Genomic DNA, 144,179 nt, shown 5'->3' with positions numbered 1-144,179 from the left:
AGGAACCTCCATACTATTTTTGACAGCAGCTATACCAATTTACATTCCCACCAACCGATTGGAAGATACCAAGACATTTGCAAACAACACCTCCAATGAGGGGCTAATGTCCAAAATATATAAAGAACTCATGCAACTCAGCAACAGCATAAAAACAAACAATCTAATTAAAAAATGGGCAGAGGACCTGAACAGACAACTCTCCCAAGAAGACATACAAATGGCCAACAGATATATGAAAAAATGCTCAACTTCAGTAACTATTATGGAAATACAGATCAAAACCACAGTGAGATACCACCTCATACCTCTTAGAATGGCTGCATCAACAAGACAAGTAACAACAAGTGTTGGAGAGGATGTGGAGAAATAGGGACTCTCATACACGGCTGGTAGGAATGTAAATTGGTACAGTTGGATGCATTTTAAATTCTAAAACCTGTAACTTTGTGTTCCCTAAACTGTCCCTCCCTTATTCTGTTAGAGAAGAGGATCTTTTTTTCTTAGCATTCCTCATTTTTTAAACCTGTTTTCTCTTTATGGTTTTTGTGTTTGGAGGCAAAGCATCACCTCCAGCTTTCAGGGTACGTATTTTCTCTCTGATTTACTTGAAGACTTTTTCCCACATTATCTCCTTCAATGATATTGAGCTACTGAGATTGTTTATTGTTGAATTCTATTAGAAAGGTGAGTTACCATTAATTTCAATATTGCATATTTTTAGGTAGCTTTGGAATACCATTAAAAATAAAAACACCAAAAAGACTACTTGGCAGCTTTCCCAGCCATGTTCAACTTTTTGTTTTGTTTGACTTTTCACAACATTATAGAAATCTCAGCCCTCATATTTCCCAGCAGTGGCTGTATTGTCTGTGTCTTAGCCATAAGTCTTCTGTTATTTTATTCTAGAACTCTAAACCAATGAAGGAAAAAGTCTTTATTGGATATTTTCTCTTTTCTGTTCTGTTTTCTATTTTTTTCCATCTTTTTTATAGAAGGAAAATACCCTCATGGAATATATTACCATTTTGAAATTTAGCTATTTATGTATATACTATTTCTGCTTATGTATCAGAAGTCACATTTAGAAATATTCTCTGTATGTTACAGTTAAACCTTTTTAGTTGGTAAATGTCAACAACATTATGGTTTGTTTCATAAGATGCCTCTTCATTTTGAAACCATATCCTCCATATCTTCCTTTTCTCTTAAAACCACACAGGATGATGAAGAAATAAAGTGAGAAAAGTCTGTTGAAATATACTTACAAGCTATTCTAAATGTTATTAATTGAATGATTGTGGGGACAGAGCCCCAAAGAGCAGTTTCCAGGTTCTCGGCCTCACATAGAAAGGTGCTGGCTCAGGTAGTAAATGGCCATCATCTGTGATTGGATGGCCATCAGCTCTGGCTAGTTGGCTGTCAGCTGTAACCAGTGAGCCATTGGCCACTAATATAACTGCTGTGGCAACGCTAACAGAAAATGGGGGCTAGCAAGAAGATGGTGGCTGAGCCTGCAAGCGGAGCAGTGAGGGTTGTGAACAGTGTGGCTCCTGCTTCCTGTGTCTCCAACCCAGCCGCCAGCAAGAATATAGTGGTATGACTCCCCTACCTATGGCTCCATGGCTGTTCCTTTTTGGCCTCACCATATCCTGCATTCTTATGTGGGGAGCGGGAGCAGAGACCCCGCCGGACGCCCCGCACAACATATGGTGTAGTCGGCATGATATGGTGTCGGCCAAAGCTGTACGAAGAGTGGTGGAGCCGTTTGTGCATATGAACACTGTCGTGCAGGGTGTCAGGCGGGGCAGCCTGCGGGGTCTCTGCTCCTGCTCCCCACATAAGAACGCAGGATATGGTGAGGCCAAAAAGGAACACCCACGGAGCCATAGGTAGGGGAGTCATACCATTATATTCTCATTGGCGGCACTATAGTCTCACTGGAGGCTGGATCCACACTGTCCGCAACCCACCATCCTAACTGCAATCTGCTCTTGCTGGCTCAGCCACCGTCTTCTTGCTAGCCCCCATTTTCTGCTAGCGTAGCCACAGCAGTTATATTAGTGGCCAATGGCTCACTGGTTACAGCTGATGGCCAACTAGCCAGAGCTGATGGCCATCCAATCACAGTTGATGGCCATTTACTACCTGAGCCAGCACCTTTCTATGTGAGGCCGAGAGCCTGGAAACTGTTTTCTGGGGCTCTGTCTCCACAAACACTCAGTCACAGGAAAACCAGGAGGAGCAGCTGCTGGAGAGCTGGACCCCCATGGAGGGGTGGAAAGACATGGACGGCTCTCCAACCAGCATAGGCCGGAGAAAGCAAAAGTCTTTGCAGCCCTGTGGGCTGGGAAGTGCTTGCTGATGCAGCCCAGATGCAGGACTTATCCCAGGAAGAAACGCTTGCTGAGTCCTCCTTAGGAGATGAGGGTGAGGTCAAGGTCGTCCCTCACCCCAGGACAGCCCTGGCGAATGACTATGGACTATGGGGAATTGCCTTCCATCCAGCCAGGGCTCTCGGCCTCACATAGAAAGGTGCTGGCTCAGGTAGTAAATGGCCATCAACTGTGATTGGATGGCCATCAGCTAATTTAATGGACCGCTTGACTGTTTGGGAACGTACCACCATGTAGTGGAACTGGCGGATGTTTGCTTTTGTGTCTTGACCGGCCGCCATTGAGAATATGTAAGCACCTTGACTGTGAGTCGCTGTTGTTCCAGCACGGTACCCTGAGAGACCCAGAGAGTGGCAGTGCCGAGAGCCCTGGCTGAGCCCAGGAAGTCTGGCTGTGTCCAGAGAGAGTGGCAGTGCCCTGAGAGCCCTGGCTGTGCCCAGGAAGTCTGGCTGTGTCCAGAGAGAGTGGCAGTGTCCTGAGAGACCTGGCTGAGTCCAGGAAGTCTGGCTGTGCTCAGAAGCACTGGTGGTGCCCTGAGAAGCCCTGGCTGTACCCGGGGAGACTGGTGGTACCCTAAGAAGCCCAGGAAGTCTGGCTGTGCCCAGAAGAACTGGTGGTGCCATGTGAAACCCTGGCTGTGCCCGGGGAGACAGGTGGTACCCTAAGAAGCCCAGGAAGTCTGGCTGTGCCCAGAAGTACTGGTGGTGCCCTGAGAAACCCTGGCTGTGCCCTGAGAGCCTGGCTGTGTCCTGGATACTGCATTCACCTCCAGGCTCCTCGCACAGGGCTCCTCACCGAAGACGCTTGTTGCGTAGATTGTGAGGCGAGACCCTGTAGGGGTGGAGTGTGGGGACAGAGCCCCAAAAAGCAGTTTCCAGGCTCTCGGCCTCACATAGAAAGGTGCTGGCTCAGGTAGTAAATGGCCATCAACTGTGATTGGATGGCCATCAGCTCTGGCTAGTTGGCCGTCAGCTGTAACCAGTGAGCCATTGGCTGCTAATATAACTGCTGTGGCTACGCTAACAGAAAATGGGGGCTAGCAAGAAGATGGTGGCTGAGCCTGCAAGCAGTGCAGTGAGGGTTGCAAACAATGTGGCTCTTGCTTCCTGTTTCTCCAACCCAGCCGCCAGGGAGAATATAGTGGTGTGACTCCCCTACTTATGCCTCCGTGGGTGTTCCTTTTAGGCCTCACCATATCCTGAATTCTTATGTGGGGAGCGGGAGCAGAGACCCCGCCAGACGCCCCGCACGACAATGATGTATAGAATTATATGGCACAAGAAGCGAGATTGTATAAAAGTGACCCTGAGAGCTCATTCTTGGTTACCTGAACCAATGGACCATTGAGAATCAGGAATCACCCTTCAACGGTGGGAGAAACCACACTTGAACTCAGCTTGCTATAACTGATGGCATTATTTTACCTACTTGCAGGAACTTTCTATGGTCTCTGCTGTCCTCAGATGCTGAAGAGCTAGTTTTCACAGTCACTTCCCTAAATAAATAGCATGTTATCCAGACTGCCTAACATTCAAGTGGTCTGCTTATCTCTTCTGCTAAGGAGGCTATCATGCTTGCCCTATAAGAAAAAAGAGCTGTAGCGAGCTGGGGTCTCTTCTCTGGAATATTGGACTGAGTGTTCATCAAATGGCCCAGGCCCCTGCATACTTCTTCATGGGAAAACATGGGAGAGCCACAGGACCTGTGATGTTTCTTGTTGCTGACTTCTTGAGTTTCCTGTATGTTTTTAATCCTTACAATATGATATTGTAAAATTCACCCTGAGCTCTGGTGAACTTCATACAGCTACCACAAAGGGACCCATCTTGCACATTTATTGATAATAATCAAAGCTTTGTTCTGCATACCCTGCTTTGGGACAGTTCATATCTCAGTTTGCATATTTGTAACATAGATAGAAGTCATTGGCCATAATCAAATTTTTCCTTGGATAAAACGTCCTCCTATATATGTTCTTTAACTCATGCATTTTCTTCCCCTCTATTTCTCTTATTCACATCTTTCCTTGCCCAACTAAGATTCCATGATGTATCGCTCAATAATAATGTTGCTAGTACCCTAAACTCCCTCCCCCTTCTGTCTTCTTTGTGGCATCTGCTAAGGACTGCAACTAGCTGTGGCAACCAAAAATGTCTTCAGACATTGCCAAATGACTCCTGTAGGGCAAAATTGCCTCCAGTTGAGAATCATCGCTGTATGCCCATGATTCCTGTTCAGGTTGACAATGACTTTCATTCACAATGCTAAATCTCATTTCTTATCTTAATATCTCAGTAGCATCTGACATTATTAACCACTCCTGTCTTGAAACATTTTTCTCTTGCCTTCAATGACTTACCAGTCTCATGATTTTTCTTTCATCTATCATATTGTTCCCCAACTCCCTTCTTCCCTTCCTTCCCCTTCCCTTCCTTCTTCCCCTTCCCCTCTCCACCCCTTCCCCTTTCGTTTTTTTTTTCCCTTCTCATTCCTTCCCTTTTCTTCTCCTCCCTCCCTCCCTTCCTTCTTAAAATCTCCTTTGTAGGTACATCTTCTGTCAATTGACAATTAAATGTTGGTAGCCTCTTCTTACTCTGCTCTTTTTCTGGAGAATCTCATCTACATCTAGGACTTTAATTTCCATCTTTATACTTCTATTTCCAGCTATGATTAACTGGCTTTAATACGGTGAACATGCCAACCCTCAGCAACAAAGAAAGCTAGATACAATCGTTTATCCATAGCTTGTGAGTCTTTATCTCCACATGATAGCCTTCTATTTTAGAGGGGGAAGAATCTGCTTCTGCCTCTACCTTTTGAAGTAGAAAATTAGTTTTTAATCAGGATAATACAGGTAAAGATGAAAATGATACTCCTTAAAATGACCTGGAAGGGCCCACGTGACCTGCCTCCACTCCTCTCTTTCACATCTCTCGATTCTCCCCAGCTTCATCCTATGTCTTTGTCCCTCTTGTAATCCTACATGAGACAACTAGCCATGGTACAGAAGACTTGGTCCTTTGTCCTCACCATGCTGCACCACAGGGCTTTCTTACTTGTTTCCTTTGTCTATCATGCTCCTCTCACTTGCCTCTGCTTACTTAATTCATTTTTCAGGTCTCAACTCAAGCGGACTTTCTCAGGGAGACTTCCCTGCCTTCCGGACCAACTCCAGTCCCTCATCATGGAGGCCTTTACAGGACTTTATACATCCCCGTCACACTGCATAGCACAGTAGCAGTTTCATATATACTTGTGTGATTAGTGAGGCAGTAGAGAACAGTTGAGGAAGTGTTCAGAGCATGGGTTTTGGGGCCAAGACTGCTTGGAATCCTGGCTCTTAAATTCTCAGTGCCTCAGTTTTCCCATTTTTAAAATGGGGAATAGGTAATAGAACTTATCTTTAAGGGTTGTTGTGAGTCTTAAATGATTTAGTGTATATACAATGTTTAGAATGGTGCCTAGAGCATAGCAATCACTATGTAAATGTTGGCTATAATTTCAAAAATCTAATATCATCTGTCTTTCCCAAAAGTTTTGCTCACCACTTTGTTCTCAGTGCCAACACAGTTCATGACACACAGTAGGCATGCAATAACTGTCAGAGTAATGTATACATTAAAGGACTTGGGAAAAATACTTTATAAATGCAAAGCATATTAAAAAGAACTACAGATCATTTATGTAGATGAAAAAGTAGAGATTCTACATCGTGTTATTAAAATGATTTTAGTCATTCACTGTTTTCACTTGTACGATCTATGGTAAGAAAAAAACAGGTAATTTCCTAATTCTAGGAGAATTCAAACAATATTTTATTGTGGTTGAGTTAATTATAATAGAATTAGTGAAATCAGAGTCTTTGAGTTAAAATACTGCAAATTTAAAGAATACATTCAAATTCCTGTATTAAATACATAAGAAGTAGATATAACTTTTTCATCAGCAAACAGACAGCAAAAACAAACATCTTAGTCATAAAGATTAAGGATTACACAACAATGAGCCATTTTAGTTTTAAAATATCTCAGAAGATCTTGTAAACAAAATGGTAAAGACTTAATTTTTTGATGACAAGATACCAAATAAATGTAAACTTGACAAGCAAACCTGGTTCTGTATACATGCATATGAGAATATTTATCTAGCACTGAGGTCTCTGGGTTCTTTGAATTATTAGACATTAATAATTTGAGAAATAACCCTATCACATGAGCAATTATAATTCAGTGCAAGAAATTTAAGGCCTTGTGAGATATTGATAAAGTAGTGTACGAGGTCGGACAATTAAGTTCGCTAACTCATTCTAGAAAAAGTGCTACATATCTCATTGCTGAATATCACTACAGTCACCTTCAAAGTACACACCTCAAAGCAATTTTGGAACTCTTTTTCTGGAATAACCATCAGAGCTCTTGTCATATAACCCTTGATGTTCTGAATGTCATCAAAATATCTTCCTTTCAATATTTCCTTTATTTTCAGGTAAAGAAAGAAGTCATTGGGGACCAGATCAGGGAGTAGGGAGGGTGTTCCAATACAGTTATTTGTTTACTGGCTAAAAACTCCCTCACAGACAGTGCCGTGTGAGCTGGTGCAATGTGATGCAAGAGCCATGAATTATTGACAAAAAGTTCAGTTTGTCTAACTTTTACATGCAGCCTTTCAGCACTTCCAAATAATAAACTTGGTTAACTGTTTGTCTAATTGGTACAAATTCATAATGAATAATCCCTCTGATATTAAAGAAGGTTAACAACATCATTGCAACAAGTTCGCGAACTTAATTGTCAGACCTCATAGTACCATTTGTACTAGTCAGCTTAGTCTGACAAAACTAAATACCATGGACTGGGTGGCTTACACAACAAAATATGTTTCTCACAGTTCTGGAGGCTGGGACGTCCAAGATCAAGGTGCCAACTGATTTTATTCCTAGTGAGAGCTCTTTTCCTGGTTTGTAGACATCTGCCTTCTCACGGTGTCATCACAAGATGGATAGAGAGAGAGCTCTGGGGGCTCTTCCTCGTCTTATAAGGGCACCAGCCCTATCAGATTTAGGCCCTTTCTTTTTGACCTCATTTAATGTTTATCACCTCCTCAGTGGCTAAATATATAAATGCACTCACATTGAGGATTAGGGCTTCAACATACAAATTTTAAGGGGACACAAACTTCTAGTCCACAACACCACTTAGAAAAAAGGGGGAATATTTTTATTTGGATGAATATGCCAAAATCTTTCAGAGGAAGTGGCTTTTAAGACTGCCTTTAAAAGGTTTGGGCATGCAGAATGAGAAGGGTAATTATACTGTGATCTGAATATTATGTGTGGAAAGCAGTGGGAATACAGGATCTGTGCAGGGCTAATGAAAATTACAGTTTAATTGGTCTCCTCATATGTGAGAAGAAAATGAGTAAAAAAGAGGTGAATTTGAGAAATCTGAATGATGAGCTCTGAAGTTTATACTTTATTCCATGAACAATAGGAACACACAATTTAAAAAAATAAAGGGACAGGATCAGAGTTGTTTTCTCAGAAGTTTAATCTGACAAGTACTTCAAGGGCTTGATGTTGGCAGCTTGGTACTATCTGGTGAGGAGGCTGTATGAATAGTCAGGAAAGAGGTAATGGGAGCCTGATCTATAATAGTGGTACCAGGTATTCACCAATGAATCAAACACTGACACTTCCTCAATAAGCCAGCACTGTCATGGGGACACATACAAATAAATTAGTAATTACAATATAATAGGTAAAGTGCTAGGATAAGATTCAATTCGTCAGTAATGCATAACAATTCTAAGCTTGTATATGCCTAATAGTATATACTCGATACTTACAAAGCAAAATATAGAACTATAGGGAGAAACTGACAAATCCACAATCACAGTGCAATATTTCAATACATAACTCACAATTTAGAAAGATTAAGCAGAAAAATATTAGTTAAGATCTAGAAAATTTGGATAATTCAAGTAACTATTGATATTGGCTCAAATCAGAGAACAGTGTAGGCTTTTCAACAAATAGAGAACACAATAATGCTGTTTCTCCTTTCCCCTTGCACAAATTCTTTCAGTCACCATTTTCCCACTTTACAAAAAAAGGAATACCTCTTATCCATCCCAAATCTTCCATGATGCATCACCGTGAGGTATGAAAATTTCAGAGGGACAATAAAAAATATTGGTGTTGGAGAAGGCTCTTATATTCATAAACCTTTCATAAGCCATTGTCTTTTCCTATCTTATATGAATGTCTGTAAGGGTGAGGCATGACATTAGAAAAGGGGTAATTTACCCCTTTTTGGGATATTCCAAGTTCAATAGTATGGCAAAGCTGGAATTATGACAATTGTTGATTGACTACCTTACCTCTTTCATATTCTCACTATTGTCAAAAAATGAGTTACTCCTGAGTGAGTCATGTCAGAGCAGCACACTCATTGAGGTGGGTGAGAAAGGGGGTCAAGAAAGACTGGACCCAGTGCTGTAGCCTTAGCATTGCCAATCAAGGGCCAAAGCCCTGGCAAGAAGCACCTCCTGAGTAAGAAACTGGGAGGAAATGAGAGATGTGGCTTAACCAACAATTACCAGTGATGATGAAACAGAAAGAAGGTTTTCTAAATAATCAATAATAAAAAGAAAACACATCAAGTATATTGAAGACAAGTCTTGACTTTCTATTTTCCCCCCATAAAAAAATGATATGAAAAGGTATTGTCATGTGAAAAGATAATTAAAAGTATCCAGCCAAAAGGTGTAGAAAAGAATGTTATGTATTAATTTTGTTATATTTTTCTAGGTTATATGATGTTTGTGGAATATACCATCCTTTAAAAATTTATAATTTGTCAAAAGAGAACTGACTCTGAGTGGTGAACACACAATGTAATATATATCGATGATGTATTACAGAATTGTATACCTGAAATCTATGTAACTTTACTAACAATTGTCACCCCAATAAACTTTTAAAAAATTATAATTTGTTGCAATTTTGTTCTCATATTACATAAGCATTTACTTTTATACCTAATATTTTGTTCATAACATCCTATTCTTTTTTTAAAAGCGGTCTCCTTCTCCAATTACATAGGCTTAAGGCTGAAAAAATTTTTATACCTAATTTATACCTAATATTTTTATACCTAATATTTTTATACCTAATATTTTGTTCATAACATCCTATTCTTTTTTTAAAAGCGGTCTCCTTCTCCAATTACATAGGCTTAAGGCTGAAAAAAACCTGAGTCCATCCTGGACGTGATGATACCATTTCTCTTCCTCTTTGTCTCTGTTTTTATCATCGCTACTTTTAATGCTCTTAAAAGCAGGACTTAAACTAATTTACAGGGAATGTAGAACAAAATGTTCCCAAAATATCAACTATGATATAGTACCCTACATTTTAGAAAACCAACTTTATTAAATTAAGAGTAATCTCTCCCTCTCCGATGTTTATAATGTTATTTTAATTATCAGTTGCAAAATATATACTCAATATATTTTAAGTTTTGCTAACAAAAGTTTCATTGTCATCTACTTATGTATAAGAACAAGGTTTTTAGTGCTATGAATATAAATGAAAAATAGGAATAGCTAAATCCTGACTCATTCTGGCAATAAATTATGGATAAATAAACTTTTAAGCATATTAAAAAAATATTAGGTTATCAACTAAAAATTCATAAGTGATACAGTTTTTCAAATTTGTTTTAATGGTACACAAGCAAAAACGTTTGGAGACAACTGATTGAGACAAATAAATACGGAAGGCTATATAAATCAATTATGCAACTCCTTTAAGGGTGTCACCATCTATTTTTAATTGTCCTGTTGGCAGATTTTAGCAGACAGCTGTGTCAAATGGATGGTGGCTGCCTGAGGGTGTGGAAGAACACTGTGTTGGCCCACTTATTTGCAGTTGTGAAACCTTTTCAAATCCTAATATTTCAAAAACATTAATTGATGTTTAAAAAAACATTTTGTAGTTTGGGGTGGAAAGAGCTCCCATTACTGCTATAGAACAGAGCATGGGGATCTACAGGCCTATACTGGCAGCGGTTCTGGTCCATTTCCCACGAAGCCTTCCTCCTATTCGTCCAGGAGTCCTTGTGTACTTATTATCATTGGTCAGTCCAAAATCCTGAGGTAGGAAATGCCAGATGTGTTTGAGTAGCCAATATGCCTGGAGCAGAATGGGAGAGAAGATCAGAGAGGGAACAAGGGGCCTGATTGCATAGAATTTTGGAGACAATTAGAAGGACTTGGTCTTTACTCTGAGTGAAATAGGGCACCACTGGGGGCTTCTGGACAGAGGAGTGACCTGATTTGATTTGCATTTTAATAGTGTCATTGTGGCTACTTTGTTCACAGCAGTCTGTAGGAGGACAGAGGTATAAACAGGGAAACGAGTCAGGGGCCTATCACAAGAAACCAAATGAGATAATGGTGCCTTTGACTGAGATGGTAAGAGTGGAGGTGGTGAGAAAGGGTCAAATTCTGGTTATATTTCAAAGATAAAGTGAATAAGACTTCCTGATGGATCAGATGTGAGAAAGTGAGAGGAGTCAGAATAACTTTAATTTTTTTAAAACGATTTTTTATTAAAATACAGCTGACATACAATATTATATTAGCTTCAGGTATACATCATAGTCATTCAACAGTACCCACCTAGCTCTATCAGTGTTATTACCACATTACTGATTTTATTCCCTATGCTGAAGAAGTGATCACCATGATACGTCCAGCAACCACCTGACACTGTACCAAGCTATTACAATATTATTGATCTTCCCCCCCTTTTTAAATTTTTCAATTAGAGTTGACATTCAATATTATTTTATATTAGTTTCAAGTGTACAGCATAGTGGTTAGACATTTATATAATTTAGGAAGTGATCCCCCTAACTAGTACTACCTGGCACTCTACATAGTTTTTACCGTGTTATTGATTATATTTCCTATAATTTACATCCCCATGACTATTTTGTAACTACCAATTTGTATTTCTTAATATCTTCACCTTTTTCACCCTGTCCCCCCAAATTCCCTCTCATCTGTCACCCTGACAGATCTAATACCTATCTGGCACTATACACAGTTATTACATATTACTGACTATATTTCTAATGCGATACCCTACATCCCCATGACTACTGTGTAACAACCAGTTTGTACTTCTTAATCCCTTCCCTTTTTCACCCATCCCTAACCACCTCCCATCTTAAAGCAGTCCCTTTGTAGTAGTGGTTTGGTGATGATGAACTCCTTTAGCTTTTTCTTGTTTGGGAAGCTCTTTATCTGTCCTTCAATTCTAAATGATAGCTTTGCTGGGTAGAGTAATCTTGGTTGTAGGTCCTTACTTTTCATCACTTTGAATATTTCCTGCCAGTCCCTGCTGGCCTGCAAAGTTTCTGGGGAGAAATCAGCTGACAGCTTTATGGGGGCTCCCTTGTAGGTACTAACTGTTATTCTCTTGCTGCTTTTAAGATTCCCTCTTTGTCTTTGACCTTTGGCATTTTAATTATGATGAATCTTGGTGTGGCACTCTTTGGGTTCATCTTGTTTGGGACTCTCTGTGCTTCCTGGGTTTAAATATCCATTTCCTTCACCAGGTTGGGGAAATTTTTCATCATTGTTTATTCAAATAGGTTTTCAATTCCTTGCTCTCTCTTTCTTCTCCTTCTGGTACCCCTATAATGCAAATGTTGGGATGCTTGATGTTGTCCCAGAGGCCCCTTAAACGCTCCTCAGTTTTTTGGATTCTTTTTTCTTTTTGCTGTTCTGGTTGGGTGTTTTCTGCTACCTTATTTTCTACATTGCTGGTTTGATCCTCTGCTTCATCTAATCTACTGTTGATTCCCCGTACTATATTCTTCATTCCATTATTGTATTCTTTATTTCTGACTGGTTCTTTTTCATGTTTTCTACCTCAATTTATATGTTTCCTATCTCTTTTTTAAAGTTCTCTTTTATAACCAGTGTTTGGAACTCTGCATCTGATAGATAGCTTGTCTCCATTTTATTTAGTTCTTTTTCTGGAGCTTTGTTCTGTTCTTTTATTTGAGACATGTTTCTTTGTTTCCCATTTTGGCTGCCTCCCTGTGTTTGTTTCTATGTATTAGGTAAGGCTGCTATGTCTCCTGGTCTTAGTAGAGTAGCTTTGTGTGGTAGGTGTGCTGTGAGGTTCAGTGGAGCAGTCTTTCTGGTCACCTGAGACATGAACTCTAGGTGTGTCCCTGGTGTGGGTTGTGTGTGTCCTCCACTTGTAGTTGAACCTTGGTTGATAATTGCACATCAATTCGGAGGGACTGACCCTTGGGCTCACTGGTTGTGAGGACTAGGTTTGACTACAGTAGAAGAGTTGTTGGATAGGTGCTGACCCTACAGAGCAGCATCTGCTTCAGCAGGACTCTGGTGCCTGCCCAATCTGCCCCTTGGATGTGTCGTACTTGGAGACAGCTAGTTGATGCTCCAGATCATTTTGAAGCTGTCCCCTGGGGGCACCAGCCCAAGGACCACCTTGGAGGGGATCCACTATAGGTCAAGTACAGCCACAGCCCATGCCCCACCTGGAAGCATCTTGAGAGGCCAAGCCATGAACCAAGGCTGGTTGCTGCTAGTGCCAAACTCATTGCTGCTCAGCCAGAGGTACATGACATGCTCAAGCCAGATGCTGCTTGTCTGGGTTCCGTGAACCTTTGAGAGACCCTAGGAAAGTCTGTAGCATGAGCTAAGGCAGGCAGTTTGTATAAAAAAGCCACTGGAAGCAGTTTGTGTGTTCCCCAAATTTGGGTGGGGCAGGTTCTCAAATCCTCAGGGCATGGCCAATGAACCAGGGAGACTTGATATGGTGGCCACCTGTGTCCACATGCCAGCAAGGGGGAGAGCTCAACAAAGAAAGTCACCTCTCTAGTACCAGTCCCAAGTCAGACAACTTAGTTCCCCACCATTTGTCCCTGTTGCCTTTCTAGCTGCTACTCCAGTGCTGGAGCTCAGAGAGAGTGATTCAGTTGGTGGGTAACTCCTTGCACAGTCCCTTTAAGAGGAACATCTGGGAGTGCAGCCACCCTTTGTCTCACTTAGTCACAATCTCCGTTGGTTTTCATAAAAAAATAGGGACTTCTCTCCCTGGCACTGGAACCCCAGGCTGGGGTGGGGCTGGGCCCTCTCGCTCCTCTGGAAGGTGGGGAGATCTCCACAGCTGAAATACCCCTCTCGGTCTTTAATGGTCACATGTGGGTGTGGGACCAGACGGTTCCGTGTCTCTGCCTCTCCTACCAGTCTTGAGGTGGTTTCTTCTGGGCAGCTTTAGTTGTAGAGTTTCAGTTCAGCAAGATTTTAGGTGATTCTCAATGATGGTTGTTTTGTAGTTTAGTTGTAATTTTGATGTGGTCGTGAGAGAAGGTAAGCACAGTGTTTACCTACTGTGCACCACTTTAGTATTCCCCACCTGACTTCAGATTTTTAGACTAAGAAATTGGAGGTATGGAGTTGCATCAAATGAGGTGATGGAGTGAAAATTATAGATGGAGTGAGCAGGTTTGGAGAAGATCAGTTTAGTTTTGGACATGTTAAACTTGAAATATATATTAGAAATCCAAGTGGGGATGTCAAAATGTAGTTGGATATGGGAATCTGGTGTTCAGTGTTGACACTGATATTAACTTGGGAGTCCTGATATTATAAATGGTATGAAAATCCACGGGACTGGGTAAGAACCCGCACTGTAATGCATGTAGAAAAGAGAAGAGGTTCAAAGTGTTAGTCCTGAGGCACTCCAAGAGATTGGGAAAAGAAAAAAGAAAGAAAAGGAAGCAAAACAACTACTTTGGAGTTTGGAAGACAAACAAGAGAGCATTGTATGCTTGATAACAAGTGAAGGAAGGATTTCTGGGAGGCGAGAGTGAGCAATTGAGTGAAATGCTGCTGACAGGTCCTGTAAGAAGACTTAGAACTGAGATTCAACTGGTGATCTGATGAGAGCAGTTTTGGTGGAGGCGTCGACTGAAAATCTGACAGGTGGAGGAACTGAGATTCTAGCAAGACAACTCTTTCATGGAGGTTTGCCCCAAATGGAAGCAAAAAAATTATGTGGTATCTGGAGGGGGTTTGGGAATTAAGAACCTGTTTTTGGTTTTTAATATGGGAGAAAAGAACTGCATGTCTGTTTATTACCAGTAGGACTCAGTAGAGAGGTAAAACAAAAACTGATGAAGCAGGAGAGAAAAAGGGAATTATCAGTCTAGGTGCTGGTAAGAAGCAGGTGGTACACACAAATTGGATAATTTAAAGTTTTAAAAAAGATTATATATTATGCAAAATTATGGTCAGTATATAAGGAAAACACAGAGAAATTGAAGTAACCTGGGATTTGTCACAGTTTGGCATCAATACCACCGCTCAGCCTGAAAGGGCAAGGGCAAGGGTCAGGTTACCAGAACGCGGAGAAAGAAAGCTGTGTGGAGAGACTCACTTGTGTCATTTGGTGATGGACTAAGCCAGCCCATGGGGAGGGAGCTGGAAAAATAAATGCCCCTCCTTCACTTTCCTCCTTCATACACATCCCCAGGTTTTTTCTCCGCACCCTGGTACTTCCCATTGGCCAAAACAATGTGGGAGCCAGAGGGCAGGGGAACCTGTTGATTCAGGTCAGACTCTCTTTCAGAGAGTAGGATAGGAGAAGGTAGAAAATGGATTTGGAGGGGTAAACAGAAAAATTCTTCACAGAGAGAATTGCTGGAGCGATGACCTTGAGTACGTGAGAGGAAAAGGACCTGGTGTTCAAGTGGAGGAATTAGCTTTAGATAGGAACACCTATAACTGACGCTCCGGACAGGAAGGAAGGCAGCGTGTCTGGGTGCAAATGCTGGTAGGTTGAGTGATGTGATGGTAGGGGGTTAGGGATGTTTTTCTCTTCTGATTCCTTCAAGTTTCCCACTGAGATAAGAAGCACAGTCATCAGCATGGCCATGAGGTATTTGTGTGTACACTTATAATTACGCATTGCTTGCTAGCTGGGGACTGCCTATACTTTTGTACTTCACCCATTTATCTTTATTGCTCCGTGCCTTCATAAACATACTCTCCTTTCTAGTCAGACCCGTCTTCTCACTACACCAGTGCCCTCTAAGCTAATGCATTTACATCCTTTTGTCTGAAATATACTACCCACCCCTTTGCCTATCCATTTTCAATGTCTAATTCCAAGTATACTTCCTGAGGAAGGCTTCCTTAACTACACCATCCCACACTGTTGTTTCTCTTCAATCACTTTAATTTGTAGTGAATGCCACACTATTCTGGCTTTGTTTTCTAATTGTTGCCTGTTATTCCTGGTCTCTGAACTTAACTGCAAGGTCATCATCTATGGCAGAAACTATTTCTTTTTTGTCATCCTCTCACAGAGATGAGTGCGGAGTTGTAATAATTGCTCATTAAATAGTTATGCATCCAATAAGCATGTGGAGCCTGCAGCAAATATGGGGCAGCCATGTTAGCAGTGATTTTAATATAATATTTCTTTAGCTACATAGCCTGGAGGAAATTGTGACTACCGCTTGAAAGGCTAACTATTTGAGCATTGTATCATTTCTATGAAACCAAACATGACTGTTCAGGTTTGATAAGGCAACTTTCTACCTCTTTGTCACATCTGTTAACAAAAGGGAATGTTCTGTCACCTAGAAGAACCTAAAGATGTGAGGCATTTTCACTTTTGCAAAATCAAACTGCCTTTGTAGGATATCCCAAGATCAAACAAATCACAGCATTGCCAGGTATCACCTCTCTGGGTGTGGCTTATTAAAAAAATATAGGACAACCAGAATAGTTTTATTAATATTTCTGAGCTTGTACATAAACTCAGGTAATAAAAATTCTCTAGTAATAAAACTTACTTGGTGGGCCGGCCCGGTGGCTCAGGCAATTGGAGCTCCGTGCTCCTAACTCCAAAGGCTGCTGGTTTGATTCCCACATGGGCCAGTGGGCTCTCAACCACAAGGTTGCCGGTTCAACTCCCGCAAGGGTTAGTGGACTGTGCCCGCTGTAACTAGCAACGGCAACTAGACCTGGAGCTGAGCTGCACCCTCCACAACTAAGATTGAAAGGACAACAACCTGACTTGGAAAACAGGCCTGGAAGTACACTGCACTGTTCCCCAATAAAATCCTGTTCCCCTTCCCCAATAAAATCTTTAAAAAAAATAAAAAATAAATACATAAAACTTACTTAGAACATTCTAATCTCCAGTTACCGCCTGTTGTTTAATGCCAGATCTATCTACTCTGACTGCTTTATGCTAACTTTGAATTTCTGTACAGTATATATGTGAATATATGAATATGTGTGTGTGTAGACATGTTTATGTGGCACCAAGCCTTTCTCCTTAATATCTCTCATTTGTAGAAATAATATTCCCCCTTTTATTTGATATTTTTCCTTCCCTGGGATTCCCCAGTCGTGTCAACTCTAAAGTAGATTGGCTTCACACCAGACCAAATATGGCACTGTTTTAATTTAATGTAGCTCTGAAACATTTGGCTGTTGCCATAGTACTTGGTAGGAGAATTCCTCCTAAGTACTTGTTTCAGAAAGCCTCGTTTTCCTCTTCCAAAGACTCTTACTACTGTTCTAGGAATTGTGGGAGGAATGCAGTGAACTGTGTAGGTCCTTACTCTTCAGGGGTAATGCTTTATAGGTAGTGCTTTGGGGGGGTGTGGGTAGAAAGATATTAGTTACCTCCCTCTCCTTCCAATGATCAGACAGAAAGGAAAACGTGGGTTGCCACAGAGGGAGATAAATTTGCTCTTCCGTACTCTCAGTTGCTCTTAATACTTAGAATCTCCTGGCATCTACTGCCACCATGTGGATATTTACAATTACTGAATTCAAACTTCCTTGTTAAGGCTGGTCCTAAGCCAAACTACGAAGAATTTTAACTTTGTTTTAGTGTCCTTTAGCCTCAGATTGTCTCAAAGGTCCCCTGTAGGTTCCCTGTGCTTTTATACTTACAATGAGGTTCCATTATTAAATACTTGCACTCTGTTAAGGCAACACTAAATCAAACTGATTTATCAAAAATTGAGTTATACCCCAATAACTTTTAGTTTTTAATAAATTGTTTTAAGGCAGAGATACTAAAAAATGGTCCCCAATCATCTCTGTTTCCTGGTTTGATGCCTGTATAACCCCTTCACCTTGAGTGTGGACGGGACCTGTGACTGTCTTCTAACCAATAGAAGGTGGCAGATATGATGGGGTAGGCATTTTCTGGGGAATCTGAGAAGCCCTTGAGCGTGGCTGGTATTCATTCCATTTTATTCCATTAGAAGGCCCTGACTTGCCTATGCCAGCCTATTCTTGCATTGAAAAGTCACTGAAGTCTTCTGTATTCCATTCCAGAATTCACCTAGATAAGAACTTCTAACCATTCCATTAGCTGTCACTTCTGTTTTTCTTGGTTTTCAGGTTTTCTGATTTTGGTCACACATTTCAGCTTGAGTTTTCCAAATAATTTGATTAACAACTGGGTTTGGATTTGTTCTCCTTGTTCTGATACTATTGCCTCAGCAGGATCCTATGTTTGGAATTCACCTTCAGGTTTCAGGCAACTAAAGGCTTTTGGGAAAGGCTTTCGCTCTTGTATTCAACTTTGGGGCACTTCAGAATAGACAAACTCCTGTTTCCTCTGGTGGGTTTGAATGGTGTGAATCACATTCCCCTTCATTTACTCCTATTCTAGGACTATTTTTCATTCTCAGAACACACGATGCTCTTTCACACATTTGTGAAACCAGTGGTCTTTGTAGCCCCATTCTTTAATAGGATGCCCTTGTCCTTTCCATCTGCTGGGAAAACACCCATCTGTGTTTTCTTCTCTGTGAAGACTCATGTAAGTAGCATGGTGTTGGTCTTGACTTCCATAGCGTTTTATAAAATCTCTCAGCGCAAGTAAGACACCATTTACACTGATTATTTAGATTGCTGTCTGCCCTACTAATCTGGGAGTTCCTGAGGGCTTAGGACCTTTTCTTATTTATTGCTTTATGTTCATTTAATTTAAAATTTTATAACTTCGAAGGTTTACCCAATGGAGAAAAAGGATTCTTGCAAAAATGACTAGGTGAGCAGCCAACTTTCATTATAAATGTTACCCTGACTATATAATGTTTTGTGCCTAAAATAAACCAATGACATTTTATTTAGTTCATAAATCTATTACTTCTCATTTTGACTGTGGAGTATATAGCTTATTTTCAGTTTTATCACTACTTTACTTTTGTGTATACTAAAGGCTTTCAATAGAATGGGACCCAAGTTATTTTGTAAATGAATGACGTTTTAAAAAGTCACATAGCCCAAGAGCTACTAAAGCAAAATTCTATAGTAAATTATACTATTCTTTCATTGTTAAATTTTGGTAAATAAAAAAATTAGGTTATTACTGAATAGATCTAGGTTATTACTAAATGGATTCTATTTTCTTCCTTTCCTTAATTTTTTTTAAATTTTAGTTTCTTCCTTTTATTTGCTTTAATTGACATAATAACAGGTATGCTAGAAATTTAAGTATAGTATAATTCTAATTGACAGGAAATAGTAGAAGCCACTGATTGTGATCATCAAGACTTGACTTTCTGTCATGTATCTGGGTAATTGATGGAGATTTTATTAATGATCTAGCAGAGATGAGACAATCTTTTAATATTTTACTTTGATCCTTGGTACCATCTCTGTGGCATGTAATTATAAAGCATTAATATTGTCTTGCACTAAATTAAAATGTTAAAAAGAAAAACATGTAATTAAAGAAGATACAGAATGTCAGCTGAGCTTTTATTATAGTTGATAATCTGGCCTTAAAAATGAACTGGAATTCAAATCGGGTTTGAAAAAGGTAAAACAAAAGAAGGTGCTTTCTAGGGTGGCTGGATGGCTCAGTTGGTTAGAGTGTGAGCTCTGAACAACAGGGTTGCTGGATCAATTCCCACGTGGGCCAGCAAGCTGCACCCTCCACAACTAGATTGAAGACAACGAGCTGCCGCTGAGCTTCCAGAGGGGAGGCCAGATGGCTCAGTTGGTTAGAGCTCGAGCTGTCAACAACAAGGTTGCTGGTTCAATTCCTGCATGGGATGGTGGGCTGCACCCCTTGCAATTAAAGATTGAAAATAACAACTGGACTTGTAGCTGAGCTGCGCCCTCCACAACTAGATTGAAGGACAATGACTTGGAGCTGACGGGCCCTGGAGAAACACACTGTTCCCCAATATTCCCCAATAAAATCTTTAAAAAAAAAAAAAAGAAGTAACAATCATAATTTTAAAAAAGGGGGACTTTCTAGGTATCCATCTTTCCATCACTTAAATTAAGGTAAGACCTTATATTTAACATTGATTTTTCAAGTTCCTAAAAAGAGGAATTGAAAGTAATGGCACAGTCCCTACTCCAGGGACAAGGTGTAACTGCAAAATTCTACTCTCGTGTTCTGGAGTTCTGTTCTGGTGTGAATTTTCATCCATATTGGCTACTTGGTGTAATATACTGAGAAGGGTCTGAGGCCATGTCTGGGTTTAGTACTAAACAGTATTGCACTATTATAAGCAATTAATGATGACTGCTTGAGTGTGGGAATGGCAGCTTATATAATGTGTATTTTCTGTGATATAAAACATTAAAGGTAGTGTTATGAGCAAGTTTTCAAGATCACTCTGGTGTCAGTGTGATGAGATATTATCTCATGAAAACATCACAACAGCCTCACTTACGTATCATTACCTTCTTTATACAAATAAAGTGAGATTAGAAGGGTAAGTAACTTGCCTAAAGTCAAGCAACTACTAAGGAGCAGAACTGGGATTTCAGCCTAGGTGGGTCTGACTTCAGAGAACGTGATTTTTTTTTAACTTGGCCATGATGTCATTTTATAATGGAGGAACTAATATTAGTTCTGATTATCAGAAAAGTTTTATAGATAAATTGGGACTTTTGCTACACCTTGAAGAATGTCTGGTGTTTAACAGGCAAGAAGAAAGGAGTTAAGAGAACAGCATGAGGAAATGTGGAAACATGGGAACAAATCTTTGTGTTCAATGGGTTGATTCAGTCAGCAGTACCTGCTGGGTATAGCAGTGAGAATGTTGTGATGTAATGCTTCAAATGTCAGAAAGAGTAATGGTAAATCACAGCACATTATTGATAAAAGCAATACTTGTACTTTAGGAAGACTAATCTGATGATGGACTGTTGTTGGCAGGATTAGTGGGGGTTATGAGAGATGAAGTTAGAGAGATTAGTTAGAAAGCTACTACTGTACTCCAAAGAATTTGAACATAGAAAATTATGGTATATACCATTTCCTGAACAATTTTATATTGAGGCATTGAACTAGGCACTTTACAGCACATTATGAGGAAAGTAGTATGATCTTCATTTCACAATGAGGAAACAGGTTCAGAGAGGTCCAGGTTACAAGGTTAGTGATGGAGATGATCTTCAAACCCTGGGTGATTCAATTCCAAAGCACCATGTTCTCCGGCTCAGAAGAGACAAGTAGAAAGAAGGCCTATGTGTGAGTATTGAGAAAGGAGCAACTGATAATTGACTTGGTGAGAGATCAACTGCAGTTGGTTTCACCATTTTGGGCTGTCGCCCACAGTAAGAAATACATTTTATCTCACAAACCAGGACATATCTACTCACAGTTATAATAAAAATAAACTCATGAAACAGTATTTACTACCATTATCATATGTAATGCACTTGGATATTTTCTTTTCTATTTTATTTCATTAAATTTTTTTCTGATTGTGAACCACTAAAATTTTACTATCCACTCATAAATGGCTTGTGACTGTGAGTTGAAAAACTGAGTTATCAGTCATGAAAGAGACAAAAAGTTGAAGTCCTCTCTAGGTTTAGCTTGAGTTTTGAAGAGAATGGGTGACAATGATTGATATTTAAAAATAAAGGAGAAATTGGAAAAGGGAGTTAGTTAGTTTCCTATGGCTTCTGTAACAAAATACCACAAACTTGGTGGCTGAAAAATGGACATTTATTCCCTCAGTTCTGGAGACCAGAAGTCCAAAATCAGTATCACTGGGTGAGAGTCAAGGTGTTGGCAGAACCACACTCCCTCCAGAGGCTCTCCCAGCTTCTGATAGCATTCTTTGGGTTGTGGCTGTATCATTCCAATGTCTGCCTCCATAGTTACATTGTCTTCTCCTCTTCTTTTGTGTGTAATCTTCCCATTCTCTCTTTTAAGGACACTTGTGATTGCAGTTAGGGCACTCCTGGATAACCCAGGATAATTTCTCTATCTCAAGATCCTTAACTTAATGACATCAGCAAAGGCCCCCACTTCTTTGTTTTTACCATGTAAGGTAACCTTCAAAAGTTCCAGGGATTTGGATGTGGATATCTTTTGCGGGGGACCCTTCAGTCTACCACAAGTGCTGGCAAAGGAGAAAATAGAGTGAGTTCAGTTTTTGAGTGGTGCGATGTTCAATTACCTTGGAAGCACTTAGAAAAACAGGACTTGTGTTACTAATGGTGTAGAGTGCCCCTGAAAACTGTTTCTATACCAGCAAGAGTGACTCCATTTTGTATGAGCAAGAGTAACCCAATCTTGGACACTGAGTGCTGTGGAAATTCCCCATGAAGATGGATGGTGCAGCAGCTGCATGGAGTGATAGGAAACAAGTCTCTGAGGACTGGTAATGTGACATCGTATGGCTCTACTGAAGTCCTTAAGAACCTAGGACTTTGACAGCTCAGAGAGCCGATCCCGACAGAGAGGTGACCATGCTGCACCTCTGCTCCAAAAATCTGCTTGCTCCATCAGACTCAGACCAAATCTCTGCTGGACTGACCTCCCAGACCAGCCACCTTGCACACTGGATTCTGATTGACTCTGGGACTGGTTCATTATCAAAATACTTTACTAAATTGTTATTGCTGTGATGATGGCCATATTGCTATGATTATATTGTTGTGTGATATTGATGTTAAGGAGGCTATTCCTCCCACTGCATTTTCTGTGTGAATAAATGAGCATATTGAAAGGCACTAGACCTGTGTGTTTGCCTTAATTTTCACTCGAAGCCATGGCTACCACGTAGGCCTCAGTCAGTGCCAGGTAGATCCTGGGGGTCTGAGAGTCTCTTAAGGGTTAGTCCCTCTGACTTGCAGGAAGAGACTGCAGCACAGTCTGTGTGCCTAGCAGACGCTTGTGACATTAATATATTAGGTGTTTTTAACATCAAGGAGATAGTTAATGTTGTGAGAGTGGATTTGCTTATGCAAGCACAAATCAAACTTGTTCTTCATAAAACATACAATGTTGAGTATTAGACAAAGAGTGAGCTCAGGTCAGATGTTTGGAAAGCAAGGAGACTGTGTCTACATATGAGTTTATCAGGTAATTAAGCTTCTCTCTCTCCCCCCCTCCCCCACCTAAGATATTACAATATGCTGAGTAGCTATAGAGCCACTTTTTACAAATATAAGTTATTGCCTAGCACAGTGTTGGCCATATGGTAGGTGCTTGACAAAATATTCATTGAATAATTGTGATAATTTTTTTGTTTTTTAAGTGAACTTTCACTCTAAAAATATAGGATTTTCTGGCCCATTATATCCTGTCATCTTGATCTTCAGAATCCTAACATTCAGAATTTGGCATGAGACCTTACAGAATCTATAGTTCTGGTTATAATGTCTCATTTTTCCCCCTGAGGTAACAAAATCAGAAAGGATAAGTGATTTGTCCAGGATGATCTCATGCTCTTTTCACTACACTCCTTTGCTTTTTCATAGACATTTTAAGCCAAGCTTCTCTTGAGTTTATCTGCCAACTTGAAATACTATTCTTTACTAGGAATGGATAGTACTCTAGGTCTTTTCTGTTTTGGTATTTTTCTTGAAAGCAAGACACTTCATTCCATTGGGACCTAGAATCATTTATCTAATCACACCCTTACACAGTGGATTGAGGTGTTATTTCTGCTTTCTGACGCGACTTTGGAAATGTGTGTGGTATTTTTTGGATTATCACAATGAATGGGAAGAAGAAGGCTTCTGGTATTTAATAGCTAGGATCAGGAATGCTTATACATTTTGTGGTGAGCAAGACAGTGTGTCACACAAAGGAATATCTCACTTGAATATTAAGAGAAGGCAATGTTCTATTCCAGCAAAGAGCTACCCTATATGTATTTACACTGGAGGAAATGACTTCAAATCATCTCCAAATGGTTTTATAGTGAAAAAAAAATCATGAAAATAAGAATATTTTTGAAAAGATTTATTTTATCTAAATAAGTCAAAACTGGGTCTCAGTAACAATATTAGTTACCTTTCTGAAGACACAGATAGTTCTAGCCAGGGGTGTGGGTAAAATGGCAGGTATTCTCCAGGATCAGCCATCATAGGGAAGTCACATTATGTTGAGTAATTTAAGGAATTGGCTGTGTTTAGAGGAGCATAATGTGAAGTGACCTTGAACTGGTGGGTGAGAAAAATATGAAGAATGTTGCTACCACTAATCTAATGCTGAGAATGGTACTGTATTGTTAGAGAACATGTAAAATATGGATTTAGTGAACAGAGTTTGGTCAGAAGTGTATGGATGATTTTGGAATAACTTATTATTTATAGTACTGGAAAGATGGGGCTTTTAATTTACAAATCCACCATTAAAACTTTTTTTGTTTTGCTTTTAACTACCATTAACTAAATATTTATTTTTGTGCTTTACACTGTGCTTTACAGATATTATTTCATTTGACCATTTGTCTATGGATTATTTACATTTATTCATTCAGTAATAACCAGTAAGTGAAGATATTTTGAGCAGGAGAGTTACATAATATAAGTTATACTTTAGAATGATTAACATGGTGGCTAACTAGGTTGATGAGAAACTGGAGGCACTTAGTAGATAATGACTATAGTCCATTGGAAAAGTAGTGAAAGCATAAGCCAGAATGATGGCAGTGGAGAGGGAGAAGAGGTGTTGGATTTGGTTGTTTGGATGAGATGGACATAATTAAAGGCCAAGTGAGAATGTGTTCATTGTAGATGATAGTTTTGGATTTATTGAGTTGAAGCAGGGTCTACTCAATTCAAGATGTTCTACTTTAATGTAATCTTTTATGAAATGCTGAGTATAAAAAGAGAAGGAAAGTTTGTAAGTTTGGTCCTCACTCAGACTTGGCAGTGAGGTTCATTATAGAGAATTAGTAGATCTGCCTTAGAACTCTATCTACCACTTTTCTTTGCCTGATTTTGGGCAACCTACTGAGCCACACACATCCTTAGCACTTTCAGCTGTAGAATGTCCATAGTAACACCTTTCACTTTGAGTCATTGTGAGATTCGATAGGATAATACGTGTGCCTTGGTCAAGGTGCTCAATAGATAGTAATTATTATTCTTGCTATAGTTTATTTGCCTTATTCATTTTCATTCTCTTGTGAGTATAGAGTGGGGTTTTTCCGTGGCTGCATGCATTATATGATATCGCAGCAGATTGAATAAGGAAGCAGATATGAGAATTCAGCTCTCTTATGTCATACCAGGCAGTAAAAAGATCTGCAAAAATTTAAACAGTGCTAATCCTCTCACTAAATTTTTATTTTTGAAAACAATCATAAAACCAACATAAAAATTATGTTAACATGTAATGAGTTCGTTGTCATTTAAAATGAATTTGTGAATAAGTATTTAAATACTTTTCAGTTTTAATTTTTAATACAATAGATATTGACATATGTCACCCACTTAAACAAACATCTCTTTGGGGTTCACAATAATATTTAAGAGCTGTAAACTGATCTTGAAACAAGAGAGTTGAGAATGGCTAATTTAGAGGCATGAGCGTGGGATCCAGGAGGGTAGTGTCAACTTCTCAGAGTCCAAGCTCCACTGAACATTTTAATCAATTTTGTTTCCTTTGTGACAGCTGACAAGTAGCTGATGAAGAAAGCCTGGTAGATCGAGATGAACTTCTGGGAGGGACTGATAAGGGGAATCATAGGTGGGGACTTTAAAGGAAATGGTAAGCCTGGAAAGGGTGGTTTTGGATGGAGCTACGCCTCACCATTCAGTTCTTCCCACTATACAACACTGCTTCCAACGAGTGCCACAGGATGAAAGATCCTGATAATATATTCTGAGAATTATTTGTTTTATGGGTGTTTTATCATGCTTTTGGCATGCACGGCATCTACTCATTGGGGACTATTCCTGGAAAGCGTCTAATTGTAACTTCAGAAAACTATGTCCCCACCACCTGAGGCTTTACATAGTAGTACCGAAGATCAACTGACTTAGTTTTAATCTGTTCCAGTGCCAAGCAGCTATTGGGTAGAAAACCAGCTCTGAATCATCTTTATTTAAAACCTCTCTCTAAAGGTTTTAGAGGTTGTAGAGAGGGGCTTTTGTTCGTTGTGACTAGTTCTTAGAAAGAGTAAAGTGATGGTGTCTTTCACCTCTCTTATGTCCTTTTAAAATGGTTTTAGAGAATTAGTGTTAATTGCCAACCAGTGATCACAGGTCAAGGGGGGTGTGACATTCTATTTTCCAGACTGCTAATGTTAGTCATAATCTGAAGTGGAATGTTTAATATTTTCAGATACATTGTCATTCTTGGCCCTAATTTTTTTTCCCCAAAAAATCTTGTGATAAACAAGATTAAAGGCTTAAAAAGAAACAAAACTCCTAAATTTCAGGGTAAATTTTGCAAAATAAAATAATTATTTTGCTTTATGCCATTTACATTTTGAAAGGTTTCAGTTCTATACAATCTGTTACACCTTTTGCAGTTAATTGAAATTGTTTGCTATTTGCTGTTATATCATACATAGGGTTGCCAGATAAAATACAGGACACCCAGGGTAAATTTGAATTTCAGAAAAACAACAAATCATTTTTTAGTAAATGCCAAATATTGCATAAGACAATACTTATACTAACGAATGATCGACTGTTATTCTGAAATTCGAATTAATCAGGCATCTTATATTTTAATTTACTAAATTTGGCAACCCTACCTAATCACAGGTAGGTTCTTTTGTTTGTCTTTACTTAGCATTATATAGGACAGGCATGTATTTTCCAATGATTTTTCCGTTAAAGACAAAAACATAATTTTCTTGGTGAAACAATTACCAGCAGGCAAAAAATGTTCCTTTGTGTAAAACTGAATGCTTAATTCTCAGAAATGGAGTCCTAAAACGAGTACTAGTCTTGCAGATCAAGTTTTGCAGCTAAGTTTGGGAAGTTTCCTCTGGGTACTGGATAAACTGGCTCCACCCAGCTGCTGAAATGTGAAACAAGTTGTAACAAAACCGGAAGTTGGCTAGGCTCTCTTCGCTGCTTCTCGTGGTAAGTGCCTCCTTATGTCTCGAGGTAAGTGTCTCCTTATGTTTTAATGTCAAAGCTCTTTGCAAAGCATTTAAGAATTGAATCCAGCTAGGTGACAGTACTAAGAGAAGGCGCCTGTGCTGACTTGGGGCAACTGGTGACACAGGCTGGATGCTTTATTAACAAACTATGTTCTGGAACTTATATTGAGCTAATGAGTGTTCACTACTAACAAGTTAGGTTAATAATATGTCTCATGACTTTGACTAACAGGCTTTAAAACCAAGGAAAGGGTGATTGTAAGTAGAGATCCTGAAAAGCAGTGACTTTATTCATGTATGAGTGTATTTTTAAATTTTAAACTATGGGATCTACCTTTTGTATTTAAACTAAATGACATAATTACCTATATGAAGTTTGCTTAGAGCTTTACTTGATTTTTAAAGTGTCTTTTAATATGGAAATTATAGCTCCCACCAACGCCGACCCCTGGTGTGTCTTTAGATTTTCAGGGAAGCTCTGGGGTGACTAGGTGTTACCTCTGCCCTTAATTTTTTTTGCATCTTGTCATGCTGCCCTAGGGGCAACGGCGATTTTTCGATTTGTAAATGAGTTAGCAGGAATATTTCTTTACAAAGCTAAACTTTTTAGTTTAGCTATTTTCTTTTTTACATGAATTAAAAATGTTGAAAGCTGTGAGTATTGTATTTGGATGGTACAGAGGTGGGAAACTAAAATTTGGTCTGTTGGGTTTATTGAAAACAATGAGCTAAACTTTTTAAGGATGGTTCTGTTTAAAGGGATGAGTTCTACTAGTTCATACTGCTCACGCTCTCCTAGGACACAGTAGTTGATGGTATTTTAACTGGATCTTAAAAGAGGGATAGAGATTTTATTTATTAAGACAAATACACAAAAAAAAAAACCCAGTAAAAGTAACAGAATGTTTGAAAAGTAATCTAAACACCTTACAAATAATTTAGTGTATTTCTTTACAGTCTTTACGTATGCATACTTTGTAGTGTTTTTAAAATTATAAAGCACTAAATGCTTTTGAGGGGAACCAGAGTTTGCCACCCCCAAATATACCTCTTTGGGATATTGATTTATTTTAGTCTGGTTTATTTTAAGGAACAGACATGGGAGAATCTCTGTAACTAAGCTGAAGTTACCCCTTGTAAAAGGATATTTACAATTCTAAGGGAAATCTCCATTTGTAAAGGTGACTCCCGCACTGTACCAGGCCTGCCCTCACTATCTATAGAGACTGCAGAGACTAAATTTGCATAACAATCTCTTAGCCTTGTTTATGGTGCTTTTCCAGGTAAAAAGCACCATTAACTGACTCTCCACCCCAACATTTTTTTTTTAAGATTTTTTTTTTTAAAGTAGCTAACGTAAAATATCATATTAGTTTCAGGTGTACATCAGTTATTCAACAGTACCCACCTGGCACTATACATAGTTATTACCATATTATTGATTATATTCCCTATACTAAAGAAGTGATCACGATAATGCGGCAACCATCTGACACCGTACCAGCTATTACAATATTATTGACTGTATTCCCCAGGCTGTATATTACATCCCCAAGACTTATTTGTTTTATACCTGGAACTTCGAATCTCTTATTCCCCTTTATCTTCCCCCCCCTTGTTTACATTTTTCAATTACAGTTGACATTCAATATTATTTTATATTAATTTCAGGTGTACAGCATACTGGTTAGACATTTATGTAATTTAAGAAGGGATCCCCCTGACTGGTACCCACCTGGCATTATACATAGTTATTACCATATTATTGATTATATTCCTTATGCTTTACTTTACATCCCCTTGACTATTTTGTAACTACAAATTTATACTTGTTAATCCCTTCACAGTTTTCACCCTGCCCCCAATTCCCTCCCTTCTATCACCCCATAAACTTAGTACCCATCTGACACCAGACATAGTTGTTACAATATTATTGGCTATATTCCTTATGCTATACCCTACATCCCAATGACTACTGTGTAACAACCAATTTGTACTTCTTAATCCCTTCCCCTTTCTCACCCACCCCAATCCCACTCCCACACCCCCAACAGCTTCTTTTGTCTTTAGCTGAAGGTATTATTTAAGGTGATGGCTTCCATCAACATAGCAAGTTACTCAGTGCTCCTGGGTCTCCCATGTATACAGGAGGTTTAATTTGTCTTTCTACTGCTAATCTGTCTCATGTTAATTTGTTTATTAGTCCAGCCAGAAGATCTTAAAAGGGTAGAAGGAAAATTATTTTTCTGCCCTCCATATTCAATTATTAATTTAAAAAAAATCATTTTTCTTGTATTTCCTGTTGTGAAAATGGAGTCTGAAACATTGTTATCAGGGGACGTGGAAATACTTGACCTCTTTTTCAATTTCCCTATAATTTGAGATTCAGCTGTCAAAGTCGTTCTAATTGTTGATGTGGAAGTTTTCTGTGAAGGCAAAGTTAAATTACTGGAAAGAAGAGGAGCAAATTTTCTGAAATACTTCAGAAGGTTTGAACAAATTAAATGAGGATTAAAGAAATATGTGAAAATCTCAGCTGTCTAACCACAGTAGTGGTCAGATGAAATTAGCATATACTGGTGATATGGAAAGTTAGTGAAAATAAATAATGGCAATTACTATTTATTAGTGTTTTTAGGCATTGAACTAGTTGATTTCACATTTATTCTTTCAGAAGCTTTAGTTCTGTGAAAGAAATATCTACATTGCTTCTCAGACTCAGAGTGGACTCAACATTCTGAATTAGGCTAATTTAGAGTTCAGCTTTTTTCACAACATGTCCCCACTCACATCTTTCATTGTGAAATTTGGATCTTTGCTGGACTTGTTATTTTCCACACACTTCTCTCTCGAAGGAGGAAGCAATGGTGTCGAAAATAACATGAATATTGGAGTTAGATTTAAGGTCCAATCCTAAAGTTATACATTCTTTAGTGTATATTCCCTGGCCTCAGCTTCTTTGTCTCTAAATTGAAGATAATATCTGCTTGTAAGGATTATATTAGATGTAGTATCTACCTGGTTCTCCTCAAATGTTTGTTTCTTTTCCTTTTTCTCCACATTGTGTTCCCTTACTTCCCCACTGTATAGTAAAACTAATCCTTTTCATCATAGAAATTTTATTACTTTCCATATATCTTTTGTGCTTAGTCTGCTTATGGAAAACTAAAACTGATGAGCCCAGGGGAGGCCAGCATGGCAGACCCTACAAACTCAGAGACCAAAAGTAACCACATGGGATGGTCTGAACATGAAAATTCCTAACTAAACATAAAAATTCCTAACTAAAAGTGGGTCATGGCAAGTAGTCACATCCTTGCCCTGTAACTTCCTTGACGAAGGTCAGTGTTTACCTTAAGCAGGCTGTCTGTTGTCTTTTTGCTTCTAAGATAACACACTTGCTATATCAGAGGAATCTTTTTCTGGGCCCCTCAGGGCACAACCCACTGCACCAGCGTCAGACCACAGTCAGACCACAGTACCCTTCGTTGTTGTCTTAGTCCCCGAATGCCATCTCTACATGCTATAAAATGTTAATTAACTATCCTGACCCCACCAATGTAAAAGAAGTGTGTGTCTCTCTATTTAACTCTTTATCCAATCCCAGGGATTTCCCCACTTTGCTTTCTCCCACCCCCTTAATTTACCACCAATGGATTTCATGTAACCCGCCTTACATCTCCTCCTTTAATTCTAATGTATGAAATAAACTGTAAAACTTCCATTTTCCAGAACACTTTCATAATCCATTGAGATTTTGCTTTCTGGCAGTTGTCATCAGTTTGGCTCAACGAAACTCATTAAAGTTCTCCACAGATTTGGACAATTCTTACATCAACAGTCTTAACTTTTTTGACTTTATCAATCTTCTTATCCTTCTGTGGTTCTACCTATTTTTCTAAAATTACTTTTGCCTAACCCTTGCCATTCTATGGGTAAACACCTATTTCACCTCTAACCCCAGTCCCTCTAGGTTTTTGGTCATAGTTCAAAGCCCAACAGGTTTGCCCCAGGTTTAGATGAAATGGTGACCTTACATATGTGCTGTGTCCCAAAATTCATTTCTAATTCAGCTTGGAATTTCAATTTTATTTTCCAGTTGTTTACTGAGTGTAAGTGAAGGAGTATTTGGTTAGAAATAAATGATAAAGATTTATTCAAGGGTCTTAGGGTTTGCTAACCAGAAATACAACTAGGCAATACCCAGTGTGTTCAGAAGAAGTAAGAAAAGCTGAGGGTTAGTATTGTAACAAGTACATTCTTGAGAAAAATCAGTCCTGCATTTCTTAGCATCTGGATTATTTTCTAGATGATAGGTGGTCTGGATACGTGAACATTCTTTCCTTAGTACTTCAGCGGGTAATCAGACGGTAATACAGAAGTTTATATATATACAGGCATTGCTGCAGCACTGGAAAGTTCAAATGTTTAAGTTCCCAGGCATGTTAAAACAGGAATAGAATGTTTTTTCATACTTCACCCTACTTGATTTTTAAAATTTAGCTGCTTGTCTATAGTGACACCATTTTATTTCTTTATTCCTCACAATAGAAGCAATATTATAAATGGAGGTTCTGTTTCTAGACCAAAAGCCTAGAAGGAAAAGCATGTTTAATTCATAAATTAATTGAAATATTTATACTTGTAGCAAACTAAAATAATGCCATTGTAATTCTAGTAATAAAATAAAATGAAAACAGTATTCAGTAAGAAATAATTATTTACCTTGAACATTGTAGAATGTAGTTGATGGAAATTTTGAAAGGAACATTCAAATGCTTTTAGGGATTGCAGCGTTTTTATATTATGGTTCATAAAAATTTTTTTCTCATACAGAAGGTCACTGCGAGACTCCTAATTTATTTGTCATATTTATAGTTTTTGTTTAGGCTTACAAAGGGAATAAGAAAGAATAAGACATTTTTCATTGGCTAAATCCATCTCCTATCTCCAAAATCCTCTCCATTCCTTAGCTTGTTTGTTTCTTCTTTAGTTCTGAGAACTCCTTTTTTTTACTGAAATCCTTGCTACTCCTAATTTAGAACTTGATTCAAAGCTGAAACTTAATCGTCTACATATACTGTAAGGCAATGTTTTGGTTGTAACCAGCATTAAAAAAGGGAAGGAATAAGAAATATATGAGTTTATTAAGTATGGTAAGTGTAAATAATGTCTCTTGAAATGTTTTTTTTGGTTCTAATGTAAACATATTACTTTGGATATGGTAAAAAATTAAACTCACTGCATATAACAACAAAGAAAATCCTTTTCCAAATTATTTAGATATTTTCTAGTGAACTCCTTTGGTTAAGTTTTTGCTTTTTTTGAGGCTCATTATTCACAGTTAAGAAAAACTTGTTACTTCATACCTACTCAGCGTGTGCTTACACTCACATCTTGGGTAGTGTGTAGAGTAAGTGTTACGGGGCTGAGTTCCCACAATTTTTTGTGCTCATGTTAACTTTTGAACTCCTTTGATGCCTTAATTTAAAATAAATGACTTAACATTAAGAGCTAGAACTTTAATACAATATAACAAGACTTGATTAGTTATTTGCTAGCTTAATCATCTGACATGGTTTTAAAAGCTGTGCTTTCCTTCATTTTTTATTTTTCTCACATGTTCTTGGAGTTACACAATAAAAAGAGATTTAATAACCTATTTATTTAAAAAATCCATAATTAAATAATCCTCCTTTTTCTTACATCTAAATATTTTTCAAATTTTATTTGAATTTTACTTTGTTGTAATATATATGCTGTCTTAAATAATATCACTTGCCTCTGTGGTCCACAATTATGATAATACATATGAGGTCGGACAATTAAGTTCACGAACTCATCCTAAAAAAAGTGCTACATACTTCATTGCTGAATATGACTACGGTCACCTTCAAAGTACTCCCTTTGGGAAGCTAGGCACCAACGCCAGTGCCTAGTCCACCCTTCAAAACAATTTTAGAACTCTTTTACTGGAATGGCCATCAGAACTGTCATCGTATGATCCTTGAGGTCTTGAATGTCATCAAAATGTCTTCCTTTCTTCTTTTTTTTTTTAACAGGACTTTTTTGGGGAACAGTGTGTACTTCCAGGGCTTTTTTCAAGTCAAACTGTTGTCTTTTCAATCTTAGTTGTGGAGGGCGCAGCTCAGCACCAGTTGTTAGTTGCAGGGGGCACAGCCCACCATCCCTTGCGGGAGTCGAGGAATCGAACAGGCAACCTTGTGGTTGAGAGCCCATTGGCCCATATGGGAATTGAACTGGCAGCTTTCAGTGTTAGGAGCACGCAACTCCAATTGCCTGAGCCACTGGGTCGGCCCAAAATGTCTTCCTTTTAATATTTCCTTTATCTTCAGGTAAAGAAAGAAATCATTGGGGGCCAGATCAGGTGAGTAGGGAGGATGTTCCAATACAGCTATTTGTTTACTGGCTAAAAACTCCCTCACAGACAGTACCGTGTGAGCTGGTGCATTGTCGTGATGCAAGAGCCATGAATTGTTGGCGAAAAGTTTAGGTTGTCTAACTTTTTTTTTCAGTATTTACAAATGTTAGGTTGGTGCAAAAGTAATTGCGGTTTAAAAGGTTAAAAATAATTGCAAAAACCGCAATTACTTTTGCACCAACTTAACAGTAAACTTGGTTAACTGTCCAGTTGGTACAAATTCATAATGAATAATCCCTCTGATATCAAAAAAAGGTTAGCAACATCATTGCAATAAGTTCGCAAACTTAATTGTCAGATTTCGTATTCAACCATGTACAAGGATTTGGTATTTAAGTAGTAAAGAATACATTTGTTTTGAAATCTTGTCTTTGTGTGAAATATATGTAGAACATGGTATAAGCAGTCATTATAGCTTTTTACTAAGTGTCTGTCTTCCAGGCAAGAAAGAAAACTATACATTTCATCAGATTTGGGAATATTTCAGTTAGAGAATCAGGATTACCTCTCTTTTAATCTTTTGGATGAATAGATCTATCTTTCACCTGGGATGACAAAATGCAAGTTATGATGTCCTTTGTTCCATTCTCTATATTTATATCCATGGTAGAATGTTAATATTAAAAACTGGTTAAAAAATCATACAAAATTGGTGGGAATTTTTCTTGTAACTTATAGCTCATTATCCATATCCCATATTTTATTGGCATAAGTTGGCTAATGAATTAATGTATTAGTTTGAAAAAATGTTGGTCCTGAAATCATCAACTGGAAAACCGTCATTAGCCACTGTAATGAAACTAGAACTAACTTCACCTTGCATGGTCAGCATCTGCCCAAGAAAAAAGAAACTGCTATTATTTGCTTTCCTCTCTGACTGAGTTTATTATTTGCCTAGTGAATGACAGGTGGTTGTGTCTTAGTCACTTCCTTTTGTTGTCTTATAGTTCTTGCTCTAATAATTCCCAATATGTGTTTCCACTTTGCTTTCCTAATATCATAATATTAAGGTGGAAGGTGGCCTTAAATTTATTCTGCTTCACCCACTATATTTTGCAAATAAAGAAACTGAAATAGAGATTAAGTGACTTGATTGATGCTATTTATCTCCTTAGTGCATAGCAGAGACTAGAAATCAAGTCTTGTTTTCACTTTCACCTGACAGGAAGTCAGTGCCAAGAAAGTATTTGTTAAACTGAACTAACTCTTCCCACAGTAATCATCCTGTAGGGGAGTGGCACATTGCGGCATTTAATCTTAATAACTTGGCCAAAGTCACATGGTTAAAATTATGACTTTGATCTTCTCTATTAAATCTTGCTTGGTCCTAAAAGCAGATCTGCCCCCAACAAAGGGACCTGAAAGCTATGTTTGATAGAAAAATTTTCCTAGTGCTCTACTCTTTAGCATTTATTTCCTTAAATACTGTTTCCTATAGTAATTAACTATTTTCAAAGGTATGCTTTTCCTTGGAGTCTATGGAGAAATATTGTGTTTCTCTTATGCTATTGATTTTTTTCCGAAGCACTTGATTGGTTCTTTTGTTCCTCTTGCTTATCCTTAAATGGGAAAAATTCTACCTGGCTTCAGTGCTTGATAAAAGAAAGGGATATACTGTACACAGTACATTAGATCTTACGCTCTCTACTTGCTGTAGCTACTGGTGTAAGGTGCAGGGCTGGTTGTGTGTAGCGCTCAGCATAATTCCTGGTGTCATGCCAGAACTCCTGTAGTTTAGCTCTGCTCCAAGGTGGGATTTGTTTGTAATGTACATGACTGTAAAAGGATAATTTATTCTAATGATTCTAAGGGTGCTTTTCTTTCGTCGCTAACCAGATCTATGATATAGGAAACCCCATTTCTATGGAGAATGAACTTCTTGGGCTCTTCCCATTGGCAGCCTGTCCACAGTGCTGACTTTATTTACTGCCACGTACCGTGTCCCTGCCTATTTATCTCTAGCTTGTTATATACTCTGAGTTACAGGTTTTAAACATGTGCACGAAATGAAGTGGTAGATCTGGGCTCGAAGAGGGTGGGACTACATAAAGCAGCTGGTTTCCTATTAGGCAGATGGTAAGAGATGGATAAACTAGATGAGAGGAAGAAAATTGCTTGGGTTGACAACTGTGTTTCTTAAATCAGAAGTATTTGGGCTGTAGGTAATAGAAATATTGTCTTTTGCAATTGGTTGTTTGTTTCCCTCAGTTTTCAGTATTGCAAATTATTTATCTACCCTGTCATCAAGATTAGTTTAATGGCAAAAAAAAAAAAAGATTAGTTTTAGTTTAATGACAAGTAGGGAGGATTTGTTTCAGAGACTTATTCAGGTGATATTTAAATCCAGAAGAAACATCTCTTATTTGTTTTTTAAGCTTTCTAGGATGAAGTGGAATAAAACCTTTTGTTTTAATTGGATTAGATTATTATTCCCCAACCATAATAATGAAAGCTAATGTTTATTATCTTCCTTATCAGACTTTTAGCTGTATCTTCATTTTATGAAAACAACTCTGAAAGGAAGGTCTTAGTTTCCTCATTTTTCAAGTAAGGAAGTGGAGGCTTAAGGAGATTTGATTAAAGTCTCACAATTGGTAATTGGTAGAGCTGAGATTCAAATTCAGGTCGGACTTCACATATCACATTTTTAAAATTACATATTTCTGAGAATATGGTTAGCTGATTACTGAAAACAAGTAATTCTCTAGAATTATTCTCTAAAATTACTGTCCTGTGGTATGAAAGCTTTTATATTTTATTAGTTACATCTGAAAATAATGTGTTTTTAATCTTCTTTTTGAGATGGCAGTTCCTGGGTTTACCGTTGGTGCCTTCATACTTCTGTCGCACCTCAGCTCTGTAGCTAATTATCCCAATGGAAAAGTAGCAAAGTCGTGCCATGGAATGGTTCCCGAACATGGTCATATCCCACGCACTGATCCTATTCACAATATTTCAGTGAGCCAGATGACATTCACATCAGGAGATCAGATCAAAGGTACTGTACCGGGCCTAACTATTGACACTGTGACTTTTATTCTTTTACTGTAAGTTGAATTTTTATTACTATTGGAGTTATACAATTTCAGTCAAATCTCTTCACCTATTATAGTAAGATGCCATCATCTTCCCATTTTTGTGTTTACTGCAGATGACTATATTACTTAAATGATATATCTACCGTTCAGAACAGGTTTTAAAATATGTTTTTATTGTTATTTAATGTATCTTCATTAGCAGTACTATTAACTCAATAGAAAAGGAAAATAAAATTTATTTTATCTGGTTTAAGATATAATAAACTCTTTTCTTTTTTAAGTTTTTAATTTTTTTTATTTTTATTGAGGAACAGTGTTTTTCTGGGACCCATCAGCTCCAACTCAAGTCATTGTCCTTCAGTCTAGTTGTGGAGGGTGCAGCTCAGCTCCAAGTCCAGTTGCCGTTTTCAATCTTAGTTGCCGGGCCGCAACCCACCATCCCATGCAGGAATTGAACTGGCAACCTTCTTGTTGAGAGCTTGCACTCTAACCAACTGAGCCATCCAAACGCCCGACCCTTATTTTTCTTGATAAAGTGTAATTTTATGTTTCCCCCATTCTCTTGACAAAATGTAGGCTGACAAAGGTGTATCTATAAAAGTATTTTATTATTTAAATTGTATTTTCTGCAACTCTAGAAATGGAAAATATTGATAGGTACTCTCTAACAAAAAGAGTACATGGAAAATACAAGCAATCTGTTACATATAATATATCTCTTAGAGTTTCATAGTGCACAGTAAAATTTGCAGTAAAGAAATAATTACTTTTATCCAGCATTTTCCAAACTAATTTGCCCCCATGGATCACCCCCTGACCATTGCCTACCTTTTTTTCTGCTGTGGAATGGCTATTAACATCTCACGGAGTGGATGTCCTATGGAACATAGTTTAGAACTTTGTTTTTAGGATGATTTCTACTGTTTTCTCTCCTGAGGAAGTTTTTTGTATGAACACCCGATTCTACATAACTCTGATTGTGCCTCCTCTGAACAGTTTCCTTTTGGGATGTTGCTAAATCTCTTAAATTATCTTTTTGTCTGTTTCTCAGTTACTTTATCTGGTCCAGAATTTAAAGGCTTTCTCTTAGAAGCACGTGATGCTGAGGCTCTGAGTGGCCCTCCTATTGGCTCCTTCACATTGATCGACAGTCAAATGTCACAGATTCTGACCTGTGAAGATATACAGGTTTGTGTTTAGTTTGAAACAGATTTCTGTTAGTTTCCATGGGTCTTTTCACTATGGGGTGGTGTTTGCAAGCTAGACATGTACTGCAGACATCTAAATAGATTTGCAGCAGTCCAACTTTCCCCCTAATTTTACTACTGGCAATTATATATTTTTACACATCAGCATCTTAAGAAAGGTAGGACAGTAGCTTGAAGAGTTTCTAGTATTTGATATTTTATATAATATTGACTTTTTTATCATATTGATTTCTGAAGGGTGTAAATATTGAAGATAGAGTTCTAGAATGCGACAAAGTCTAATTTTTGTCCATTCATTCATTCATTCATTCATTAATTTAATAAACATTTACTATCTTGGGTGGTGAACAAGACTGGAACAGCTCATAGCCTTACACATAAGTAAAACATGTGGACAGGTGACATGGCACATAGATAGGGTATATGGATATAAGATAGACACATGAGTGGAACAATGTGATGACTTGGATTAGAAGCACACACAGGATGAGGTGGGAAGTATAGCAGGGGTGCACACAGGTTGGGGGGAATTGAGAGAGAGCTTTTGGGAGGACATGATCCTAAAGCTTGGCCATCATCTTCTACTCATTTCGAGTAAGAATGAGTAGGAATTTGCCTGATGAATGAAAGTGGGAAATAAGATTGTTCAAGAGAAAGGAATTACTAAAATACAACGCAACACATTTGGGGGCAGGAATTTCTTTTGATGAATCCTCTGCGTATTATTTGCATCTATTAATGGAAGGGATATACATTTATAGTATAAGTGAAATAACATGCAGGTCTATATAGCATTAACACACCCAATGTTCATAACTCTCTTTAGTTCTTAAATTTCTGCTGACTCTAATTTATTCACAGAGCCAACTGCTAATATAGTGTCAATCAGTCAACATGCATTTATTGAGTACATGAATCCCTGTTCTAAATAAAACAGTCTTCACCAGAATGTCAAGGTCATGTAATAATAAATTACTTTGCAAAGTGATAGTTCCAGCCATGCCAAGCTATTGAGTGACTGAATGATAGTTCTTTTCCATTTTATTTCAGGGATCAGCTGTGAGTCACACAAATCCACACAAAAAAACAGAACTTAAAGTCTACTGGAATGCTCCAAACAGTGCCCCGAATCACATACAGTTTCTGTGAGTAGAAAGAAGAGTTAACAACCTTGTAACTAGTGTAATTTAAACAATAATGGTCTGTATAATTTTTAAAACCTATTGGACATTCACCTATATAGAAGAGGTTTGGTCTAGTAGTAATACCACCTTAGTGATGTAAACAGTTGTTTGGCTTGTTGTGTTGGTTTCTTCACCAGTGTATACCCAGTATGTAACACAGGACCTGACACCTTGTAGGCATTTAATAGACGTTTGTTGAGTGAATGGAGTATTGCGTTACCATCATACTAATAAGAGTCACAATTAATACTTGAGCCTTTAGGGTTTTTGGGCTAATACTTTTAAAGATTTGCTCCTGTTTCAGTCTGGAAATTTGGTGACTTATGCCCTTTGAACAGAGCACTATGAAGCAAGTAGTAGTAGTATATTCTTTATATGTCAGAGAATAGAAATCAGTGTGGTTTAGTCTCTAGGTCTGGCATCATGAATATGCCCAAAAACAAGTAAGAAAAAAAGAGAAGAGAGAGCGCGAGAGAGTTAGGGCATGTGTACGGTGCAATAAAAGTTCATTTAATGATGGTGCGGAAGAGAGTCATTAGAGATTTGCCTCAGACATAACTAGCACTGGTAGGCACTATTAAGTCGTGTCCCTACTTCATTTTTTTCTTTCCCCTCTAAAGTTTTGATGGGCCACAATCAGCGTTCTGTATTTCATTTCAGAGTCACGGTTGTTGAGAAGTATAAAACATACTGGGTGAAGATTCCTGGTCCTGTAATTTCGCAACCAAATGCACTGCCTTTTACAACACCTGAAGGTACAGTGGCACCTTTGTCAACGTTACCTCCAGTCTCCCATTTAACCAAATCAGTAAGTAACATATTTATGGTTTTACTAAATGCAATCTAAAATAACAACTTCCTTAGAAATTGTGGTTCTATGCTTGGTGAAGTGTGTGGAGAAGCAGCTGTATGGAGTTGGGGTAGCAAGTTTTTGGGTTTCCTGCAGGAAATCTGAAGGAAGTCATTGTTGCAACAGTATGACTTAAACGTTAGACTAGAGGGAGTGCAAGACCCGGCATGTTTAAGGCGTGGTTATGACATTGACACGTAGTCTATACCAGCAGTGGATATGTTTCCATTTGAAAATAAATCTGATGGAGCAGCAGCAACTTCCTCCCTCTCTCCCTCTGTCTCCCCCTCCCCCTTACTTCTCTCTCTGTCTCTGTTCTCTCTTTCTCTTTCTTTTCTTTCCATCACCAAATATAAAACATGGAGAGCGAGCTTAAGCTAAATTTAGACAAGATTTGGAACAGAATCTTGAAATGGTAGTATACTTTTAGATCTTATTTCATTAAGGCCAGTGAGTATTGAGGATTTCGATGTGCTGGAATACAGAAACTCTTGCAAGCTCGTCAGGTAAAATTCATGTAGGCCCTCTGATTCAGAAGAATTATGATTAAGAAAACATATCTTGGAAAGGGTAATGCATATTAGAAACATTAGAAAGGTTTTACTGAAGGCAGTTCTGATAAATTTGACTTATTCAGAAGTGAATGTAATGAAAAATATCTTAAAGCAAATTATTACAGCTGAAAGAATAAACTTGTGCCTGAATTCTGAGTTGTCTACTTTCTGTGTGACTTTGGACAAATTATTTAATTCTCAAAGTCTCAGTTTCTTCAACTATAAAATGAGAATAATACCTAACTCTTATCACTATGAGAATTAAGCGGTATAATGAATATAAGGTTTATAACTGCTTTGCACTTAATAGATATTCAATAAATATTATTTCCTTTTTTCTTTTCCTTCCCTTATCTTTTTTATACTCTGCTCTCTTAGAGAAGACCAAGTAAAACAATTGTACTTCTGTGTAATGTCTCATTTTGTTTTCCTTTTCTTCTACATTTTGCAATTATATTTGATTACGTTATTATAAATGTACTTTTATTTGCCCATACATTTAGATCTATGATGTGCACTAGTTCGTAATTTACTTAGTCTTAGTATTTATTTATTTAAAAGTTGCTTTAGGGGAGTAAATAGTCAGTGTGAATCTGAGCTTCCCAGTAGGAACCTGTTGACAAGATTGTTATTTTTCCATCTTTTTCACATAAAAGGCATTATTAGCTCTTGTTGGAGTGTTTATTGTATCCCTATGCCAAACTTCTAATCATTAATTGTAGAGAGGTGCATTCAGAGTCATAGGATTATAGTGTTTGTAGAGCTAGAAGAGACCTCAGGTCGATTTTGTTCGGTCCCTGTTATAGAATTGAAGGTAATGGGATCCTGGGAGAATTAAGTTCTTTAGCAGACGTGATGGAGTCAAGGGGAGAGCAGAGACCAAAACTCAAGTGTCCTAGTTCCCAGTGGCTTGTTCTCCACTCTACTATGCTTTCTCTTTATGTTCCTGTGAAATAATATGAAATACGAGATCGGACAATTAAGTTCACGAACTCATCCTAGAAAGAGTGCTACATACCTCATTGCTGAATATCACTATGGTCACCTTTGAAGTACTTCCGTTGGGAAGCTATGCACTGACGCCAGTGCCTAGTCCACCCTTCAAAGCAATTTTGGATCTCTTTTTCTGGAGTGGTCATCAGAGCTGTCATCGTTATTACCCTTCATGTCCTGAATGTCATCAAAATGTCTTCCTTTCAATATTTCCTTTATCTTTGTGTAAAGAAAGAAGTCACTGGAGGCCAGATCAGGTGAGTAGCGAGGGTGTTCCAATACAGTTATTTGTTTATTGGCTAAAAATTCCCTCACAGACAGTGCCGTGTGAGCTGGTGCATTGTTGTGATGGAAGAGCCATGAAGTGTTGGCTAAAAGTTCAGGTTGTTTTCATCTAACTTTTTCACGCAGCCTTTTCAGCACTTCCAAATAATAAACTTGGTTAAGTGTTTGTCCAGTTGGTACAAATTCATAATGAATAACCCCTCTGATATTAGAAAAAGTTAGCAACATCGTTGCAACAAGTTCCGGAACTTAATTGTCAGACCTCTTGTGTGTGTGTGTGTGTGTGTGTGTGTGTGTGTGTGTGTGTGTGTATGTATGTGTATCCCAGTTCCTGCTAATATTTGGCCTTTGGCCCTAGTTCCTGATACAGAGCTCCTAAAAGCTTTTGATTTTCTGATTGATAGGAGTGTCTGACACAGAGATCCTAAATCTCTCGGAATTTCTTGGGTTATGAACATATTTTGTTCTAATGAGGTGATTCTTGGTGGATTCCTGGATGGGGCTGGTCACCAGAAAGAGCAGTCTATGATTAGAAGTTGAGAACTTTCAGTTCCACACCTCATTCTCCAGAGAGGGAAGAGGTAATGAAAATTGAGTTAAAAATCCATCATGCCTACATGATGAAGACTCCATGAAAATTCCAAAGTATGGGGGTCAGAGAGCTGGGTCACTGAACCCGTGGAGGTGCTAGGAGAGTGGAGTCTGAGAGAGGTCATGGAAGCTCCACACCCCTTCCCACATACCTTACCCCGTGCACCTTTTCCCCATGGACCCCATGCATCTGGCTATTCCGCAGTTGTATCCTTTCATAATAAACTGGTAATTTAGTAAGTAAACTGTTCTCCTCAGTGCTGTGAGTCATTCTAGTATATTATCAAACCCAAGGAGGGTGTTGTAGGAATATCTCATTTATGGCTGATCAGTCAGAAGTACAAATGATAACTTGGGACTTGCGATTGGCATCTGAAGTGGGTGCAGTTTCGTGGGACTGAGCCCTTAACTTGTGGGATCTGACACTAACTTCAGGTAGATACTGTTGGAATGGAATTGAGTTATAGGACACCCAGTTGGTGTCCACAGAGAATTGCAGAATAGCTTAGTGTGAGAAGAACCCCCATACATTTGGTGGCCTGAACTAGAATAGAATAAGAAATGAGAGGTTTTTTTATACAGTTCCTATTACATCTAGGTATGTAAAGTAATGTTTAGTTCTGTTCTGAAATGTAATGTCACGGACCTTTCTAACAGGATGCCTGCTCATTTGCTTTGTCAAATTGTAGAGCTGACATTTTTGGATACTCTTCCTTTTATTTGGCATACCAAAAAGTCCTAAATTAAGTCATTATATATTGTTCTTGTTTCTGCCCAGTAAATTGTTATTACTGTTATTTGAAGTGGTAGAATATATTGGAGTAACCCTTTCTTATATTACTTTAATATCAAATTTCAACTAAATTCTGGAAGGAGTCCAGGATATAAATATAAAATCTTGGTAAAGGTTTGTTTGTTTGCTTTTTAAATTTCTACCTCTGAAAACTAGAGAATACCCTTTAGGCAAGAATGTCAATGCGGACTTAAATATGCCCTAAAAAGTTTCTCAAATTTACCGGAAACTTTGCTCCAGAACATAATTAATGTGAAATATTTTGTGTACTAAAGAGACTTTAATACTTGGGCACAATTATAGTTCAACTAATGTGCCTTCCAAATTTTAATTAAAATTAATGAAGTTTAAAAGTTCACAACCTAACTACTGCTCTCATCATTTCTAATTTGTGACATGTTTTTTCTTCCCTTATTTGAATCCTCATTATGAAAAGTTATTCTCGTTAAAACCTGTCCTTCAAGGTAGTGGCTCTTCTGTCATTGGAAATGAACTGCTTGTTTGATAATTAAGACTTTTCTCCCCCTGTCATTTTTCTAGTTCAGTGCTTCAGATTGTGGGAACAAGAAGTTCTGTGTTCGGAGCCCTTTGAACTGTGACCCAGAGAAGGAGCGTGCCTGTGTCTTCCTGTCCTTCACTCGAGATGACCAATCAGTGATGGTTGAAATGAGTGGTCCCAGTAAAGGCTATTTATCCTTTGCGTTTTCTCACGACCGATGGATGGTTTGTACTTCTCATTTATATAAGGGGTAATGAAAGGAGAGTCACTGGAGTGAGCTCTAATCAATGGCAGTTTAGCTGTTTGTTCCAGAATCAAATTATCACACTTAAGGGGGTGGGGGAAATGGGAAGGGAAGGGCAGAGTAACAGAACAGATTCTAAATTAAACACCTTTGAGTGCTTCATGTTTTTAACAGTTGGGCAATTACATACCTCTAAGAATAGACAGTCCTAAGGAAAGTTAGGAAAACCGTTTTATTTCCAGTAGATTTGCCACTTTATCTTTCTGTCTATCTCTGTCTATCTTTCTGTAGTAAAGCAGGAAGTGCAGTTTTAAAAAAAAGTGCTCTGCATAAAGTCTCATGTTGTTTGTGATACTTTCCAGCCCCTAAGTTGTTTTCTCAAGTGGCCAACAATGAAAGCATGGGTTGCTACTCTTGTTGGCCCCATTTTGGTAGTCATAGGTGCCTTTCCCAAACAGGAAATTAAACCTGGAGTGTCCAGTCACAAATGTATTCTTTATCAGTAGGCACCTTTCTCTGATCTGCAGAAGGCAGGCTTGTGTTAAGCTGATCCTCTTTCTCCCTGGGTAGTGCTGAATGGATGACATGATTCTGTAGGTGGCAGCCTTGTGCTGTGGTGCGGAAGAGCAGAGTGCTGCATAACATCCTGATTTCCCCGGGCCGAGGATGAAGGTATTGTGGCCAGGACCTGTGTCAGTCCTGTCCACGCAGAGTTGGCTGTGGGGGGCGGGGATGACCACAAGGAGAAAGCCTCTTACCCTCCACACGAGCACAGGCAAGCAGTCTTTTCTTGAGAGTTTTCTTCCTGTCAGGTTTAAACTTAACATCACTTCTTTCGGGGGTCACATATCAAAAAAAGAAAAAGAACTCTGAGATTCTGTGATAGAAGAACTAATATTTCCCCTAAAAGTGCACTCGGATCACGTTGGTTCTTGTACTCTGGTTGCAAGTATTGCAGGAAGCCAGGTATGACTCTTTTGGTGGGTGGTGACATTGCAATATATGCCTATGACCTACGTGTTTTACTATATTGTTCTAGAATGCACTTGTTACCCTCTTTCATTAAATAAATGACATACTTAAATCCATGAGATATAAACTATGCCATATACTTTAAAAATATCATATAAAAATTATAATTCTTTTCCTTTTAAAGCTGGGAAATTTCATTCTTGTTCAACCGATGTTGCGATTGTTCAAATCATGCTCCTCATTTCCCTTTTGTAATTACCATCAGACCTTGTGGGGACAGAGCCAGGAGAGCAGTTTCCAGGCGCTAGGCCTCTCTTGGAAAGGTGCTGGCTTGGGTAGGAGATGGCCATCAGCTGTGACTAGTTGGTCATCAGCTGTAACCAGTTAGCCATTAGCCGCTGATATAACTGCCGTGGCTAAGCTGGCAAGAATGGATTTCAGTTAGCACGATGGATTGCAGTTAGCAAGTGAGGTTGGTTGGCAGAGAAGCGGACAGCAGGTTGTGGATCGTGTGGCTCCTGCTGCCTGTGTCTCCAACCCAGCCGCCAGCGAGACTATAGTGGTATGACTCCCCTATCTATGTCTCCGTGGGTGTTCCTTTTTGGCCTCATCATATCCTGCGTTCTTGTGCAGGGAGCGGGAGCTGAGACCCTGCATGACAGACCTGTAGCATATTCTTTTGGGTATTCTCAGTTCTGCCAAAAGTTAACCAAGTTGGGTGCATAGGTAGGTAATGAGGCTGGGTTGAAAATAAAATGTGACGACTGTAAAGCAATAAGAAAAGATGGTGGTAGTGCTTGTTGTGTGAATGTGTTGGAACTGGCTATGAGAAAGTTCTGAAGCTGAATCCAACAAGGATTAACAATGGTAGCCTTGTTGGAACAAGTGTGTAGTTTCAATAAGGTTCATCTCTAAGGTACAGTATTCATTTAGCTATGTGTTCTAGTCACTTAAAAAGAAGACATTCCAGTCTCTTTTTAGCCAAACTTCATGCAGTAGTATGCTAGCACATTTCCTTTTTCCAGTCATGTGAAGTCTTGTCAGCAAGAGGAAAAGACACTATTGTTTTGAGTGTGGTGATGAGGAGCCTACAAGTAGACCAGTTATTTGTGTTCTACGTTGTAGGCATAGATGCCATAACAGCATTTATCTCTAATTCAAGGTGTATTTATCTTACTTAGGTTTCTGGTATAGTACTCATCAAAAATGTTTCTAAAAACGTCTTAATTATGCAGGTGCAGTTGATTTACAGAGCAATTCTATTGAAAGATTAAAATAAACTGTACATCTGTTAGCTTAAATTGGGGGAAGTAAATTATCCTTAAAATATATTTTTAAAGTGGCTATTTCTATTTTTGGTTATTTTAAAATTTTTAGGCTATTTTTATGACATGCAATTTCTTTTCAGTATGTAATATAAATTTAAATACTGAAGAAGATAACATAAATACTGATTAAATAACCTAGATTATCTTTTTTCAATTTGGCTTATAGCTTAAATAGCAATTGTTTTGATATCAGACTTCATCATTAAAATTGATGAAAAATATAATTTCTCATCTTTTTGCTAACAGTGACTTGCTAATGTCTGAATTTTAGCTGAATTTCAAAGACTATAGTACATCTTTTCCATCTCAGATACTTTGTTAAATGATATAAAATATATCAAGTACATACACTATATTAGCTTCTGTTCTCTTCCTTCCCCTACCCGGTATCCTCTTGTTCAATAAATAATTTCTCAACACTCAAATTCTGGAATGTTCCCAGTCCTGAACTCTCTTGTACTCCAGATTGGGGTGTCCAGGTTCTGGCTGGTCTTGTCTAGAAGAGTGAGTGTTCCTGGACGACACAAACCATCATCTATAAAACTGAACTTATCTTACCCCCTGATGTCCTCTCTGTTCCCCATTTCTTGGTGATCAGGAACAATAATAAAAAAGCAGGAACCACTATTGATTTCTTGCTTCTTTTCAGATACTGTCCCAGGCAACTTACAGAGTATCTCATTGGTTACTGCCACCATCTTTTCTGGTGTTCAGGAAAATTTTGGTTGTGACTTAGATTCCTCCCTTTTATTCACCTCCCAGGTCCTTCTTCCTCCTACCCACCCCTAGCTTTTTGTTTTGAAAAGTTTTAAACTTACATGAAATTGCAAAGAATACCACACGAAACACCATAAGCCTTTCACCTGCATTTCCCACTTTATCCGTCTCTCTCTTTTTCTGTGTGTGTGTTCGTGTATAGATTGACTTAGGAGTATATAAAAGAATTATTATGGCTGATTGAGGATATTAATAGTTATTTTAGAAAACACATATTGTTTAAATCAGAGATCAGCAAACTTTTTTTCTGTAAATGTCCAGATAGTAACTACTTTAAAATTTGTGTGCCATATGGTCTTTGTTACAACCACTCAGCTTTTGTCGTAGTGCTAAAGCAGCTATAGACAATCCATAAATAAATAGGTGTGGCTCTGTGCCAATAAAACTGTATTTATGGACACTGAAATTTGGGTTTCATATGTTTTTACTTGTCGTAAGAAAATATTCTTCTTCTCTTAATAAAGAAAGAAACACGTAGATATGTAAACACCATTCTCAGCCTGTGGCTTGTACAAAAACAGGCGTCAAGCTGATTTTGGTCTCTATGCCATGGTTTGTCGATTTCTGGTTTAAATCATAACGACTCCAAATTTCTTATCTTGAATGAGGCTGATTCGGAGTTAAACATAAGATGTGTAACAGTGAATAATTGTTTTGCTAAGGTTATGTACTTGAGAGTTCTTAAAAGTGGAACTTTAAAAAATAAATTTAAAACGTATTAGAATAGAAATTTATTATAACTGGTTAGTCTTGGATCTTGTTTAAGGAGGTTAGCAACTAAAGCACATAAAAGACCTTGTTAGTTTGTAGAGAACGATTTAAGATAGGCAAAACAACCAAAATTATGCACAACAATTTATAATCCAGATTATTCATTTGTATCACCCCTAAAATGGTACCATGTACTTTGAAGATGAAGTCTGCCCTCTGATAGTCACTTACAATAAGATCTAAGTTTTCAGCGTTAAGGAATAGGAGAGACTAAAGAATAAATAAGAATTAGACTGACAAAGAATGTCTCGAGCTCAGTTTGGTCTCAATATGTAATAATAAATTTACAGAGTGTGTACATTAGCAATATTTGGTTACAGTGTCTTCCATCTCAAAAGTTAAAACCCTTAAAATCCAATGTAATGTAGTGCCTTCACAGTCATGAAAATTTATAACATAGATATTTATTTACAAATAAATATCCAGAACAATGTTCATGATAAGTTAAGTGAAAAAAGGTAACAACTATATTTTCCCATTTGGGGAGAAAAAAAATAGGTATAAATACAAATAGATTTGGATGAATATATATGAAAGTGTTAATAGTGGTGTTCAATTGATGATGGGTTTCTGGGCATTTAATCATCTTATATTCGGATTTTTTCTCCTTTTACACTGAAATTATATTGCTTTCATATTATAACAATTATTTTTATTAATAAACTGGATAGCCAATTCTCTAAAATTCGTAGTATCACTTAAGATTGTCAGTAAATTATGTTTTAAAAGCATCAAGTCCTATGTGATTTCATTAGGGACTTAAAAAAAAATAAAATGTTGAAACTCCTGTGGACTTTTCTCATTTGCAATTGTTTTTCAGGGTGATGATGACGCTTATGTATGTATTCATGAAGGTCAGACTGTGAACATACAACCTTCCCACTTGACGGGGCGAAGTCACCCTGTGATGGACTCCAGGGTAGGTGTGAGAATTCAGGGGACCTCTGACCTCTCCCTGGCCTGTCCAGCTCTGGCTGTGTGGCTGATAGTGGCATGGCCATGCTGCAAGGTAGCCTCCCGTCCGCAGTTAGCAGCAGGCCTGAGCAGGAGCCTGGCAGCACAGTTCCTCTCACAAGACGCTGGGAAAAACGTCTGCCCTTTATTTTTTTTACCATACGTATTTGGTAAAATTATATATATATTTAAGGTGTGCAGTATGTTTTGATGTGCACATACATTACTATCATCAAGCTAATTAATATATTCATTTCCTCACATAATTACCTTCTTTGTGTGTGATGAGAACATATGAGAAATATACTCAGCAAATTTCCAGTACACAATGCTGTATTATTAACTATCGTCATCACGCTGTGCATTAGATCTCTAGACGTATTCATCCTACATACCTGCAACCCTCTATCCTTTGACTAGCAATTCCTCTTGTCTGTACTTTAGAAAGCACAAGACAAGTTTCTTGTTTGAAAAGCTGAATTGTTGCATCTTACAAAAAATATTTTATGGTTTATTAAGATGGTCAAAGCATTGGCCCCTTTTCAAAAGCTGCAGACAGATTTTTAAGAACAGATTTATGTTAGTGATACAAATAATTTTTTTAATTATTAATTTTTTTCAGTTACAGTTAACATGCAGTATTATTTTATATTAGTTTCAGATGTTTTATAATTTATAAAATTTATGTAATTTTTGCAGTGATCCCGATGAGTCCAGTACCCACCTGGCACCATACATTCTTGTTGCAACACTACTGACTCTATTCTCTATGCTGTACTTTTCATTCCCTTGACTATTTTGTAGCTACCAACTTGTATTTCATAATCCCTTCACCACTTTTTGGGAGCTGGGTAACAAAGAATTTCACTTACCTAGTGAGGAAGAGGAGCATATGGTAGAGACTGGTTCAGTGCCTTGGGCAGTTGTCATAAGTGCCCCTTGTTGGCCTCTGTGCCAAAGATGGCCTATTTCTGGTAAAGAGGTGCTTTTTCACAGGGTGGTTGACAAGCAAACGAGCAGTTGCTGTCACCTAATGACATGTCATGTTCTCTGCACAGCTTTCCTATGGGGTTGACTCCCATAGGTGGGATGGGACTTTTCCCCAGTTGCATGTTGCCTTTTGGCCTCTAAGGTTTTAATTGCTAATTGTTTCTTCAGTGTTTTTGATTGTGTGTTAGTGGCCAGACATAGTTAGTACATCTGCCAAAGTTTCTAACCTGGGTAGAGGAATTGTGAGGTTTTGACTCCGAGTAAAAATAATATTTTTGCCAAGTGGAATAAAGACAAATAAACTGGGAGAAAATATTTCTTTGTACTCCTTTCAAAGAGGAAGTGGAAAAACAATGACACTGCAGACAAAACACGCACAGGGGATCTTAGAAAAAGGAAATTGAGCAGGTCAGGATTTTGATCACATCTTTGGAACGTGCTGAGAAGACCGATTGTATGTGTTTGTAGGACACTCTTGAGGATATGGCATGGAGATTGGAGGATGGTGTTATGCAGTGTTCTTTCAGAAGAAACATTATCCTTCCTGGGGTTAAGAATAGATTTGATCTAAACACAAGCTACTACATATTTCTAGCAGATGGTGCAGCTGATGATGGTAAGTACTGTATATTGATAAAAACTATCTTTTCAAGTTTTTTTCCTCTCCTTCCTGTTTCCCCTCTTTATTTGGAGAGACTATTGTAATTGCTTCCTTTTTTTTTTTTTTTTTTTTTTAAAGATTTTATTGGGGAAGGGGAACAGAACTTTATTGGGGAACAGTGTGTACTTCCAGGTCTTTTTTCCAAGTCAGATTGTTGTCCTTTCAATCTTAGTTGTGGAGGGTGCCGTTCAGCTTCAAGTTGTTGTCCTTTCAGTCTTAGTTGTGGAGGGCGCAGCTCAGCTCCAGGTCCAGTTGCCGTTTCTAGTTGCAGGGGGCACAGCCCACCATCCCTTGCGGGAGTCGAACTGCAACCTGGTGGTTGAGAGGACCGACTCCAACCAACTGAGCCATCTGGGAGTTCAGCGGCAGCTCACCTCAAGGTGCAGCGTTCAATCTTAGTTGCAGGGGGCGGAGCCCACCATCCCTTGCGGGACTTGTGGAGTTGAACTGGCAACCTTGTGGTTGAGAGCCCACTGGCCCATGGGAATCGAACCGGCAGCCTTCGGAGTTAGGAGCATGGAGCTCTAACCGCCTGAACCACCGGGCCAGCCCTAATTGCTCCATTTTAAGATATACACGTGTGGGTAAAGAGTTATCAAAACCCATTTCCATTTTTTTGCCTGACATTGACCTTGATTGACCTTCTATCTTTGTTTCCCTGGAAACTAGATGAAGGTAGTATCAAAAGGTTTTGAATGAAGCAAGATAAAATATCTACTTAGTGAAAATTTAGGCACATTCATAGATTTAGTTATAGGTGATATGTGTAGTTGTCTTAGCCAAATTATGTATTCTTACTTGTACCAGCAACAGCAAATGTTGCTTGAAAAAATCATTTCTTGGTTAAGTGATAATAATGAATAAATATTATTTAGTACTTAATGAGTGCCAGTTACTGACTAAGTACCACAGTTAGGTCTTTCATTTTTATCTTCATAAAAATGACACTAGGTATGTACTATTATCATCCTTATTTTATCTGGGAGGAAACTTAGAGAGGTTAAGTAATTTGCCCAGAGAAGTAAATGGTAGAGTTGGAATTTGAACCCAAACTCTTTGATCTCAGAGCCTAATAAGTGTTTGGAACATGGAAAATATAGGAAGTGAATTTTTAATGAGGAAAAGGTCAAATATTTGTGTTTTTAAACAGATACCACTAAAGTGCAGATAATTATGTTGTTGTTATTATTACTTAGCAGTATACATTACATGTATCTCATTTATTTTTCACAGAGTCTTTATAAATGGATTTTATATTGCCCATTTTAGAGATAAGGAAGCCTGACCCTAGAAAGGCTAAATAACTTGTTCAAAGTCAAACAAGTAGCAGAGTCAGGAAATAACTGGTCTGTTCCAATTACAAACGGTGTGCCCTTTCTATTAATACCATACCAAACTTCTTCCTTTGGTGCCCAGCGTGTATTATAGGTGCTCCAAAAATGATACTGACTCAGATTGATTTCTTAAATTGCCAGGGGATGTAACAATTTGCATTTATACTTTTAAAAATGTTATACTTTAAAAGAAAAGCAATTTCATTTAAACGGATGAATTCTGTTGTATAATAAATTGTGTGTGTGTATGTGTGTGTGTGTGTGTGTGTGTGTGTGTGTGTGTGTGTGTGTGTGTTGTATGGCAATGCCCCAGATTTCATCTTAGGTTGGCATTGTAGAAATTGGAACATTTTCTGATAGAAAGGTTTTAAGTAATAATTCTAACATTCCTTCAGTAAAACCTAGTTCATGGATAATACATATGAAGAATAGAGCATTTTTAATGTCTCTATCCTGCTGAAATTGCTGTGTTGATGGCATGGTAGGTAGGGAGAATCTCTCTACCTTGTCTTTTGTGGTATTTCTCAAAGTGTGGGGCTCAAACAGCCTGCTTCAGAACCACCTGGAGTGACTGTCAAAATGCTCATCCCTGACCTGCATCTCAGACCCACTGAATCTCTGTTGTTTGTACTTGGAGTCTGCATTTGTAACAAGAACCCCAGGTAATTATACTGTGGTTTGATAACTTGCTGCTCTAGGACAGGGTTCTCCCAACTAAGATGTACACATTGTAGGGCAGTCCAGGGGATAGAGGAAACACTGCTAGAACTTTGTATTCTGATTTGTTTTATCTTGTTAAAAATTTCTATTTTAATATATTTTACAATGTTCATAATGGATTACAACCATAGTACATGAATATGTTTTTTAATAAAATATATATCAGGGCACAGACTCATTTTTTAAAACTGGTGGAGTGCAAAGCAAAACCAAACCAAACCTCAAGAAACCTCGACATTGATGTTTCAGGAAATTCACTCTCCAGCTTTTTTGGATTGGGGAGCAAAGTACAATAACTGCATAAATCATTGCTTCGTCTGTTACATATTATGTTATATATATATGTATGTATGTGTGTACCATTTGTATGTTACATTCTGCTTAAACGCACTGAAACGTTGTGAGGTTGAAACCATTTTTCATTGCAAGCATATGATTTCTGTAACCCATATAAATGTAAAATGTACCCAATTTCAGTAAAATCCATTTAAAACCTTATTTCTTTTTTTTTTAAATTAAAGTTTATTGGGTTGACAATTGTTAGTAAAGTTACATAGATTTCAGGTGTACAGTTCTGTATTATATCATCTATAAATCCCATTGTGTGTTCACTGAAACCTTATTTCTAACTGCTGTTTTACCCCCAGAATGCTGACATTGTCCTACAGTGAAATAAGCAGTCATGTGAAGTGCTGAGTGTTTGAACAGAAAGATAGAACTCATTTGGCTTGAATAAGTAATTTACAATTAGGAAATCTACCAATTTAAATAATTGACAAAGTTGAGACCCTGTTATTATATGACCTGTTATTTTAACAATTTAGGAATACCATAGGTCACATAATGCTAAACACTCAACTTTCCTTAGAGAGAACTTTAAAATTATAATGGAGTCGTACAAGGGAATTCCAGAATTATAATGGACTTCTGCTTTGATGAAAGTTAAGTTCATGCTTGGTCCATGCTCTGTAAGTGAATCAAAGTTTAATAACATTTTCTTCCAAATTGACTCAGGCTGTTGGGAATGTAGTCTGATTTTTCTTTCATCACTGCTACTCTACTAATGCAGTATTTTATTTTTTTTTTATTATTCGGTGCCTTTCTTGTCATTTTCAATAGTTTTCTTTATCCTTTTCTTTTTGATATTTTTATAGCTGCTGATAGTGTTTCTTCTTCACACTCTGTTCTCTAGATATTTGTTACATGAAACTCTTCTCATTTTCTGCTTTATTTCTGATCTTCTCTGTTATATAACAAGCCATATATAATATTTGCCAATTGAATAACCAGGTGTCCTAACACCATTTTTTGAATAGTTCATTTTATCTCCACTACTTCAAAAGGCTCTTTATCATATACTAAAAAAAGCCTCTTTATCATTTACTATCAGTACATTAAACAACTTGCTAGTTTATACTTTCATTGATCAATTTGCCTGCGTTGGTTAAAATTACTATAGCATTATCATGGGTTGTGAATTTTGATAGAACATGATTCTTGTCCCAGCATTCTTTTTCCTGAATTCTTGCCTCTTAGTTGTATATCTGTTCTTCTAGATTAACTTTAGACATAATTTGTCAAATTTCATTAAAAATCCTATTGGAGTTGTGATTGGAATTGCAATGAAATTTTAGATTAATTTGGAGCATAACTGACATCTTTGCAATCATGATTCTTCCTATCCAAGAATAAATTAGGGTATTCCATTTATTCAGATCCTGGGATTTTCTTTATATCTTATATAGGGCTAATATATTTTTTGTTACTTTGTTCATAGGTATTTTATAGATTTCTAAAACAAAATTGTGAATGGGATTATTTTTCTTAAGTTTTCTAAACTTGATGGTGTATAGGTAACTTATTGATTTTTGAATGTTTACCTTGAATATAGCGACCTAGTTTTCCAATTAATTATCTTGGATTTTCTAGATAAACATCATATCTTGTGCAAATAATAACAGGGTTAATAGCTCTTATTTTCTTCCTTGTCTTGAGGTATTGTTTACTTCTCCTAGAAAAATGTGGAACGGCAGTGCTGATATGGCAAACATACTTGTCTTGTTCCTGATTTTGATGCGAATGCTCCTTCTTAGTCAGTGTTGTGTCATGTTTGCTGTATTTTTCTGGTGGATATTTTTTATCGTGTTTAGGATATGTTCTTCTATTCCTAACTTCACAAACAGTCCATGTGATGAATATGTGCTGGATTTCATCTAATGTCTTTCAGGAAGATGTTGAAAAGGTATTTTATCATTACTTTCATAGATTTTTGAATGGTGAACAATGCTCACCTGGGATAAACCTTGGTTGGTCAGATTTTATTTAATACACAGTTGATTTGATTCACTAATATTTTATTTAAGCTTTTTGCATTTATATTTATAAATTATTTTGATCTATGGTGTGGGATTGTGTGTTTGGTGTGTGTATCATGCCTGCCTAGTTATGGCTTCAGTGTTACGCTAATCTTATAGAATAAACTCTAGAAGAGTTTAAATAAATAAAAACTTTAAGTTAAAATAAAAAAAATGGCATAGTAGAACTCAACTGTATAACCACATAGTCTGAGCCTTTAGGGATGGAAATATTTGACTAATTGAAAAAAAATTCTTCTATTGTTATTACTCTCCAGAGTTACTGCTACTTCTTTGATCACTTTTTGTAATTCTAGATTTTCCCAGAAATTTATTTACTTCATTTAGATTTTGAAATATTTTTAATGGACTTAAAATTGTATATAGCATTTATGTATACTTTTTTTAAAATATTGGTCATTTTTTTAAAAAAAGATTTTATTGGGGGAGGGGAACAGGACTTTATTGGGGAATAGTGTGTATTTCCAAGCCTTTTTTTCAAGTCAAGTTGTTGTCCTTTCAGTCTTAGTTGTGGAGGGCGCAGCTCATCTCCAGGTCCAGTTCCCATTTCTAGTTGCCGGGGGCAAAGCCCACCGTCTCGCAACTCAAGGAATTGAACTGGCAACCTTGTGGTTGAGAGCCCGTGCTCCAACCAACTGAGCCATCTGGGAGGCAGCTCAGCTCAAGGTGCCTTGTTCAATCTTAGTTGCAGGAGGCGGAGCCCACCATCCCTTGCAGGACTGGAGGAGTTGAACTGGCAACCTTGTGGTTGAGAGTCCACTGGCCCATGTGGGAATCGAACCAGCAGCCTTCAGAGTTAGGAGCATAGAGGTGTAACCGCCTGAGCCACTGGGCCGGCCCCCATTTATGTATACTTTTAAAGAATATCTTCTGTATCAGCAGCTGTGTCACCCTTTTCATGTCTAATATTGTTTGTGATATAATTTTTCATCTTGTGCTTAGACTTGCCCAAAACTCAACCGATTTCATTGGCTTTTTACAGGCTTGTTTTTTCTGATTTTTAGACTTACTAGTTTGTTAATTTCTAGTTTTATTTTTAATCAGTCTTCCTTTCTGGTTTCCTGAGTTATATTTTGTTGGTTTAAATGCATCTTGAATTGAATGATTACTTCAGTGCTTTACATATATTTTTTTAAGGAAATGCTTTTAAGATGATAAAAACTTCTGAATAGAACCTTGATTGCATCACATGAGTTTTGATGTTAAGTGTCTTTATTGTTATTCATTTTTAAGATTTATTTTAGTTTTGATTTCCTATTTAACCCAAGGGTTACTTAGAAGAGTGGTGTTATAAATATCTAGGCGGACCATTATTTTCTAGCTTTTTGTTGTTAATTTTTAATTTTGTTGCGTTTTGGATAGAAAATATAACTTGCATTCTGAAAAATTATTTCTTTTTGGAAATTACTGAGATGTAGTCTGTGGTCTAATACTTATTTTTGTTTGGGATAAAGATTCATATGTACTCGTATCTGTTATACCAAATTTCTCAATTATTTTTATTCCTTTTGACATGTATTCTAATAATAATGTGTTCCATAATTTGTTTACATATCCAAATGATGGATATTTAGCTTGTTTAAATTTCTTTCTTTGTCGTCACACAAAAAGCTTCTGTCAACATTCTTGTACATATATCTTTGGGTAAAAGTGACTATGTCTGTAGGGTAGATTTCCAGAATGAACACATACACATACTCACATACACAAACTAATTAGAATAATTCTACATATTTACAGATTTAAATTTGTACGTAAAAATAATAATATAATAATACATTCTCAATTTATTTACATCACTGTTCTTTGGGATTTTGGTTTCTTAGTCAAACCCAGTCCAAATTGACCATATTCCAAATTATACAGCATCAAAATGTTTCTGTTTGTCTTTTACCCACCCCTTTCACCCAAGCCCAATTTCTGTTAGTTTAATCTAGGATTCTAGATTTTTTTTCACATGTATTCTCTTTCAAGAATTATATTTGACATTTTTAATGATTTGTGATCATATTAACAGTAATTATTTTGACTTGACATTGTTTAACTTATCTCGCATACTACCATTTATTTTTAACCATAACGTCTCCATTTCTAGTCTTCATTTTGATTCATCTCTTGGTTTGCTAAATTATTTAATATTTTCCAAGAAGTTCACATGCCTCTGCATAGATATTTATGTTGCTTTTACATAAGAACAGCACCTGTGTTGATATTTATTAATTTTTTATTACCTTAAGAAATTTTGTTTCCATGCCATACCATTGTCTTTCCATTCATTCTCTCCTGAGGAAGTAATTCTTCATTATTTTTTTAAAAAACTCAGGTCGAATTTATAAGCATTCCCAGCAACCTTTGATTACATATGAAAAGCATGATGTGACAGACTATCCAAAGAACATAGGAGGATCCCGTTCTTTACTCCTCCTGAAGGCTCATGGTAAGTTACATGTGAAGTAGTATTACTGCTTTGTGGAATAACCTTACCTGAGGACTCAGTGCTGGCTGGAGAAATGGTGGTGAACATAATTTAGCAAATGTTCATAAATCTTCTTTGTTGAAACATTAACACTTGCAGGTAGCAGTATTTATGTTAATGATTGTTGATTTTTATTAAAAATGGAGACTAGAGATAATTCAGTGGTTTTTAACCATGGCTGTACGTTAAAATCACCAGGTGAGCTTTGAAGATATCTATAGTTTTAAAAAGTGCCCTCATTGTTTCTTAACTGTAGCCAGGCTTGACTATCACTGGGTTAATTAATTTAACTTTTATGAGACCTTAATTATGCTATTTATTAAAACAAACACTAATAAAAGACTAGTCTGTGATTTTCATTGTTTATCAGTAGTTGGGCTTCAAAGGTACCGTTTGTTGTCGAAGAACTGATCAAGGTACAAGTATTTGTTGGTATACCAAGTACTCAGTGCTATACTTACTATCATATACTGTACTTAAAATAATGAAAGAAACCAAGTTGGAAGAGCTGTAGCCTAAAAAGAAGGCTCTAACCTGCTTTGGTTCTACAGATGAAGTTGATTCCATTTGAAATGTAGCCCAGCTTATTGTTGAAGAGGTGGGATTTAAAAGTAGAGGAATAATGTCGTGTATGCAATACAATTTAAAATATTAGTATTTTTGGCAACTTTCCTTATTTGGTATATTTTCTTTATATAGTATTATCCATTCTAGTAGTTTCAATAAATGTTATCATAGTTAAACTTGAAAATAACTTTATTGCTGCTAGTTTGTTTACTAGTAGCTCCACTTTGAAAGTAATTGGATTCAGAAATAATGTACTTATTTGTTTTTTATTGTTTTTTGGAGTGAGATGTGAGACGATTCTGAGAACTGCAGGCTGCATTAGTACAATGGTTAAGAGCGTAGTTGCTCGAGCCGTATTGGGTTCGAATTCGGACTTTGTAACCTTGGCCGAGTTACTAAACTTCTCTATGCCTTAGTTTCCCCTCCAGCTAAACTGGAATAATGACTGTAACCATTTCATAGGATTGCTGTAAAGATCAATTAGATTAATACATATAAAACACTTAGAGACAGTGCTTGGCACACAGTAGGAGCTTTGAAAGTGTTAGCTGTTAGACGTAATAGTGGTGGTGGTAAAAGCTGTGATATGTAGGGTGTTTTTAGGCTATGCTTATATCAGTTGAATGTATTTTACTTGTTTATATTTCCTAACATTGGGCTTGGTCATTTTAAAACAGCTTAATTAGTTTGTGGTAACATCTATTGTATTTTCTTACTGGTAGGTGCCTTAATGTTTGTGGCATGGATGACTACTGTTAGCATAGGTGTAATCATTGCCCGATTCTTCAAACCTGTTTGGTCAAAGTCTCTCTTTGGTGAATCAGCTTGGTTTCAGGTAGGTGGGAGAAAACGTTTAATGCAATTTCCATATTATTTGAGCACTTCAACATGGAAATATATAAAGCATGTGGGTTTCTTTCCCTTTTTTTGTGGTTATAGTCATAATTTTGGAATCCTAATAATTTCTTCTTTTTGCCCTTTGGCTTCCTAACCAATTGAGAACAGGCACAAGTACTTGATGGAGATCAAAATAGACACAGCTTTATGAAAAATCAGGATGAACTGAAAAATGTGCCAGGACCATGTGCATCCCGTTGTAACATACACTTTGGGACCCAAATGATCCTGACTTACATGTCTAGTTACGGAAGGAGAGCCTGGAAGAGCATTCACCCACTGCACTGAATATAGGCCTAGGAAGGCAGGAGAGCAGAAGAAAGAGAGTGGGTAGTTACTGCATTTCTAAGCATGGATCTGTCCGCTGGTTGGTGGACGGGCCAATAAATGTCAGACTATCCCTAGCTCACCAATCAAGATCACCTATCTCCTATGTGGGTGGGAAGAGAAACTAGAAGTATTTCTTCTCATGGTGCTCCTTTGCATGTGACGAGCACCATGAAGAGGCAGTATCTTAATAGAAACATGAACAAGAATTAAGAAGTACCCCTCAAAACAGAGCAAAACAAACCTTATCTTTCATGTGTCATGGAGAAACTTGCACATATGGTGGAAGGTCAGTAAATAAGTGTTGAGATACAATGTGCATGTCTGCTTGTAGAAAAAAAAATACTGCTTATTGGAACAGCTTTTGACTTTATAAGAGGGTATTCTTAAAACTTCATGTTCATATAAATTTGTAGCTTTTAAGATTGACACTAGCTAACCTCTTTTCTCACTATTGGCTGGCAGGTCAGTCTGCTTTATTTGTTCTCACTACTGCTACCTGCCTTGCTATTATCTGTCTTGATTCTGCACCCCCTACCCCCATTTGCTCCTGTGGTTATTCCCAACTGGAAAATTCTTTATGTCCTCTCTCTACCAATTAAAATCCTCCACTACCTTTAAAACTATGATGTCTATATGTCACACACACACACACACACACACACACACACACACGCACACAGTGAGTTTATATCCTACTTTCCCTGGTATAAGCTTGGTTTACATGAGTTTTTCTGGCATAATCAATTAACAGTGCCCATTTTCACTCTAAATGTTCTGATTTGGACAATGAGTTATACATTTCATGTGTTTCTCTTATCTACTTAGTTATACCCCAAGCTCCTCAGGTGACAGTATTTTCTGTTTCCTTGCTGTCTCCTTGTATGTGGTATAGCTGTGTGCTTGGTGGTAGAACTCAAAAAATATCTTTGGAAGGAAGTGATGGACTTGGCAAGTAAGTGTGCTCTGTGTGTGAAATACCCAGTCCTGCCTCTCTGTGCCGGTGAAGTCTTGGCAACTGCTTTTGAATGATGAGGATGGCAACTTAGGTGTTTCTTTAAAGCTCAGTGATACACTAAGATTGTTTTCAACTGAACACAAACTGTGATTAGATGTCAATTGAATGCATGCCATCAGAAAATCTAGTGATCTTTCCCCATTGTAACACCAACTCCTCTTGCTTCCGTAGTTAACTCTCTTCTCACTTTGTCATTTCACCCTTGCAGGTGCATCGAATGCTCATGTTAACTACTTCTGTCCTCACCTGCCTTGCGTTCATTCTGCCTTTCATTTACAGAGGAGGCTGGAGTTGGGTAAGTATATCTTCAACAGGATTTTTTGTATAAATTCATTTGATGTCAAAGGAGATTGCTGTTTTATTCTCAAATGATGGTTAAAAAGATATTTCTGCATGTATCCCTCTTTTTTTTTTTTTTTAAATCATCTGATGACTTTTTACATGATTGGGGGCAGGGATGGAGTGAGCGTGTCAGTGCAGATTACTTGGTATTGCAATGTGTTTTTAGGCTGGTTCAAATGTTATGTATATTTTATGTAGCTTAGTGAGTTTTCTCAATATAGAGTGCTGAAAATTCAAGGAACATGAACATTATAGGCGGTTTTCTCTAACTAATACTATGATTACCACAAGCTAACATTAGTTGCCTTCCTATGTGACCAGCTGTGCTAATTGATTTACATGTGTTTTCAAACTTGAACCTCAAAGGATTATTAATAATAATCCCATGTCACAAAGGAAGAAACTGAGGCTTATTCTCAAGTGTTTATCTCCAACTTGGACCTCACCCCAGGCTTGAGACTCACACATTCAACTGTCTACCCAGGAGCCCAACTTGCCTGTCTGAGATATCTCAAAATTAATGTGTCCAAAATGGAATTCTGATCCTTTTTCTCAGTCTTGCTTCACCTGCTGCTAACCCCATATGAGCTGTTGGCAGTTCCCTTCTTAGGCTAAAACCTTGGAATAATCTTTAACTCTGCTCTCTTGCACACCACATGTCACATCCATCAGGAAATCCCATTGACTCTACATTTAAAACAAAATACTTCTTACCATCACTGATAGTACTGTGTGGGTTTGAGCCACCGCCATTTTGCCTGGACCATTGTAGTAGGCACCTAATTGTTCTCTCCACCTCAACTCTGGCCCATGTATAATCTGTTTTCAACCAGGAAGGCAGAGTGATTTAAAAAAAAATGTAAATCATGTCATGTCATTCCTGTGCCCCAAACTGGTTTCTCTGATGACTCTCAATTTTACTCAAGGTTAAAGCCAAAGCCCTTCCAATGACCTCCATGATTTGGCTCCCAGGTACTCTCTGAACTGATATTCTCCTCTCCTTAGCTCGTAGCTCATTTCATTTCACCCTGGCCTGATGCCAGGCATGCTCCTGCTTCATAGTCTTTGCAAACATTCCTTTTGCCTTGGTTCTACCTCCTTCGCTCCCTCACCTTCTTCAAGTCTTTGCTCAAATAATAGCTTCTCAGAGAGCCCGGCCCTGCTCTATTTTTTCCCATAGCTCTCTTTACTGTATGTCATATCATATGATTTATTCATTATATTTTTTCTCTGTCTGACTTCCCACACTAGTATGTAAGCTCTGTGTATGTTCACTAGTGCATCTGAAGCACCCAGAACAGTTTCTGGTACATAGTAGGTTCTCAGTAAATATTTATTGAATGAATGAATAAGGCTTATCAAAAATAAGTGATGTACTAAGGTCACAGCCTGTGCTTGCATTACACTCTCCCAACTTTATAGCCAGTCAGAATTTGATGTCAAAATTTAATATTTCAGTTTGGGCTGTTGCTATAAGAACTCAGGGAAACACGGAGGTCTAAACAAATAATTACAATACATTGGGATGGTTGCTTCTGACATGTGGGTACAGACTAATCCTAGGTAGGCTGTCATCTAACATCATAACAGCAGAGAGGCAGCATCTGTACATGGATTCCACCCCCACCATTTGCACACTGGGTGGCCGTGGACACCTTGCTTTGTATCGCTGAATCTCAGTTCTTCCATTTGTAAAAGTGGTTATTCATAAGCCACTGTGAAGCTTCATAGTGAGCCTTAGTGATAACATGTGTAAAGTATGTACCTGGTATAAAGTAGATGCTCAATGCTTGGTACCTGTCATCATCATCATCATCATCATCATCATCATCATCATCACTATCATCGTCATCAAATGTTTGAAGCTACAGAAAAACATTAAGAATACATATATGTGTATTATTTCTAACTTGAAGATTTAAATTGATGGATGAGAGTGAGACCATTAAGATGATGTAACTTTGTTCAGCATGCAGGTTACCATCCATACCTTGGTTGTATAGTGATGAGTTTGGCAGTTCTTCAGCCTCTTCTGGCAGCCTTCAGGCCACCTCTACATAATCAAAGGTACTTATAGCCTTTATTTATAAATGCTACTAATGTGGATATCAGTAGTTGGTGAACTAATCCGTTTTTAAGTGGAAACATTTGCATTTTATAAAATTCAGTGATAAATTCTATTTACTTAAAAGGCTTTAAGAATTTCAGATATCTAATTCCTAGGCAATAAGGGAAATTGAACGCTTTTTATTCTCTTAGGAATTAATTGTAGTTCCATCACTTTTAAGAATACTGACTGCTTCTTTATTTTGGTAGAAGGCAAATGTTTAACTGGACTCATTGGGGTATGGGAACAGCTGCTAGAATAATAGCAGGTAAGTAATTGTGATGCCACTTAGTCATATATAATTGCTGGCTGTTCATATTGCAAGTTGTAATTTGGCTTAAATGATTTTTAGATGCATTAGTAATTGGAGTAATTGGTTGTTGAGGAGAAATCAGCCTTAAACATTGAAATCCAGAAAGTAATTTCTAGAGGTAACTATTTAAGTCATTATTTCAGTTTTAAGCTTAAGGTTGTAAAATGACTTTAAAACTCTTCTTTTAAGATGTGTGTGTGTGTGTGTGTGTGTGTGTGTGTGTGTGTATAAATGCTAAACGTAGCATTTACGTTTGCAAGCAGAATAAACTATGCTGGCAGCCAAATATTTAAGTAGTTCAAGTTGAGGGTCATTTGTGAGTTGGGCTAAGGGCCCAGCCCTCTGTCTCCAGTTCCTTTCCACAGGGGTGGTGCCATCCAGGGAAGGGTGGTTTGTAAAAGTGAAGTATGACTTTCCAATATATTTTTATGCCTTACATAATAAAAACCTAAGCTGGTTCCTCCTCTCCTCGCGTTTCTATAACCTATGGGGTTCTTTGTGAAAAGGGGAGTACGGTCATCTGTGGTTTCCATAAGTTCCTCCCTTTTTACATTGCAGACTTAAAACTTTTTGGAAAATTTAGATGCCTCTTTTTTAACAGTTGGTAGATCATAATTATAATTTCCCATCATACCCTTTCTAGTCTAATAGTAAGACTAGAAAAAAAAGACTAAATTATTTGGTCTTAAAATTAGTCTAATTCATCTCATAAACTCTTTTAATGTGTTTTACTTGATATAATACACACACATATACACACACTCACAACTACCTTCCTTGGTGGTGACTACATTTGAACATATATATTTTTTCTTATAAACATAGTGGCAGCAATGTTCCTGGGAATGGATTTACCAGGATTGACTCTTCCTAGCCCATGGAAAACTTATGCAATGACTGGATTTGTAGCCTGGCATGTTGGGACTGAGATTATTCTGGAGATTCATTCTTACCGACTCTCTCGCAAAGGTAACCTGGTCAAAAGCCATGTTATGTAGAATCACTTTTATATAAACTGTTGGCATATAATTAGTTTCTTGATTCTAATGTTTGAATATTACATGGTAGCTCACTAAGCATTTCTGTTGTGATTAGTCAGTCACTAGTAGAAATTGTGGACATTTCTTGCCTCTGTTTTTTATATTCATTAATGTTAGAAAAATGGTGAGTGAAATATAAGAGGAAGATTTTAGGGTTTAGAGAAGAAGTCTTCATTATACATACTTTTTACTTTACATGTTGGTCTGACTTGGAGCCAGTATACATAGAGAATCTTAAATGCCTGGAGCTGAGAGAACCCTACTACAGAGTAAGGAGAGATGGTCAAAATCAACACAAGGCAGAGCTGCAGACAAATTTGATAAATTTGACAAACTTACTGTGTGCTATCACTTAGGTTGCTGTATACATCAGATATAACAATCTAGCGAATTAGGTAGGAAAGACTTACTTTGCCTGAGCTCTCTGGTGGCAAGGTCCATTTTGGTCTGAGTGTCAGGCAGGGCACCATAGCCATTAGGGGCAGAGAAATTAGTAGAGAATGGGTGACATTTTAAACTAGTGTGGATTTCAGGCTAAGTGTCCTTTGTGGCCTATCTAGTTTTCATAACCCCCTAAATGATAAATAAAGGTGGCTTTCTAAAAACAAAACCTCTCTGTTGTCTAGTGTATATGTTGTGAATTTAGGAGCGGGGGCAGCTTTTAGGAGCTGAGCAGTAAATATCTGTGCTGCCATTTTTGGTTCTTGATAGGAATACGTACATGGGACTTTTGATGGCCACCCAACTGCGGCTTGCTGTTTAAAATACATATGTATTTAAAAACTTTGATTGTTAGGAATTTGATATGGTGTTTATTGACTAGAAAAAGGGAGCATATTTTAAGTCCCTTGACAAGTGTATGCTATAGCCAGCTTGTCCCAATTTGTGAGAGCCTTAAATACTCAGGAAGTTTGCAATATTTGGTAGCTTGAATGGGAGAATATATATCCTAGAAATCAGCAAATGCTACAAATCAGGGCTTTTTTTTTTTTTTGAGAATTAGTTTACCTGTATACCCACTGGCCTTATAAACTTACCTTTTTGTTCTTGACAGTTGAAATATTGGATGATGCTAGAATTCAGATCTTTCAGTCATTTACTGGAGCTGAAGCAGAAGTAAGTCCTTTTTTTATTTATTGACAAAAGCCTTAATGATAGTACTTTCTTTCTCTCATATGTCAATCTTTCTTTCAGGGTCATGCTTTTAAAAAGGCAGTGTTAGCAATTTATGTCTGTGGGAATGTGACTTTTCTCATCATATTCTTATCTGCAATCAACCAACTATGAGCAAGCACAGACCTTACTGTTGCAGACCAGGTAATAATTATCATCAAGCCAAAGAAACTTGAAGCCTAAACTGACTGCCTGGAGCATATTCATGAATTCTAATTTGGAAGACCAGGTCATGTCTATAGAGGAATTGGGAAGTCTGGTCTTTAGAGATCAATATTCAAAGGGTCCTGTGGACTATAAAGTGATGTCAAGCCTGTATGTGTAATTTGGAGTCTTAAAGGGAAGGGAGTACTTACTAGAGGAGAACTGACTCACATATTTGTATGCAGAGATTTTTAAGAATGTTAGCATTTAAGAAAGTAAACAACTTTTTGGAACACAAAGAATGTCATTAGGATTGAAAGGAGATTAAAAGAAATATAGTATTTTGGACTACAAAGGTGCTGTGGTAAAGAAAACATTTATTTTTACTAGTTTATTTCAATAGTCTTTCTTAGGAGTTTTTGAGAAACTACATTTTCCAGGCCAATTTTTGGGACATTTCCCTTGCTTTATGTATTTTGTTGCTCCTCTAGTAAAGGGAGAAACAGGACTGACCCTACTGTAGGTTTTGTTAACATTTAAATAAATTATGAATATTATAATTTCTATGAAATGCAAGTGTGCATCTTTTGCTTAAAAACTGTCTTTATATATTCAGCAATAGAGCTGGAATGGCATTTTATGTTTTAATTGTTTTGACAATAAGATTTAAGTCTAATAGCCTTTGGAAATTGTAGACTTGCATTTCAAAATTAATAAAACTCACCCTTGTGAACCTAAGTTATTCTCTTTTTTTGTGTTAATAAAATAATATGGGTGGTTCTGTTCTGCTAGAAGTTCCTGATGCTCTAATGAATTAGAATAATCAGTGTTATTTTCCTTCCTATTGAAGTAATTTATCTTCTATTTTATGGCCAGGTCTCATATTTGCTATGAAGACTTATAGCCAGTGGGTGGCGCCATAATACCAAAGTACTGCTTTGTTCCTGTTTCCTTGTGCTGTGATTCATTTTCAGTATTTAATTAATACCCCAAAAAGGCATTTTCCTTAAAATCCACCAACTCTTAATTTTAATTTGAAAAAAATGCTGCCTTTTTTAGGCAGAATTTGTAGATGTCGGGGTTATAGGTTAGAAACTGAAATTAAGGACCAGTGTTTTTATTTTTTCATTTCATTTTTGTTTGTTTTCTGAGCAAGAGTATTTGTAACAATTGTTTGATATTTCCCTTTATATTCCCCTGACCTTGTGATAAATGAATACGACTATCTAAAGCAAAAAAACAAGCAAAACTAAACATTTTTGAAATAGAAAATTTAGGGAGGCATAATATTTTCTGTAGGTGTTCTCTTTGATTATGTTGTGGTTTCTGCTTGGTCCAAGGACGTAATTTGTATCTGATGTAAATAACAGACTCAGCCATGTATCCTACATCTTTTGCTGGGGAAAATAATATGCAAATTTGTTTTTCTTCTTTATAGTGGTGTTTATCATAAGTAGCTTGGGTTGACTTGTGAATTTTCTGTATTCATGTTCTATTAAGTGCCAGGCTACTTACAGTCTAAACTTTCCTTTCGAATGTATTAAAAAAATTTTTTTTTCAGTATAGAAAATTAAATGTATGCTAAGATAATTTCCTCTAATTTTCAATTAGAAGGGGCTTAAGGTTTAATACATTTCTCTTGATAAATTATATTCTCTACATGACAAGGAAAAAGTCTTTTAAGGAGAAAGATGGACCTTGGTGTGTTTGGTTTTTAAATATGTGAACTTGCTGGATTTCCAGTGCTGAGGCTAAGATATTTTAACTTTTTCACTGATTCATCTGTTGGCACTATTTTGATATATCATCAATTGATGTAGAGTTGTCCAAAGAAGTCTTTGTCATTTAATCTTAATAGACCAAACCTTTTCAGTAATACAAAATTATGATTGTTCTGGTTATGAGTGGTTGATATCCACAAATTGAAAATACCCATTCTGCACTTTTCTCAATTTTTCTCCTTGTTTTTGTAATAAACAATCTGGGTGGTTTTTTTTTAAAACATATTTCTTTTGATAGGAATAATTGTTAAACTAAATGCCTTTATATCTTCAGCAATGTTGCCCCAAACAGTGAGCAAAATCATGTTTTCAGATGGATTCCTCTATAAAATAAAAATAAGTATCAATTTTTGGAAAAAATGAAGTAAATTCTAGAAAATTGTGGTTGAGGTAGCATTCATAACTGAGACCTTTTTGTTTTTATTATTTTCTGCTCTGTGCGCATCAATCTTAAGTGCACAGGTAGCCTATAGCATAAGTTATTTGAATAAAGGAATCATATTCGCCTACTTGGCTTGTGTTAGGATTTTGACTCTGATGTGTATTAAGTGATATTCATCCTTTCTACATCCTGCCCCAGTCCAGGATGCAGTGGCAGCAGGAAAAGACAAATGTAGTAGATGCCAGCTAGGAAACTCTAGGGGCACATGTAGCTTTTGGCTGAAATTCTGTTTATCTGTATACTCTGATGAACCAAGGGGGGAATAAAGAACAAAGGTCCTTGTTTCAGATAATCCATTATAGATGGGAATGAAAGAAAGGTTTCTTGTAAGCTCTTTTCAAATCTGATTAGGATGCACACTGTCCCTATCCACATCCTGCTTCTTCCTTGCCCAGCTCCCGCCAGGATCATCTCTGCACCCAGGTCACTGATGGTCATCTGCCTGGAATGCCCTTTTTGTTCCTCTCTTCCTGGAAAAAGCTAGTTTATCAAGTTCTGGCTCAAGATCATCCTGTCCTTGCAGCTTTCCATGACACTCTCTCCCACATGGATCGCTACTTGTCTTGACCATCCTTATAAGTGGAGTGGTGGTGGACTGGGAAACAACTGATTCTGTACATTAAAAAGGGACTGGGAGTTTAGGACTGGTGTTGGAAGACCTGAGTGTGCACGTTTGATTTACAAGTTGCATGTCCTTGGGCAAGACACTTATATTCTCAGACTCATTTCTTCACCTATAAAGCCTATCTCACAAGGCGTTTGTAAGGAAAGAATGAAGTGATACCAACAAAAGGTACTTGGTCCATGTTGTTGATCCTATTTCCTGAATTGATTATAGTGTTGCATTTTAGCAGTTTTAATATATAAAATGTGTATTTTTTATTTTATAAAGAATTTGATGTTCACCTTGAAGACTATGTTAAGTAAAATAGCTGCACAAAAGAACAACTGTTGTCTGATTTTTATTTATTTGAGCTACCTAGACAAGTCAAATTCATAGAGATAGAAAGTAGAATGGTGATTTATAGGGGCTGGGGAGAGGAAGGAAGAGAGAGTTACTGCTGAATGGGTTCTGGAGATTGACAGTGGTGATGCTTGAACAACACTGACTGTATTTAATGCACAGAATTGTACACTTAGAAATGGTGAAAATGGCAAATTTTGTATTATGCAAATTTTACCACCATTAAAAATAGGAAAAAAAATTGATGTTCATAGCAACGCTATTCATAATAGGCAAATGATGGAAACAGACCACATGTCCATCAACAGATAATGGATAAACGAACTGTGGTACATCCATACAGTGGTATATTTTTCAGCCATAAATAGGAATGAAGTACTGGGACATGCTATAATGGGGATGAATTTTCAAAAATATTATGCTAAGTGAAAGAAGTGAGACATTAAAGTAACATATTATGATGCCATTTATATGAAATATCCAGAATAGGTAAATCCATAGAGACAAGCAGAGTGATAGTTGCCAGAGGCTTGGGGTATTGGGAGGAGGGAATGGAAAGGAAATGCATAATTATATAACATTTTATTTTGGGGTGACGAAAATGTTTTGAAGATAGACAGAAGTGATACTCGTACAAAATTGTGAATGTAAGAAATGCCACTGAATTGTCCACTTTAAAATGGTTATTTTATGTTTTGTGAATTTCACCTCAATAAAACAAATATTGGTCTTATTACTGCTCTTGGATTATGCTTTTGGGTGGAAGGATCTGGGGATTTTGCTGAGCTTAAACTTGGTTATCAGCTTAATTTCTTATTTTGTTATCAAAGAAGTGAATGTAATTTTATATTATGCCTGGTCATATACCTCTGGTTTAGGGAAGAGAAATTTCTTGAAGTTTCTAGAGCATATCTTTAGAAGTATGTAAAAGACATTGTGTTGTATGTTGGGTTTCCTGTAAGGATCTAAACAAATTTTTTGATTTCCGATCACATACTTATATATAGTAATTAAACTCTTGGGATAAGAGTTTGCAGTCTAATCCAATTAATTGCATGCTAAAACAAAAGAAGCAACATTTATTGGAGAAAAATAAGAGAATCCAGTATTTTTATAACCTAGTATTTTATGATGTACAGGTAACAATCCAAAATTATTCATATGTGAAGAACCAAAAAACTCTGACCCATTCTCCAAAGTAAGTGTTGGCAAACTTTCACTAACGGGTCTGATAGGATATGTTTTAGCCTTTTGTGGAGCATGGTGGCCTCTGTAGCATAATCTTTTCTTTCTCTCTTTCTTTTCTTTTCTTTTTTTTTTTTATACAACCCTTCGAAAATGTAAGAAAGCATTCTTAGCTTGTGGGCTATACAAAAAAAACAGGCTGTTGGATGGATTTGGCCTGTGGGCCATAGCTTATCAACCCTTGCTATAAAGAAAGAACAATCAGTGGAGAACAACCCTTGAGATTTCTTAGATGATTAGATTCAGGAAATAGGATTTTAAAGCATCTATTATAACTATTCTCAGTGATATAAAATAAAATATGCTTGCTATAAATAAAAAGATTTAGGGAAGAGAATTTTCCTTAAGAGAAATAAAAAGGTGCATAGACGTGGAAACAATACAATTGAACCATATAGAATTGGAGAGCTGAGAAAATATTTGAAAAAATTCACTGGGTAGATTAATATTAGAATGGAGATGACAGAAAGCCAATGAACTTGAAGATTGATAAATAGAAATGACTTATTTGAAGAAAAGAAAAATTTTGGAAAAGTATTAAGCAGAATCTCAGAGACCTATTAAATGATAAAATATTTTGGTATTATCTCAGAAGGAGAAGAGAATCTCTGAAAATAATGACTAGAAAAATCCCCAAATTTGATAAAATTTGATAACTACTGATTCATGATGCAGGAAAACATCTCAAACAGGAAAATATCAAGATAGTCATGCTTATGCAAGTCAGAGTCAATCTCTTGAAAGCAAAACAATACAGAGCAAATCTTGAAAGGAGAAACAGAAAAATTAAACATTACATGCAGAGGAATGATTTGATTAACATCTGACTTCTCATAAGAATCTATGGAGGCCAGAGGGAGTGGAATAACACTTTTAAAGTGCTGACAGAGCAAGAAATGTCAACAAAAATTCTATACAAAGAAAAAATATCCTTCAAGAATGAGAGCAGATATGAAGACATTTTTGGGTGAAAGACATCTAAGAATTTGCACTATAAAGAATATGCACTACAAAAAATGCAAAGGGAAGTTCTCCAGGCTGAAGAGAAGTGATAGTGAATGGGAACACAGATCCTCAAAGAAATGAACACTCAAAATGGTAAATAATTGGTCAATATAAAACTTTTTTCAAAATTTTCTACTTAAATTCTTTTTTTTTAAAGATTTTATTGGAGAAGGGGAACAGGAGTTTATTGGGGAACAGTGTGTACTTCCAGGACTTTTTTCCAAGTCAAGTTGTTGTCCTTTCAATCTTAGTTGTGGTGGGTGCCGTTCAGCTTCAAGTTGTCCTTTCAGTCTTAGTTGTGGAGGGAGCAGCTCAGCTCCAGGTCTAGTTGCCATTGCTAGTTGCAGGGGGCGGAGCCCACCATCCCTTGCGGGACTCAAGGAGTTGAACTGGCAACCCTGTGGTTGAGAGCCCACTGGCCCATGTGGGAATTGAACCGGCAGCCTTCGGAGTTAGGAGCATGGAGCTCCAACTACCTGAGCCACTGGGCTGACCCTCTACTTAAATTCTTAATAAATATGTCTGTTTAAGCAAAAAAAAAAAAAAAAAAAAAAAAAGATCTACATTGTTTTGTGGGGTTTATATTGTATGTACATGTAATACATATAACAAGTTAGCATTAAGGATGGGAAGGATAATGGACCTGCATAGTTGCAAGATGCCTGCATTTTATGTTGTAAAGTTACACTATGCTAGTTCTAAGTGACAAGTATCAAGTTCTAATGTGAAAAGTTAAGGATGTATTTTGTAATGCCTAGAGGCGAAAAAGCTATATGGAGATATGTGTGTATGTATATATATACATATATATCTATATGAACAATTGACAGAGTTCTAAATTACTTAATTTATTAAAAAAGCAAGAAAGGAAAAATAAAATAAAAAAAACGGGGACCAAATAAAAAACAAATAATAAAATGGTGGGCCAAAATTCGATTACATTAACAAATATATTAAACATTAGTATATTACATACTCCAGTTAAAAGGCAGAGTGTCAGATAGGTAAAAAAGTAAAATCCAAAAATGATTTAAATATAAAGAGGCAGATAGTTTGAAAGTAAATGAATGGAAAAAGGTATATATGAAATAGTAAACATGAGAAGACTGAAATGTTTGTATTTATACCAGATAAATTTATTTTCAGCTAAAGAGTATTACCAGTAATAAAGAGAGACCTTTCTTAATGATTAAAGCATTAATTAATCAAGAATACATTGTAGTCATAAATATGTATGTGTCTAATAACAGCCATCAAAGCACATGAAAAAATTGAATTGATAGAATTAAAGAGAGGTACCCATTCATGATAAAAACCAATGTGGGCTAGAAGCGGATCTTCTCAAGTGATAAAGGCATCTAGGAAAAGCCTACAGCTAATATACTTAATGGTGAACAACTGGACAATTTCCCCTTAGGATAAAAGTGTCTGTTCTCACCACTTTGCATCAGCATTGCATTGGAGGTTTTGGCAAGGGCAATTAGGCAAGAAATAGAAATAAAAGACATCCAGATTGTAAAGAAAGAAGTAAAAACTATCACTTTTCACAGATGACATAATATATCAAAAATCCTAAGGAATCCAGTAAGTGACTGCTAGATGTAATAAATGACTTCAGCAAGGTTAAAGGATACAAAAATCAATATATACAAAAATCAATTGCATTTCCAAACACTAGCAGTGAAAAATCTGAAAGTAAAATTAAGCATTCACAATAGCATCAAAGAGAATAAAAAGGAATAGATTTAACCAAGGAGATGCAAAACTTGTACACTGAAAACTACAAAACGTTGAAAAGAACTAAAGAAAATCTAATAAAAAGACATGTCAAAGGTACATAGGGGCCTAGTGAAAGAGCTTTCAATGACTTAAGATGGAATAATTAAAAAAAACCTTTTAATAGTTCTTAAATGGTTTGTGGAATAATTAAAAAAAAACACTTAGTAGTTCTTAAATGGTTTGAATTTTTAAAAAAATTTTTATTGGGGAATGTTGGGGAACAGTGTGTTTTTCCAGGATTCATCAGCTCCGAGCTAAATCATTGTTTTTAATCTAGTTGCGGAGGGCACAGCTCAACTCCATGTCAAGTCACTGTGTTTTTTTTTCAATCTAGTGTGGAGGGCACAGCCCACCGGCCCACGTGGGAATTGAACTGGCGACCCGGGTGCCATGAGCACTGGGCTCTAACCAACTGAGCCAACTGGCGGCCCACCGGCAGCTCAATTTGAAGTCAAGCCGTTTGTTTTCACTGTAGTTGTGGAGGGCGCAGCTCACTGGCCCATGTGGGAACCGAACTGGCCATGTTGCTGCTATGAGCACCACGCTCTCACCAATTGAACCAACTGGCTGCCCCAAGATGGAATAATTTGAGCAACAAATTGTGTTGGGTAAACTCAAGTGTAGAGTAAACATCCATGAATCCAACTGATTTAAGTGAATGATTGAATAAATAAATGGAGGAGAATAGACAAATCTGTGCAGAGAGAATTTGAAATAATTTATGTGGATACTGTGTGCGTGTGGATTATGCATAGTGACTTCGTTCCAAAGCATAGAGTATAGAAAGAGGGGGAAAAAAATTACAGTGGAGCAACTTGACAAGCACTATGTCAGCCAGGTGACCCAGGTCAACATCAACAGTGATAAACCCTGTTGAAAGTATGTACTCTTGATATGTGATGAAAATGGCACTTTACCGCTGTGATCTTCCTCCCTCAAACTCCTGTTCCCAGCCTAATCTTGAGAGAAACATCAGACAATTTGCAATAGAGGGACATCCTACAAAATACCTGATGAGTAATTTTCAAAACTGTCAGGGTTTTCAAAATGAGGAAAGTCTGAAAAGCAATCACGAGGAGCCTAAGGAGACACGACAGCTAAATGTAATGTGGTTCTCTGTGTGGGATCCTGGGACAGAGAAAAGACATCAGGTGAAAACTAAGGAAATCAGAAAAACTATGAGACTAGTTAGGAATATATCACTCTTGTTTCATTAATTATAACAAGTGTGCCATACTAATGTAAGATGTTAATAGGAAACTGGGTGTGGGGTATATGGGAATTTTGTATTCTCAGTTTTTTTTTTTTTGTTAATCTAAAACTGTCCTTAAACATAATATTTAATATAATTAGCAGTGGCTGCAATGACCTTTGGGAGCGTGTGTCCCCTTATTTTGGGGGAGAAAATGGGGTCTCTGTATAAAGAATAGGTGCATTTTATTAGATGGAAACAGAGTTGCTTTTTAATTGCTTGAGCTTTCAAATATATGTTTGATAAATATGGAGCTGAGTAGAAAAACGGGTGGACTGTGCCCTTTTAATGCTTCCTCTTTATCTTCATCATTTAATGCTTCATCTTTAAATCCACCCTTGTAATCCTGACCCTGTGAACATCTCTCCTTTGCCAGCTGATGGAATGTTAGGTCTTGTCAATAAAGGGTGCTGGAGGGTTCCTGGAAGGCAATTGTGGCAACAAGACACCTCACTTTCGTTTTCTGGCTTTCCTTCTTTTTCATTGAGCACAGGAGCCAGTGGGTTGGTGTATGGACAGTCCAGTCTCACCACAGCAGCCCTACTGACTAGCTGCAGCTCCCCACTCAGGCCCCACTCTACCTACCTGATAGTTGATTCCACAGCAGTTCCAGCCTCACCCCCAAGCAAAAGACTAGCTCCAGCTTCCCACATCTTCTGGCCTTGCTGGGCCACTTCTACACGTCAGTGCTGTCCCATGCCCTCTCTCAAGAGGGCTAGATGAACCATCCAGATTCTGGCTCATGCCTGAGGCCAGCTGGTGTTTACACAGCCTCCCCTTGCAGACTATACCTTTTTCCTCTGAACTATTCATTCATTCATTCTTTAATTCATTCATTCATTGATTACGTACTAGGTGCCAGGCAGTGTTCTAAGAAACATTTGTGTACAAAAGACAAAACCAAAAATCAATGCATTAATCACAGGTACAAAAGAATGTGCATTTTGACAAGTCACGCTAAAGTCAGAGGCATGAAAAGCAGTGGGACCCTTGGACTTGGGACTGACGTGTTTGTGTGAAAGTGCCTCTGAAATTTGAATCTCCAGATTTCCCGGAACATTCCAGGCCAGCAAAGGGGCTCTTTCCTCCTACAGAACAACTGCCACTTGCCAACAAGTCATGTGGGGCTGGTGCCGTGCTGGTCAATGCTTGTCCTCATCAGGATATGTTTCTTTGACCTCTCATCACCTCCACAGCAGTAACTAACATAAGGTCTCACCATAGTCTCACCAGGGAAATTCAGTTTCTGCCCCGAAAGACTCGCGGGAACTGGATAATATGCACTGGCATGATCCAGGGAAGATGTGTGGGAGTAGATTTTGAGGGTGTTGGGTGGAGGGTGGTACAATAGGTAGAGTATGAGAGAATTGGCATCAGAGTATTCTTCCAATTAGGATTTAACATACTGGCATGAATACTTAGGAATGACATGCTGTATACTTCTCACTAAGTTTTAATATTAGGATTCTAACTTATTTACCAGAATTGTTTAAACATTAGACCAGGTTTGTGGTCTTTGAGAATATGGGGAGTCCTCCATACAACAGCCTTAGGTCATAGTCATCACACCATGGAGTTCACTCTGAACTGAATGAAAGAAAAGATGATATCTCCAGAAGAATGAACATGCCAGTCACCATCTGTAAAGCATGTACGCTATCAAGATAATCCAAATCCAGTCCCAAAATATGAGGATAATTATTGCATGCACCTTTTGGATGTATGCAAAGAGTTTGAAGTCTCTGCCAAATCAAGTGAATTGGCCTTTAGCAGGAGGCTGTAGTTGTTTTAAAGCCTTGTTAAAATGAGAAGACATGTTTACTTGTCAGATTTAAAGATGCATATTTCTGTGATGCGGTCCAATCGCTTTCTATGGTCTTTTATTTGTATTAGCAAAATTACAATGTCAGTTAATAGGATCTAGTCAGGCTATTTTAAATAACTTTATTCTTAAATTTAACAAGCTCTTATTAGAAATGCTTTGGTATCAATACAATAAAAATATGCTGTCCCAGCCCCCCCACCCACTGCCACTGAATCGTGTTAAGTAACTGGAAAATTTAAATATTTGTTCTCCCCAGCTTTTTTGGAATTCGTTTTACAAATAATGACTACTGCTTTTTCACATGGCTTAATATGGATATAATTATAATTTTTTGGATCTCAAAAAAACAAACAAACAAAAAAAACAAACCCAAAAAATCCCCCAAATATCCAGAAGAGAAAGTTGCAAACATTTCTTAGTTTCTTCTCCGAAGGATGTTTACGTAGATGGTACACCTCTCAGATAACCTTTTTCCCCAGCTTTGCCATTCTCATCCTTAAAGCTGCAAATTAAAGAAAATAATAGAGAGTTATTAAAAAAAGAAAAGCCTTTGTTTTCGTTCTAAATGACCATTTCATAGAATGCAGGAAAGTTTGAAACATACCTCAGATGATTTTATCCAACAATGTGAGCATTGTTTTAGTAGCACAAAAAGATAGTAGAAATAATAAGCTATGGTTAACTTAAGGCAGAAGCAGGTTGAGAACTAGAAGGAACCTATTTCTATAAAGATTAGAAAAATTAGTAGAGCAAACAGCACAAATTGAGTAAATACAGGATTAGTGCACAGTTTCACTATTAGCCATAGATAAATTCCCTCTAGGTCAATAACCGTTTGATGCGTATTTCTGAGCTATGCACTACTAAAAAAAAAAAAAGCATTGACACACACTCTAATTCATGGTTAGTTTATTTTTTAACTCATCAAAGTTGGTTATACCAAGGGGCTCTATCCTTGGATCTATATGACAAAAAGAAATTTCTTTATAGTGAAACAATGTGAACCAGTAATTAAGAGTTGGAGTAATTATGAAATATATTTGTCAGGATGTTATGAGTACTTTTAAATGAGAAATACATTTTTTTTTAGCATATTCCACTGCAAAAGGTATATTGGATTTAGAAACTGTTTTTAAAAATGTAGCTTTAGAATTCATAAGACTCTGATTTTCTGGTGTCATGCCCGTAATATTTATGATTTCAGAGTATAGCTGCCTCAGTCATGTTACAAAGTTGAGAGATGCTTTCAAGGCACTGATCATCACAGTCATGTGTAATATGGCCCATGAACCAGTTATTTAACTGATTGCAAAATTTTGTTTAATGAAAAAAATTAAAAAGGCAAGGCATGCTCTCTCATTTCTCAGCCATATATTAGTTGTCTATTAACAAATGAAAAGATCGTATCTATAAGAAGCTCTTTTTCACAAATATGGGAATGGGTAGGGATCCAGTACCGTAATAAGATCATGATCATTTTTATTGTCACTCTATTTATATGAAATGTTTTTATTTAAGTGAAACCAAAGAGCGTTATTTCCATTGGAACCTTAAGGGGAATGATCATTTCTAGTGGCAGGGTCAAGAATAGTCCCATTAGGACCAGCTGAGGGAATTTTATTTTCTCTGTAGCCAGGAGAATGGTCTCTTTTGCTGGGAGATGTTGCATGGTGAAACCTGAGGAGGTTTACTTCCACTGAAGGAGGTAAACTGAAGGCAGAAGGCAAGACTTTTTGGTTTTTCCTCTTGGATTTATGGACCTCTTTCTTGTCCATACCAAATAAGAGAGCAGGGGCAAAGATCATTTAAGAGACTTCTTAAAGGTCTTTTTAAAGGCGGGGTAAAGTCCTCATTCCTACAATTACTTCTCCACTTGAGTTTCAGTAAAGCAGGAACACGCTGTGTGCTGTGGACAATCAATGAAGTTCTTAAAGCATATCCTGGAAGTGCACATCCTCAGCAGTGGGGTAATCCAGTAACTCACTATCCCATTTCTTAAGGGGGGAAAAGAATTCTAGAGTGTTAGTCTGCTAGTCCTTTCTTTAGTACTATGGCAAATAGATGGTGTGAGTTTCAAGTAGATGTGTGGGGCCAGAGCATGTTGGCAATGGGAAGGTGCCTAGGTGTAGCAGCTATTAAACCTGGGCCAATACCTCTCCTTTTCATTTCTCCTTTCTGTTCTTCTCTGATCTCTACCTCCTCTCCCCATAGCAATTCAGACGCATAGTTTTGGCTGGTTGAGCTTGGTGGAAGAAAGCTTGCCTCTACTCTTAGCGTCCCTTGCTTCCTAGTGATTGCCACAGTTTCCCAATTTTTGCACCAAAAGCATGTGAATCCCCCAGAGCTGAGGTTCCCACTTCATCCTGAAATTCCACTGACATCTCTAAGAGGGGATAATGGAGCTGGAAGAAGTACAAGAACAGGTTGGTGAGGACAACCACAGAAAGCCAGCTGTCTAGTTGGTGGGGATAGTGGTGGAGTTCTAGTAAAAACTTACTGGTGGAAGTGTCTGGCATTGAGTTGTATCTTAGAACATGACCTTCTTATATTTACATTAGCAGATGCACATAACTTTGCCTAAATTTTCTTGTCATGTCTGACCCTGTTCAAAGTTTTGACTAAAAAAATCTTGTCTTTAGGGTCTCCAGCCTCCACCTTTTCCCATCTTTCTTCCTCTTTCATGCTCTTTTCCAAGTTAAAAATTGCTCTTAAATGGAGCTTTGAAAACAACATTTACCTTAAGAGAAAAAAGACCGACAATGAACTATTATACCTACCAGAAACATATTTAGTAGGGGACCTATCCCATACAAAAAGGAATTAACTGAAGTGGTGGATTTTCAACCATCAACAATAAGCACTTTTTGGGGGTGGGGGAGAAGCTCAACCTACTTGGTGCTTGTGAAATCCAGGTGCATAGGTGGCTATATATTCTATGTCAATATGATATACTTATTTTAAAAACCCATTAAAAAACATCAGCTCTGTAATTCATGTACTGAATTGGAAAACAGCAAAGTAAAACAATAGGATGAAAGGCAAGGAATTTGGAGCATTCTGTTTATAAGATGCTTTGATTGATAGTACAGAAATTTGTATTGTTACTTTGTCTGGAAGAAGTCTTCCTGTTTTCATTATTTTATTTCTGTGACATGATTAGTGTTGTCTGGAAACATTAGTCACTTCCTGTCTTTTTCTATGAGGTAAATGTGTTGACATGGGTAGGGGAGAATGAATAAGGTGTTCAGGAGGAGCTGGCTAACATCCAAGGTCAAAATGGGAGGATTTATAGTGGGTGATGTCACCACTCTTGACCATACACTGCGTCCCTCTTTTTTAAGTCGTCTGTGTTGTTTTAAAAATGAATTTAAGATGCAAAATTTGACCAGCAAATAAAGCTCATTCTCAAAATGGAAAGGAACTTTTAGTTTTAACAGGTTTTCATTGTGGGGGACACATCATTCAACTCTGATTTAGGAAGATAATATAAGTGTACAATTACCAAGAAGTTAGAAATTCTTGAGATAATTAAATTTACAATTGATAAGCCTAATTTAACTACTTAAAAAATTAGAAGAGATCCATTTTCTTGTATTATTGGCAAACCAAATTGGTTTTATTGGTTGCAGAGGAAGAAATCTTCCTGACTAGTGCGGTCCTAGCATAGTTCTATAGAATTACCACGTTCTGCTTGCTGGATTAGCTGGGATTTAATAATTATTGCTTTTTCATAAGAATTCTTCTATTAGAAGCATTCAAAATTATCCCTTTTGTACATCCAGTACCTGTATGTCTGGGAATTTGACTATGTGTTTAGCCAAGGTCAGTACAGCTATTATAATTGATTTTGTTAGATTCTTATTTATTCTTTATAAATGATGAGTAGATTATAATATTTAAGTGATAACAAGGAATCTGAAATTGATGAGTTATCACTTTTGTAGAAAAAAGTGTTATTTTCCATTCAATGCTAAGAAAGATAGCTATAAAACTTTATAGAGAATGAGAAATGCAAATGTGTAGAAAATAGAAGAAAATAAATTTGCTAAGTTAGGGAAGACTACAAAAATTAAATATTATAGCTAATGTAAGATGAATTGACATTCAATTTTAAAATATAGAAAAATTAAGGAAATAAAGTTAAAACTATAAAAGTATAGAGAAACAGAATATAGCAAAATAGCAAATTAACACACTGCAAATAAAATTTGTTTTTTGTTTTTCTTGAAAAATTAAGGCAATTTGTTAACTTATATAGGAAGTTTAAATCACAGAGAGAGACACAAAAATGTAGCTGGTGTCAGATTTTGGCTGGAAAAGTTATGATATTAATGATACAACTTATTAGTGATTCAAATACACACAGTACCACACCATGACAGAAGACGAATTTCAAGTTATTAGGGTCAATCAATGCAGTATCCAATTAAGGCAACAGTTTTTTGTTTGTTTCATTTTCTTTATCTTTTGAATTGACTGAATCACTTTAATTACGGCGATAAAAGGATCGACATTAATAAAAAACCTTAGTGTGTATTAGTCTATGAGATGGTCAGAAAAGCTGGAAGCAAGAGGGTTTGTTAATGACACAGAAGATTTTCACATGACTAAACAGCAGTGGCAAGCCTTGTCATTTTTATTACCTGTTAGGGATGGGTCCTCAGTTCCATCTCCAGCTGTCTGAACACCAAGTGGAGAATGGTGGACAGGGCTGTCTAAGCTTTCTTCTTGCTCTTTCAGGGATATGGAATTTTTGTGGGGAGATCTATGGTTTGCATTTTCATGGGGATTAACTTCTGATCTCTTCCTAGGAAGTGGTGTTGGCTTAGCAGGCTGGTAAACCTGACTGTAGGGAGCTATGGGATGGTAGGATGGTTTCTCAGCTTCTCCTTCACCCCCCTCCTCCTCATCAATCACAACCAGCTCCGCATGGATGATCCCGTCATACCCTGTCAGAAGCTTCTTTTCTTCATCCTCATCTTCTGCCTGCTGGTATCCCATGAAAATCATCGTCACGGGTTCTCTCTCATCCAGGTCAGGAGGCAGTGAATGAACGATATTGTATCTCACATCTTCCTCATCCTCTTGGCAGGTAGGAGGTGAAGCCTGACATTCTGATCTCCCAACAAGCCCTTCGCTGGGACTGAGTCTTGCCTTTGGAGAGGGTGCATACTTGTCCTGCATCACAGTCGATTCTTCCCAAGGCGTCATCAGCCTCTCTTGTAGGGCGTGGGGTGTCTCCTCTGCTTGTTGAGTCAGCGATCGGGGATGAGGTATTGGCCGAACGGGACTGGCATGATTGAAGCTGTTGCCCTTCTCCTCTGAAAGTCCGTTGTCCATATGGTGTATGGATTCATTCATATCACTACCCAGTCCATTAGCTTTAATCTTTATCTTTTCTTGAAAGTTTGGTCCAGGGGTTACCTTCTCTCTCTGTGGAGTTGTAGGCCTGAAAAACGGATTGGCATATACAGGCTCATGATACTCTGTTGGGGATTTAGAGTTTCTCTCCGAAGCTTGTCTTAAGAGTTCCTCTACCTCAACTGGTGCCAGGCCGTCAGTGCCGTTGAGTGTTGCACTGTGATTGGAGCTTACTGCATATACTGACTTTTGCCCGTCATCATACACTTTTATTCCTGAACCTGTAAAGTCATCAGATGGGAGAGGTATTGAAGACAGGACCGTACTTTCTCCAGTCTTCAAGTCTTTTTCAACTTTGATTTCCATGGCATACAAAGCTGTCGAGAGACAAATTTGACCTTAGACTTAGTTAACTTTTTCGTTTGTAAACTAGTCTGCTTTCACAGGGTTTATTTTTATATTAAGCATACCCTCTGATTTTTTTAAATAGGAGATGTCTACTTTTTTAATTTCTGATTTTATCCATTAACTACATAATGACCAGTACTGTAATTACATGGGTTTTAATGTAAAGGTGTATGAAATTAGTGAAAAATGGGAAGGATAGAAGAAGAGGAGCTGATTGGAGAAGAGAAGCTGATGGCTTGAAATAGTAAGGATCTTAAATGGGGACCTTTCTTTCTAAATAATAAATTCATCAATTTACACTCTTTTACATCATTCAATGGGAGGAATCAGGTCTTGCTTTAGTTAGGAAGAATATATCGCACTATGCATTACCATAGGTAAAAGGCCTAATACAGTACATATATTTTGTTAAGTTCCATCCTTGCTATACAGGCCAGCAGCCTGTTGAAATGATAGAGGAGTATTGTGAAGTTTTCACAACAAAGAGGTTGTTTCCATATAGAACTGGTACGAAACAGGAAGGAGAAGGCTACAGTCACATGCTTCTCCTTTTGCCTTATGTTTCTTTTCATTTTCACTCTCATTTTCATGTACAGGAAGGGCTAAAAATAGAGCATTATCAGCTGTCCTGAAACAACTGGACTGGAGCGTGCTGGTTGATTTGGGGGAAGCTGAGATCTCCTTCATGGTCCAGGCAAGATCCTTATGGCTGGAATTTTAATTGACATAATAAAGCTAATAGGATTGTGGGCAAAAGTACAATGAGGCAATGCTTGCTTTTATTTGTTCTCTCACCTTCCTTCTGAACCCATCTTACATTTCTTACCCTTGATTGCCTGATGGTTCTGGCAGTTGGCTACCTGACTAAAATTGCAGTGCCCTCATCTACACTCTTCCCATCTCCCTTCTCTGCTTCATTTTTCTCTTTAGCATTTTCACTCCTTAACGTGATATGTTTTATTTATTTACCTAATTTTTTGGTCTGTTTTATCCCTTTGAATGTCAGCTCTATGAGGGCAGGGGTCTTTGCTGTTTTATTCGCTACCGTATTCTTAGTGCGAGAACTGAGCTTGGCATATAGTACATGTTCACTAAACATTTGTTGAATGAATGAATGAATGGCTGCTATCTGTAGATAGAGCGTAGCTTCCCTTTCTAGTCTTAAATTCAAAGGTTCCCTCTCTGCCTCCATACAAGCCTTTAGGCTTTGGAATATTAATTTTATGAAAATCATTCCCACATGGGGGTAAATAATTCCTAACCTTCTCAAGGGGAATATTTTTATTTTCATAAAGGATCTTAGTAACCCAAGAAAGTGTTCACTAGGTGGAATAAGTTGGGAGTGATATTTTTAAGCAGGGAAGCTTTGCTTTTAAGAGCTTCTTGTCTCCTTTAGGCCTTTGTCTTCTCTGAGCATATCTAGTGTGCTAGGGAATAAAATACATAGAATCAATGCCATAATCCGCTTATCCCTACCTATGCAGGTGACTCACATACCTCCTGGAACTTTGTAAAATGAACCACTTCTCAACCTGGAAGCACAGGATGTCGTAGCAAATTGCTAATATTTGACACTACAAAATCTGAATTTGAGAACCTGCCTTAGACATAGATTTCTCTTATACCTTTTCTATTTTGTTCATCATCTTCTATTCCATCATTTCTTTCCTTCCTTAATCTGGAAGGTACATAGGATTTTGGAAGGTCGGGGATATTAGCATAGATGTCTTCAATTGACTCTGTAAAATTAATATTAATTCAAAATACATTTAGAATATATTTACAATAATGGGAAAAATTTCAGTGGGCTTATAAAAAAATATGTTAATTAGACATAGAATAGACTGCTCAAAAACATACCTCCTGATGTTTCTTCCTTTTCCACCTTCACAGACTATAAGAAAAAAGAATTCTCTGTGATTAATACAGTTCAAAAAATAAATTCTAAATGTGGATGTACTTTGAAGGATTATATACTGTTTGGGGACTCACTTTGAGAGAAAATCATAGTATTAATATTAGTTAATACTCACCCTTATTATGTCTTCTGTTGTCCTCTCAATCGATTTTAGTTTCTTTAAAATTACCTCTTCATTAGTTGAGATTTGCAGTTCAGCCTTTTCGAGATCTTTGATCTCTTTCTCAAGTCTGATGACAAAAAGATATACTTTTTAGTGCTTAAGACAATACAAATGCAGAGTTCTCAACTATATCTTCTTTCTATATAAACTTTCCTTGGAATATTGCATGTAAGTATCCAGGTACCTTCAAGAATATAGCATCACACCAAACATCACATTTAGTACATAGAAGGTAACTAATACCTGACTTTATTTAACAATTTTCAAGTTTTTAATTATTTTTTTCCACAGAAGGAATTTTTACGTAAGTATTTGACCCTTGCCCCATTTTCTTCTTTTCAATTACTAATGTTACTTCTAAATGAAACACAGAAATGTCTTTTATAAAGAGACTTAAGTTTAAAACTGAGCCAAAGGAAATGGTGCATCTGTAGTTACTATGTAGTTCACTAATTTTTCTTACCCAAGTCTCCATGTAAATTATTTGGAAAAAATACATTAGAATTATTTTCTTCTAGCCAATCAACACTTTATAACATTTTAATTATTAAACTTGATTTAATAATCAGCTATTTAACACTTAAAAACTCTGCATATTCTAAGACTGAGCATTACACTTTGTTTTAATTTCACAGTTTCCTAAGAGTTGGGTAAAAAGATGAGAAATGGACAAAATCTCATGCAGTGGCCTCAGCTGTTGCTGCTTATAAAGACAATATTTTCTGAGGGAAAAAAAAAAAGTGTGCACACGTAGCCTGACAAAATGTAAGGGAACTTATAGGGACAAAGAGACAGACATTTGAAATTAGACTGTTGCAAACATTCTGAGCTGGTATCTTGACCAGCATACAGCTGCATGTCAGATTCAAGTTAACTCCAGGGTGTGGCATCGTGACCTCTATCCTGTAAGAAAACAACAGTCACTGACATTCATGCCGTTAGCAAGGCTGGCCCTTGGCAGCCATGAAACACCCATAGTTTCTCAGCCAAAAACGCTAAGCTCTAAAGTCAGCTGCCTCAGAGGATGGCTGATTAGATACAGCAGCTAGTCCAGGAGATGACAGCTGTGGGTATTAGTGTCAGCTAAGATATTTGTCAGTTTTCTTGGCTTCCTTCTGTAAGATGGTCACGGATCTGGCAGCTTGAAAATCCTGTGTGATTGTCACATCAATAAAAGCCCAAGATATGGTTTTCCTGACCATTCCCCTTCTCATTGCTTCAGTTTCAAAGCTCTGACTTTGCTGCTGCCTGTAGCCATTGATAGTTGGCCATTTATGTCTGAGGAGGCTTTCTTGCATATCGTAGACCTCCAAGTAAAATGCAGTACCTCTGGTTTCATAGAATTCCTGAGCTGTGACTGCCATTCTATTAAAATCCCTCCACATCCACAGTAGCACATCAGTAGAGTTGTGGGAACATGGGTTGGTTGGTAGAGTGGGACGCTCTATACTGAAAGTCATAAATCTGAATTATTCTGTTTCTGCTACTCACTGTTTGTGAGAGTTGATTCCCTTAACCTCCCTGATACTCAGTTTTGTAATGTGTATAATGAGATATAATACCTGCCTTACTTTACACAGAAATTTGGTGAAGCTAAGAAGAGTTGACGTATAGAAAGCACGCAGAATATGGTTGACATCAGATGTAATTGTTGTTATGGTATAAGTATTAAAGATTTTCTGCAGTGCACTGTGTCTGTCTTCCCATACCTTGTCCTACAGGGCCCTTCTCTTGAAAGCATATTAGAGACGGTCTAATGGTGAGCCTTTGGGTAGAAAATAAGGAGGTTCAAATCATTGCTGCAAGCATCTCCTAGACTTCAGGATCCATCTGTGGAACTAGGTGAACCTGGATTTGAATCCCGGTTCATCTGTCAACTTCTTGTGTGACCCTAGACAAGTAACCAGACATCACTGAGCCTCATTGTCTTCATTCCTTCATCCATTTACAAATATTTAGTATCTAATTTGTACGAGGCACTATCTTATATGCTAGGGATATGACAATGAACAAAACGAAGTCCCTGCCCTCAAGGAGTTTCCATTCTAATTGGAGGACACAAAGAGTGCACTAAGGTGGGGCTGTCAATCTTTTCTGTAAATGGCCAGATAGTAAATATTTTAGGCTTTGCAGGCCACATTCAGTTTCTGTTGTATATTAATCTTTAAAAAAAAATCTCTTTTACAATCCTTTAATAATATAAAAACAATTCCTAGCTCACGGCTATTCAAAAATAGACCAGGGCTAGATTTGGTCCTGGACCATAGTTTCCCAACTCCTGCAAATATGTGTATGTGTATGTATATATTAAAATGTACATATAAAATGTGTGTGTAATATAATACATATTTACATGTACACATACATATATACACAATAAACAAATGTATATATATGTACGTACACACATTTATGAAGGAAAATATTTCCATGAAACAAGTAGAATAAGGGGTATAAACAGAAGATTAAGGGGGACAGAGAGTGCCTGGGAAGGGAGCACTAACTTACATTGTGTGGTCAGGGAGAGTCTCTCTGATAAAGTGTCATTTGAGCAGAGACATGAAGGAAATGAGGGAGAGACTCATGAGGGTGTCAAGGGGTTTGCTTCAGAGAGAGGGAAGAGTAATTACAAAGCTTGAAGTAAGAGCAGAGAGAGTAAGGAGGCGAGTGGTGAGAAATGAAGTCAGACAGGTGGCTGGCAGCCAAATCATATAGGACCTTGTGCATAGTACGGCCTTTGGGCGGTCACTGGGAGTTCTGAGCAGAGGAGAAACACGCTATGACTTGAAATTTAAAGTTACATTGGTTGCTGTCTTAAGAATAGACTGGAGGGGCAAACATGGTGGTCAGTTGTAATAATTCAGATGAAGATGGCTGAATCCAAGGTGGTTGCTAGTAAAAGGGTGAAAAGTGACTGGATTCTGGAAATATAGCAAGAGCTACCAGGATTTGTTGACAGGTTACATGTGAGATGTGAGACAAAGAGAGATGTCAAGGGTGATTCCAGTGTTTGTGACCAGAATAATTGGAAAAATGTGACTGCAATTGACTGAACAGAAATCTGGGCGAGAGAAGAAAGGTGATTGGTGGGGGATGTTAAATTTGAGACAGTCAAGTGGTGATATGGAGAAAACAGCTAGATATATAAAAGTTAGGGCTCAGAGAAGTTTAGGTTTGAAGATAGAAATTTGGGAATTGGTATTTATAACTATAGGACTGGATAAGATTTCCTAGAAAGGATTCCAAGGACTGAATCCTGGGGCAATTAAACATTTAGCAGTCTGGGTAATGTTAACTACTTCATAGGGTTTAATAAAGAATGAAAGATATAGTGAGCATTCAGCAAATGCTAGTTTCCTCCTGTCTCTGCCCCTGTCAATTCCTGAGTCACAGAGATAGAGCTGTTGTTTGGCCTGGCTAATGACAGGGAATTTATGAAATGCACTGGGATTTGTAGTTGTTTTTCTCTGTAGAGAGGCCCATGGGTAATGGAATGTCATATTGTTCTCATGAACGTCTTTAGACTAAGGTGCCTGTGTGTGTGTGTGTGTGTGTGTGTGTGTGTGTGTGTGTGTGTGTATACATATCTACACATGCATGTATTATATATGTATGTGTATATATACACACTTGTATGCATATATATCCATATTTACACATATACATATATGTGTGAAAATTTAAAAAGTTTTTGTTTTACAGATATATGTACATACGTAAAACTAATTTTGTTTCCATGGAAAGTTTTTGGGGAAGTGGTGTCTGGGGGATAACTCTCAACCTTCACCTGCTTATCTCTCAGCTGATGGGTTAGAATTTCCATAAGTGCTGCCATGCCCATCTTTAGAAGGTATTACCTTTCAGAATGGGAATTGAGCTCCTAGAAATGCTGATTCAGTTTGGTGGAAAACAGGCAGTAGAGAAAGAGAAATATCCTTCTTGGTGCCTCCTGGGCTGTTAGGGGGGCCTGATGGATGGGTTAGTACCTCTTCTAATTTCTGAGAGATGGTGGGCAAGGCATCATGTGCCAATTTAGATAAGCAGAGTACATGAAAAAGGATTTGTAATGCTATCCATTATTGGAATCTCTCTTCTTCGTGCCCATTTGCTAGGGAAAAAGAGGGTTATTTTCAGGAGTTCCCTGGGTGAAAGCAGGTAGCTTTCATTTCATGCACTGGTCTAGTAATAACCTCCCTTAATCACCACAAGATAATGTCCCCAATCCAATTCCAAACGTGATTTTTTGTTTTAGGAAAAAGAAAGCACATAAAGGCTGGATGTGTCAGGAAGGGGTTATTTCAGAAAGCAGTTTTTCTGCTGCTAAGGGTTCATTTATCTCTTTCAGTTTTGGGTGGCCTTAACAAGGATGAACAACCTGATGGAGTTTGCCACTGCCCTGTTTCCCCGAAAATAAGACCTAGCAGGACAATCAGCTCTAATGTGTGTTTTGGAGCAAAAATTAATATAAGACCTGGTCTTATTTTACTGTAATATAAGACTGGGTCTTATAATATAATATGATATGATATGATATGATATGATATGATATAATTATTATAATATAATATAATATAATATAATAATATAATATAATACTGGGTCTTATATTAATTTTTGCTCCAAAAGACGCATTAAAGCTGATTGTCCCGCTAGGTCTTATTTTTGGGGAAACACAGTAGGGGCAAACAGACTGGAATACAAGAGAAAAAAAATTCTAAAGTTTACAGCACTTCACTTGTTAGCAATTATAACAACATTTAACACGTATTGAGTATTTACACTGTACCAGGCACTGGCCTAACTAGTTCTCACAATGAGCCCCATGAGTGCTGTTAATTGTTCCTTTTGACAGATGGGCAAGCTGGGCACCTAGAACGGTGACTGGCCTGGGGGCTTGCAGGCGTGTGGCAGGATGGAATTTGAAATCAAGTCTCTGCCAATGGAGCCTGAGAGCTTAAGTCCTTTCTAATTAGCCACTGTGGGAACAAAACTTAAAAAAAATAGATTTGTATGAACTTAGACACAACATTATTTTTGCTCAGCAGTATAAAAGGATTTCTTACTTTCTATGATAATAAAGTGAAGATTGAAATGTTATCTGGGTCTCATCCACATGAGGACTCATTACACATAAAGGTAATATTTCTGTCCTGATCTTCATTAGGGTGATTTTGTTGGACTGGGAATTTCTCTGTTTTGTAGACCAGTCAATCAGACCAGGATTTAAGTCCAGGCTTTGTCAGTTTTTTCTTTGGCTGTTGAGTGTGGTTTTTGGTAGGAGTTCTTAGAGCAGTGTTTTTCTAAGAGGCTGGAGTTTTCTAATCTAGAGCCATTTTATAGCAAGACTTTCTTTGACTGTTGTTCAAAGTAATGGAAGCTTTAGGAATTAAATATAAAACTGGCTAATGCAATTTAATTATAATACTGCTGTTTGAATGTAATTACCAATGCTATGCTTGAAATTGATTGTATGACTTACTGGTTAAGTTGTTATACTATGAAAGGACTGATGAAGTATTTGCGTCTTGGGTGCCCAGGCTCCCTTATTAAAAGCCAGGACTACACCCAAAGAAGGCCCAATGATTGTTTCTCTGGGGTGGCCTGAATCAGCAGGTGTTAGACCCAGGTTGTGCCACTACTGAAGTGGCTCTAGGACCAGCTGACGGAAGTGCTAGGATGACAGTCCCCACCACCTCTACACATACCTGAAGGTAGACAAAGAAAGATTCAGTTTCTTTGGGACTCACAGGCTCTCAGAATGTGTTTGCCTCCAGCAGGTGTTGAATTTGACTTGGAGTGGTGAATCTGACTCTTTCCTTGGGCTAGGGTCTCTTTCCTTTCTTTCCCATTGACTCTTGGGAGAACAGGAAGTGACTGGTGGTTTACCTATATTGTGTGAGCTTTTGTGTGAAAATTCACTTTTCTTTTTCAAGCTCTTCCCATGGAAACAGAAAGCCAGTCCATATCAGCGCTAACACACTTGGCTTAATTATTGAACACCTCCAAGCTTCAGTTTTCTCATTCGGAGAATAATAATAGTATTCAAAAAGGGTTTTCTTGGGGAGGTAAATTAGGTAATGTTTATAAGCCTCTAGCATAGGATGTGCTGAAAAGGTGTTCCTCAAAAATGATCAGTTATCCCTTCTCTTCCTAGTCTGCTAAGGAGAGGTGGGCCATCTCTGACAGCTCCACAAAAGAGAAAACCTACCAGGTGGATTTGGGGATTTGATCTTCAACTTTAATATCAATGATTTCAGAGCCAGCAGGGTGCTAAGATAGCTTCAGGGACACACTGTTCTTGAAAATACTGTTTTAGACAGAAAACCAAAACAGAGCTCTAGCATTATCAGAATTTTCATAATATTTATGGGGATGGTGTCTATTTAATAAATGAAATGGCAACCTGCTGATACCACCCCTCCCATCCATTTCTCCTGTTCATTTTAGTAATAGAATTCCTTGAGATTTATGTGTCTTCCTGACTACCCTGCTAGAGACTGCATTTTCCAGTCTACTTTACATTTACATGGTACCATGTGACTAAATTCTGGCCAATAGGATATTAGCAGAAGTGACCTTTGCATTTTCAGGTCATATCCTTAAAATAGAGCTGTTTGTCCTTCATTTATCTTCCACTTCCTATTCTAGAATGCAGAGGTGGTAATGAGCTGTCTTTGACCATCCAACTAAGGGCATCCCTCAGGAAGTAGCAAAGGAACAGAACAGGAATAAACTGGGTCTCTTGATCATCTCTTGTGAGGTTGCTGTTCTCTTCCCCTTAAGGTCTCCCAGCTAGGCTTTCTCTATGTGTAAGAGAAGTGAATCTTTCTAATTTTTTTTTAAGCCACTGCTATCCTGGAGTCTTTTAAAGCATCAAAACCAATATGCTAACTAATACATAACCTTACGGGGATGACTCAGTGTGACCAATTTTAGGACTTTTTTCATAATTTTTTTCATTGGTTTTCAGAATTACTCATTAGTATCTTGCATTTGGGGTAGTTAGTAAAAGTAGAAAAATTAATCAGTCTTTGCCCCTAGTGATTAAAGAATAAACATGTTTCTAAATGATCGATCAAATCCAGCATGGTTTGTTTTGACATTAGCTAGTTGATATTAAACGGCTAAGGTATGCAATGAAAAAAGAAAGGTTTGCAATACAAATTTTTTTATTTTTAAATCACAAGTTATCTCAATTAATAGCTCTGGAATTGCAATGAATGCTATTGAGTGCACATAGTTGATGACTTTAATCAGGTAATCTTAATTGAAATGTGTTGGTCGTCTGTTATGGGCAAATAAATTATTACAAATGGGTGAAAAGGGAAACATATTTTATCTTTATAGGTAATTTGGCCTAGGGTAATGTCAAACATATTTTCTCAATAAAATTGAGAGAATGCAGTCTAGTAGAATGGGCTGTTTTGTTTGTTTTAATTTTTTAAAACTAGGGTCTGATAAATTTCATCAAACATTTAATAAAGTTAAGCACTTACTACATCAGGTACATTTTATTCACCAACTGATATAAAAGTATATCAAAAAAGACAACAAATACTTATATACACAAACGTAGGACAAGAATTGTCTTACAATCACCATTTGCCAAAAAGCATGTGTATGATAAGGAAGATCTAACCCACCAATGCAGTCACATGCCATGCGTAAGCAGGCCAGAGAATTAAGGTGCATTTGGCATGTGGCAAACACTAAGTTTGCCCTGAGCCAGATCTATTGTGTCTAATCCTGAGTATTTACAAACCAAACAGCAATACAACATGATAGTGTGGACGGAAAAGGGGCCACCTGTTAAACCTGACAAGCTCAGGAGCCTGAAAATAACCATGTAGGATGGCGTGAATATAAAAATTTCTAACTAAGGTGGGCCACGGCAGGAAGTCACATCCTTGGCTGGTAGCTTCCTTGACAAAGGTCAATCTTTACCTAAAGTGAGCCTACCTGTTGTCTTTTTGCATCTAAGATAACAAACCCTTGAAAAGTCAGTGTAATCCCTTTTTCCGGACCCCTCAGGGGACCCAATCTACCACACCAGAGCAGGAAACTACAAAACCCCTCATTGTTATCTTGTTCCCCAAATACCACCTCTATGTGTTGTAAAATGCTTTTAACTATCCTGTACCCACCAATGTAAAACAAGTGTGTGTCTCTCCACTTTATTTTTTATTCAATCACAGACATTTCCTTGCTTTGCTTTTTTCCCACCCTCTTAATCTACAACCAATGGATTTCATGTAACCCTCCTCCTTTGATTCTAATGTATAAAATAAGTTGCAAAACCGCCATTTTCCAGAGCATTTTCTCAATCTCTTGAGACTTTGCTTCCCACTGATTGTCATCAGTTTGGCTCAAATAAACTCTTAAAAGCTTTCTTTCAGGCTGGATGTTTTTTTCGTCAACAGTAGCTTCAAGATAACTAGAAGCAGAGAGCTAACCTAACAATGACATTGAAACAAGTGTCAGTCTGCTCTAATAATTGGGAAAAGAGCAGATGTTTAGAAAAGCTGAATAATTTATAGTTACATGTAAGCAGCTTTTGCATGGCTGAACCTCATCTCATGATATAACTCTGTGAACATTAATAATTATGGCCAGATGATACTATCATGATTTGAAACTGCCATGTAGGCAGGGAATGTCAGAGGAGAATGATTTGTAGAAAAGGAAACCCCCTTAATCAAAATAATATTTTGTAAATTAAGGGCTTCATTTGCCATGAAAATTGAGAAACCAAACTGGTTTTCAGGGAGTCAGTCACTTTCACGTGTAAGTTACAAATGTCATTTTCTAATGAATGCAAATAAACTAACACCCTGGAGGTTGGTGTGGTATGGTGAATTGGTTAGTTATGAGCAGCTTCTCAAATGCTTTGGCAGGACAGCGGCCCAGTGGGAGGTTTTTATTTAGGCACTGCAGAGAACCTTGCAGTACTTGCCAAACATTTAATAGCTAAATAATTATAATAATAATTCAAATTGACCTCTACACAGGTGACATGAGTTTCCCAAGTGACCTTCAAATACTGTTGTAAGTAGGATGTGGCAAGCTAACTGCGGATGTGCTTATCCATGAATTTGGGAAGCTATATTTTAAAAAATAAGTTGTAGGGGAAAAATATTTTTAGTGAATAAACTGCTTATAACCATATAATGAAATGACAAAACATATTCAATGATTCATATAACCACTGACTCTCTCTACTAGACATAATTACTGGCTTTGTGCCTTATAACCCTTAACATTTTTCTCTAACAGTATTATAGAGCAGCCACTGTATTTTCTACTTTCTATCCACTTAATTTTTGCTTTGCTTCTAGTGTTAATTGTTCACATTTGATACTAAGAACAGCACTCCATTATTTGAAGACCAATAAATATAAATGCCAACCTTAACGTAACATGGAAATACCAACAAGGACTAGTAAGCCTTGGGTGATCTAAGATGGACTGAGTGATATTTGCCTTATGGTAGACAGCATGCATTGCAAGGGGTGGTGTGGAAATTTTCTGAGCTGGTAAATTTAGCCACGGACTCTTCTTTGGGAATGAAGTCTCAGTCCCATGGCAGCAAAGACCCTCAATGAATGTCTGCCCTTGAACATTCTTTCTTTGTGACCGTCACCTAGAAGATGGATCACTGAAATGAACTCCTTTCTCACTTTCTGGATTGTCCAGTTGTTCCTTTGTTTATTCTTTACTGATGTCAAGACAGCCAGGAATCTATTTCTTGCCAAAACGCTAATGGCCATCCCTGCTAATGGTCTTACATTTGTGTCTCCAAGTTACTGAATATTGTTTTGAATGAGATAATTAATGTAAAAGCACTTTGAAAAATAAAAGGATCTGAAGAGAGGTAAACACAAAAAAGAAATTTGTTTTGAGAAGCTTATGATTCTCAAATCTCCTCTAGAAGACTAAAGACTTAACATGTGGCAGGTTCTCAATAAATGTTTATTGAAATGAATCAAGAATAAACTGGATGAGGAATGGGGGAGAGGGTCTGGAGTCAGAAAAATCTATGTATGACTCATGGATTCATTGTTACTAGATTTATAGCTTTCTGTGCTTTAATGTCCTTATATGTAAAATGAGGCTAATTAGACTTCCTCAGAGAATTGTTATTCTCAGAATAATGCTTAGTATATAATATGTGCTCCACAAAGTGTAGCTGTTGTTATTGAATTGAAGTGGGTTGGGGGAAGGACTCTCAGAGGTTATTCTAATCTATCTTTTAGCCTACTGTGGTATGTGTGTGAGGTGTTTATTTTGGGTAACCATTTAAACCTGATTTCTACTAACATATAAATGAAATTGGCAGGTATGAGCAAGATAAATTGCTGGGAGGCAAGAATAAGGAAATAAAAGAGCATATGATGGAGGGCGAAAGGTGAGAAAGTAAAGCGATGGTGAGTTGTTAAAACATGCCATCAACAATTGCTCAAAAACCAGGGGCACCACTGTTACATGACTTTGACCTTGACTCAAGATGCTTAGGTGTTTATTATTTTTTATTTTTAAAAGAATTTCAAGGCTTTCCTTTATATTTAAGTCGTTGTCTAGTCATCATCTGGTTCCCTTTAATCGATGGTATTTTCAAGTCCATCCATCCATCCTTTCATCCATCCATCATCTATGTTTTTCATTCATTCATTTATTAAGCTATGTATATGCATATTCCTACTATGTGCTAGTCATTGTATTAGGTATTTTTTTTGTGGGGGAGGGTAGATTTCTTCCTGTTTTTTTGCTGGACATTTGGTTTACTTAACTCCTTTTGTTTAATTAAAAAAGCTCCTAAGTTAAAAATAATCAGATATCTGGAAAATTAAAAACAACAACAGATGAACTATTGCAAATCTGGTAAACCAATTAGTTAAATATGGAGAGTGAAAAACATGCTTGGAATGATTTTTGACTCATATAATTGCCTCGGGATAATTTCTTGAGTGTTTCTAGGCAACAGCAAATTTAAGAAGAATAAAAAAATGGTGTATTTTTTTCTCCCTTTTTCCCTTTTCCCTTTTCTCATGTTGTCCCAAAAGAGCAGCTTGTCTATCTCCCTGTAATGTGATGTTAGATATGGTTGGTTGGGTCAGAGCAGGAAGGCAGAAACATTTAGAAAGTGACATTTTTCATGCAGCATGTCTTACTGTGTTTGATGAGACATTAGTTTTATTAAGGTAAAATTGGCTTGCACAAGTACATGAGAACAGTAGGTAGGGATTAAACTTGGATAGAAATAATATTTATATTTTGATAAAGCATAACCAGCAACAAAATCATTTAACCTTTATATTTCTAAATCAATGCTTTGGGGCCCTTTTTGAAATTGAATCGTGCCTGCTATCTTTTGAGTTAACTGAGTAGATTATTGCTTTATATGCTATTGAGCAGAATGCATTTTCTAGTATTCCATCTTCATTTGTGGAGGAATTTCCCTTAAGTTATGTGGGATGGCTGTAGCTGCTGTAGATGCCCACTCCTCAGCTTTTCTCATGACATACACTCACATAGAAATCAAAGCTCCATATGCACCTTCCCATTAATATCATATGTGGAGGGCAGTTTCTAATTATTTGGAGACAAATGGAAGTTCATTAAGTGAAAGCAGAGGGTCAGAAAGGTACTTTGGAATATTTAAGAAATCCTTACTAAGGAACATTTAATCATGAGTAGATCATCCTTCTCAAAGAGAATGCAGTGTATTTGCATCATTCTCCTTGGCAGTTAACCTTTCACATTTTATGCTTATGACATTTCTGTCAAGCTCTCTGTGTGCTCCAATCAAAGTCAGAGTTCTTTGGACATAGCTCGAGAAGTAGCAAGTGTCTGGAGGGGAGCCTGATGCAAGACAATTTGGGAGAGGGACTCATGGAAACTGCAGGGCAGCTGGATAAGAAAGAGGAACCTAGTATGTGAACAACACCCTTTGGACACTTCATAAGGTGCTTGGGGGTGTCCTTTTTGGGTGTAGGCTCTTGGATGGGGAAAAGCAACAGAAGTGAGAACAAGATTTCTAAGCCAGCCTATATATTTGTGCACATGGGTTTTTGGACTGGGCAGTCAGTGCTGGATTTGTATCTGTGCCTACGATCAGAAAGCAAATGGTTCAGTGGTCACCGTAAGAACAGGGCTCATTTGGGAGGTAAACTGAAACTCTATTTAAGCAAACTGATTCAAAAGGAGATGTTCAATATCGTTTTCCTCTGGCAAAATATTCACTAACATTGTTGTAAAGCTAAGAATGTGACTCAGAGACAAAACCCATGGAAACCCACTTATTTTCCAAAATGTTGCCTCTTTTTGAAAGAAAAGATGACAGGATAAATAAGAGACATGCTTTACTTCAATGTTTTGTGTGAGTCAGGGAAACTTTCAGTTTTTTTTTTTTAACATGGTAGAGTCCCATGAATGTCTATATAAAATGATGCACACAAAAGTGAAATCAGCATAGATTAGAAATTTAAAAATGCTATAAACAGGTAGCACTTACAGGATTTAACTTTTGTAAAATTTATCTGTAGTATCTGACATACAATTTATTTTTATGATTAGGATTTTTAATTAGTTGTTAAATCCTGGCTCTTAATTTTTCAGCTGTATGATGGGGCAAGTTAGTTTCTATAAATGTCAGCTTTTCATCTTTAAATGTTACCTAACTCATAAGGTGATTGTGAGAATTCAATAAAATAATAATATACATGAAGTGTTTAGCACAGTGTCTGGTCTATAACAAGTGCTCAGTAAAAACTAATTCCTATTATTAGCATTTTAGTCTTCAAGTCGTAAAGAAAACCTATCAATTATTTCCAAATTGCAGTTGGGTGGTAATCTCAATTTACTCAATGAGATTTTTTGTACTGGCATAAAGCAATCAGAGATTCTGGCCTAAAAATAAAAATTCCTCGATAAAGCTCTAGGCAGTGTCCTTTTAATTATTTTTTATTCCTAAGAAGGAATAGTATCTGATCTATTTCTGAACATCTACAGTGTTTCCCTGAAAATAAGACCTAGCTGAACCATCAGCTCTACTGTGTCTTTTGGCGCAAAGATTAATATAAGACCTGGTATTATATTATATTATATTATATTATATTATATTATATTATATTATATTATATTATATTATATTACATTATATTATATACCTGGTCTTATATTATAGTAAAATAAGACTGGGTCTTACATTAATTCTCGCTCCAAAAGATGTATTAGAGCTGATGGTCTGACCAAGTCTTTTTTTCGGGGAAACACAGTACCATGTGTCATGCACTCTGAAAGTTGCTTCCCTCAAAATAGTTCCATGAATTGTCCCACTATCACAGACAAGGAAACTGATGCCCGAAGAGATGAAAGAACATAGCCAGACTGATGCACTATGGTTGGCAGAACAGGGACTTGAAGTCCAAAGATGAATTTTTTCAGCTCAACTCACAAAACCGTGAAAGTAGAAGAAACAAAAACTTGATGGGCAAAGTCTGGCCTTTCTACAGGTGCTGAGGTAATAGCAACATTTCTATTTGATGTTCCTATTAAAATCTTATCCTCTAGCTGAGCGGCCTGGCAGATGGTGAATGTCACCCTTGAGTAGGCACGTAAGTCAAGTGATAAATGACATTTAGAGGTTGGGATCCTTTCTCGGCTTAGGGAAGGAGGATGGTTCTGCCTGGTTCAACTTCCTCAGTTGGCTTGCTGGCCATTCAGAGCTAACAGAACATGTAGCACTGTATTTAGCTGGCAATAAAAGCTTTGTAAGCCCTGTGGGTAGTAGTTTTAGAGAAAGATTGAATTTAAAATCATGCACCTGATTATTTAGCAGCTTTGGAAATATCTGAGAAGAAAATGTTTGGTTGTCAGGTAAAGCTGCTTTGGCAACGGGAATTTTATAATGCTGGGCAGAGGTGGAGGCTGCTTACCACAGACAAGGCACAGACATTTTTTTGTCTCTGTATATTGCTTCAGAATATACTGTCTTCTGCACATTTTTAGTGAGATGAACATACCTTTATGTATCACAATGATGCAAATTATTTACTAACTCTTTGCAAATACATTTCTTAAGGATCATTCCTTGATCAAAGCAGTTTTCTATTAGGTGTTAGGTATTTTATTCTTCCCAGAGCATTCACACCTACAGCTCTCTTTTAATTTTGCAGCAGGAGAGCACTGAACCTGGCTCAATTTGAGGCCCAAGTTTACCCTTTTCTGGCTCTGTGACCTTAATGAAGTAAGTCCCTTATCCTCTCAGAGCCTATTTCCTCACCTATAAAATGGAGGTGTTGACACTTTCTTTTTAGGATTGCTGTGAATATTAAATGACTTAATGTTAAGTACAAGTGCTTTGTAAACTGCACAAAGTCACTTAAAAAAAACCCATTACTGTTTTTATTATTTACATTTAGGGATTAAAATCATTTGATGTTAATAAAGGAGTACTGATGGGTTATTGACATCCTGAAGATCTAAAATAAAGTCAATAGTGAGATGCCAGAAACTGGGTAATGAATCAGACATGTAATTGGTAATTGAGCAAAGATGTTAGAGGGACATGGAAGCAGATCCCGAGTGTGGTAGGAGAAAGGAGAACCAAGGGACAGAACATACTTCAGAGACTTCCTAGAAGAGATAGTGTCATAGAGGTTGTGTGTGCCATCATTGTATAGGCTGCATCGGAGAGTCAAATGAGTTAGTCTCTGATCTGCCACTTCTTAACTGTGTGAATTCTTTAATCTCTGCAGAGAGTGAAGATAATAACACCTGCCTCAAAGGATTATGAAGATTAAATGAGATGATATATGTAAAGTGGCTGCAGGGTAATATAGCTACAAAATATGTTTTTCTTTTCCTTCTTTTTTCTTCCTCCTCCTTTTTTTTTTTTTTTTTTTTTTTTCGTCAGGAGCTCTAACTAGGCAAGCCACTATCAACACCAGAAGCTTATGTGCTCTTCAGAGCATTCAGGTAAGGTCTGAAACCAATCAGTAGAGCCCTCGTAAATTCTCTGGGATTACTCAGAATGCTGTCCAAACTTGTTAATGGAGTTTGAGTATATGTAGCCACTTCAATTATCATCAGGTGCAGAGAAGGTTATAGGTGTTCAGTATGTGGAAAGACTCCAAAGAGTGAAGGGGCGAGGGTTTACAAGGATTAAATTCAGGACTTCTTCAGAGATAAGGGTTCGGTATTGAGGGATGAGGAAAGTAATCACCGGCTAAGACAGACTTTGGTTAAGAAGCTCTGGCCTTATGAAGAATCAAGTTTTACAAACTGTTGAGTTGATTTATGGAGTTATTTTTAAAATATTTGCTATCCCCCATTCAGAAGCACTTCATACCTTTGAGCAAACAACTGAGGGGTTTATAAATGTAAAAATTTCAATTATAAAACAACTTTTTAAGAATTGTTAATTTAAAAAAACATAAATAAGAATGAATGGTAAATGATTTTAGCTATTAAATATGTAAGTGTATGAAATTAAGCAAGTAAAATGAAAAGCAGTTGAAAAGAAGGAAGCTGTTTTTCCATGTTGTCAATTTTAGGCCTAATGTAGACTGTTTGTATAGTGTGGTGAGTACGGAAAAAACATGGTCGTAACACAGCTACTGGATGTTTTTATTTTCTAGTACTTTTCCTATATTCCTCACTAACAAGAACAAATTTGTAGCAGCTGGAGTTTTGAAAGTTACCTTTATCTCAGAGATGTGTAGGCTTTAAATTATTGTTATTATTATACCACAAAAATTTCCATCTTTTTTCCATTTGTGGGTTAGAAAATGATTCTGACCTTTCCTATATTTCTTTCTTCCATCCGGTCTGTTTTGTGATAATACTAATAATCCCATCTTATATTTAAGCTTTCCATTTTTTAAAATGTCCATCACTTCATTTTAAGCCAACATAATTTAAAAACTTAACTTGTTTTATCAGAAGTTGCTGATTCTGTACTGATTATTACGATGGGCAGGGATGGACATTGAGAAGTGAGGTCAACACCTGTGACCAAATAGTCAGGGAAGTAGAAGAGAGAAAATGTTAGTGAAGTACTCAGCTAGTGTCTTCTTTTTCAAAATATCATGGTTGTGACTGGGGAGGGTCTGGGAGAAGTGTGAAGAATGGACCGTGTAAGTACACCTGTAGAACTGTCACCTGTCCTAAGGTGACAGTGAGGTTTAGGGCTGTGAAGGACTGTTTTTTGATCACCTGCCAGTGCCAGATAGATGCTACTAGCTTAGCATATATATTTTGAATCTGTTCAACAACTCTAAAAGACAGATATTGTTGCTATCATTTTGTAGATGACGAAATAGGCTCAGAGAGCTATGAGTAAGTCACAAATATGTATTTTTAAAATAACTCTTGCGTTGCTACACATAAGTGACATTTACAGTAAAATTTCTATTATTGTCTCCTTGTGTGTTTCCTTAGTCTTTATTAGAAATCCAAGTGGAAGATTGATGTGTCCCGAAAAATGAAACCGGCTCTACACATGCAACATGGGGCAAAATCAAAAGAAAGGTAGTTGTGAAGTGTCTCAGTGAGGGCCATACCTGAGGATGCTTTGTTCTAGAACCTGGGTCTGGCGCTGGTCTTGTTGATTTTGCCTCTTCATCTCTTCCTGTTCTTTTCCACTGCTGATTCCATCCAACAGCCATTTCTCCCTTAAAGCCTTTTTCTGATAACAGGAAACATAAAGATATTTTCTTATGTCAGTAAACAATCCCCAAGTCTATGAATTTCAAATCTATGAATTGTAGTAGTGGACATATTTAAGAGAAATTATTTTCTCTCACTGCCTTGCTTGAATAAACCTGGCCTTTTTATTCTTCGCACCCTTCCTGACCTTCCAAAGCCAGTATTATGTATCTAAATCCTGTTTATTCTTCAAGTTCTAGTTCCATGAAGATCTGTGTCCTCTCTTGGTAACCACCCCCTCCATCTGATCCTCACCCTCAGAGAACTTTCTTCAGAGTCATGCAAAACTGGGTGCTTACATACACTATGTTCATAGCAGCCATATAGGGACCCTATCACGTGATGCTTTACTATTATTTCTTTGGTTGATGGGCATATATCTTGTGAACTTAAAGTAAAAAGCTCCTTGAAGGCATTTTGATACTCATCCCAGTGACAGTATACAGTGACTACTCCAAAAACATCTTTTGAGGGACTAATTGGAATGGTGGGCAAAACAAGGGATTGCTATTATAGCCTAAACTAATTCAATATTAGTCTTAGGCTGTGTGGTTGACAATGATTGTTTTGCCTACACAGTACACCTTCTTTCTTCTGAGAACCTCTCTGGTTCTAGATATCAAAGTTTAGCTCCCTCCTTTTCCCATTAATATGATACACAAAATTCACTGATCTGTCTAAATATTGGTTGAATTTTGGTCAACTTTAACGATCAAAAAAGTTTTCTGTTTCATCATACGGAAATTAAATCCCCCTGAATTTGCATGAAATAATTACATTCCTGAACCTGAGCCTAAGAAGACTTAAAGCACATGAAAAAGACTTGTGAATTTCAGAGGGGCTTTAACTAGTATCCCGTTCATGTCTCAAGTAGAAACTGTTAGATATTATTTTCAGAGCTTGAGTTTCTCCTTTTTTTCCTGAAGAAAAGTGCTGTCACTATGTATCTAATCTACCTTTATAAATTATTTGTTTAATAATTATTCACTGGGAATTCACTGTGTCTAAATGGTGAGGTTAGAAGACTGGAAACTTTTCTTTATTTTCTGGGACTTCTTTCTCTTACAATGAGAGCAAGTAGGAATTTTTGTCCCTTTGCAAGGGATGCTAAAATTAATACCACTGGAATATAAATATCTCTAAATTAAATTTTTTTAAAAGGTTAATTGTGCTAGATAATTACCAAATAACGGTTATTTTAACATAGGCAATGGTTTTCAAATCATTTAAGAAATACTAGACTGATTACAAGTATATATTATGTGGGATTATAATTTGTAGAATAGATGAAATCTGGTCTGCTCTAGTTGAAGCAGTGACAGGGTTTGGAAGTCTATGGATGCATGGACACAGTTTGTAAACCACTAGATTGAGTAACAACCTTATCCCAGGTCATCAAGTTTGTGTTGGCCTTTCAGAGTTTCAAGCAAGTACATGTGGATGACACACTCCGTAAGAGCAGTTTATAGCTAAAGATACTTTCCACCAGTGTTCTCTTAACCCTTAATTATAGATATTTGTAAAAATTTTTTCCCACAGACACAGTAAATATTAGTAAAGTTCAGATTTATCTCCTGAGGTCGAAGATGCCAAGAAAATCTTAGTATATCACCATTGTAAAAGTTTACCTTGATTTTAATTTATTTTTATTGATGAAATATAAGGATAGCTAATGTATAGTAAAGAAGACAATAACACCTATCAAAGGAAATTGCAGTCTTTACAAATCACCTAGAAGGATAGTTTCAGTCATTTACATTCATATCACTATAAGAATCATGCAGATAGGATAGTCTTATGATGCTGAGTTATAGAGGGCAGAGAATGAGTGTTGTGATGTGATTATGTTAACTTGGGGCTACATTCTGGGTTCTTAGTCTGGTTAGGAATAAGATTAATTTTCATTTTAGCCTTATAAAACTTTGTTCATAATTCATGAATTGTCATTTATTTCTGGCAGAGAATGCTTTGCATCTAAACGTAAAATATATAATTTGGATGTGTAATCAAAACGATATGGTACAATCACATATTACAGTAATCTAAACACAATTATTTTGTTTTTATGTCACAATTTAGACTTATGCTTTAGTATATGAGGTTAATGAATATAATAAAATCTATTTCATAACAATGACATTCATAATCAAAAACCATATTAACTACATGAATATATAAGTAACATGTGGGTAATAGATCTCTTGGCAGTTTTTTCAGGGAAAGGTTTCCGGAAGCACTTCTACATTCTACACAGCAGTTACAGTAGACTTTAGGAATAAATGAGTTTTTCATACCATGAATTCAGTGGACTCCCAAAAAGAAACGTTTTCTAGGTTGAGTGTATTTTATGTTTTTGGTGGCCTCAGATGTGACCATGATACGAGGCAAGCAGATCCATACTGCACAAATCTCAGAAATGTTTGAATGTTAAAGTGCTAATAACGTCCCTTTGGAAAACCCCTTTTCCAGCACGTCATTGGTGTGATTGCCAGGATCCAGAGCTAAAGAATATCGGAGTGTGTTACTACAACTATTTCGAAATGTGCGTACTACTGATACAGAAGGAGCACTTTGTAAATGTTTGCATTTGTGTTGTTTAAAGTGGGTAGCTGAAGTGTAATGAGATAGTTTGCAATAAAAAAATTGGTGAGGATTGTCACTGGAATAGGGACAAGTGGATGAAAAAGCAAATAAAAGACTAGAGGGTACTATGCTGAGTGGAATAAGTCAGACACAGCAAGACAAATGCCATATGATTTCACTTACATGTGGAATGTAAAGAACAAAATAAATGAACAAAAAACAGAAACAAACTCATGGATACAGAGAACATTTTGAGGGTTGCTAGATGTGAGGGGGGTTGGAGGATGGTTGAAAAGGGGGAAAGGATTAAGAAGCACAAATTGGTAGTTACAAAATAGTCATGGGGATGTAAAGTATAGCATAAGGAATATAGTCAATAATATTGTGATAACTATGTATGGTGTCAAATGAGTACTAGATTTATCAGGGTGATCACCTTGTAAGTTATATAAATGTCTAATCACTATGTTGTACACCTGAAACTAATATAATATTGCATGTCAACTGTAATTTAAAAATCTAAACAAAATTGAAAAATACAAAAGGAAAACTGGTAGCTGTAGAGGTCAATAGAGCTTTCATGACTCGGTGAACATATTTTGCAACTGATTTTTAAAATACTTCTACACATTTTTGAACCCTCATTTGCAATTATGCCTACTTGATGTTTGGGATAGCCAACATTTTCTTCAAAGCTTGGAAGAATGTGCATTATTGAAGTAGCCATTCTTTCTTCTATGTTCCCTTTGCAGTTTACACCTCGCATATAGTGCTTATCACAGTACAAATGCCACTATAAATTTATGTGTCAGTTACAATTTTAAGGACACAGACAGGACTTTATTTTATATTTGTAGTATCCAGCTTAGTACCATGTACATAATAGGTGCTTAATAAATGTTTATTGACGAAAAGGCCCTATGTGCACCTATATAAATCCTACTTATCATTTAAGAGTCAGCTTACATCCTACATCTTCAATGGAACCTTTTTTGACCACCCCAAATTAAAGAATTACTGCTTATACTCATTTAAATTAAAAAAATCATCATTTAACTTGTCCTAATTATTTATTTAATCTTAAATTTTCTGCTAGGTTGCAAGAGGAGGGGCTACAGCCTTCTAGGGCCACTGCTCGGCACCATGGTATTAATATGCAAATTAGGAAAAGGTACAGTTCCCCAGTGGCACCCTTTTGAGTCAGTGCACAGCTTAGGAAGGTGGACAGCACCTTTGTGCATAGAAAAAGAAACTTCACCCTCCAGACAGAAGCAGCCCTCTGCCAGGATGCACAATTCTAAGGGACTGTGGGCAGGATTTCAGCACCCCCTGTCAGGTATCTTTGTGCAGTGCACAACTTGCCCAACTGTGTACAGCAGTCTAAAGTATGATAAATATTTTGATTCGATTGAAGTAGAAGAGGTCTCCTGGGTTCCAGAAAGCAAATCTGTAGGGAAGATGATGTATTATTATTTGGACTGTTTCGGCAATTACTGAAATGAGGTGCCACCTAAGTAATGAACATTTCAGTGTATTAGAGTTTTCCTATGTGACATTTACTTCTTAAAATGAACAGAGGGGATATTTAAACCTTTTCTCCTATTGTGAGCTCTACTGTTGTTTGGCTACCCATTATGCAAGGATACCAATTGCTTAATGCTAGAGAGCTATCAGTTTACTCAGAAGCAGTAATTTGTTCACTGTGAGACCCAAATTGTGTGTAAATTGTGTGTTTGGTGGGGTAGGGGGGTATAGCATAAGCACTGATTTTTGGAGTTAGAAATGGCCTCTCTCAAAAACTGTTATAGATTTGACTTTGACTTCATTTGAGTTGCACGGAAATAACTTGGTAAAATTTGATTTTATTGTATTGATTTTTCTGGCAGTATACGCTGCATTTCTTGGCTATGTCTACTAGTCATGTAAATTCAATGTGACATACTGTACGGATAACAGGCTAACTATGTTTTGAAATGATCCATCAAATGTTGGAAATGTCAGTTTGCATAGGAGCAGACATAAACAGCATCCAGAGAACTGAGGCTAATTGGATCTTAAATTATGTTTCTGTTCAGAAGTTGTTCCTTGATCCACAGAAAGATGAGTTTAGCTGAATTCAGCACAACTTAACTTTAATTTGTGGACCCCGTGAGCATGTGGAATTGTTTCATTGAGGGATTCATTACATCTATTGATAGCGGCCCTGCCACATAAGTAGTTTCCTGCTTGGGCCTGTTCACAAGGAGCTCCTGTTTATCACTTGGTTGCATCCTGTAACTAAGCTATGTAATAAAATGTTGAAATTCAATGTGCTTTAATTATAAAATGACCACACCCATGGAAGACGTAAAGTCTGATTTTAAAAATGGAGGTTTATTTTTGGTTATGACCTCATGTTCTGTCAAAACAAAACAAAACAAAACCCCGAATCATACTCAGACAGGATTGGATTCATTGCGCTGAGCTTCTAAATGTAAGCATCCTTGACCGGGCCAGACAGTGTCTGTTCTGCAGCCCCTGGGGAAGGCTGGCCTTTCATTGATGTCAAATGGAACTTCCTAGCTGGATCCACTCCCTAGGGATGTTAAGCAAGAATGTGTTCAGGGCCAAATTATCAAGGCTGAATTCTCAAGGTTATCCAAGAAAATGAGGAAATTCAGTCATAAAAGATAAAAGTAACAATACCACGTTTTCAGCTTTCCATATGTCTGCCAGAAGGTATTCATCTCATATGCAATTATTACTAGCTTGCTGGCTTCCCCTATGGTTATTAGGGTGTTCAGTAGAAATACGTTGAAATATTTTGCTTCCTAAAGCATCTTTACTATTGAAATTTGAGTGCCATTAGGATATCTGAATACAAAAGCATTGAAATGAAGTTAAAGACATAAGTTACCTTCAAATGCTGGTGCTTTAGTTTTTCTTCCTCTATTTTCAGACGCTTCTGTGAGATTTCTTCCTGTATTTTTCTTTTATCCTAAAATAAAAAAGATTCCAGAATAATCTATTTTTTTCAGTTTGCTTAAATAGGTTTCCTTGGGGTTGTTGTCATTATTGAAGAGCTGGCCAGCAATATGCTCTTGGCATCGGTGTGAAGCTGCTTTGGAAACTCATTTCAAAGCAAAGGAGAGTAAAGTAAGACATTCAAAGCATTTTGCTGATGGAAAACAAAATAAGGTGCTTTTCCGAAGGAACTTAAAAATACTTTAATACCTTTCCTTCCCCTCTCCCCTTTCCACTCTTCCCCATTAGCCTAGCAAGATTGAGCAAGATTGAGCAAGATTGAGTGATGCAATGGAATAAGTGAATTTTAAGGAGGGAATTTTGAAATAGGCATGAGGAAACCTTGTGAGGAGAGAGACTGTTCTTGGCAAGAGGACGAAGGAAAAAGGTCTGTCATATGGGAAAACAGGATAGGCTCTGGAGCATGAGAATACTAGGAAGATAGAAAGGAGACTGTTTCTTCCTTGTATAGCTTGTTATGGGAAGATAGAGAAAAAAGGGATCAGATAATGCTTGTTGACACTAAGAGGGCTTTTTGCTGAGGTTAAAGAAATTCATGGAGAGATATAGTATCTTTCACCAAGTTTAAATTGTATTACCTCAAAAAACTCAGAAAGCATAACTATTAATGCACATGGGTTATACTTTTTAGAAGAAATAACATATATACTAAATAGCATGGGTTTGTTTTCTGGGTCCAACATTTGCTAGCGCTGTGTCCTTGGACAAAATTCTTAACTTCTCTGTGCCTCAATTGCCTCGTTGTAAAATGTGGATTATAAAACTATCTCATAAGGTATGAGCATTAAATGAAGTAATATATGTAAAAGTTCATAGGACAGTGCTTGACACATAGTGTCTATAAGTATTGGTTTAATAGAATTAAGTAACTGAGCACATAACTTGTTAATCGTACAGAAAGCAACACACTAATTTTGATAATGCTTCCATTGGCCTGAAATGTTTTAGAGAGTTCCTTTCTGGAATTGTTTGAGATATTTTACAAGCTATGCAAAAAGGCCCTTATATCCTTTTTTTTTTTTTTTTTTTTTTTTTACCAATTATGACATTATCTTTCCTCTTATTTATAAGAGTTGGTTTTAAATCGGCTTTCAGAATTGAAAACTCCCAAAGCATAAAAATTTGTTGCCTGTGAAAACATCTAAAAGAATTGGAAGCAGGTTCAGAAGGTAATTTAGAAGGAAGAGTTCCAAAAATATTTGGCAGTATTATTGAAATAAGTGCATGGCTTCCTGATGTGACTCCTTTGAAGATAAAAACTCTTTTTTGATTCATAAGTTCAGGTACATTTGTTGAAGAAAAATAACACATTGCTCTCCAACTTTATGTCATGTTTCTTTTTATGTGTAAGAATATATGACTTCATCAGCATTACTTTTTAAATTCCATAAGCAGCTCTTTTGAAAAAAAAATATAGCTAAGCAACAGGCATGAGTCTTCAGAATCACTTCTTTTTTTTTTTTGGATAAAATCTGGTCATTAGAAATAAAAACTCTAAAAAGTCATGAGTCAATTCTCTACTATATCTAAAGGTTACTAATTGAGCAAATATCAGTAATATTTTAAATTTATTTTGCCAGCTTGGTAAGTTTTTATAGGTACTGTGGGGACAGAGCAAGGAGTGCAGTTTCCAGGCTCTCAGCCTCATGTGGAAAGGTGCTGGCTCAGGTAGTAAATTGTCATCAACTGTGATTGGATGGCCATCACCTGTGGCTAGTTGGCCGTCAGCTGTAACCAGTGACCCATTAGCCACTAATATAACTGCTGTGGCTACACTAGCAGCCAATGGGGGGCTAGCAAGAAGATGGTGGCTGAGCTAGCAAGCGCGGATTACAGTTAGCATGGCGGGTTGCAGATCGTGTGGACCCTGCCTCCAGAGAGAATATAATGGTATGACTCCCCTATCTATGGCTCCGTGGGTCTTCCTTTTTGGCCTCACCATGTCCTGTGTTCTTATGTGGGGAGCGGGACTAGAGACTCTGCATGCCACCCTGCATGGCAGGTACTGTTTCACTTAATAGTCATAATAACAAAGATGTATTGTAATATTTCAGGTACTAGTCAATTACAAAGAGATATTGTAATAATTTTCATTTTACAGAAGAGGAAATTCAAGTTTAGGGAATTAACTATTCCAAGTTCTCACAAAGAATAAGTGGCAGAACCAGGATTTGAATCCAGGCACTTTGAATTCGGCCTCCACCCACTTCCCTAATTCACTACACCATTTCCCTGAATGGGAAATTAGTCAGCTTCTCACAACTTCCCTCAATGTCCTCTCCATCATGAAATACTATGGCCTGGAGGCAGCACCAGTACAGCCCACAGCAGGAGTTGGGCCTCTCATTAGAAGGGAGCACATTTTTAGCTGCCTGCATGCTGGAGTATACCCATCCACCTCTTTCCATGGATAGTCCCTAAAGAAGAGCATGAAAGTATGTGTAACAGTGACTACTGAAGCCGGTAATGCTTCCCCAACCCTGTCCATAGCCAGTTTGGGCTGGTTTCATCTTGGGGTTGGTAATAAGGTAATGAAAGCTGTGATTGGAGGCAGGGCATCTCAAGTATTATAGACAGGTTGCTAGGGAATACCAATGTTTTGTCACTCAGAGGTAATGCGTTGCCTCTCCTCTCAGTCTAGGTAGTTAAGAAGGTAATTTTATAATGTTATAGGTGATTCTTTTTTAAGATAGGAGCACTTTTTCCTCATATTTATCGACAGTCAGTTATTATCCTTCTGCCAAATTTTATAAGCATATAAGTACTATTGAAAAATAACATGGCAATAATTCAGTTTCAATGTGGTAGAATAAACCGTAAGTCAACCTTAAGTTGTACATCTAGCTCTATTGTATGATGTACAGCTAATTCCTTCCCAATTCATTATGAAACAAATAGATGTGAAATGCCCTCTGCTTCCCAAAATTTTTCCAGAAGCTCAACCATCTCTATAGACACCTGTTGTAATCTGGCACATCAGATATTTATTAATGTTAACCATTATGAATAACTTATATTTCTGTTTACTTCTTCAGTGTTTAACAAAGAATTTTTGTCCAATGAACAATTGCCTAGATTTTTATTTTTCTGACTTAATATATTTTAGCAGTGGACACCCACAAATTCCAATTGTATAAAAAGCTACCTCTTAATTATTTTGAAAAATAATGTATTTACCTTATACAACCATAAATTGTGACCATCTATGATTCAATGATGTTACCTCAATCACATATTTGATAAAAGTAAGCTCAATGTGAGTATTTTTGAGATATTATTGATATAGCTAATATTATAAAATGCCTGAATCAATCAAGAAGGAAGGATTTATCCTAAATTATTTAATTATTAATTTATCCAATAGTTAGGTACTTATGTACACATACTATATTCAAGATGATGTTAGGAGTTGTGCAATATTTAAAAATTATTTAGAAGTAGATACTTTCACCAAGGAGCTTATATTGTCATGAAGAAAGAAAATAATTTGTACAAATAATTATAGAACTATAGTCTAAGAAGTGAAGTGGTAAATGTCATCACAAAAGCACAAGTAAGGTGCTCTGAGAGATAAGGGGAGACAGGGAGAGTTTGCTTCTAGCTGGTATGGTTAGGAGAGCTTTTGAAGTAGCATCTGAGTCAGTACATTGGTAGTTGCTTGGGGGCTGGGGAGTGGGGAGAATGGGCATTCAAATCAAGGGCTCAGTGTGAGCAAAAGCCTGGAAGTAGAAAATTGGGACATTAATTGGAACAGCAAGATGGGAAACTAAGTTGCCATACAGAGAGTAGTGAGAAATATAACAATATAACAATATATAGTGAGATATAAGTATATATCAATATATAAGTATATATCAATATAACAATATAAGTGAGAAATGTAAGAATAACAGGATGAGGACAGATCCATAAAAGAAAATACTGAATGGTAGGAATTTATTGATGTATTGAGATAGGGATGAATGAAAGGTTTTCAGAAAGAGAGAGTTAAAACTATGTTTTAGGCAGTTAAATATACCCCATTGGATAGTAGATATTGAAAAAGGAGAAATTGAGGGGGGAAATCAGTTAGGCTATAGCTTACACACAAGACCATGAAAGCTTGAGCAAGAGGTAGCAGAGGGTATGGGTATCAGAGAGGACTTAAACTGTCAGAACTTGACAACTGATGACATGGATGCAGGAAAGGCAGAGCTCAAACGGGTTGTACACCTTTTATGCTAAGGCGTATAGGAGAGCAGAATCACTAATAGAAATAAGAAATTCAGGAGAAGAAAAAAAGTTTGAGAGGGAAAATGGTGGATTTACACCAACCTGTAGGTGACTTTGGGACAACCAGGTGGAGTTATCTGGTAGGCAGCTGAAATGTTGGATGGAGAGAAGTCAGAAGAGGGGTCAGAACTAGACAAAAAGACACAGGAGTTTTGGAAGGGATAGCTGAGTCCAGCAGACTATGTTGCGTAACAGGAGACATTTTTATGAAAAGAAAAGGAGAGTTAAGGACAGATACTTCCTGAAGCACCTACGTACAAGGGTATAGGAGGAAGGGTACCCACATGGAAGTTTGTTTTGGGGTCAATCAGATATTATTTATAATAGCACTTGGTGAATTGAGCTAATTCAATTAGTCAAATAGTTTCAGATTCGTTCTGCCAGAAGCTGATATTTTATACTTCGTGACTAGCTTTATTGACATTCTCATTGTTTGAGGTCTCAAAAGAACAATGCTAGAAGCTGCTTATTTGAGTTTAAATACTTTCAACAATGTAGAGCTTCCTGATGATGTGCAAATAATGGTAGCCTTGAAAAACAGGGATATACTAACAGTATTTCTAGAAAAGAGTCCCGGGCATAGTTAGAGGTTTACCAGATTTCAGTGAAAGTAGATTTAAAAATTCTTGAAAAAAGATTCTTGAAAAATTATTTTTAAAAAATTGTGAAAAAAGGGCAAATATAACAAGAGGGAAGCTAGATCATTAATCATGGGCAATTTACAAATGGAAACATGGATACACAATTACAAATGATCTTAGAGAAGAGAGCTACTGTAAACAAAACCAAACCAAATAGTTTAATATCACTGGGAGTGCCCCAATGAGCTCATGAAACCAAGAATGAAGATAAGCAGGTGGTATCTATTTGTAATAATGTAAATAAGGTAAGAACCAGGGTGATGCGAAGATGTGGAGCATGTGAAACACACTGAAGGGGCAAAAATCATGTGCGTATAAATAGAGGGGCAGCAAAAAAATGTATGCACATGACTTGTATTCATCTTTTATTATCGATATATATTGAGTATTACAATTTTACTACAGTTTTTTCCTTTCTTAAAATGTTTATATATTTTTTTGGCATCCTCTAAGTATGTATATTTAAGTTACATTGAGAGCAAAAAGATAAAGGCTACTGCTGAGATACATAATATTAATATAACAGAGATTAAACTAGAACTCCTATTTTCTTTCATATTTTTGATTGAGAATAATCTTGATTCTGGAAAGGGTAGAATAAACATGCTTAAAGGTAAGTCGAAGCCCAAGAGGAAATAAGAAAGCCAAAGACAGAGCTACTCAGACTCTGATGGGCTTCATTTCAGGAAATAGAAAAATGTATAGCCACGACAGAAAAATATTGTCAAGTAATCTTGGAATTTTGTGTGAAGAGGTTATCAAAAGACTGAAAGTGGCAATTTTTTTGAAGAGGGAGAAAAGGTGAATTATGAATATTTAATAACTGGTTAATTTTTGGTTAATCCCTGGCAAAGTTGTAGAATGAATTATTAAATAGTGTTGTATTTACACAGTGAATGTCTAAGAGATAGCATTCGATTATTAAAAAGAAAGCATTTAAAACTAACTTTATTTCTTTTGTTTAATTTTTCAAGATCTGCAGATGATGGTTGTAACAATAGCTAACATTTATTGAGAACTTTTTATATTTGTATCAATTTATTTAATCTTCCTAAATCTCTATGAAGTAGGGGCCGTGCTTATCCTCATTATGTAGGTGAAGAAGCCGTTTTTAATTTCCTTTATCATCTGATATACATTATTCATCCACATTTTCTTCCAGTTTTCTAAATATTAAAAACTCTTTAATCTGGCTTAATTTATTTTAATTGTGATAAATGCTGAAGATCTATTTTTTCCCCAAATTTTTAACTAATTTGAAATTTTATTGAAAAATTCTTTCATATTGATTTACTTTTTTATTTACTAATTTTATCATTTAACTTTTATTGTTTACTATTTTTTTAAATTAAAGTATATTGAGGTGACAATTATTAATAAAGTTACATACATTTCAGATGTACAATTCTGTAATACATCATCTATATACAGTGGTACCTTGGTTTTCAAATGTAATCCGCTCTGCAAGACCGTTCAAGTTCTGAAACGTTTGAAGACAGCCGACAGCTAGCCCTCAGGATCTTGCACTCAGCAGAAGCAGCATGACATGTTTGACTTCCAAGGTGTGTTAGAAAACTGAAGCATTTACTTCCTGGTTTACGGCATTTGTAAACTGAAATGTTCGTCAACAGAGATGTTCGAAAACCAAGGTACTACTGTATACCACATTGTGTGTTCACCACCCAGAATAGCCAAAGCAATCCTAAGGAAAAAAAAACCAAAAACAATGCTGGAGGTATCACACTCCCTAACTTCAGCTTGTACTACAGAGCAAAATTAATTAAAACAATATGGTATTGGCAGAAAAACAGACAAACAGACTGATGGAATAGAATTGAGAACCCAGAAATAAACCCACATAAATATGGACAAATAATTTTTGACAAAGAAGCCAAAAACACACAAGGGAGAAAAGACAACATCTTCAATAAATGGTGCTGGGAGAATTGGAAAGCCATGTGCAAAAGAATGAAACTATACTGCTATCTGTCACCATGTACCAAAATTAATTCAAAATGGATCAAAGCATAAGACCTGAAACAATAAACTGCATAGAAGAAAACATAGGTACTAAACTTATGGACCTTGGGTTCAAAGAGCATTTTATGAATTTGACTCCAAAGGCAAGGGAAGTAAAAGCTAAAATAAATGAATGGGACTATATCAAACTAAAAAGCTTCTGCGCAGCAAAAGAAACCATTGACAAAATAAAGAGGCAACCAACCGAATGGGAGAAGAATTATGCAAACAACGCCTCCGATAAGGGGCTAATATCCAAAATACATATGGAACTCGTACAACTCAACAACGAAAAAACAAACAATCCAATTAAAAAATGGGCAGAGGACTTGAAGAGACATTTTGCAGAAGAGGACATAATTTTCAAATGTACATTAGGGTCTGGTTCCAGGTTATCTGTATAGTTTCCTTAATTATTGATTTTGGTATTAATACAACATAGTTTAGATTATGTGCCAATGAGGTACATCAACATTTTATTGGGCAAGTTTTCCTCTATTGCTCTTATCTAAAATGTCTTGATTAGTAACAGTAGTTTATTTTTCCAATTGGACTTTGGAATCATTTTGTTGAATTCTAACAGAAACAAAATTAAAAACTCAATCAGTTTCTTATCCGTCTTAACTCCCCACCAAACCAGAAAAACAACTAACCAACCAACCAAGCAACCAAACACACAAACAATCATACACCTTGGTGTAATTTTAGAAGTTACTCCTAATAGTAATTATCATTGTCCAGAGGTAATCAGAGATCAATGATTTATATCTATGTGATATAGTGCATATAAAATTATTTTTACGTATATAGTAATCTGAATTATTCCTTTTAATATATCATGAACATAATGATATGCCATATCATTAAATAGTCTTCTAAATTATTTTTAATGGCTGTATATTATTCCATTATACAGAGGGTGCCAAAAAAATGTATATACAGTTTAAGAAAGAAAAAAAACGATTAAAATTGTAATACTGTCTGCCTTCCAAACCATCTTCTATAGTGTTACCTGAGTCATCTTTCTAAAGAAATAGCTGGTCAGTATTCCCCTACTTAAAGCAAAAGGCAGCCTACTGCTTTCTGGAGGGAAAATACTAGCATCATTTAATAAAGTATTGATGACGATCTGGCCTCTTTTCCCACCACTAAAACCCCTGCCACCTTAGTTCCATTCACACAAAGTTATTGGAAATATTTGAATGCTCTGTGTTTGCTTCGACTGCCTAGAATGCTGCCCTTTCCTCTTACCCACCCTCTTTATTTAGCCCCATTCTTGCACCTTTAAGACAAACTCGGGCATCATTTTTCTCCAAAAAATCAGCTTTGAACAACTTCCTGCATTTCCCCAAATACCTACATTTCTCATTCTATAGCTTAAGTGTGTGTATGCGTGTATTTTAGGGCCAGAACTGTAGCTTATTCATCCTTGTTTCACCAATTCCAATGCCTGCTTCAGCGTAGACCTGCATAAATGTCTATTAAGGTATTTAGATTCTACAGCCGGAAGTTAAGCTGTGGGTTAATGAAGAGAGTGAAACGGTTTGAGTGTGACTGGAGTAGAGAGGAGAGGTTGTGGTAGAAAAACAGAAGGAGAAAAATTGGATGGATAAGGAAATATCATATCATGGAGACCATTGGAAGTCAGTTTCTTTATTTATCAGCCATCTCTGTTAAGACACTGTGCTTGGTGATAAGAGTATACAAGAGATGTTCAACTCAAGGGGTTTCAACTAAGCAAATAATGTGCAGGGAGAGTCAGTATAGCATATAGTTAAGAGTGTAGCTTCTGGAGACAGCCTGCTTAGTTGGACCTTGGTCTCTCTTTAGAAGCTAGATGACTTTGGGCAAGTTATTTAACCTCCACATCGTATACCTACATTTATTCAGCTATAAAATGGGATGATACCTCCTAGAGTTATGGTGAAGATAAAGAGAATTAATACAGAAAAACACTTTCTAAAGTTCCCAATAAATAATAAGTGCATCATAAAAGTTAGCTATTATTATTAGATATCGAATTTGCCCTGAGAAAGGTACAAAAATAAAGGGAAAAGAAAGAAAAAAAGTGTAATACTCCATATATATCAATAACAGAAGATGAATACAAGTCACATTTGACTTCTGCAATTACAAGTGGTTACAATTACAAGTGGCTCAAAGTGGTTACCATTAGTGTCCAGACACTTCTGATTACGGCGAACTTCTGCTTGAGCAATGTTGACCAAAGTGTTCACTTGTATACATTTTTTTGACACCCTCGTATATATGTACATGTAACCAAATATATATGCACTATATTTATTCAGATAAGTCCTATTTTTAGATATTGAATTTGCTTCCACTTTTGTACTTTAAAAAATGATTCTTTTATGTTATGAGCATCTTAGGAATCCATCTTTGTGTGCATTTCTTATTTTTCTTTAGTATTAAGTTCCTTGTTAATGAAATTCTAGGTTAAAAGATAAAACAGTTTTTGACTTTTTTTATACCAATTGCCAAATTGTCCTGTTTTAGCAATTTCATGCTGCTACCAGACCCAAATAAGAATGCCCCCTTAGAGATTTTGATCGGGATTGAATTAAACTTAAAATAAATTTGGAAATACCTGACAGCTTTTTTGTATTCAACTTTACCCCAAGGAATTATATGCCTCTCCAGATATATATTATATTGCTTAGTAAAGTTTCATTGTATAAATCCTGTACATTTCCTTAGTGGGTATAAAAGTATAAAAGTTTCTTCATATAATTCCTGCACGTTTCCTTAGTAAGATCATTGTTAGGTTTTATCAGTTTTTTATTTTGTAGCTATTAAGGAATGGGATAGTTTCACATTTTATTTTCTGACTAACTTTTTCAGAAAGCAATTGATTTTTGTATACTCATTGTGTATGTGACTAGTTTATTAAACTTTCTAGTTAATTCTTATCTTTAGAGACACTAAAGCTGAGGACAAGAGTTTATTGACTTTCCTGAGTCATATGATTGGTTCAGTGTTGCAATTGGTGTTGAACATAATTTTCTATAACTCCAAAGGTAGTGCTTTTTATTACTAAACCTTATTGCTTCCCAAATATATCAGTGGAATTACAATGCTCCAAAGAAGGGATATTATAACACTAGGGGCTCTGTGCTGGTTAGTGTTTTGCTCAACTCTCAGCACCAAATTTTTAGAGTGACCCTGACATTTTGGAGAGTGTCTTCAGTGAGCCAGTGATACAAGAAATGGTCAAAATTCAGAAAATGAAGCTGTATGGCTTCAATGGCTAAAGTCATGATGATTCGGTGGAAATGAAAGGGAACCAGGTTCTAGCACATTATGTCACAACTCTTAACACAGGGAGCTATTCTCAAATGGAATAGGGTGTTTGTGAGGTTTTGATCCACCTGATATTGGAAGTGTCTAAGGACAAGCTGGGTGAGCATCTCTTGAGCATGGTGTAGTGAAGATGCGAAAGGAATCTCTTTCTTCTGGTCCTATGCTTATTTCTGCTTTGAAATATCCTAATTCTCAAGTTAACCATGGGAAGTGGACACAGTTATCACTACTACATATGAGTGAGTTAAAAAGCACACATTTTCTATACCTCATTTTATTCAATAATTTTAGTTTTCTTTGCTAACCTTACAATAAATTTGAACAGATCTCTAAATAGAATCCAGTTTGTGTTTTACTCTTTTATTCCTTTGTCTACCCTTTCTTGTTTGTTCTAATGAATAGTGACAAACCCAAACCAAACAAGGAAAGCAAAAAACACAAAACAAGCCCTTGAATAATCAAGGGGGAATGGTAACTTCGCTGTGTCTTTAGAAAAAAAAAATAAAAAACAAAAAAATATATACGTTAGCAGGCCAGATAATCATTAGCTTTCTCCCCCTTTTCAGTTCGATTGTGTTCATTCATTCACTCATTCTTGATGGTTTTCTTTTGTGCTCCAGCTAGTGTTGAGCTCAGTGTTGGGAGCTGTGAGAGATGCAAAGACGTCTTTGCCTTAAGAAATCCTGGCTGGAGTGAAGAGACTGTGTAAAGGAAGTGGGATGGGGAGAAGGTAACGAGGCTTAGAATATGGGATGCTCTGAAAAATGACAGGTTCTGTTCCAACTCTGTTAAAGCAATAACAAACGCTTCCAAAATGGTATTGCGTTCTTTCCTTTTCCACTTCTACTTGCTGACTGGAGAAGGGGGAAGGAAACTGCAGTGGGTGAAGGACTGGTTTGGGTTAGAAAAGGTGGTGAAGTGATGCAGAACTTCCTTAGGTTCTTCTCTTTGCTCCACGTCAAACTCTGTTCATAAGAGTAAAGAACAGAAATCTGAGGAAGTTCTGGACAGGGCGAGGTTTGTGGCTTTGATGTTTATTACAAGTTATTATGATGCTGTGGCCAGAAAATGTGACAAGCAGAAGAATGGATTCAAGTTCTACTATGTAACTAATCCCTTAACTTTCCTTGGCCTTAGGTTTTTGGGCTTATACAAGTAAAATAGGAATGGTAATATCTGCTTTCAAAAATACCCACAGGACTGTTTGGCCAAATAAGATAATGTAAAAGTTTTTATTTTTATTTTTTTAAAGCCTAAATGCTATATAAGAACAGGTGCTGTTATCATTATTTTTAATATCAGAATTCTTTTTCTTAATGGTGGTCCTTTATATTCTAGATTTGTTAGCATAGATTGATTTTGAGTAGCTGTCATATCTTACTTTAATACGTCGTATCACCCCATGTTAATCCCCGATTCAGTTACACATTGAAAACTTGGTGCTTGGGACAGGAGCCAGTTTCAATTTCCATTTAGAGTTTCAGAGGATAACCTGGTTTTCTATATCTTAAATGGCTCAACTGAATCCACTCAGTCACTGGAGTTTTATGTAGCAACTTTAAGTATAGATTGCACTCAAACTGTCTTAGAAAAGTAGACATCCCCAGGGTTCCCGATGAGGGAATGAGAGGCAATACATTTCCCCCAAATGACCCCACTGTCATTTAAGTTAAATATTCTTATTTTATTCGTATTAAATTAAAATATTCTTATCTTATTAAAATATTCTTATTAAAATTTAAATATTCTTATTTTATTTTAAGAGAAGCTGAGTCACTTGAGACTGGAGATTGGAAGTTTTAGCACTGAACTATGGTGCACTTGTTTAGATGCTAGTTAGGTTTAGGCACGTAGACTTTGATCTGTTTCAATCAGTTTTCTAAAGAGGCAGCTTTCCTTTTGGATTATCCAGTAATGTTCAGAAAGTTCACGAGGATCCTTTTCAGTAGAGGGCTTTGCGAAGCAGCATTATCATTCGGGAGTACACTGGAAAAAACCTTCCCCCGTTATCAAAAAGCAGCTTCCTTAATAAGCTATCAAAATTATTGTACCTCATGACATGCTCTCCTTCGTGGGTGGGCTATTATGTTTGGCAGAGATATGTGGCCTAGCACATTTGGTTGAAGAAACTTTTCCTTCTCTGGAAGAAACATGTAATCTCAGTACAGCACTGTGGAAAATTGTGCAGAGGTTTCATTGTTTAATATTCTGGCACAGGACTTCTCTGTTTAGGAGAGTCCTACATCTCCATGTACCATCTTTGTGTGAATGTCTTTGGTTGGTCATGACAGATTGGATGTTCTTCCTGGAACTTTGTCTTAACCATGAGGTAAACTGGAACAATGGTGCATTCTTTTAGTCATTGTTCCTTTAAGAAGTCCTTAGAGCTTGAAATACTACAATGATGCAAACACCTGTTAATGTATATATACCTTTAGTCAAGATCCAGACTGGCATGCTCTTGTTTTCACTTTCTCATTTCTATAGGCAGAATGAAGAGGAGGAAATGTGTATGGCAGGCTTGGGAAATAAAAGTTGGACTGGCTTCTTGGGGACGTGACATGTGAAGTCATACAAGGCACCATACTCGGAAGGGCCCAGCATGTAGTTTCATGCTCTGCTGTTACACCTTGAAATTCTGGATCTTTTTGAACAAGACTTCCCACATGTTCATTGTGTCCTGGGCCCCACAAATTATGTCTCAGGTCCTGCTTTGAGGTCATTAACTGTCTTATTAACTGTTAGAAGTTTCTAGATATTGACAGAAAGAAAATGAGATGAGGTGCAGTGTTCAGGGACAGGCAACACATGCTAAAGAAATAACTAGAACCTGTGTGCATTTATGTTACTCTTTTAATATTGGTCTTTGTGTTAGGTAGATTTCTGTTTTATGTAAAAACATTCTCCTTTTAAATTCCTGTTTACAAGTCTAGAAAAAATACTTCGGGAGTGGGAAGAAATAGGGAGTGGATCCGGGGAAATGTGAGAGTGCCTTATTATTTTGCGTCATAAGCAGCTTTGGCTGGCAAATCTGGCTCTGTTGCTCAAATTCCAGTGTCAGGACTTTCTGTGGCTCCTTTCCAAATGGAGTCAGTTCTAGGCAGGTGCTTGCTCTTGTGATTATTACAATTGTCTAAATTTTGACAGAGCGCACCTCCTTCACATCTGTGCTCAAATAGCACCCTTCTATGAGGCCCATCCTGACCATCCTGACGACTACAAATTGCAACCCACTCCCATCCCACTCCTGATGCTCCTGATTCCCCTTATTTCGCTTCTTTTCATTTCAATGCATAGGGCTTTGCACATAGCAGGTCTTCAATAACCATTAGTTGAATAAAGAAATGAGAATGAGTTGATAACACACATTCCTACCAGTTAATGGTAAGCCTTGATAAGAATAAAAATGTCAGCTTTATGCTTACCCCTTTTCTCCCCAGCTGGCTCTGTTCTCTGAAAATCGATTTTAGTTCTCAGAATCTCCTGATCTCACTCCCCTTCTCCAAACAGTACTATATTTGTGAGTCTATGATCTCTAGCCAGCTTAAGATCCAGGGGTTTTCCAGTCTGAGTCTCCACATATTATTTAGTATTAGTATTTTCTAATGTCACAGTAGAAATGGAGATAAGACAATGTGTTCCTTGTGCAGGAGGATGTCAAGAGCAGGTGGAATACTACTAATGCTTAGGGAATCTTTCTGTTTTTAGGGGAATTCACCTGCACCTTTTCCCCATTCTTTGGTGTGGGTCATGTTTACTCCCACGTAACTTTGTAGGGATAACTCTGTCAGTCCCTCATCTCACTTTCCCTGAGAATGCTGGAGACATTGGTGTCGCCAGTTCCAGTAATATTAAAAGTGAATTTCAAATTACTAGTCTACTACATAGCTCTCCTTTTGAGTAAAAATCAGTTATCTGTTAAAATATGTACTAACTAGAGGAGAGCCCCAAGATAATTTCTAATCAGTATGAAGTAGCCCTGTTTTTGAGTTATAGGTGAAAACTGAACTCTTTGGCTAAGTGATACTTTGACCACTGGTTTAGTATGAGACGAGTTGGTACATGGATAAAGTAATGAAGGGAGAACCTGAGAGTAGGTATGCAAAATAGAATCCATGTTTGGTATACCCAAACTGAAATACCTTCTTATAAATAATCATTTCTGTGTACTTACATAATTTCATCTTCATTTTCTTTGAGAAGACCTCTGACTAACCTAAAATTCAGTGTACTGATATGAGGAATGAATGGCACCATCACAATAATTTAGCTTTAGTTTGAGAGCCTAAGTGCCACATTCCATCTACTTACTGTGTTTAATCCTTTTTTTTTTTTTTTTGGTTTTATTTTTTTGAGGAACAAGAAGATTGGCACTTGGTCTGTCAAGTTACAGGCATATACATTTGTGTTTTCAATTCCTTGCAGTGAAAATAATGACATTTTTGACACTCAAAACCAGGTAGAATAAATTCAACAGTGAAGATTATTTCATTTCACACCAGGAATTGGAAGAATAAATTTTAATACAAAACTCAAATTGATTTTAGAATGTAAAAAGTTATTTTCCCCCCTAACAAACTGAAGTCTAAGAGTTGAACAATTGTCTTATGATTTTGTTCTTGAAGTATGTATATGAAGTTTGTTTCAGTGTAGGGAAATAGAAGGAAAACAGTTAAAATGAGAAGATTGTCCCTGCGTTTTAGTTTAGGTCAGAGATTTGGAAGATTATCAGTACTTCCAAAAATGAAATAATCCCTGCAAACTCTCTGGATACTGTGTGTTTTCATTTTAGAAAGGGGAAGAGGAATAACTGAGGTGGTTTCCTGGGTAAGGCAAGGGTGGAGAAAACTGGCATTTCTAGGGTGTCCAGGAGGGAGATGAGTGGATGTGATGTTTCCATGGAGACACCACTGCTCCAGTTTTCCTCTAGGTGGTGACAAATGTGACTGGACTTAGCCTGGTGACTGGACTTAGCTAGTGGAAATTTGTTCCTATAAACTTCCCAATTTCTTTTCCCTACAACCTTTACACAAACACTACTTCCAAGATAGAATTACTTTGTGATTTTACTTTGGAGATTTACTTAATTCTTTCTAAGGGGATATGTTTAGGCTAATGGAATAGTCCAAAAAGTCATGTTTTTTAAACCAAAAAAACACATGCCAGTATATTTAAGAACTTACTCTTATGTGTGCTTGTAAGGAATAGTGACTCTTGTTCTAGTATCTCTATTTACATTTGGAACCCTTAGTGAAAATTCTCAGTCTTCCTGAAACTGTGTGCAGTCATACCTTTAGAACACATGCTGCTTCAGGAAGAGTTGTAAGGTGCGCTGGAGGGAGCAAGGGCTCAAGTGAGGGTGTGCTCCAATTAAAAAAAAATGTGGAACGAGGGACTTGTGTATTTTGTTGGATGCACTATTAATTTAGTTAATTAGAAGACAGAAGCATCAGAAAAAGCAGAGCTTGTGCCACACAACTCACACAGTCTAATAAAGTAACCTTTAGACAACAGCTGTAACGCAAAAGGCCCACGCCAAAACAATAGAGCCGAGCCGAGTTCCTGTCCCTTAAAGCAGGACAGCTGAACCGGTGGCTGAGTTTAACAACAAAAAAGAACAAAACAAAACAAACAACGATCCAAACCAAAGTTTTTTTGAAGGAAGGAAAATATGCTAATTAGAAGTTAGACATTTCAAAAGCATTGTCTTGTAGAAAGGTGCTCCCCTTATCCGTGGACTCCTGGCTCCTTACCACTGGCTGCGAAAATATTTCAATTTACTGAATCCTTTCTGGGTGGAATTGAGAAAATGTATCCATTAAATAAAAATCCTAAATTGGGACTAGCATTATTACTTATGCCATGGGAATTTGAAGAGCAAACAAAAATATCCTCCTGCCACCCTGATATGGCATTAGTTTTTAAAAAGTACTGATTTCTTCCTGACAGCTAATTTCAGCAAGAGAAAATGCTGAGAAATTGGGATGCTGATTTCCAAAGTTTCTTTTCTTAAAAAAAAATTATATCATAAGTGGTAGCTAATGACAAATGATTGTGTCACAGTTTTCCAGGTTCCTGCCAAATAGAGGATTTTATAAAATTAAATTTAAAAAGCTGGATCATTTAAGGAAAGTAATTCATTTCTTGCTTTGATTCTTTCCCAGAACAAACATAAAAAAATGCATTGTTGTCTTTCCCGGTATTAATGAAATATTTTCCAAATCTATTGCAGTGCATGCGTTGCATTCCTTTTTCAGGATCTTATTCAGTTTGTGACTCTGTTGGAAACTGATATCTGAGAATTAATCTGATAAGTGCTTTTACCCACTTTTCTCTTGTTTAATGCTTAGCTTAAGTACAACAACATTCATTTTCATTTTGTTAGTTTTTCTGGAACATACTAACACAGCAGAAATAAAAAAGTTTCAAGTCCTTTGTCTTATTTCATTTTTCTCTCCCCATTTTAAAAGATTTTAATTATTTAGTGTATTAATTGTTTAAAAAGTTTCCAAATTGGGGATCTGTTTTTGATCTAATATTTGTCTATTATAAATTTAAGGAAAAACTGTGTTTCTAAGGTACATAGAAAGTGAACTAAACTACCTTAAAAGCTTCTGATTGCTGTTTAAAATGTAGGCAGAGTTTTTGCAACAATCAAGAACATTTACTCTGTTCTGAGGGTCAGAAGCCCAAGAGTTACAGAGGGTGGTGACAAGGGTTAAGAGAGCGGCAGAGACGTGTCCATGAAGGATGACAGTTCTGTTTTTCCACTTACAGAGGCTCAGCGGCAGAGGCAGCCAGCAGCGTGTCTGCCGTTCCTGTAAGCAACCACCTCCATGAGTTATAACTGTAGGCAGACTTACTGTGATGGCCTGAAGTCTTTCCTTCACCAGCTCAGCTTCTTCCATTCTAGAAGTCAAGGACAGGCAGGCAGTGAAGGAAGTCCAAAGCTACCATAAAGCTGGAGCCTCCTTGGGGAGCGGAGCAGAGGTAACAGAGGAGAAGCAGGGAAAAATCCACTCTTAGCACCGGTGAAGAAAAGCAGAAATCCCCGACTGGGCAGGAGCGACTCTGAGCAGATGTACAGATCAGGCCAGACAGACACATGTGATGAGGGTGTGCTGGGCAGGCAGACGCTGAGGCTGCTGGCACCAGTTGACTGACAAGTTTGAACGGCAGCGCACAAGCCCTTTTCCTTCAGGAGCTGCCAGCTCTTTGTTGTAATGTGCACAGTTAGCAAGGCACAGTTTCTTATTAACTGTTCCTTACCCAATTCATTATTTTCCAGGAGTGGCACAGTGAGCCCATGCACTGAGTGTTTAATCAGCCTCTGCTCTAGCGGCACACAACCACGTCTGTTGTGGGGGTCTGTGTGTGTTTGTCCAAAGTTAGTTTACCTGTACTCTCCTCCAGACTTTGCAAAGACAGACTCACCAACGCACTTGCTTACCTTTCTTTCTCTGATTGGCTTTAGCTAATAATAAAAAATTATATTGTTACTTTAGAACTTAATATAGTGGTAAATTTACATCAGGCTGTCCTCCCCTCTCCCTCCTCCTCCTATTTCAGCTGTTTGTTTCAAGCTGTGGAATCTTTAGGTCATGGAGAAATCAAAGGTGTTAACGTGACTGTTAAGAACTTGGCCCACCAGCAGTGTTTGGTTGGTTCAAACTCAAGTACCACCCTCTGTTATTTCTTGTCTTGGATTTCTATGGAATGCAGTTCTTTCTTGGACCGTGTTCAGAAGTGACACTTGGCTTTCAGGAAGGTGCCCATTTTGACCTCACCAGTTATGCAAGAGAAAGGAGTGAGCCCTTGAAAGTGCGTTGAGACATTCTGTAACTCATGCAACCTGACACTATGTGGGTATTCCCTTGCTCTTTAGAAAAAGGAAGTCAAGCCCAATGAAACTCTTAGTTCAAAGCAAAAGCAGAGAAGCTTTACAGTGTACTTTGTCTGTTTTTTCTCCCCTACCATTTCTTTAATTAAATTTTGATGTTGTAAACCCTAATTATCATCTACCTCATTATTACATGTTTGAATGCTATCAAGCACCTTCATATCAACATTCAGCTGAAGAGGTTAAAAGGACAACCTTAACATTGAACACACAGTTTAATTTCCTTTGAATTGTTGATGTCAGTAGTAATAATAATAGCTAATATTTGTTGAGTACTCTTTGTAGGCAAATGCTTTGCATCCTATTTAGCTTACAATGTACTGGGAGATGGGTGCTATTAGCCCTATTTTAAAAATGAGGGAACAAGCTTAGAGAGGTAATTTGCCACCTAGCTAATAAGTCACAAGGCCAGGATTGGCACCCGGACTGTCTGTCTTTATAATAGTTATTCCTCAGGCCTGCCCAAGGAAACAGGGCAAGATGAGACACAGGCTGAAGGTTAAATCAGCCTTTATGAGAAAGAGTTGGACCCCCAGCCTCTTCCTCCCTCTAGCTTCCAGACCACTTACAGCTGGAAGCAAACCCTTCAGGCACAACTCTGGAAACCTCCACTGGGTAAACTTAGTGGCTCTCCTGAGAATAGGTTTCTCTGTATTGGCATTGGGAGCTCCCCAATAATAGAACCCTAAGATGAAACCCACCCGTTTCAAGTCTTAATTCATACTTGGGAGTAATTTGTACTTAATTATGCATCCTCAAAAAACTTTTAGTGAGACCAGAGCATAGGAGAATTGGTTAGGTATGGGCCACATTTGATTACTACTGAATGGATACTTAAGCTGAGAAAAAAAACAAAAACCCAAACCTTTAAAACTTTTGATTTTGTTTATCTGCAGATTCTAGCTGAAATAAAAAAGAACAGAGCAGTAGTGATAAATATCTCAGTCAGAATGGCATATTTTCTGCCCAGAACAGATGGGCCATCATCCAATTATTAGTCTGGATCTTTTCCTAAAAACAATTTACCTTTCAAGTCTCATTTCTGCTGTGGGAGAACCCAAGGGTTTTCTAGTGAAGGGGAGGACTAGATGAAACAAGAGGATCAGGGAATTTAGGAGGGAGCAGGGTTATAAAGACTGATTGGTATCATGTGTTTATTCATTTATTTAGTTGCTAATGCCAATAGCTGCTAATATTTTTAACCATTTGTTATTCATTTATTCTGCATATATTTATTGAGCACCCATGATGTGTCAGGCAGGCACTGTGCTAGGTGTTTGTGGTACATGGATAAACAAAATATCTGCTCTGCTGGAATTTATATTCTAGTAGGCAACAAAAGGTAAATATAATAAACAAGTCAAATATAAGAAGTGAGCAGATATGAGTCCTATGACAAACAAATGCCAAAATGGGTTAAATGTGTTGGATTTTATTAGGAGAATGAATGTATGAGAGAAAATGGGGAGGTAGGAAGAAAAGGCTGGAGCTGGGAAAGGCTGGGAGAATGGTCAGATCCTGGTGCAAATCTGACCTGAATGAAGGAGAGAGGGAGCCAAAGTTGGGTGGAAACAGCCTAATCTGCTGTGCAGTCTAAGGAAAATTGGTAAGTCCTTTAGAGAGTCCTGGAGCCACAAAGCCAGCTACCCGAGAAGTCCTGTCTCTCCCAGGAACTAGCTTGTTTTAGCATTCCTGCCATACTTAATTACTGGCTTGGAGCAGCCCCGGAAAGGCAGTGTCTTGATGCAAATACAGGGATGAATTTCAGAGTACAACAGCTGGGACCCTTGCTCAGCTATGTTCCTGTAGTTAGATGTCTGAGAAGCACTTTCTCATGACAGCCGTAGTGATAAATGCTATGGAAAGAAAATAGAGCAAGGGAGGAGAATGAAGATTTCTAATGGGTGGCAAGTTGCAATTTAGAATTGGGCCATTCGGTAGCCTCAAAGAGAAGGGAGCATTTGAACAAAGCCTTGGGGCGGGGGGTGGTAGGAGTTAACCATGAGGTTACCAGTGGGAAAAGTCTGTGCAAAGGCCCTCAGCTGGACTATATCTGGACTGTTTTAGGAGCAAGGTCAGTGTGGTTAGATAGGGGAGTACTGAAGGGAAGGGTAACAGGAAATGTGGTTGGAAATGTTAGAGGTCCCCGTCCATGCAAGGTCTTGTAGGCCATTGTAAGAACTTTCACTTTTACTTTGGCTTTTACTCTGTGTGGGGTGAGAAGTCATTGAGATGTTTTGAGCAGAGAAGTGACATGACCTAACATGTTTTAACAGGATGGAAGCAGAGAGACTAGGTAGGATGCTATTGCAATAATCTAATTGAGACATGATGGTAGCTTGAGCCAAGCTGGTAACAATGAAGACGGTTGGAATTGGTTGAACTGTGGATAAAATCTGCAATGGAACCAACAGGATTCCCTGAGATTGGATATGGGGTCTGAGGGAAAGGGAGGATTCATGATAACTTTAAGACTCTTGAGGACCAAGCAAATGGAAGTTGCCATCAAGATAGAGAAGATGGTGAAATAGTTTTTTGTTTTTGTTTTGGTTTGAGGGAGAGGGTAGATACCAAGAGCTCAGTTTTGGACAAGTCAATTAGTTATCACATGGAGATGTTGAGTAGACATTGGCTATATGTGTTTGGAGTTCAGGAAAGAAATCTCATCTGGATTTATAAAATTTATTTTATCTCTTGTAGTAAGCAGGATCACAAAATATCTAGAATTATAGTCCACAAAGCAGCATAATATAGAGTGAACTTGTGTTCATTAAATGTTAAATATATATTCATGACCAAATTCAGTCTTTGTAAAGTGATGTACAATAGAGCTTGTCTAGTCTCAATTATCTTGTTAAACTAATTTTACTAAATATTTTGTTGTTTGCAAACCAATGTAATGAGGATAACAAGTGTTAAAAGTTAAAATCAGTTATCTGACCTTATATTAGGAGTTAAGAAATATAAGAGCTTCTGAGACTGTGTCTTTTCTTAAAATGCATATGCCATCTGACTGGAGAGGTAAGACATATGCTGGAAACAATTAGAGGACAAAAGAATAGTAAACCAACTGTCATTGTATTCTGATAAAACAAACTGCTAACTATTGCATTATTTGAGACCAGGAAAGTATAGCATCATGAGTGACAGCAGTGTGTGCCACAAGCAGAAAGTACAAAATGAGTTGAAGGAGATAGAGATTTTTGTGAGTTGCAGAAAAGCTACTGCAGGGAGAAAGCAGACCTTAAAAGCAGACTAGTCATTTCTAAGTGTGAGAGATGTTAGAGGACCAGAGAGTGTCCTACCTTGGGCAGAGAGGAGAGTTAGACAGGAAGAGTGATAGAAATATAGATCCATACATAGAATTTGATGTTCAAGGCAAGTAGATTGGGGGAGTCGGAGATGAAAGATCAAACTCATGTTTCAGGAGCATGAAACTGTCAACTCTTCTGAACATATAGGAAAGATTAGGTAGGAAGATCTTTTAGGAAGGTAGGGAATAAGAAATGTGCGTGCCTGTGGATAGAGTCTGAAAAATCACCAATGTTCTGTAAAAGGAAATGTTCCCAGGCTTCTTCCTAACCTTTAGAAGGTCTGGACCTAGAGAGGTCAAGAAGTAGGGCCTGCCCGGTGGCTCAGGTGGCTGGAGCGCTACACTCCTAACACCGAGGTCACTGGTTGGGTTCGCACATGGGCCAGTGAGCTGCACCCTCCACAGCTAAGATTGTGAAGAACAGCTTTCCCTGGAGCTGGGCTGCCTGTGAGCAGCCGGAGGTTGGTGTGGGCTGCCGTGGGCTACCGTGAGGGGCCCACAACCAGCGAGAGCTGCCGTGAGCTGCCCACTGACTGGGGTGGGGAGCACAAGGCTCATAATACCAGCATGGGCCAGGGAACTGTGTCCTACACAACTAGACTGGGAAACAACAGCTTGAACCAGAGGGGGGGCAGAAGAAGAGGGGGAAAAACCCAAAAACACCCAAAGAAGTAAAAAAGTGAGTGCTCACTCTCTTTCTGACTCTTCTTTCTCTCTCATCCCCCTGCCCCCCTCTTTCTTAATTACTTCTCAGACATCCATAGGCCAAAAGTGATGTCAGCCTAAGGACATAAAGTTTTCTTCTCATATTATATCTCTGAATCATTTAAATTTTCCTGACCCTCAGATTTATTATATACGATCCATTCCATTTCTATTCTTCTTACCCTTGACTCTTACTCTCCCACATCACTGGGCAATGTGAATTTCTTCACGTTCTTTCCTTTTCCAGTAGACCTCTGGATGGGATTTAATTGCTATATGCAAGCAACAAGTAGGTATTGGAATAGGGCAACCACATAAATTATGAGAGATTTCTGATACTACTTTATTTTCATTCTAGGGTACTCTATATAGTGGGGTTGACATATACCCATTTCTTTGTTAGGTAATTTGACTTTTATGGTTTAGAGAGTGCATAGACAAAATGCAGTAGGCTTCAAGACAGTCTACAGTGCACACGCTCATCTTACTTGAACTATCCGTGGTGTTGGGCAGTTGATCTTGCCTTTCATCTTTTTTCACCTGGCCTCCAGGACTCTTCACTTTCTTGATTTTACTCCTACCTCACAATGCTAGGAAGGCTAGGTATCTCCTTCCTAGCCTTTTTTGCTAGTTCCTTTTCTTTTCCTTACCCTCTTAAAATTGGAGTGCAGAAAGGCTCAGTTGTCAGTGTTCTTTTCTTCTCTATTTTACTCACTTCATCTCATCCCAATGGCATTCATATGCTGAGACTCTGAATTTATTTATGTCTCTAGATTTGACTTCTCTTCTGCCCTAGGGTTTCAGGCTGTTACCTCTGCCTGGAACTCACTTCCCCCAGGTATCCGTATAGCTTGTTCCCTCACCTTTTTCAGGTCTTTGCCAAGAAAGCCTATCTTGACCACACTATAGAAAACCACAGACCTCTGTCTGATTCTACCAGTCCCCCTCACCTTACTTTATTTTTTGCCATAGCCCTTACCATCTTTTATAACACTATATAATGCACTCTTTTGTTTGTCTGTTGTCTATCTTCTTTCACTAGAGCGCAACTTCCACATAGTGAAGTGTTTTCTTTGTATTCTATGTGCTTGAAACAGTCCTGGTACCTAGTGGATACTCAAAAAATAATTGTGGAATAATGATTGTTATCATCTTCTATTTGCTTTTCCAGTATGTGTCAGGTGTTTTGTAAGCCTACTTCGTGGATTTGGAAATCAATACTCAAAAATATTAAATAACGTATCAAGGGGTTACATATCCAGTAAACAGTAAAAGCAACATTTAAATCTAGGACTTTCTGGTCCCAAAGCTCTATATCATCCTACTTCTATTTTACCTAGTTGTAGTGAGATATCATAGCATGAGGTTTAACTACATATATCATTATATGCCTAGAATAATATATTAGGCATGACAAGCAAATTTGACCATTTTGATAATTTGTGGAATAGATTTTTAAAGACTAGACAGACTATAGCCATTTTTTCTTTGGAATTTGTTTAAAGATTAGACTAGAACTTTTCTGTAAGTGAAGTATTCTGGAGGTATACCAGTACCCTATCCTTCCCCCACTTAAAAAATTCTACTAGCAGACAGTGTGTGTGTGTGTGTGTGTGTGTGTGTGTGTGTGTGTGTGTGTGTGGTGTGGTTAGTCATGCTGCTTTCTCTTTGAACATTACACAGTTTTTTTCAGGCAGAGTTTCCTAGAATTCCAACAACTGCTGGATTTAGTGCAAAAGAATATTTAACTAAACAAATTGTTGGATTTTTTGGAGATAAAGAAAGCAGCTGTATGGGATTTATAGATGATGTAATACAGAATTGTACACCTGAAATCTATGTAATTTTACTAACAATTGTTGCCCCAAGAAATTTAATAAAAAAAATAAAAAGAAAGCAGCTGTTTTCTGAACACAGCCTCAGTTATCTAATAGTCTATCAGAAATAGCCACAGATAAAAAAAACAAAAACCTATTAACAAACCAAACATACATAACAAAATAATCGCCTTGAACAAAATGAAAGTGTTTTGTCATTTATTGCCCGTCTCATGTGCACATAAGAAATTAATATTTAACATATTTAGGATCTTCCATTTTAGTTTCCTGTGCCTCAACTTACAAATGGACATGAAAATAACCAGCATCATAAAAAGTACTAGCATTGCTTTAAACTAGAGAAAAGCAAGAGGCTAAACAGTCTATAATTATCATTCCACTAAGATCAAGGATTATGGGTGCCTCTCCTCTCTCAGTTTGCCACTCACACATGAAAGCCTGTGGTGTTCACACTCGTGCACGGTGTGCGCCACAGAGGGGATGAAAAGGAACCGTCTTTAACTGTATTTGTTTTGAGTCAGAGTGTTTCATGAGGACTGTTTGCCTTACTCACTTTCCTTCCTTTGTTAGCAGTGTAAGGAAGCTGCCCTTCCCTCTGCATTGTTTTTGTATTTGGGTGTTTTTGAAAATGCAGTTCTACTGTGATACCTTCACTTGATGCTTTCATTTTCAGCCAGTCAATTTAACATAATATTTAAGATATATGGATCAAAAAATGTTCCTGAACTCAAAAGCATTTTGAATGGTGTCCCCAATTTGTGATAGCACATAGTAAACTGGATGTTTGACTTGTCCAGTTTGCTTCTGTGTGTACTTGGCTGCTTTTTGAACATGAAAAGTTTGAGCTTTCTTTGATTTTTGTTTGGAAAAATTATTCCTTTGTTTCCCCCTGAAGTTGGTGATTTTAGTTTAAAGAATAACTGATTGTAAGTTGTAACATTTGAATAGTTGAAAGTTTTTGCCCTAGATTTGCACAAAGAAATATTAAATGGGGCCCCTTCTAGTTACTGAAAGATTTGCATTCCCTTTTGACTTTCTCCTCAAGTTTGAAACTCAGATTTTTGTTAGTATAGCAAAATAATTCCCCTGTTATCTGTATTGGGATCATAAATGCAAATAGAGAGGTTGAAACTGATCATTGAGGAGCTGTCCTTTTTATAAAGAAGTCCATTGATTCCATAGTTCTACTAGACTCCCAAATTTCGACTTGGGGATTCCTAGTTCTAATATTTAGAGCTCAAATACCTGTATTCCCTAAGAAATTTCAAAGAACAATTTGGCCATCACAGGAGTGCAATTTGGGAACTAGATATGGAATTGTAAACGAGTGTCACTACTAAGTAGGAGTCCAAGTACTGTGAGTTTTGATCATTGTTCATTCATCTATCCATACATCACACGTTGATTAAACATCTACCGACTGTGTAACCAACATTGTGCTATGTGCTAGAGGCAGAGACGAACACGACAATGAACTCTTTTTAGTGGAGAACAGAACACAGGAGGTAAGTAGAAAACAAGTAAATACTGTGTGAAAAGTGCTAGGTCACCAAAGTCAGACTCAGGGCAGAAGGGAGGCCAGAGTTCAGCTAAGTCATCCTGGCAGAGGACAGCTGAGCTGAGTGTTTTAGTCTTTAGATTGGGACAATTAGGAGTTAATTAACCAAGAGAATGAGTCAGGGTGAAGGGTAGGGAAACAAAGGAAAACTGTATGGTTGTAGCATCTGATTATGTAGATAATCATAGACAAACTGAATAATCTTCCCAGGTGCAGAATCCTTACCACATGATAGAATGACGTACTTATCAAATTGTCCATATACAGGCTTATAAATTCCCATGTTATTATATGAGATGTGTGGTGTTCAAAGACTATATGTATGTATACACATATATATACACACTATACATATATTTGTCTCTATTTATTAGTGATCCTTAATTCACAGGCATCAAAATCTTGATTCTCTGCCATTAGAAAGATAATAAATGTAGGTGGTTTTGGAATCACAGACATTGGCTTATTTTCCAACTTTTCCATGTATTAGATGGATGAACTTGGAAAAATCATTTAATAGCTCAGAGAATCTGTCACTTCGGGTGTAAACTGATATTGATAACAGTTCTCATAAAATTTTTTGATCAGATTAAATGACTATATAGATAAAGGTGGTCAAAGAGCATAATAGTAACTTAATAAATGGAAACTATTATTATTATTAGTTATCTTATTGTACAGTCAAGTTCTTAGAAAGGTCTACTAAATCTTGCTGGCACATTATGATTTCTTTCAGTGGTTTCACATTTGCTAAATGCATCTTTCTACACATATAGCTCAATACGGTAATTGACTCGTTCAGGAGAAAGACCAGAGCCTTATCCTTTTCTAGGTGAGCTTTACATGTCTTTCTTCTGAGTCAGAGCATTTTGGTGAGGACAGTTTGTCTTTAGAAAGTTATCAGATGTGTTCATCTCCAACAGAGGGAAACTGAGGCATAGATGGACTGACCTATTTGAATAGGGAGCCGATTCATTAAATGGTGACATTCTCTGTCCAGCAGTCTTTCTATTAGGCTGACTATGGAAATCTTAGGAGAGGCTTGGTCTGATTCTTTGTCATTATGGAAATATACTGTTAACTTATCCAATTAGATTGGCTTCTAGGCAGAGCCATCACTCTGAAAGCTAGGGTGCAAGCCAGTTATGTTAAAGTGGATTTACATGGCAAAGCAAGAAATGAGGCAGCTGTCAGTGTGTCTGCCCTTCAGTCCATTCCACTATTAAGACTGCTCTGAAGTTTTGCTTACTGACAGATTGGATTTCAGACAATTGTAATTCTAACCTGAGGAGTTTTGGAAATATGTGTTTTGGAAGATGCCAAACTGAAAGTTTACTTCTAAATTATTTAGTGGGTCTCTCTTTGGAGAAAGATAGATGCTTTGGAAGGGCTAGTAATTATTGCATGCCTCAGATAACCTTTTAAAAAGAACCTAAAACAAAGCAAAACATAACAAAAACTCAAATATTTTATTTAGAATTTTTACTTTATTTTTTAGCATAGTATGAAAAATCTTTGTTATTTCATCATTAAAGCCTTTTCTTTTCTCTCTCCTCTCCCCTCTCATCTCTTCTCTTCATTTTTGCTGAGATTATAACTGTAGGAGTTAGATTGCTTAATGTGTGCCCAGAGCAAAGACTGAAAGAATTGCATTATGCCATCAAGCAATATTGTGGGTGGGGTGAGAATTTAAGGGAACACTAAGTTCCAAGGAATACAGTTGCCACAAACAGATCTGTAGGAACTCCCTTAGAGCTGGAGGTTAATTAGAGTCCTTATTTCCTGTGAAATTTGAAAGTCTAGAGTATAGACCAAACAGTGACAGAGATAGCTGCCACTTTATACCCATGTTGGTTGCTCATCACTCACTTTTTAAAAATCTCAGCAACAAAAATATTCCTTTGTACATATCTAATTTTAATCTGAAATGTAAAAATATTTTCAGAAGAGAAATGTAAAAATAATTTAAATGAAAACGTCTTTCTAAGTGAACTTTCAAGGAGCAGTCTACTCTCTTTTTCATGGACCTTGGAATTCTTAAAGATGAAATCCTAAGCCAGTAGTAACTAGCTCTCTAAAGGCAGTCTCTGAATAGGGAAATAATAGTAATTCTGTTGGAAAAAAAGGTCAAGACAGATGACTATCTCCGGTTAATTTCGTCCACGGCTTTATTAACTTACTACGGTTTGACCATTTGACATTTGATTTTTATCAAGCTATATTCTTATTTCCCACCTTTGTTTACACATCTCTTTTGGAAATGGATATTAATGAAATAAAAAACACATCCTTTTAGGGTGGAGCAGATCCATTTTCCATTCTTTGATTTTACCAAATCTGCGTGTGTAAGAAAGCAAGAAAATGCATTTTAGGGTGGCCTAATGGAGTAAGTATTATGTCTCCTGGAGCTATTGAAGGTAGTCAGCTCAGTTCCAAAGAGCAATGTAAACACTTTCAGTCTGTGTTGAGCTTTGTGTGACTCCTGGGCCTTCTCCCTTTTCCCACAAATCTACCAAGTACAAATTTACATGCTGACAAATGGAAAGCAACACATGGTATGCAATGGGTGCCCAATGGGTGAAATGTACAGAGAGGCTCTTACAGACCATTACAAATGGTAGCCCCCAAATGCTACGTTATTTATAAAGAGGAGAAGCTGTAACTTCCTAACATAGGGCTCAAAATAAAGAAGGGTTTGTCCACAGAAAAGAATGTAATGATTCAATTCTGTACATTTTGTTTATTAATGATCACTTTTTCCTCTTACGTCTTGACATTCCACCAAAGCAAACTGCACCATCTTCCCCTTGGGAACAACTCAGAGCTTAGCTTTATTTACAAGCTTCATTATACTAAAGAGCAAAATGTTCTAGTTGGTTGAATAGATATTGCATGGCAGCCCACTGACCTCTCTATTTGGGAGAAATATTCGACTCCTACAGAAAAGTTCTAAATGTTAGCTGATTCATGGTCAGTTTTTTTCTTCTGCATTTACTGTCGCCAAGCCACTGGCTTTAGTCTTTTCTTTCTTCCTTCCTTCCTTCCTTCCTTCCTTCCTTCCTTCCTTCCTTCCTTCCTTCCTTCCTTCCTTCCTCTCTCTCTCTCTCTCTCTCTCTCTCTCTCTCTCTCTCTCTCCTTCCTTCTCTCTCTCTCTCTCTCTCTCTCTCATCTCTCTCTTTTTCTTTTTTTTAAGTACGGTATTTGTTCACTTCAGGTAAGATTCTGCAATAAAAAAATAAGAGCTTTAGGCTGCTAAGCTGAGCTTTTAAATTTCTCAATTCCAGTTGCTTCAAAGGTACCAAGTTCACACGAATCAGTTTCACCTTAACAAGAGAAGGGTGGTAGGGTGCAAGGTAGGTGGAAGCCTCATCTTCGTACCCTTTGGGAATGCTCTGATTTTAGAGCATCTGCACATGGGCACTAGGGGAAGTGGAGAAACAGCTGAGAAACTGAACCTTTGCCTCTGAGGCTCCAGAAACTGCTAGAAAAACCCTGAGTCAGGAAATTCACCTTGACAGAGAAGACTGTTAAAAGGACATATACCTCAGTTTAGGAGACTGATTAATTATTACTGAGAGAGTGGTGCTTTTGTGTGTATAACCCAAGAGTCTCTGACTTTAACCTGAAGGAAGCTGACCTTAGATCCTGAGTAAGAGCTATAGAAAAACCCAATAGACTATACTGCCTTTGGGCTCTTGTAAGAAACTCTAACGATCAGGGAGGAGAGAACCTGGCCTGGAGTTGGTGAGCTCTGAGCATGAGTAAACAGACACAGAGAGAAATACAATAGGAGGGGACCAGCATGACTGAATCAGCAGCTGCTATAGAACAGGTCACCAGAGAAACAGCAGAGAATTCCAACAAAGGACTAGGACTGTGTAGGAGCTTCTTAGGATCAAAGATTCCCTTTCGAAAGGGAAATGGCTTGCACTTTTAGGAGTGGACTGCCCTCAAGGCTGGGGGCTCAAGAGTCAAAGGTAATTGCAGTTGCTATTCTATCCTTGATGGTCTCCCTGTCTCTCTAGGACTGGTGTGGCCTGGAGAAGATCTTTCTTTGCACGATGGCTATTCCAATATCAACGTGTAAATTCAACACTCTACAGAAAAAAATTATTTTGAAAATAAACCAGATTTTTCTGAAGTCACTGTGATAAGGTGTTGGGATAATAGTTGAGAGTCCTTGTTTCCCATAGCAGCAGCACTGAAGCTTTTATTGCTATCTCTGTCAATAACTCTTGGTTCTTTCTGCCAAACCTAGTAGTGCTGATACATTTGGAGCTTGTAGCCAACATCCTGACTCAAGCAACATGCAAAATTAAATGGCTGGTTTTATTTTGCTCTCTCATAGAAATGTGCACAGAGCTCTTGGTTATTACCTGTATCCTCACTACCTAAAGGAAGCCCATCTTGTCCTTCCCCCCTTTTCCTTCCTCCCTTTAACTACAAAATTGTTATTCTCAGGTAAAACATACCTAAATGAGTCTAGGTATGTTTACTAACCTACCATTGCTCAAAGTGTTTAGGTTGATTTGAATGATGTATTTAGTGGTGAAAACACTCCCATAGTCTAAATGGAATGTGAGCTGAAGCATTCATGTTTTACTGAGTGGTCAACTCATGTGTGAAAAGAAGTGCTTCTTTCCCAAAGGAACTACCCTGTTTCCCTGAAAATAAGACCTAGCCAGACAATCAGCTCTAAAGCATCTTTTGGAGCAAAAATTAATATAAGACCTAGTATTATATTATATTATATTATATTACATTATACCTGGTATTTATTATATTATATTATATTATATTATATTATATTATATTATATTATACCCGGTCTTATAGTAAAATAAGACCAGGTCTTATATTAATTTTTGCTCCAAAAGATGCTTTCGAGATGATTGTCTGGCTAGGTCTTATTTTCAGGGAAACACAGTAGCTTGAAATCAGTAGACCCCTTGTGGGAATTACCTACATATTCCCTGTGTGTCAGCTGGTGTTGCGTTGGTGCCTATGTGGTTAGTTTGGAAAGGATGAATCACTTGAGTGACCAATAAAATCTTGGTTTCAAACGTGTTGCTGGAAATAAAATGATAACTGAAAGTCTCTTGAGATCTAAACTCTGTTTAAAAGGTGAACATTTTCAATGCCTTACACCTTAAAGAAATGATGTGGTGTGGTTGGATACATGAATTCAGCCAGTATTTGTTGTGTATTTACTATGAACCAGGCATTGTACATGGACTTGGCAAGAGAGTCCTGGGCAGCACGGACACTGTCTCTTCTTTCTTGGGCCTTAGATTTCAGTGGTTAAAAACAGACATGGAGAAAAGCAAACACCATCTTTTCGACAGTAGTCAGTGCTATAGAGAAAACAAAGCAGGACTTTTAGAGTTACTGATTGCGGGGTGGCAGTAGTGGTCAGTGTTTAGTTAATTTAGACTAAGCAGTCAAGGCAGGCCTCTCTCAGGTAATAATATTTGAATTGTCCCAAGCTCAGGGATCTTTTTGAATCAGATTTATCTCTTCATAGTTCTGGACCTCTAAAATGCAGCTAAACACGTATTTGCTTTTTATCTGCTCTTTCTAAACTAACCAAATCTTTTTAAAAAAAAATTTTATTGGGGAATACTGGGAAACAGTGTGTTTCTCCAGGGCCCAACAGCTCCAAGTTGCTGGACCCCAATCTAGTTGTGGAGGGCGCAGCTCAGCTCCAAGCCCAGTTACTAGTTTCAATCTTTAGTTTCGGGGGACCCAGCCCACCATCCCATGTGGGAATTGAACCGGCAACCTGTTGTTGAGAGCTCACACTCTAACCAACTGAGCCATCCGGCCACCCCAAAACTAACCAAACCTTTTTGCTGTTGCCATATAAACATTTCATAAGCTTGCAAAATGAGCATAGGGGAGAGTTTGTTTGTTTCCTTTTAAGAATTACAGTAAATATCTCACAACTCGGGAAAAAGTACCTCCAGGTAATGGGTAATATTTGTTAAAAAATTAGTCTCATGACTTTAACACCCAGACTTTAGCTATGAGTATAATTATTTGAGGTAATAGATTTTTTTCCCAATAAAAAGTGACTTTGCTTTTAGTAATTCTATGTATTTAAACCCATCTTTGCTTCCCAAGCAAAGAAGTAACCAAAGAAATTATCTCAGTCTTTTCAGAATTTAACCACATGAAAAGAGAAGTAATTCAGGTAATTCCCAGCCATGGTAGAGCCAATAGCCTCCTCAGTAAACATATCCCTTCCAATGTCTAAAGCCCACCAAAACTCACTCAAAGTTTCTTTCTTTTTTCTTAAAAAAGCAGTTTTATTGAGATATAATTCACATATCATACAACTCACCCATTAAAGTGGCTTTTTAGCATATTCAGAGCGGTGCATCTCTCACCACAATCACTTTTTATTACTCCAGAAAGAAACCCGTACCCCTTAGCCATTACTCCCAATCTCCCTGTACCCACAGCCCTAGGCAACCACTAGTCTACTTACTGTCTCTGTAGATTTGCCTGTCTTGGACATTTTATATAAAAGGATTCATATATAACATATGTTTCTGACTTCTTCTACTTAGCATAATGTTTTAAAAGTTCATCCATGTTGTAGCATATATTGGAACTTCATATCTTTTTATCACCAAATAAAATTCCATTTTATGGATATACCTCATTTTATTTATCTACTCATCAGTAGATGAACATTTGGGTTGTTTCTACTTTTCAACTATTATGAACATCACTCAAAGTTTCTTATTCCATCATTTCATTTTTCTACTCAGAACTATCTCTTCCTCACTGCACAGATCTAAGTTCAGAGATAGAGAGCACTGGAATAGTCTAATTATACAATTCATATTGAGGTATAGATGACTGATTACTAAATGAATTTTTAAAGTGGAGTGTTATAACTCAAATAAACTTTGAATTGGTGAAATAATTGCAGATAGTGTTTTGAAAAATGAAGATTTTTCAGTGCTCTTTTCTTGCCCTGGTTGCCCCTTGTTACTGTTTTCTCCACACCCACACAACTCCCAAAGAAGAAATTTAGCAGCCATTTCTGAAAAGGTACTGATCTTTTCAACAATTCTGTGTTTAACTCTTATTTTCTTCTGGTCACATTCTATTTTTCTTCTCTATAATAATTATCCTTGGGTAAATAAAAAGATTATTATCCTGAATTTTGTTATTAACCATAATTGCAACATCTCCATAATCTCTTCCCACTCTATGACCACCACTTCCTATCTCCTAGCTCACTTCTTCCAGAACCATTATTTTAACCATTTGATCCCACTCAGATCTCCAGTCCATTGATCCTACTACTTTTTCACTGTCTGTCACTCTGTTGATGTCCTCTCTTCCCTCTTGACCAAGCTTAAGTTCCTTTTACAATCAGCATGGTCACTCCCTTGCATATACACTCAATTCCTTTTTCTCTTTTGGCTTCAGTGTTTTTCCTTGTCAAAGCCACTAAATCCATCTCTCTGTTTACTACACACCTACACCATTGAATTTGAACAGGACTAAAGGAAAACAAAACCTTGCCTCACTGTATCATTTGTACAGATTTGTCTAACTGCAAATTAATGATTACCTACTTCAGATGGGCCTCCAGTGCTTTATGCTTCATCCTAATGCTGTCTGGAAATTATGTTTCCCTAGTCTATTGACTTTCCCACTTTTCTAGCTAATTTTTTTACATCTCTCCTCAACCCTCAAGTACCTCCTTTATCATCCTCAATCACAACAGAAAGAGAATTATCCAGACCTTAACCACAATATTTAACCATCTACCAACATGTGCATCCATTTGCTCTACCATTTGTACTTGTTTCCCCTTAGAAAGCTAATCCTTCCCCTTGGTGCTAGATCTCATCCTTTCTTACCTACTAAAGGTCATTGCCCCAACAATTCTTCCCTCTGTCTCCTTCTTCATTGATTTTTCACTTTCTTAGAATGTTGTTATCTATATACAAATATACAATTACATTTCTTATGTTAAACAATGAAAACCCAAGTTTTCTACTGACTCCCCCATTTCTGTCAATTACCACTCATTTCTTGGCTTTTCTTTGCAGGAAACCTCTTTGAAACAGTTGCCTCTATCCATTGCCTTCTTGAAATCTTCACTAAAAGAGCTAACCAATAGTTCAAACTTAATCTATCCAAAATGGAACATCTGATCTTTGCTCCTACAGTACTTCTCCATTTGTGTCCATCTCAGTTGATGACACCACTCTTTTAATTACTCAGCCAAATTCCTAGGGTACCTCTGATCTTCTCTTTCTCTCACAACCTCATCCAATCAGTCAGAAAAACATATTTTCCCTACTTTTAAACTATATACTTTATCTGATCAATTCTCATCATTTCCACTATTAGCATCCTAGGACAAGCTCAGTATTGTCTCTCACCCCCTAATTGGTCTCCCTGCTTCCATCTTTGCTCCTTATCATTTGTTTCAACAAGAATTGACAGTTGTAAAGCATAAGTCAGATCATGTCACTCCTCTGCTCAAAACCCTCAGTGTAAAAGCCAAAATACTAACATCGGCTTACAAAATCCTGCATGAACTGGGCCACTATTAATCTCTTACCTCACTCATCTTCTATTACTCTTTCCCTCCTACTCACATAAGCCTGTTGGCTCCACCTCAGGGCCTTTTCACAGGCCTCTGTCTGGAATTCTCTTCCCTTAGATTCCCACATGATTAGCTCCTTCACTGGCTGAAACATTTTTCAAATGTTACTTTCTCAGGTGGCACACCCAGGCCACCTTATTTAAACTGTGTAGTGTCTCCACCCTGATCTTCCCACCCTGTTCTGTTTTTGCATAGTGCTTATCAACTAATATACTATGTAATTTCTCTATTTTTTTCACATCGATTTTTTGTTTTCTGTCTCTCCCCACTGGAATGTAAGCTCCATGAAATCTGGGATTTTTGTCTGTTTTGTTCACATGCACTTACTGCTGGCCCATAGTAGGTGCTCAATAAATATTTGATCAATGAATTAATCTGAAATTGAGATGCATTCAGTATTGCCTATTAAATTTATTGATCAAATTGCATTACTACGTGAAATAACAATTTTCTTTGAAAATTTGGTATAGGATCATATGTTAAATTTGATCCTTATTTAAAAAAATATATAAGTATATATATTTATATTATCACCCCCCCATTGCCAACCATATCATAAGCTTTCATTGAAATAGTTTTTATTTTAAGAGTTTGCTACAGAAAAATCTTTGTTTTAGCCTACATTATATTAGAAAGCAGCATTCTTTTGATAACCAAAACATAAAATCATGCATTTATTTTAAAAAGAGAAGTTTGAAGAAGCATTATTAGCTTCATGTCCTGGAATTTGGCGTTGAGGATGCCCTGGAATTCTCCAACTGCTGGAAACCTTGTTGAGAGCTAAGAATAGTGCAGAACGTAAACTTCTATAGAGGCAACTGTGAAAGGAATTTTTAGAAGCAGTGTGAGAGTATAGCCTTGTCAGAGAGTTTGGGAAGTAACACTTTTTAATTGTCAAGTAGTACATGTTTTTAATTATATATTTTACTGTTCTAAATTAAAATGGAAAAGCTTATAAGACCCTGCCTCCTGGTTTCATTCATATTTTATTTAACATTATTATGAGAGAAAATATGGCAAAGTTCTGTGTTTGGCAAAAGACCTGTACTTATTGCCACATTTTATAGAAGTACCTTTGAGGCTCCCCAGAAATGCATATGGCAACTTATTTGGCATTAGATTATAATTTGTTGAATTCATTTCAGACCCAGGATCCTCATTTTTGTTTGCAAGCTTCCAGGGTAAGTTCAAATAAAGTCTAGTGGTATCTGGGTGAAGTGATGCTGGGTTTAGTTTCCTTCTATTTGCCTCACCAGCATTCTTATTTCCCCTTTCAGTATCTTGATCCTTGGGTCCAGTAGGGCCATGGGAAATTCTGCAGAGCTCTGCCTTCCTCAGGAAGGGCCTTATGCCCTGGCTTTACCCAGCTTCTTCCCTTTCAATGGAAACCTGTTTTTAACTGGCTGATTGCTGGGGGAGAAAGACTTAGTCTACATTTTGTTTTCTTGTAAAATAAGGAAATTTATTCACCTGCTATCCCAGATCCCTTCCTGCTCTAAAATCTTGTGATTCTATGATTTGATCTCTTTTCTGGGCAAAATGAAGATTACTTTTCAAAGAAAACTTTCCTAAGAAACTTTCCTAAGAAAACTATGCCCTTTTCACTATGCTTATGACATTATCCTTTTTGTTTTGTTGACCAACACACACCTTTCTTTCTCTCTCACATTCACAGAAATATAATATGGACTTAAAATAGTATTCTGCATATAACATATTTCATAGAAGACAGGTCTGTCTTGAGCCCAGTTTCTGGGTGTTCTGATTTCAAGTCCCTAATTGGGATAGATGGGCAGTTTGGTTGGCAACACGCCAGTACATTTCCCACTCTTGGTGAAGGTATTGCTTTACAGCCAGCTCTGCCATGTGCTTCTCCACTTTGGGACTCAGCATGGACTGCTGAGTCCTCAATAGGATTGTTTATTAAAAAGGGTAATATTACTGCATATGGTTTGATAGATATAGACCTTGCAGCCAACTCTACGTGAGACCATACTATAGGTTAGAAAGAAGTAAATGAATGTTATTGTCCATACTAAAATGCACAAGCCTCTGCTGAGATTAACTGTTGGCAAATTCTCCCTAAGACCTTTGACCATAAAGCTCTTTGGGGAATGCAAAAGATTACGGTCATTACCCTGATGAAAAGCCAAGCTAATTTTGCTTGGATCTGACCCTCTGGTTCCAGGGAGTCTAGCTATTCCAGTCCTGTCACTTACATGACACACCACGATGACGACATTGAGAATGCGATCAGCTGCTCATCAGGGGCTGACCCCCAGCATTTCCTTTCCAGCTCGCAGATATTTGCCTGGAATTTAAAACGCCCTCTGAAACATGGGGCCTTCCATTCTTTGCCAGTCATCCCTACTCTGTAGCTGGTGAGTTGCTGTAGGCAGAGTGTTGGAGGTCAGATGACGTCAGACGCATGAATCTGCAATGAGACCTGAGGGGCCACAGGCTAGGATGGAAGAACGACAGGTGCTGGCACCCAGGGTACAGGCAGGACAATGTTCTCACAGCAGAATGAAGGCAAACTACCTGCAGAGGGAACTCATTAAGTTTCATGTAATTTTCCAGAGCTTTCTTCTTTGTTCCTGTATGACTGGCAGACATCTACAGTTACATTTGATCTTAGTATTGCTTTCTTCATTACCAAGGCAGATTTATAACTGAAACCCGGTGAAATAGTATAAAGAAAACAGTCGTGATGTGTCACTAAATAGCCCCAATGAAGGAAAATACATTCTTAACAGAGAAGTGACGATTTAGATCAAGCCTTCTCAACACTAAATACAGCTATCTTTGTGACGCACAACAAATTTATGGGACAGAGGGAGAAGAATATGGAATACTATTTTTAAGTTAAATATGGTTTCAGCACATGGATAAAAGTGGGGAGTTGAGGTTAATTAGAAATGAAATGACTTTCACAGTATCTACTTGCGTAAGAGCTGTCAAAGGGCCTGCATTTCCTGAGGAGGAGGAGGAGGAGGAGCTGATACCTGCTAAAATCCCCACTACCTTCGAATGGTTAATCCTCGGGAAGCACCCCTTGTTGAGGTCATTACTGCTACTATGAGATAGACAGATTTCAAAGGCAGTGTGTACAGCTCAGCACTGTAGCCCTAAATGCTCATCCATCAAGATTTCTGTGAGGAAATTGCATCATCCTAGTCCTTGGCATGGTGTTTCTCTTTTTTTTAATGATACAATTTTATTAAAGGGCAATCTGGCATCATCTAACACATTTAAAATGCATGAATCATTTAAACCCGTAAATCCACTGCAGAGATGTGTACCATACACACAACCTCATAAAGATACTAGTACACAGATCTATACTGCAACACTGTTTGCTATACAAAACTCTGGAAACTTCCTAAATGTCCTTCAACAGAGTAGTGGTTAAATACATGACTGGATATCCTTTCAGTAGGGTAGTATGCAACTCTTAAAAGAAGGTATGTGTAGACATGTTTACATGAGGTAGATTTATATATGTAAAGCTGTACATATTTTACTATTAAGTAGAAAAGGCAGTGATGCCTTATGTTTAGCGATCCCACTTTGTAATTATTTCTATAAAGTTGTTTTTTTGGGTATTATAAAAAAACCCATAAAGAGATTGTATAAGCAATCTTCTAAAATTACTAAGAAATATGACATACGTCAGACCTTAGTATAGCTGACATACATTTAATATCTGCATGCACATGGCTGACTGTAAATCTATCTTTGCCTCCAAGTGTCCAAGCAGTTCTTTCTGTCATGAGGAACTGAGCTACATTCTGCTTCTTCTGGCACCTTCTTTACAATCAGCAACATTTCTTCAGATGAAGTTGCCATGATGGCTGGAAGGTGCAGGTGGGAGCTAAGGTCCTGTCCACGGAGGAACTGGGCTAGGTTGGGTAGAGTTCCGTTGTGCTTCTTAGAGATGCTGCTGGGAAGAGGCTGAAACCCAGTAGCTGCTGCCGCGGCCCCTGCCTCTGTTACTGGGAGGGTCTCAACTCCAAGGTTGGCTGAAGGACTGAGCGCATGTGATTGTAAGTTGCCAGACGGGCCTGCGCCACGCGTGACCCCAGAGAGCGGCCACGTGACACTGTCTACTAGTTTCTTCCCTCCCTCATAGGTACCTGCCTGTTTCACTTCCTTTTACAGGCTTCAAGCGTTTAAGGGTCCCGAGGTCATGGCTCGTTCACCCATTTGGCCTAAAGCTCCTCGGGTCTTCGCGGCAGTAGCCCACCGACTGCGGCTCCGGAGAGCGTAATTGCGATGGTGGCCAGGGAGGGGGGACCACTTGGCTCTTTATGGCAGTGGTTCTTGGCTTACTGTGGGAGCCTCTTTTGGAGTTGCATTGGTGTGCACTACTGTGCAGAGTTTGAGTGAAGTTTGGAAGAGATATGTTTGTATGGTCAAGTTCTCAGCACAGAAAACACATATAGTATATTAATTGTCTTTTATCTTTCTAAAGTGATTGTATCCCTCATTCTACAACACTAGGACTTATTTTTTTAAACAACCATTTCTTTTTTTCTTCTTCTTCACTAAAGTTGCCTTGCCCTAACTTGCTCACTCTATTACAAAAAGCCTATTTATAACACATATAGCTTAGTGTGGACTGGAAATCCTGACTCATCCATTCTCACTTTTAATAACTACCTCGCATGAATATTTACCTCTTGACAGTACTCAGTCTGCTCTGGAAGAGGGATAGTGACCAAATTTTGGTTTTAAG

At 37.4% G+C, this 144,179-nt stretch overlaps 2 protein-coding genes across 7 annotated transcripts; one reads left to right on the top strand and one right to left on the bottom strand.

The window, feature by feature from the left end:
* Nucleotides 1–26,761: 26,761 nt before the first annotated feature.
* FRRS1 (ferric chelate reductase 1) lies at nt 26,762–72,456 on the top strand. 5 transcript variants are annotated; one of them, XM_074319323.2, is made up of 17 exons: nt 26,762–26,816; nt 36,057–36,252; nt 37,344–37,480; nt 38,551–38,645; nt 39,345–39,492; nt 43,291–43,473; nt 48,162–48,260; nt 49,754–49,901; nt 56,699–56,812; nt 58,141–58,253; nt 59,869–59,955; nt 61,972–62,069; nt 62,319–62,377; nt 63,248–63,391; nt 64,517–64,578; nt 64,657–64,779; nt 72,330–72,456. In XM_074319323.2, the coding sequence occupies exons 2-16, from the start codon at nt 36,057–36,059 to the stop codon at nt 64,747–64,749; spliced, it is 1,776 nt and encodes a 591-aa protein (XP_074175424.2). In that variant the 5' UTR covers nt 26,762–26,816; the 3' UTR covers nt 64,750–64,779; nt 72,330–72,456. The 5 variants fall into 5 exon arrangements, with proteins under 5 accessions (XP_074175424.2, XP_074175425.2, XP_074175423.2 ...); XM_074319324.2 differs by lacking the exon at nt 72,330–72,456 and adding an exon at nt 67,398–67,519; XM_074319322.2 differs by lacking the exon at nt 72,330–72,456 and adding an exon at nt 65,656–65,791.
* Nucleotides 72,457–75,110: 2,654 nt separating this feature from the next.
* On the bottom strand, nt 75,111–122,650 carry PALMD (palmdelphin). 2 transcript variants are annotated; one of them, XM_019747046.3, is made up of 8 exons: nt 122,353–122,650; nt 105,109–105,189; nt 99,485–99,609; nt 82,875–82,989; nt 82,702–82,735; nt 82,467–82,580; nt 79,716–80,810; nt 75,111–75,574 (listed from the first exon to the last, which is right to left on the bottom strand). In XM_019747046.3, the coding sequence occupies exons 1-8, from the start codon at nt 122,395–122,397 to the stop codon at nt 75,531–75,533; spliced, it is 1,653 nt and encodes a 550-aa protein (XP_019602605.3). In that variant the 5' UTR covers nt 122,398–122,650; the 3' UTR covers nt 75,111–75,530. The 2 variants fall into 2 exon arrangements, with proteins under 2 accessions (XP_019602605.3, XP_019602606.3); XM_019747047.3 differs by lacking the exon at nt 82,467–82,580 and having other exon boundaries at nt 122,353–122,598.
* Nucleotides 122,651–144,179: the final 21,529 nt, after the last annotated feature.

The sequence above is a fragment of the Rhinolophus sinicus genome, chromosome 7 (assembly GCF_057876585.1).
Source record: "Rhinolophus sinicus isolate RSI-liver-muscle chromosome 7, RSI-T2T, whole genome shotgun sequence".
In the NCBI taxonomy this organism is placed as follows: Eukaryota; Metazoa; Chordata; class Mammalia; order Chiroptera; family Rhinolophidae; genus Rhinolophus; species Rhinolophus sinicus.
The sequence above is the reverse complement of the archived record's forward strand: the minus strand, read 5'-3'. Positions and strand labels throughout refer to the sequence as shown.

Bases quoted from the DNA above. Each gene is read 5' to 3' on its own strand.
- PALMD (XM_019747046.3), bottom strand. From the start codon at position 122,397: ATGGAAGAAGCTGAGCTGGTGAAGGAAAGACTTCAGGCCATCACA. The intron at 80,811-82,466 runs GTATAAGAGAAA...GTCTCTCGACAG, and splicing joins TGATGAACAAAATAGAAAAG to CTTTGTATGCCATGGAAATC. The intron at 75,575-79,715 runs GTAATAAAAATG...TTTAATTTGCAG, and splicing joins TGAGGACCCATCCCTAACAG to CTTTAAGGATGAGAATGGCA.
- FRRS1 (XM_074319323.2), top strand. From the start codon at position 36,057: ATGGCAGTTCCTGGGTTTACCGTTGGTGCCTTCATACTTCTGTCGCAC. The intron at 38,646-39,344 runs GTGAGTAGAAAG...ATTTCATTTCAG, and splicing joins CCGAATCACATACAGTTTCT to AGTCACGGTTGTTGAGAAGT. The intron at 63,392-64,516 runs GTAACCTGGTCA...TGTTCTTGACAG, and splicing joins TTACCGACTCTCTCGCAAAG to TTGAAATATTGGATGATGCT.